General features: G+C 39.9%; 1 protein-coding gene across 1 annotated transcript; it reads left to right on the top strand.

Annotated features, from left to right (window-relative positions):
* Positions 1–24,344: 24,344 nt before the first annotated feature.
* On the top strand, positions 24,345–80,867 carry runx3 (RUNX family transcription factor 3). Its single transcript, XM_038292741.1, has 8 exons — positions 24,345–24,550; positions 24,838–24,937; positions 49,957–50,198; positions 50,772–50,928; positions 52,459–52,563; positions 67,687–67,833; positions 74,630–74,704; positions 79,206–80,867. Exons 2-8 carry the CDS (start codon positions 24,880–24,882, stop codon positions 79,688–79,690), a joined length of 1,269 nt encoding a protein of 422 aa, XP_038148669.1. The 5' UTR covers positions 24,345–24,550; positions 24,838–24,879; the 3' UTR covers positions 79,691–80,867.
* Positions 80,868–119,762: the final 38,895 nt, after the last annotated feature.

Genomic DNA, 119,762 nt, shown 5'->3' on the forward strand with positions numbered 1-119,762 from the left:
GATATTTGATCAGCTTCTAAGTTTCTAAAGTCTAAAAAAAAAAAAAAAAAAATACTACTTCTTCTTCTTCCTCAAAAACTTCTTTTTTACAGACTTAAAAACTTCTAAAGACGAGGGAAAAAATGTTGATACATTAAAATATCACAATATCTTCATATGCTGATATATTGCCATTTAAAAACACCATACAGTATCAATCTCTTTTACTAATGAAGTATTGCTATATGTCATCGTTATGCTACGAAATCCCCCGAAAATTCACGAAATTTTGCCATATTTTTATATGTTGATATATTGACACGGTATCGATCTATTTTACTAACAAAATCTCACAAGAATTTGCAAAATATCACAAGAGTTTGTAACAGAACGATGAAATTTCACGAGACTCATGATTCCAAGCTCTATGCTCATGATTCCAAGCTCTATGCCCTAACCAGTGGTTGCCATATATATATACAAGGTTAGTTAGGACTACCAAAAGTGATTCCACAAATTACCTGGCAGAATAAAGTTTTATGAAACAATAATTCAACTTGTGTTTTTATAATGAGTATGCTGACAGTTGGGGGATAAATGAGAGGTTGGTATTTATAGTGGTGGTAGCCTCAAGCAGTGTAGTTGCTTTGCTGCAGGATTAACAGGTGCACCTCACAAAATACATGGAATGAAAAGGAAAGCGGACAGAAAGTTAAACTGAGGCCTAAGCTTAAAGCCCAATTAGTTATAAAACATGCTTTAAAGCAACAATGCATAACGTTGGAGCAGAGTAGCATAAATTTTAGATAGATTCGATATTTTTTATCAGGCCTATCGATACTTCATGTGGGCTACAGTTATCAAAAACTCTTCTTAATAATTTAAGATGGAAGAATCTGTAAGTGAATGAGTCATGTGATTCAGAGCGCTGCCTTACAGCAGTCTGAGCTCTCCATTAAATATTATTATTATTGTTATTATTATTATTATTATTATTCACTCTCTGATGTACGATTTAATTGAAAGCGGTTCAAGAGGTCATTATTAAAAAAGCTGTTCTAATTCAATTGACAAGGTATTTCACCTAGATCAATGATGCAAGCGAGTGAGTCATTCCTACATTCATACACATAGATAGGAATACAAACAATGACTTTTGGCTGATATATCAGGTGATGCAAAAATAGTTGCCGTTACAATGGAAATTTGTGTGTGTGTGTGGGTTTGTAGAAACCACTCTATAATGTTTTGATGTTGCACCCTTACAGCAAATGTCAGTTGGGTAACCCACCATTATGCATTATTTCTGAATCCAATCTTTGTTACCTTTGGAAACACAAATCCACTGATCAATCCTGATAGCAAAATAATAAACGTGGATTCTGATCTAGTAAAATGATGGTTAAATCTGTGCATTTACTGAGTAAAGTATTTAGGAGCCCCAATGCTGTGACTCAGATAGTAAGCAGCGGTTTGTGTGGGGGTAAAGCCTTTAGCTGTGTTGAGATGACTCAACTTAGCAGAACCTAGCCAAGACTTCTGGGTAAAGAGGTTTGGCTAACCAACACCGTGAGAATGTGGCAACATATGTCCTGTTCTGTGGCAACATTAGCCTTGCTTCTGCTCTTGCTCTGAGAAGGCAGCAAATGTTTTTCACAGCTTCTGAAACTGATCAAAAACCAAAAGAAAAAAAAAGAATGCAGTTATTACCATATGAGAAATATTATTTGCGATAAAAGAAATAAAAAAATGGATGTTGCTTTAAGAAAACCTGTATGTGCAATCATCCAGCACTCATTTTTATTCAATAAATTACAACGTAATCGTTTATTTATTGAATAATTTTATTGACACATCAGTTTTAATGAAGAAAATGCAAAAAAGTGCTATGATCCAGGTAAACAACACTGATCCTACATCACATACTATAGCACCCAACATGGTTTACAAGGCTTGCTGCAATTCTGTACCCATTCGTGCCCACAGACCTGTTTTGTTGTTTTGTAGCTATTTAGCCTCAGTCATGTTCACCCAAGCATCATGTGCCACCACAGGTCCCAAGCCAAAGTTGCAAGAATGGCATGGTGCATCTTCTTCCACTCCAACCATTGTTTCTATTTGTAGTGAGCCCGCAAAAAAGTTCTGCATGTGGGTTGCAATGGGGCCTTTGATACAGCCAATGCTACCATATCCTCTCATATGTCACCTGCTGGTGTATTTATGCGGCACTGAAACTTTTAAGAGACTGCAGACGATAACAGAAGACGGATGTTGCTAATTTCTGTCTGTAGCTTGCTCCAGTGAGCAGCTAAGAAGCTGAAAAAAAAAAAAAACTGCGACATGAGTGTAAGCCCGTACACAAACAGGCTGTATGCAATGTGCACGATCACGGGCACTGATGTGACACTGCAGCGGAAACCATAACCCCTTAGTCTTGTCACGAAACAGTCTGTGAGGGATACAGAATAGAATCTATATTCATGTTTTGAACTCACACACATACACAGACACTAGCAGATAGATAAAGTAGACAGTTCCTTCTCGGTTGTCTGCACAGCAAGCAAGCCACCAACCACAACCACAAAGCCCCAGTATGTCAGCAAGCACCTGGCTATACACCCGCTCCCAGACAGCAGAAAAACACACACAAACATAAAATCATATGCACTTATACATATATATATATACATCTTTATATAAGTGTATATCGCTTTATATGTATATATATGTACCAATCCTTATATGAGCTTTTCTTCGGCTTTTCTAAATAGGATGAAAAGCACCTGCTTCTTTCAAAGCTATTCCATGCCATGTATATAAAAGCAAAGCTTTGCAGGCATCACGCATGGTGTCACAAGTTTTGTGAGTAGGTGTGTGCGTGAGCTTAAAGATGAACCCTGCAAGCCTCTAGACCTATTTCAAGTGTTGAGCGTGGGAAACAACACAACAGAGGATGCCTTCAGAAATGACAGATTGCACTACAAATACTTTGTGTTACATATGCAGTTTGCGCGACTTCAATATGTTACATTTATCTTAGTGCGTAATCTTTTTGTGACGTTTTTTTTTTTTTTTCTTTGTAATTCTGTATAATTCCAAGCAGCTTTGTTTTTTTTTGTTTTTTTTTGTTTTGTTTTTTTTGCAAATAGGTTTCTGATGTCTAAGGATGGAAGGCACCGGCAGACAAGCCCAATAGAGAGACAGAGAAGATCAATCAGGGAGATTAGATAGGAGAAAGACGCTGTTGAAATGTCGACAATTGTCGAAATGGGGAGAACAAAAGTATTTTTAAAGTTATCTTTGTGAGGAAATGCATTCACACTGTGCTTCCAAGCCTCTTACACTAATCTTAACCAAGAGTAAACTGCCTGACCTCAGCCCTTACCTAATCCAAACCTAAACCTCATTCTAAACCTAGAGAGTCAACCAAATATTTACCCACAAAAAAACTTGTACAGTGGTTTGGAAAAATTGGGAAAAACAAGATATTAAGTATGTTTAATTTTGGCTGAGCTGTTAAGATGGTTTAAATAATCCAAGCATCAACATTTACACCAGTATATATTTTCAGATTATTGTTGGGATTAGCAGTTCTTTTGAGTTAACTGATTCAGAATCAGTGTATTAAAATTATTCTTTTAAAATATGTTTATTGGCTGATTCAGTTTATGCAACTACTGTTTTGGATTTACAGTTAAAATTGCCAATAAGCTGCTTTACCGCTAAAATGAGCAGATTAACCTGGGTTTTTAATAGGCAGGTTGATCCGCTAACGATGAGCCTTTGGCTCCTTTCCCATTTGGCATCCACTTTGAGAAAAATACAAAATAAATCTCTCATTCACATGGAAATATTTTCTATTTGTTTGTTGTTGTTGTTTTTATTTTTATCAATCTGATCCAGCCAAAAGTGGAATATTGATTAAATTTTTGAGACACTGAGGCAGTGAAAAAGAAATCTGCAAATTTCGGGCTCTGCTCATCTTGAGTAGTAGGAGCTTCTCTTCTGGAGTCAGTGTGACATGGAAATAAATTGGATCAGAGATAAAAAAAAAAAGTCGGATGCAAAGTCGGACCTTGGCTTTAGTGTGGCTCCATCTCTGTCAGGGGTTTGATGTGCAGATGAAAAGAACTTTCCAATGTTTTCACGACATTCTACCTTTTCATTTAACCTTTGCTATTTTGATGTATTTATGTTTCATTTTCATTTGCAGCACTTTGAGATACTAATGTCAAGTGCACTATAGGCAATATTTATTGTCATTATTGTATTATTGTGTGACTAGAGTTGCATTCACAGAAACCCTGACATTTCATTGGCTGCTTCACACTTAGCAAAACTTGAAAACTTTGTCCTGTTTTTATTTTTTTTATCTGTTTTTGTTTTATTTACTCTAATGGGAATGTTACTGCTCAACTTGGTTTTTCAACGGCACAACGCTAGAGGGAATATAACGAACAAATTGTGGGTCTAGATACGGCCGAGGCGGTGAGGAAGTGGGGGCAAGTTTGTGCAACAACGGAGGGACATGAGGGCAAAAAAGAGCAGGGATCCAGGTGGAATAAGGGTCCCAGCGTTCTCGTGCACCTCGCTCTTCTAGCTGGTCCATCTTCACGAGTCGTTTTCCACAATGGCAGTCATACAAACAAAACAAGCCGGTAAGGTACCAAAGAGGAAATACGCAGAGAGTAAAGCGGATGTAGATTTGACCAATCACCTGTCTGCAGTCATCTACAATTTTGGAGAGGTGCAGCAAAATGTCTGCAGAAGGGGCAGGGGCACATTTGCATTCACTGGAACACACGCACAGACGACCTGGTTTCTGAGTATAAATCAGCCTCTGTGGTTGTGTCCCAGTTCAGTAGCTATCCTCTGTGTATGACTCTGCGTACTTGGGTTTGGTCCTTCAAAGGATGAATCTCATGAGACCTCAAAAACAACGAAGACCTAAAGTGATTAGCTGTGATTTGGGACATTCGAGCCTTCAGCAGCAGTCCAGCACTCACCTCATTGCAACTTAGGTTGCCTAGCAACCGTGAGCTTGAGTTACAGAACCATAACGTCTGAACATCATTTTTTGATTTTATTTCATTTATCCTGATATATCTATTATTAATTGAAGGAAGACACAGATTTTAGAAAATACAAATGAACATGGCATCATTGTTTTGAACAGAAAAATAAAAAGTGCAACAGACGCCATATGACAACGTACGCTATAAGGCAGCGCCCTATGGGAACCACCTCATGGCGGGGAGCCCTGGCAGCTGAAAGAATACGCTTAACGGGAGAACTTATTGGCACGCATTCCCTCAGTGAATCGTTCCCCTGTCCAGCCCCTGAATGCATGTGGTGATGAACGGTTTGTACTGAAACTGAAATCTCGATTACAATGCAAATTGTATTTGACAATGAAGATGAATTGATTGATTGATCGATAAAACAAAAGTTAAGGTTAGGTTGCAAGAAGAGGTCCAACCAAGCATTCAATGCCAGGGTATGGATATACTTTTTAGAAGCATGGTATTTGTACTTTAAACACTTCGATCAGTTTCATGTTGTATTCTGTTTTTCTTACACAGATATTGGGGTTTTCTTTACTTGTGAGCAATGCTCATCAAATTACAAGAAATTAAAGCTGGACATGTTTTTCTTTTTGTTTTGTGAATCTATAAAATAACCGTCTCACTTTCTAAAATGGATTAATAAAATTGCACTTTTTGTCATGAATGTTTTTTTTTAAACCTTTTTTGGGTAATTTTAACCCTTTATAGGGCAAGTAACAATTTTCTATCACTGCACACCCCTTACAAATACAGTCCCCCCCATCTCTCAGTGAGGTCTAGAAGCACAAGATCTATATCCATCCATTCAGCAAAAAATCTGCTGGCTGTGCATCTTAATTTTGCATTTGACCAATTAGATGAGTCATTGAATGATATATTACCTACTGTAAAATAAGTTGGGAAAAAAAACAAGTTAAGAAAAAAAGGTAAAAAGCTGAAGTGAAAAACTTCAAAAATTGAAAAAGTAGAATTGAAAGTTAAAAGTAAAGGTATAAAGTAAATAGGCCAATTTAAAAAAAGTAAAAATGTAAGTACTAGCATCAGTATTCTCATAGTAGCTTTGCCTTGTCTGTTCCTGTTTGGCTGTGACTCCATCCTGGAGAGAAACATCAACTGTGCTGATACCATCAACACCTTTGTTTATACATTTTGGAGATCGGCCTGTTTTTCCAGTGTAGTCCTGTTTCTCTGACTGTTACTGGCTGGATGTGCTCTCTTCATCCTCTGACATGGCAGCTGGCCTGGAGCTCGTTTGCCTGGCTGTGTTTCCTGGATGGAGCCGTCTTTTACAGCTGCTTTTTGTGTCTCTGCTTCTGTCTCCTTGAACCCCAGTTGGCCTCAGCAGATGGCCGCTCACACTGAGCCTGGTTCTGCTGGAGGTTTCTTCCTGTTAAAAGGGAGTTTTTCCTCTCCACTGTTGCTACAAGCATGCTTAGTATGAGGGATTGCATCCGTGTCAATGAGTCGATGCAATAAACTGGTTTTCCTTAGACAGAAAACTGTGAATCAATTTGACTGTATGATCTGGTGAACTGTAAAGTGCCTTGAGATGACATGTGCTGTGAATTGGCGCCTTATAAATAAACTGAATTGAATCAGCATTAATGCCTCGAAGGTTACGTTGTAACAAAAAAAATGTTTCTTTCACTCTGTGAGTGTTTTCCCTAGCTTTCATATAGAAGCACGTTTGTTATTTTTATTAATATATTAGGGCAAGTGGCCACTTCTTGTTATTACATTGACCTTAATTTTTGAAGTCAAAATATCCCTATTTTTAAAATTTTACAAATGCAATAAGGTCTTGTCCTGTCCTCCAATAGCACCCTTGGTTTGAAATTTTGATTTTCAAAGTATTTCAATGAGTTTCCTATAAAGGGTTAAATTCTATTTTGGATTTTACAAGAAGCAGATGCAAGCAGACGAGTGGACGATATAAGTGGAAAAATTAGATCTCTTTTGACTTTCATTTACAACTTTATCTCCATCATTTGAATAAGCTGAATGTATGGAGAAATATTAATATTCCAGCTTTCAAGCAAAAATGCACAGACTAGTTTTATTGCATCTTTTCTTGACAGGGTCATTCTAATTTTGGCAATACTACTAATATGAAAGAAAGATATTACAGAAAAAATATAATATTTAAATTCAAATAAGGTGTCCTTTTCAAAAGGAAGGCTTTCTCTTATTACTGGAGGCCAAATAAATGTAATTTAGATAAAGATGACAACTTCTGTCTCTTTTGAAGGAAAACCTGATGAATTTAAAGCTAATCAGGTTTTTATGTTTTTGAGAAAGAGAGACACATATATGGAAAAAGTAATGCATCATTATATTTATAAAGAATAAATAAAAATAGCTTTTTAATAATTAGCATATCATAATTATGACTTAATCATATCTAAACTCTGTGTACAAATTAAAGGAAAACATCCTTAAACAGATAATCTGGAAAACTAAACTGGGTGAAAACAATCTAAACACAGAATTTTACAGTTACTTCTTATGTGCCAGTATCCACTGAGGACGAATCAGTGAAAATTGAAAGCATGCAAATGGTTTTGTTTTTCAAATTAATTAAATAATTGAAATAAAATTAAAAAACAGAAAGAAATTGCTCCTGGGAGCTGACTCTTGGATAGGAGATAACCGTTTTTTATATCCGTTTTCATCTTTTACGGACGTAAAATATACTTTTGTAGTTTTGCAAAGGGTCAATTCAATAAAACAGACAATACGTCAGATAGAAGACTCCTCTCGATGTGTAGAGCACAGTTTTCTCTTCAAATGTCCATGTGCTTAAACTCCGCGTCACGACAATGAGCTATAGCTTTCTATGAATAACTGAGAGGCTACATGTTATTAGCAACTCACAATGAGGATGCATCACTTTCAACAAGAGCATCATTCTGTGAAAGGAAAGAAATTAAATTGTTGTCCTCTATTATTTTGTTTATGTCACTGAAGAATGGGGGAGTGGCGGCCTAGTGGTTAGGGCAAAGAGCTTGGAATCCTGAGGTTATGAGTTTAAAACTGACTCCCACAGACTGCCACTCTGGGTCTCTGAGCAAGACCCTTAACCCCCGATTGCTCCCCGGGCACCCTGGGATGGCAGCCCACTGCTCCCCAAGGTTAGATGCTAAAAAATTTTTGTAATGTGTAAAAAATTTATCCAATGTGAGATCAATAAAGGTCTATTATTATCATGAAGAAAAATGAAATATATCAGACTTTCTTAAAAAGTTATTACAGCATTGTCTGATAATGATCTATTATAGACATTTTATACAATTATACAATGATCTATTAACACATTTTTATTTCATTTTGCCAGGAAAGGATAAGTCTCTTTAACAAAAGTATTTGGCAAAGACAATAAGCTATGGCGTCAATGAAAACAATACTTTAATCATTTCACCCCAATAAAAACTAACCCCAGAATTTAAATTCTGGTGAATATTTACTTTATAAACCAATTTACTGTATTTTTTTAGTTGGCCAATCAGGAGAGAGATGGGGTGGGTCTATTAAAGAGACACAAAATGAAAAACAATCCAAATGCTTGTTTTAGACTCTGGGGGAAAACAAAGCAGAATCATGCACACAGGGTTTTGGTTCACGCTGGTGTTATATTGGTTATTTATCTTGCTTTCAGTCTTTATCATTTTGAGGAGCAAAGTTTCAGGCTAAATTCTGAGTCTAATAAAAGATGCGCTGAGATATCCGTTTGATTTCCAGATGTTTGCACTATTCCTTTTCTAGTTGTCCAGGCAGAGAGTAAATAGAGCAGTGATGCTTCCTGCTTCTTTTAGAAGGAAGTCTGTGACATTCAAAGACCATGGTGAGATTCATGTTCACATAAACCCCAACCACACCACAGCGCTGGTTTCAGACGCAGCAAACGCAGTCAGTTAGTCATTATTTCAAACAGCATTTTAGCCCATCATAGCTGCTCTAGGTGTTCTTATCATTTCAAAAAATAGTCATATAAGACCTATCATAACCAAAGCTTGTTCAAGGAACATAGTTTGAAATAAAAATAGCCAATTACTGTTAATGTTCAGATAATAACTATTATCACGAATGAAAACAGGATACTCTGCCTTGCAAATATATTAGTAACCACTAAGCTTTGTCTCATTTTTTTTTTTTTTGCCCAAATAGCGCAATCATAAAAGTAGCACTTCTCTCGTTTTTATTTCAGTAAAATCGAGGAAATTACTCATGTAAGAGTGTAAAAGTGTCTGCGTAAAAATTTGAATGAATACATTTGTAGAAATTGTACAAATCCAGAGAAAAATAGGTCAAGTTATATAAAGAAGTTTTATTTTAGAGACAAAAACAAAAAAAAGAATTACGGATAAATAATAAATTATTTATCATGATTAAATAAAACACAGATACATCATCAACTGAACCATAGAAATTATGTACAAACAAGAAATCCTACTTACATATGTAGGTGTAAGTTTTTAAGATATCTTTTGTGAAAACAAGATTTTTCTTCATTCACTGAAGTTTTTTACTGTACATAGTATAGAGTAACCAGAATTTAAATTAAAAAGTAGGGTGCAATACAGCTCCTAAAAGAACATTTTTGTCAAAATACAGCCAATGAAATGTAACTTACTGGATGGAACTCTCAGAGATGTAACATCCTCTAAATCTTGTTGACAATCTTAATCTCACCGGAATTTAAACCAAAGTTCATCAGGAAGTAGTACAACTTGCAGAAAGAGAGAGAAATGATACAGCATTTTTAGTGTTTTTTTTTTTTCTTACAAATAAAAAACTGTAAAGCTTATTGTGTGTTTATATTCAATCCTCTTTACTCAGAGCACTCAATAAAATCCAATTTAACCTACTACCTTTTGAAGTCAGATTTCTTTTAGAGAACACTGGTAAAAATTGGAATAATGAAGACTGAGGACGAATGCAGACAGGTCAGAGATAAAGTAACGGAGAGGTTTAAAACAATGCATCAAGCATTGAGCAACGTACTATAAAATGTTCCACTCATCACCCAAAAATGGAAATAGAATGGTACTGTAATAATAAAAAAAAAACTCCTTAATTAACAAGCAATCAAGAAGCCTTATAAGCTGCAGAAATCCACAGCTCAATCTTCAATACCAATTTAGCAACTTTGTAAATCTAACCTTGATTGAGAGGTAAAAAGAAAATATGGAGCTAAAGTGGAACCATAAAGTTTGTTCAAAAAAAAAAAAAGAAATATGAAAAAGCTACCTGGATGGGAAGCGAACCGTCTGGAGAAAAAAAAAGTCCAGTGGATTGTTTTCATTTTCGTTTTTGGGATTTTTTTTTTTTTAAATGTGCAAAAGTTTAGGGAATATTCTAACTTAAGTGCTGTAACTATCAGCCATAGTTTGACGCCACATGCCCTTTTAATGTAACTGCGATACAGATGGTTTTGGGGTGCTCTTTGATACCGTCATACACTGGAAATGAATTCAACCAAGTTTGTCAGTAAACTCTTTTTTCTACACGGTGTAGCTTACCTGTCATCCAGCCTGCCACTCAGTCTGGGGGGCCTGGAATAAATTAGAGGCCAGGAGAGAGGACAAACTCCTCACCCGCAAGGGAAACGGTGTGTTCCCCCCAGAATGAAAGCCAGCCCTGGATCATACATCAGACATGTGTAGGGGTGTAGGTAGCTGATCAGCCAAACACACACACATAAACAGACAGCGCAGGGATGGCTTGCAGCAGATGACAAAGAGCAATGAGCTCTAATATTAAAGAGCAGGAAGAATGGATGAGGCGGCAGGGGAAGGCAGGGAGACTTAAATGTGTGTGCATTGGGGAGTTGAGGCAGCGTTATGGGGCCATCAAGAGTGCCCTGTGTCACCACCACCTCATATAGCATCCTAATGGACGTTGGTCCTATTTGTCAAAGCATGAGACAAATAAAAGTAAGGCGGCACGAGGGAGGAGGAGTTAGAGAAAGTGAGAACAGCGTTCTTCAGGAAAATAGTGTGCAATATCATGTTACTGGACTTCGAATTCCTAGTAAAGGCTTATGCACATACGTGTATATTTACGTGTGCATATGCAAGATCGTGGCTCTAGGTTTCCTGAGCCCCCTTCCCTTGTTCTAGGTCAGTAAAACCCACCTCGCTTGCAAAGTGAGTGGGCTGCAACTGGAAATGAGGTCACTGCTGCACAGACACACATACACAAATGCAAACAAATTCAACGTGAGGTAAACAGTATGGTTTCACTACTGTCCACTACACTGAGTCACTCAGCTTTTCATGAGCCAAACGTGACATTTTAAAAACATTTTTCACCTCAGAGAATATGTTGGGACAAACAATTAAACAAGCAAATAGTTGGTTTCTCTTGGTTCACAAATGCTCTAAATATTAGTGAGTTATCATTACAGAATATTTTGAGATGTGGATCAACTGCAGGTTTTTGTGTTCTTATGAGGACTTTAAATGTGCAGTCTTTTTTTTTTAACAAAAATACGAACATTGTGGAAGAAATAAAGGTTTATGTTTGTCAGTTTTCTGACAAAGCCTTTTATTCCTCCTGAAAAGTATTTCTTCATAAGTTAAACAACTAACAGCTAGAGAACACAGTGTCATTTATTTGAATGGGCAATTAGATTAAATTTCAGGTTATAAGCTGAGAGTGAAATATCAAAACCACAAGATGGTGACTGAGTGATGTGCAAAAAACAAAAACAGAGAAAGGATAAAAACAAACAATTATTTATTAGAATATTTTTAAAGGTTTAATACAGTTGATTAAATAAACTTAAAAATGTCTAATTTAATTTTGTTATTTCATAGTGATTTCTTTTATTGCAAGTGATCCTAGCTAACAGCAAATAAAAAGACATGTACTTTGTCAGAAACCTTAATAACAGCTCTAATGTTCCCCAAACTTAAGAGTGCATATTATGTGCTATAGAATTACAGGAGAGACTATTGACAGTTGGCAAGCCTACCATGTAGATCAGGAGGCACAAAAAAAGGTGACAATAGAAGAGCTCTCTGTTCTGAGAGTGATGTATTCTTGATCATTAAGTTGAGAGCAATAAAAAGCTGGAGGAGAAAGCCTTAGGACGGGGAGCAAAGGTCTGCAAGCAGAAGGCATGGAGTATTGCCTTCGGCCCAAAGCTAATAACATTTAGAGAGCAGACATATCTTAAAGGCAGATTAGACTTCCGAACCGCACACGTCAAATGTCGCTTGGGTCTGGTCGTGGACCACTTTTGCCGGTATGCTTCTGCACCGTCGGTCTGGAATTTCTAGGGACGAACAGAAGTTTCCCGCCAAACTGCAAGGGGGAGCCTATTCAAGGACTCGCTAGAACTTTGGCTACTCGAGCTGGAGTGTTTATCTTCCAAAACAACAATAGCGCGTCTGCAAGATATCACGGTCACAGAGATGGATCTAGAGTTTAAGAGGAACAGGTTCTGTTAATGGAGTTGGCAAAAAGACTGATTAACCTTTCATCGTAGTTGTGCATTGTAGTTGTTCCTAGGTTTTTAAAAATGGCGTGCCCCGGCACCGAACAAAGAAGGACGACCACACAGACAGTCAGAAAGGCATACCAAGGATCAATCGCAGCCGCTTTTTGTCTGCCCACTTCCATTTGAGGTCTGCGCTGGTTTGCGACCGTCTGATTTTTTTTGAGGTGCAGGACGGTTGCAGAACCTCTGCATGGGGGGCATGGTCGCGCACAGAGACAGATTTGACAGTTGCAGAAGCATAAATTGCCCTTAAAGCTACAGTGTGTAATAATTACAGGGATATACAGTCAGAAATGTAATATATTATACATAACTATGTTATTTATCATCATCTACGAGCTCAGCCTCTTAACCTTAATATTTGCGTTGCCTTAGAATTCGTTATTTATAATTACATAGGAGCGGGTCTCGCAGCCATGGAGGCAGACATCTTTGTGCTACGGCAGCGCAGAGCCAACAAACTAGCGATTGTGAGATCGCCAAAACGTCACAACGATGTAGAAAAAATAACGGGTATATTTATTATCTTAAGTCTACATGAAATCTATACCCTACACAGACTAATGAAATACTATCTGTAAAATTATCTATGTAAACAAACCTCATCACTTGAGAAGGTAGGTGATGCGGATGTCGTGGAAGACATTTTGTCCCGTAACGCTCGACGTACTGTGGGGGGGGGGGAGAAGCGGTGGGGGGAGATGTTCATGTTGCTGCAGTCTGCAGTCTGACCGCTAGATGTCGCTAAAAGTTACACACTGTAGCTTTAAGACTTCGCCCATTGAGAGAAGCAGTGAGAAAGTAGAGCCCTGATTGGATAACACACCAACATACATCGCTTCCAGTGAGGCCAAACCTCTTAGGGGGTATATGGAGCAGGAGTGGGATGTAAAGCTGGCTGCTCGATGCTGATTGGCCAACATAGTTCAGGATTTTTGAATGGCGGCGGCCAGAAGGGATCCTTCAATCAGATCAGTCATCTTCTGCTGAACTCTTGCTGTGGTTTCTGGAGTTTATTATGTCACAGAGTGCTTCATAAAAGCTGTTTTCACCCGTTGTAGTGATGCGTCTTTCAACATTAGTTAACGCAATAGATGATGCTTGTATTCATTTAAAGCGAAGTCCGGTCAGCAATGAATAACCAGTTTATACCTAAAACGAATATGTTCGTGGTGATTTTATGAATTTAGCATTGCTCAGTAAAAAAATAAAAACAATATTTTTCATCACAATCACTGAGTCTGGGAGCGGCCATTTTTGCCCAAATATAGTGACACCTCTCTCCTGCCATCTTCCAGCAGTGATGTCACGGTGCGGTAAGCCTAGCGCCATTCTCCCCGCTTTACAAGCAAAATCAATGAGAGCTACTAGATACATCTGCAATCAACAACAATTATTGAAGATTTCCAGAGGACTTCACCATTGAAATTCACCAGAGCTATAGTTAAACTGACAATGCCCACATGCATGGCAGTTGGATGTTGTAATCAGGTAAAAGTAGAAAAAAGTTTGATCACCTTTCTGAATGGACGGGTTCGTCGTTGGATTGCCAACTTGAAGAGAGAGGATTTACCATCGAACTTCTGGCCAGAGAAAAAACACGTCATTAATCTGTTACTCTCTGCTTTGCCTAGTTCACTGGTCGTTGCCATCATGGATAATGGCGCGTTGTGACAAACACCAGATACAGCACTGGGACTTGATCAACAGCCAATACCGCAGCGGTATGTGGCAGTAGCTCTCTTTGGCAAACATGGATGCCTCCAGTAAAGCACATTCAAATGAAATTACTATTAATTAAAAACACTTATTATTTATTTAAATATCTAAAGTACTTTTAGAAGTTTGAATTCTGAATGTGACAGGACTTTTCCATTTAGCCTGTTACAGAGAACAGCAGCCACCACTGTTATGGAGTGTTGTCAAGAGAAAGAGACATTAGAGCTCACCATAGAATAGAATAGATATGTCCTTTAATTTCCCTCAGTTGTGCAAGTCGAAAAGTGACAGAAATGGACATTTCAAAAATGTCATAAATAATATAATATTAAAGATAATGTACAATAATAGACTAATTACACCACCATTAAAAATTATAAATATTTCACTCAGTTCCTGAGAATTGTGCAACTCAAGTAAGATAATTTAAAGAGGTACCAACTGAACGGTGGTTGAAAGATGCAAATGTGCCTTGACTACATAAATGTGCAGCAAACAAAGTACTGCAAACAAAAATAAGGTTTCCAAACACAAAAATTAGATTTACTACAATTTACTACAACACAGAATGAAGATCTTTCACATTCATTTAGTTGTGAAAATACTTTTGACGGGCATCAAGGCATCCTAGGGATTGTATAGTTTTTATAGTCTGCTTCTCTTGCTGGCTTCCATGTTTGCAGGCTGCTGCTATTTTGCCAGCCACCAGTATCAAAGGCTGTGCTCTGTATTGGCAACATTGGGAAGTCTGATATGATTGGTCCAGGAACCTGGAACTAAACAAGAGCTACAAACAGCACCAAGTAGTTATGGACTGTACCTCTAGGCTAAAAGATTGTTGATGAAGACGAAATATTATTTATGAGGAACGTTACTTCCATCCCCAAATAAAACACATTTTGTTAAATTGTACAATAAATTCCTTATTTATGGCTTGTTTAACCACTTGTTTTGTTTGGAAATTTTCCCACATTTATCACTCAACTTAAAGCTACTCCTAGATTTTTAGTTAGCAGTTCTATAAAATGAACCTTTCATCTGTGACATCTTGATGCCTCAGACTGCATCAAGTTTAGGCAATAAAATTCTTTAAAAACAAAACTAAATGCCAAAACTTTTTTTATATTTCATAAGTATTTAGCAATATATCAGCATTAAATGTTGGCAATCCAATTATCGATATTACAAGCACTGTTGAGAAATAAGGTCAGTGTTTTTGTTCACAGCTTAAATACATTTTCCATGTAGTTACCATTATATAGAATATACTTCAGAATGTGTTAACCGCATATTTACAGCTTTAACTCAAGTAAAATTAGGATAACATGCTTAACACAGCTGACATTTAACTGGTGCAGATCTGCTTTTTTAACTTAGGTGTAGAGGTAACCTATATATACAGACTTTTTTTTTAAAAGTTGCATGATTAAAATGAGCTTTTAGTGCAGCAGTGCAGACACATGCTCACACGCACAGTCTCTGTGTAAACCGCTATGCATATGCGCTAGAGGAACATCCTGCCTATCGCAGACTTGCATGTTTGCAAGCTCGTCTGTCACATTGAAACCCAATGTCTGAACCACAGGAAATATGCATGCGCTTAAACATAGACACAAACACATGCAAACAGAGCGTACACACACAGGTAATAAAATATGATGGAAAGCAATCAGAATGACAGAAACCAGCTATTCTCAGATGAAACCCCAAAATATGTGAAAAATAAACACACTTAGTGTTGAAACAAGAATAAAGGTTTTGCAACACTGCAGTATTCAAACCATGGCAGCTTTAAAAATCCAGATAATGCAGTGAGGTTAGTAGGATTTTTTCGGGTTTGTGGAGAGAAGGCCCCGTATATTCTGGTGTGGCTCTCGGGGCTGAGATACGTGAGCGCATTGGGGCATTTGGGGTAACTGAGGTCTAGGGTTTATGGGTGCTTTTATATGAGGTTGTAGCTCTTACCCCTCCAGCTGCTCTGTTGCAATGATGTGGTGCCTCTGTGTACCTCAAAGCAGAATGTAAATTTACCACTCTGGTGAAGGCAAGTGGTTCGCAAAACACAGCAAGACAACATGATAAGGGCTGGAAACCAAAACATAATAAAATAGGAATGTGATTTGCTTGATGTTCTGATGCGATTCCTCTTCCTTGCTTGATTTTCAAAGTAATGGCACCTGTTGCAACCTGGGGATTTGTAAACAGAAAGCAAAACTGTTTCTGGACGGTGAAAACTGTCTTTTAGGTAAATTCCAGATTATAAATTAAAGATGTAAACCTGCTAACTTTGATTAGAAAAAACGCCCTATAAAAAACAAACACTAACCTGCAAAATATCAATCATTCAATATTTTTTTTTATTTTTAATGCTGCAAATATGAACAACATTTGTGATAGGTTTCATTTCTAATAATAATGTAGAGTCTCAACTACCTACTTTATACTTTAGGTACAAGGTAATAAGAATTTGTAAAATTAGCCTGTGGCAAAGCCATAAGGAAAAAAAAACAAAAACAACAACAAAGTCACTTTTAAATTTTAAAAGAGAAAGTTTCATATTCTTACAAAAATATTTGGGAGAATTATGCATATTATTTTTATTCCAAGGAATAACTGAAACCCACAACTAAAGCCTATATAAGCCAATTGCTTTTATGCATTGCTGCAATACATTTCAGAAAGCTATGGGTTAGTTAAGCAAAAAGTTATTAAGTTTAAAAAAAAATAAACCCTCTAAACTCTTGAGTGTAACTTAAGTCATGAAAAAGTTTTACAAAATAAAAATTACAATAATATAATGATAATAAAAAAAGTGGGTTTCAGTAAAAACTCTTATAAAAAAGTTATTTCTTACTCTAGTGCACATGTTAGAAACAAACCTTTTTTGTACACATTCCAGAAAATAAGGTTGATAAAAGTAATAATTAAGCTCTAAAAAATTTAAAAAAAATAAGTCGACTGTATTCTATTGTATTCCATTCTATGTAAGTTCTAGAGTATTTTACAAAGTTACATCTATGTTTTCGGTTCCTTTCTAAAAATACCCTTCAATTTCAAACAGATAAGCTGGGGGAAAAAAAGACGTAAGTTTTGATTCATATAAAAGAAACATTTTAAGTTTACAAAATGAATCTATATTTTTGAAGCATCTAAATTTTGGGATTCATTCAGCTGTATGTTATCTATAAGCTCTTGAAAGCAGCTTGAAAGATCCTTAAAACATATAAGATTACTCAATTTGAGCATTTAAATCCTTACCACAAAAAATAAAATAAATATAATGTGACAAAATGTATTTGCTTTGAACAGTGTTTTATTAAATAAACAGGAGAAGCTGTTTGACAGGCAGTGACGGTCCAATTAGCCTGCTCAGCTGCTGCCAGCGGCTGTTTGAGGGGTTTAAAATTAACCTGCTGTAAAGAAAATCTGGATGCTGAGTCTTTGTGTTGGCATGGTTTTTAAATAACAGGAAGCGTTTGGGTGAAGGGGGTCGGATGGAGAGTTTACTACCTGTAAACATTTCTCTGTGAATGAGACGCAGCAGGTGCCAGAACTACAAAACCACCTGAAATGAGCCAGTCATTCTTCAATCATTGCTGTCATGGTGCTGTGCTCACAGTCACAAGCTTCTATTTTCTCTGTCTGTGTGAATATTGTTATTGACATTGATAACTGTCAGCAATTCCCACACATATCAACTTATTACAGTCACAAACTTCTCGCTTGTCCTGTTTGCTTGTTGCATTCGGGATCTCTTGGATTTGGCTTGTGTGTGTGTGTTTGTGTGTGGTAACGAGGGGCCCATGCTCCCCTCCTTTCAGTGTGGTTACCACAGTCTCCATGTCTGCTGGAGCCAATAAATAAATAATGGGCCCGGTGATCACTTCCAACGGTGATACTGCATGCAAAAAAAAAAAAAAAAACCCACTGCATCTGGGAGTGTCTCACTGACAATAAAAAGCAAACCAAAGCGCACATGCAGACACAGCTCCTTGCCGAGTTGGTAACACTGCAGAGAGTTGCTGTTTATTTGCGATCTCTTTAAACGTCTCTAAATGAAATGTATTTAAAACATAAACAAGAACTTTAGTTTTTAACTCCTCTTGTGAAAACTTCCTCTTTCTGTGAAATAACTAAGTTTCCAGAAGAAATCTCTTATGTAGAAAACTCGGAAAAAATCGAAATCTAGATAAGACATTTTTTCTTAAAATAAATGAATTTGTTCTGGAATCGAGGAGGTAAAAGAGACATTTGCCAATGGAACAAGACTATTTACACTTAAAATAAGAAAATAAAGTTGCATTGACTTATTTCAAGTGCCTTTTATCTAAATATCTAATTTTAAGAGTAAAAATACTAATTCCATTGCCAAATGATCTCATTTACCTACTCAAATTAAGGTTAAATACACTTAATTTAAGAACTTTTTACTTATTTCTAGGTCGTTTTTCCAGTGTTAAGGAAGTATGAATCTGCACATCATATCACATTAAATAATTATAAGTGATAAAATGGGTCAGTGAGAATCCAAAATAAGTAATAAACAGAATGAATAAGATGAATCTCTCTGTATGAAGTGCGAGTGAGGAGTCAGGACTGCACGCAGTCTAAAGAAGTAAGGTCCCATGGCCGTATGCTGGAGGCAGGCAGGACCCTGGTGTTTGATGCACTGACGGCCACTTCATTATAAAAACCTCCTCTAGTCCCACGCTGCATTCCACGTTTATGGGGAACATATGGGGAAGCCTGCAATTTTTTGACCACAAAATAAGCCCCTTTGCAGCTGGACGCACGACCGCACTGGGTCCTTTTTGCATCTCGAGCCACGCCCGAAAGGCGTAGGACCACTGACAGTGATTAAACCACCACAGTTTTCTCAGCAAAACAGGAGTTATATTAAGCTTAAATACAGGGGCTTGATAAACAAGGCCTGGGCAGGGAAAAAAAAAAAAAAGGATTTAGTGAAAAGACGGCCACAATGATCTTCAGACTATTTTCCCCTCACGGTCATGGGCAGTGCAAAGCAATGAGATACATTTCAAAACATGAAGCAGATGTTTACCTAGACAAAGGAGGGAAAACACACTGAGCAAAAGGGCCTTGACTCAAGCGCTTTCTTCAAATATCAAGTTTGGACTAAACAGCAACATGGCCAGTTCTTGCATAATGCTGTGGGATGGTGTTATATTTATTTAGCTTTTCCACTATTCTTTGTAGAGAATCCAGATATGTCTTTGTTTCCACAGGGGGACAAATATATGGAAACTGACAATAATCTAAGAGTCATGCCTCTAAAAGCAGCTAGAATGGGAGGATATCTATCACTTCTATTCACTCTTAAAACTTTTAAAATTACAGGCCAGATAAATTATTTCCATACCTTCTCCCCATTTAATCCGACATTTTTTAACAATTCAAAAAAATAATAAATAAATAAAATATTCTCTGAATAACATAAGAATCAAACAAGGCAAAGCAATCTGCTTCTATTTGTGCTCATATTTATCTTAATTACTCTGATGAAGTGGTCCAGGGGAGCTGCTTTAGGGATTGAAGCTCCAAAAATGTCAAACAAGAATAGGCTATGTTCCTGCAATAATGGCGCACTCTTTATGTGTCTGAATTAAGAAGTAGGGTTTCAGAATGTTATTCTTCAAAGGAAACTTGTCTGGATAAAACCTCCCAAATCTGTCAAGAAAACTGTCTGAATGACCCAAACTGGACCTATCAGATCCCATTTTCAAAACTTTGGCAAAAAACATCACTGTGCATTACAAAGAACACCATGCCTGCTGTGCAACACGGTGGTGGCAGCATCATGCTCTGTGGCCACATTTCTTAGGGCTCCTATTCCATTTAGTTTGGACCTAAATACTCAGGCTGTTTGTAAGGAAGCTGAACATTAAGAAAGAGTTTTAACTTTACTCTAAACCCAAACACAAATCCAAAACTGCAAATCCAAAAAATGCTTCAAACCACAGCTAAGAGCTAATTCAGGAAAAAAAAAACATGGACAGTCATTTGAAGCAGACTGTTGACAAGAGATTTCCTCACAAGCCGAAAGATCTGGATTATTTTTCTATGGTGGTGTGGTTAGGTATGGGATGAAGAACACTTTTCTATTAAAACTGAATTTTGATCAAGAGCCAAGTTTTTGTTTCGAGGTGCGTTTATGTATGGAACAAGGCAACTGTAGAAAACCGAAGTCATAAAGGCGGAGGATGTTTGAAAAGTATTTATTGGAGTCCATCCATCCATCCATCCATCCATCCATCCATCCATCCATCCATCCATCCATCCATCAATCCATCCATCCATCCATCCATCCATCCATCCATCCATCCATCCATCCATCCATCCACCCATATTCTCCTGCTTATTCTCCGTCTTAGTCTTAGGGACGCGGTGGGGCTGGGGCCTATCTCCGGCGGTTTATGGTCGAAAGGAGTGGTGCACCCTCGACAGGCCGCCAGTCGCAGGGCAACACAAAAACGCACACAACCATGCATACCCACTCATAACTAATTACATTTTAGAGAAGTGGATTAAAAATCATGTTTTTGGACTGTGGGAGGAAGCCGGAGTACCTGGAGAGAACCCATACATGCACAGGTAGAACATACAAACTCCATGCAGAAATACCACGCGCCAGGAATCAAACCCAGATCCTTCTTGCTGCGACTCAACAAAGCTACCCACTAAGTCTAAGTTGGGATTTTAACATAGAAAACCTTTAAATTAGATCTAAAAACAAGAGTGCCTGATTCTAAATTGTTAAAAAAAACAACATATTGGCCTCTCTTGAGGAACATGTCGAGTCCTTTTAGTCATAAATCTAAGTTGCAGATGGTTTTAAAGGCTGCCTGCGGGTAGAATCCCTGTGACTCCGGCCTTGCCGGGCGCTCCGTCTCCTCTCTGTTCCTTGGAGCTGTAATCTGTCCCCAGGCTGGCAGGCCATGGGATGAAGCCATGTCAAAAGGCAGCAGAGGTGTTAGGAAAGGAAGCCTCGCTATGTGTGAGGTTAAGTCAGAGGCCCCATAGTGGCCTCGTGGACGGACTGATAAAAGCCCTGGGGCCACGGCTGTGGCCTCAGCTTTCGGCCACACTAGCTGAGGCGCCGTGTCATTTAGCCCGCGTTGCCGCCTAACTGAACGGCAACTGCTCATTTACAGGGCAGTGCGGGCTACCAGGATGAACAGCGAGCTCTCGCCTCTTTTCTCTCTCATTCTCTAACACACATGCATTTACAAGATGGCATACATACACATGCAAACACAGCCCTGTTCAACAATTAGTAAAGGGCAACATGGACTGCCATTCATACACAATGGCATGGGAAACAGAACCGAAAAACCCATGTAGCTCCACGCATACAGGTTTCTAGGGAAAGCACTGGGTCACATGAGTGACCAGACGGTGGTTTGGGTCTGTTGTCCCACAGCCAGACGTGGTCACTGTGTCACTAAGAAACAGGAGAAAGGAGAAGGGAAGTGCGGACACCACAGGTCTGCAAATGCCAGTGATTTAAGCGCTCTCGCACAATGGGACATGACACACACACACACACATACATCTGTCTTTCAAGTGGACCGTACTCTTCATGCAGCAAAATGAAAGTAATTCCGGCAGCACGTTTGTCGCCCTGCAAATCCAACATCTTTCTGTGTAAAAGTTGTGCAACATGGATCGTTTCCTGTTTGGCAATAACTGCTGAAGAAATCTTAAAAATATATATGGCTCAATAATGAAGGACTGCAAGACAAATCTTTAAAATTATTTTAATTTTGCTTCAGACATTTTATTTTATGCAAAATTACCACTTACTTTACATTTCAAAAGTATTCATACCCTGTGAAACCGTTTCATATTTGATCCAGTTAAACCCAAACTTCAGTGATTTTTTTAGGGTTCAATTAAAGTGACATTAACGCTTCATACATTCAGTGAGTCTGTTCCAATTTGCATGTTTTCAGACAAAAACAATGGCTTTGTTGGGCTACTGTATAAAACCTAGGACTCAACCATATTTCAATTTTGAATTGAAAAAAGCTTCTTGGATGGGAAGCAAAATGTTGTCAAAATTGGAAACAAAGGATTGTTTTTTTTTTGTTTTTTTTTAATGACTTTGACCTGGATGACTGAGAATCTTCACCAGTATTCAGTGAGACATAAAATACTTTGTAATAAACTGGCTTTAAAAGCCAAGCAGCGAATATCTAGTTTAGGTGGGCGAATTTCTCAGCAGGCCAAGGTTTAGCCTTACAGTCCACAAATTGTGACTTAATGTTATCGTAAAAAATGAATGACGCCAACGTTTGACATCAGAAAAGGCCTTTTAGGAGTGTGCACTGCTGAGATGAGACTTTAAACTTTTAGACAGAACATTCATACAGGGAAACTTGGGAGCAGCAGATTCTTGCAAAGGGGATGCTTTTCCTATAGCAGGGGCAACTGAGGAATCTGTACCTTCGGGATGTAAAGACAGAATTACAAATTAGGAGAGACCAAACAAAAGTGATTTATTGACTGACGGAAATTTAACAATAATGCACACCATAACTGTGATTTGGATTTTTAAACATATTTTGATTTTCTTTTCTCTTCAAATTGATATTTTTTCATTTTTTTTTTTCATTTTTTTTATTTAATTCCCCTGCTTGCATAAATATGCTAAAGGTTTACTGCAGATTGTGACCATGAAAGAAAATATGAAATGTTTCAGTAGCTTTGAGTATTGTGTTAATATACTGGCTGCTTTGCTTGATAATTGCGTCTTTGTTAGTGTTTGATTTTGCACTTTAGTTACCTCCCTGCTCAATTTGTGAAGCTGTGACTCTGATATAATGAGCTGATGATAATCGCAATATAAACAGACGAATTGTGCTCAGGGAGAACTTCTGTGTGATGCAGCAAACTGAAACTTCCCCAATAGGGTCAGCCCCTTCCTTACCACAATATTTTAATTACACATTTAAACTGTTAGCAGAGACAGTGGAGCCAACCGCTCCAGACCCTTCCCTTTCCTTGCATTTCATTCAACTTGTTAGATATAAACTCACTTATTTCAGTGCATTTTCAGACATTTAGGTAATCATTCCCTCGAGAATCATAATTATTGAAAAAGAAGCAAAGATGTGTGTATATCCTCTGGTGCTACACAAGCAGTGAAAGGAGTCTGTGAGAGACTGTGAGAACTCTTCCATTCTTAAATTCTACCCAGAAAACTGAAAAGTGTGAAAACCACAATCAGGTATACTCACTTTGAGCTTTAAATTGGGGCAAGGCACTACAGTAGGCCGCGAATACTTCAATACGTGCAAAAGGAAGTTTATAAAAAAAGATATAAAGGAAATTCAAGCATCTTTAGACAAATCCAATTGAGCTTTGTATTAATTGGACCGATATTGACTCGTTATATTTAAATACGGGGGCAAAGTTAGAAAATAGGTGTAAAATAAATGAAAATGAGGGGTTCCAGAGAAAGGGGGGTGAAGAAGACCTAGGCACAGGCAGAGCTGCTTCTGATGAGACTAAGATTATGATACTATCAAGTGGTAAGTGAGGGTGGAGGTTTTGCGGGCCCAAAACCACCGGTTCTTACTAACACAGATGTGCAGTGAGTCAGACAAACATAAAACTAGCTCAAGACTCGCATACAGAGTCAACAGAAACAAGTTCAGGGTAGTTCAGTTTAGTCTTCTTTCAATCTCATGCCTGTGATCTCTGCTGTTTTGAGTTGATTACATTTTAGTCTTTCAGTGGTTCTTATAGTGTTGTTTTAAAGGGTCAAATGTGTGGCCCCCCTGCAGGGTTTGAACTGTGAGGAAAATTAAATGTTTACAAAACTTTGGACGAACAACTAAAAGTGAGAACGAGGACTTGAAGTCTGCGAAGAAGCTTAGAAAGTAAAGGGAGAAACAGAAAAAAAAGAGAAAAAATAAAGTCAAAAGACAGCAGGAGAAGAAGAAGGGAGGGAGAGGGTGGGAGGGAGAGGCCCGGTGACCTCATGTGACATGTGACGTGGGCTCAACCACTCACGGAGGGGAGTGTGTCTGTCTCTCTGTGTGGAGGATGGCGAGGAGGATGCAGAGAGACTGTGGCTTGTAGCCTTTTACTAGCACTGAAGCTCCAGTCAGGCCACCGCCACCGAGGAAGAGAAAGAATAGTGACAGACCACGCTGTCAGACAAGCCGGTTAACCTCGCAGTGTCGGCCTGCTGACTGACAGACCGCCAAACAGCCGGCCCCCTGAGCTGGTGGGCCCCCTCTCATCTCCAGCCCTGGTGAGTCCACCTTCCACACCTGGACGCCTGAGAACAGCCTCACCTTCTCATTCATCCATTGCTTCTTTCTTCTGCATTTCTCGTTAAAACGTGTTCTGCTGCTGCTGCTGCTGCTCTCTCTGCAAGCTTGTGGCTTGGGATTCCTGTGGTAGTCAGAAAACCCAAAGATTCTTGGTTGCAAACACAGCTCCAGGAGTTTCTGCCCTCTCAGGCTTGCCTTCATTCCCCCCGCTCGTCTATTTCTTTTTTGTGTTTTAATCCTGCTCTTTTTCGTTCACTTTCCAAAGGTTGGTGGAGACCTTGGAGACACTGGTCTGTCCTGTCCTGTCATGGCATCCAACAGCATCTTTGACTCTTTCTCCAACTACAGCAGCAGTCTACTTAGAGGTGAGCCCTGATCCCACCCTCAAATCTAACCCCCTCAGTTGTTTAGATAGTTGACAAACAGCTTTGTTCTTTTTCTCATTTGAGCATTAATATGCAGAGACAGATTATAGAAAAAAATAAAAAAGAGGATCTGGTTTGCACTTGACTGATATGGCCCCTTAAAGGCCTCTCAGCTCCTGTGCTTTCTGTAGGCTTGATCGAGTAGCTCCATAATGGGATTCTCACCACAGACATTCATTATCAAGTGAAACTCTCTTTGCGAATACGAGCTCAGCGGCTCCATGTGACCGGCTGCTTTACTGGAACATGGCAATGCAATGAAAGACTGAGCAGGGAAAGGAAAGAAAAAGAAAAACATATTAGTGCCTTACTTCCAGAAGGTACTTTTGGTCTTTGCGGTGAGGTGAGTGCACTTGGCTATCCTTAATGAAGAAACCATTTGTTACCATGGCAGTTGCAATCAGACAGCTTTTACTCGCAAACAGCATAAGAAGAAGAGAAAGAGACAAGCCTTATATCCAGAAAAATAAACATCTCACACTTTTACACTCTTAAGTTGTTAATCTAAGCTGGAGGATTTAGTCATTTCCAGCCGCAGAAAGACAGCAGAAGGGGGGGAGCTCCTTTCCCAATTAAGGCCTTGTAGCAGTGTTAATTAGAGACAGCCACAGGAGAAGCACTACCACTTCATAATTGTTTGCAGAGTTTATCTTTAAAAATCTCCAGAGCCTCACATATATACGCAGTCAGACTTCGCATCTGCGCCTCACGTGAGAACAATCCTCTGATATCCTGTCAGTGACAGCAGATGATGTTCCAGTGTTCTCGCAGCTTCTGCAGGCATTTATAGTTTCCTCAGAGACACGGCTCCAACTCCCCCCCCCTACAACATCCAACACCCAGCTTTTACTCCTTTATAAGTGCTGGATCTGTGCCCTCCTTCATCACATCAGCGCACCACCAACGTCAGGTTTCATGCACACTGTCTATCGAGCTTTTGTTCACCAGGATCTGAGTTTGATTTCAAGATGTAAAGCTGGAATAGAGACAGTGGGGGGTCAAGTAGGGAAACAAGAGGCAGCGCTTTCAAATCGACAGCGAATGTGCAATTTAATTTTAAAATCCTTCCAGTCAGGGGGACTGAATCTGAACTAAAAAAAAAACATTAAAGAAACCAATTTAGTCTGTTATGATTTAGATTGGGGCTACCGCATGCCAGCAAAACAACCCAGAAGGGTGCATCAAACATGCAAAGCAATTAGACCTTTTTTTTTTTTTTTAGTTTGAAGCTGAAACAAATGGGAGCAGCTCTACAGAAACAAGCTTGTGGAAACATTGTTTTCAGCTCCTTAGAAGTCAGGAAACACAACCGAGAAGAGCATCAAGTTCAAGTGCGCAAATACAGGCTCTGAAAATGATTTTGATCTTTTCTTTATCAGGTTACGCTCTCTTTTAAATTTCAAAAAAGGTAAAACGTTAAAAAAAAGGAAATCAATTTTATCAGCAAGAAAACACTGTTTCATATATATTTCATAGATATTTCAGTAATTGTTTTTATAAATTACAACCTGTCTCACAGCGCACACATCTAAGCGTGTGATGTGCAACATCAGATGCACTTCGCGTGAGAAGCTAGAGGACGCCTCACCTCAGAAACCTCAGTTCTCTGCTGAAAGCTCAGAGAAACACACACAACTACGCACGTACACGCACACACACATGCGCCAGGGAACAGACAGTGCTTTTCTCATGCTATTTAACTCTGTATAGCACAAGAAGAAGCTAAACGTCTGTCAGTTAGAGAGCTGTGAGAAACAAAAGGAGACATACATACTAGTGCTTTGCCAAGGTGTTAATCTGATGCAGACTCATGGAGCTGCTGCAAGCCACTGATAACAACCACAATGAGGCTACACCTGCTAACCCTCACACAGTTTTAATCAGAGAGCGGCGTTTCTGGAAAGCAAATAAATAAAAGAAGGAGTTGCCTCCATAGAGAAGAAATTGAGTCGTATAACTTTTCCTGTTGTGTTTAGTTTAGTTCAGAAGCGCTGGCCTCAGGTGGAAAGCCGGGTTTTGCAGCGACAGATTTCGGGCCTCTGTGGAGGGTCATATCCTTGTCTCGGTTACTGACGCCTCATTTCCATCTGCTCGGAAGGGCCGCTGTGTTCCCCCTGCAGGCTGTTTTTATCCATGGTTATTTTTTTAAGTGTTAAAAAAAAAAGAAATGGAGCCAGCTTCCTTCTGTGGCTGACTAAAAAAAGAGCCCCGGTTTATAAGGGTGGAAGGATTTTTATGTGTTTGGCTTATTGTGCTGAATGAATGGAAGTTAGAATGGAAGAGAAATCCTCACCAGCAGGGAGGTTGTGTTTGAAGATGTTTTTTTTTTTCCTGCATGTGCTAAGAAGGAAAAGATATGATGCTTTCAACTACTGGCAAATAAAAAATAAAAGGCCCTGTACGGTAGCTCCATCAAAAGTGTCCTTAAATTTGTGAGATCACATGGCTTATTGCTGCTGAATTTATTACCAAGTCATATGGAGAAGAGTATGTTCTCTTCTGTTAAATGAACGTCTTATTGGAGGCAACTCAAAGCCCCGCTGAGTGTGAGGCCCAAATATGAAAGGACTGGCTGAGCAGGCTGAAAGCTGTAACCAGATATAAAGAGTTTCAATATTTTAAAGCGAAAGCAAATAATAGAAAACTCATGACGACCACAGAGCAGCGAAACCCTGTCTCCAATTTAGCAGAATATAATAGGTATTTATAAATCTCTGAAGGCACATGAGACAGAGAGAGAAGGCTCTGGACTTGATTAGGTCTGTTAAACGTATTTCTGGGTACTTATTTACCTTTCATTTTGTCTCGCCGCTTCCACCGCCTGTCATCACAGCTTTATAGGGAACACTTTCAGGGGTTTGCAACTGTGATGGCTTCCAGGTAGAGTGGTGTATTATGAGGTTGACGGATCATGTAAGCCTACTCTGATTCACCAAGTTCTGGCTCAAAAAAAAAGAACGAGCTCAATGCATTGGTAAACGTTAGAGTGCGTTAATACGAGTTTCTGGTGGGCGCTAAGTGACCACAGCGCCCAGATTCTACAGTGGAAAATCAGGTTTTGCTATTGAAAAAGATTTTCTTTCAACTTGCTCCTTTCATTAGACACCCATATAAGCAGGTGAAGCAGCGTTTGTATAGAAATTGATGTGTGTTAAATCTAGTGAATCATGAAGAATTTTAATTAAACTCTGAACTACTTTAAAAAGAAACAGTAAAGAATACGAGAGAGATGCAAATTACAAGCAAGATCCACTTGTTTAGCCTTTAGGATGGATGAAAACACTGTGTTTAAAGCTTGCAAAAAGTGTTCACACCCATTGAATTTAGTCAAAGAATTAATAAAGTATTTTTTGCTTTCACATTTGCAGTCTTCTTCATTTAGTCTGGTAGACCCCAAAAATAACCCCGTGCAACCAGTTGCCTTTAAAAGTCGACTGATTATTAAATAGAGACCCTGTGGGTCTCATACCAGTATTTTGCAGAACGTTTAGAGCAGCATGACACTAAATAAACACAGACAGGTCTGTGACAAAACAGTGGAGACGTCATTAAGGTAGATCCAAAGCTGAGAACATTTCAGAGAGAATCTTCTAAAAATAAAGTAACACAACTGCAATAATACTCACAATAAAGCTGAGTTTTATGTAAGAAGGGACAAAAAATATTTTGCCATAGTTTGCCGTAAGATATGCAGGGGAAAGAACAACCTTAAACTAAAAAAACTAAAATCTTTGCATCATTCTTAAAACATTTTTTCCAAGGTGGAATACAGTAGTGGCAGCATCATGGTTCACTTCAGCAGAGCAGAGTCAAAGGTCAAGCAAAGATCCATGGAACAAACTGCAGAAAAATCCTTAAAGAAAAGCAGAGCCTGCTGCCTTCCTAAAGATAACACAGCTTAACAAAGTGGATATTTTAAAAGGGAATATTGCCTTAAAATAGCCCATTTAAAGCTTATTCATAAACCATTAATTTGGACCCAATTTAAAAACAGATCCAGAGATGTTCTCCCTAAAATCTGAACGAGTTTAAACTATTTTAAAAAGAATATACAAACATTTCCATCCTTGATATGCAAAGCTGGTAGAAACATGGTATAAAAAGATGAGTTGCTCTAATTACAATGATCCAATGATTCTTGTTAAATATGGGAATGGTTACAAACCCAGATTAACAAGTTTAAAACAAGTTCTGGTCAAGTTTAAAACTCTAAATCATTTTCCTTCCATTGTACTATCCTGTTTTAGTTTGTCATATAATATTCCCATAAAATACAATGCAGTTTTTGGATGATCACAAGAAAAAGTGTGGAAACATTTATAAAGTACAATTGATTTTGTAAAAAAACTGTACAATTGAATAATACGATTAAAATGATGGTCATTTTCAATGTTTGTGCTTGTTTTTCACGCTTGAGCAGACAGGGTTTCATACTAACACAAAAATCCATATGATTAAATTCATTTGGTTTCCATCAAGGATGATCTTGCTTTTCTGATTCTTCATTTTGTTTCAATCCCAAGCCCTAAACCACAGGATGGTCTCAGGCCTTATAAAGCGGTAAAGCCTGGGGCCGTAGAAAAAAACACAAGCATCATTGTGAGCTAATTTATGCATCAACCTAAAATTATTGTGCGCTCAAAGTCAATACTCTGGCGATTTCCAGCAGGGATGAAAATAAGTCAAGCAATTTAAAAGTTTATCACAGGTTTGCTTTGTTTTTTTAAGGGGCTGACTCAGACAGGGGAAAAAATTTATTTTTTTTTTTTTTGTTTAGACCCCTCCCTGCATTGTTAATGTGGTTTCTGCCGCTACAAGAAGGTGGAAAAGCAAGACGTGACCAAGAACAGACTCGACTGCTTTGCACTTCAGTTTTTAACGTTACAGCTGCATCCCAACCCACAAATTACTTTTAATGGGCAAGCATCGGCGTGGTCCTCAGCACATAAATTGACTCCAACTTATGGAGAGCCCACATGTTCAGAAACAGATCAGCAGACAGTCTTTATTTTGAAGGCTGAGGACAAAATAGAAGGAATTTATCACATGCAAAAATTAAGCTAAGATCTAAAGGCACCAGTCTGTTACCATTAAAAAATCAAAACAGCATGGTTCTCACATCCTCCTCTCTGAATCTTAACTTCATTATAACTAACTTTTATCATGTTGAAAACATCCTTATAACTGATTCTTCTTCCCATAAGCAATAAAGAAACTGCCTAATTACGGAGGAGGAAAAATGCAGATAATGATAGGATGCGAGACGCTGCAGGCTACAAGATCTTCTCTGAATCTTCATTTTTCTCCTTTTTCCCAGCTCAACTTGTTTACATACAGCTAATTGTGGATGCTGTTATAAACACGCTTTTTTTTTGTGTGTGTGTAGTTTTTCTCCTCTTGCTTCAAACAGAATTTTAACTGCAGAGAATTGTTTTTTTTTTTCTTTTTCTTGTGGAGGCAGCGTTTTAAAAAATGGGATTTCAGTTCTCTCTTCAACTACTCTTCAGGGGGAACAAATAACCGTCAGAGCTCCTAACTGCGTCAGTAATGGGCCACCTAATTGTACTTTCCTTTTTAACCGATTTGATCATTCTCATTCGTGTTATGACTGAAAGACGACTGGAGAGTATTTCTCCAATGATGGGAAGTTACAGCTGAAAGACGGGCTTGTATCACTTTTAGTTTGCTGAGTTTCACACGAATGATCCTGACTGGTGGAAATTGAGCTGTATTTCTGCATATGATCAATACTTTCCAGCACATGCAAAAGCTGAAGAGTGAAAATGGCAGTTTGCAATCATATATAGGGCTACGTGTCAAAGTATGTTTTGTGGGCAGATGCTGCATCTTATATGCACCAATACAGGAAGTTTCACACAACCCTCTGAATAATAACCAGTTTTAATTTAGCTGTTTTAGTTCAAATCTGCTTCCTGTTTAAATGCTAATTCTGCATTTTTCCCATCTGTTAAATGTTACTTCTATCAAATTTTAATTGATTACAGGTTTTTGCCCTGAAGTAAACTTCAGAGAGCTCGTACTTTCTGCGGCGGGCCTCACTTCTGTATCAGCTCTGTAGGAAACACCATGCTAGGGATTCTCCCTCAGCTGTGCAGCAGAAGTGGCCCGTCTGCTGCTTCTCTATCGTATGTCTGCAGGAAGGTCACTCCGTCTGCTTTTCTCACGGACGCAGCAGTCACGAGCCCAGACATACAGTTGCATTCAAAATAAGAGCAGACCGACATAACCGACAACATCAGATAAAGCTCTCAGCAGAAACACAATTTTTTAGTGCTAAGCTCAAAGTGAATCACCCCCCCGACAGTTTTAGAAAAAATATTTAGAATTGATTTAATATAAATATTCAGTTTCACTGATTTAAATAAAAAAAATAATTTTGCAAATAAGATATTAATAAAACAAGCGGATTAAGAATAAGTACCTTTATTTAAACATACTTTAATTTAATCTTAAATGTTATCTTTTTATGAGCATTTAGTGGGAAAACATCATAACTCCAGAAAAAAAAGGCTTAAAAATATCAAATTTCGTTTAGCTCATATTTTTCAGTTAGTGCTGGTGAAGATCCTCAGTGATCCAGGTCATACTCCATACTTCCAAAACTATTAAAAAACAATCCAATGGACTTTTTTTTTCCAAGTTTCGCTCTCCATCCAGGAAGCTTTTTCACTGAGTGAATTTAGTTACTTGAACATCCATCCATCTTTATTTTTAGGTCTCCTTGCCATCACCCTAATTTTTCTCACCCTAGAAATTCCCTGTAAGTTTCAAATCTCGTTGAACCACAATCTGTAAGGTGTGAATCAGTTTAATCATACATTTAAATGTCATTTTCTTCAAACAGTTTATGCAGCAGAGTAAGACAGTTGTCAGGCCTGCATTTAGTTGTGCTTATTATTATTATTTGAGACTAATGCTTTTGTTACCTGGGAAAAATGGGGCATTCCAGATGTTGCGAAAAGCAGCCCTTTAATTATACGGAGATAAAAACGAGAACGAAGGCAAAAAATTCTAAGCTAGAAATTAGAAATTTAAAACAATTGAAGAATTGCTGAAATAGAAAAGATCATATATCATTCAAGACCCAATGAATGAAACACTACCGCAGCATATAGATGACACCTGCATGAGATAAGTTATTTAATGTAGCCCATGTTCAAAAGAAAAAATGTAAAGGAAGAGATTAAGATTTATCAAAAGACACAACACAACATTAAATTAGTGATTAAAAAAAGTTTAATATTGTTGGATTTGGAGGCTGAGGATCGTTTATGAGATGAGCCCTAAATGCTGATTTTATACCATGCTACAGTGTAAAACACATGGCTGGGTATGAAGGTTAGGGCTGGTTTTCAGACTATGGTGTCGGGCTGAATTAGTTAATACTAGGGATCATCAATACATTAAAATACTTAAAGATTATGTTGCCTCAAATTTCAGAAAACACGGCTTTGACTCAACAACCCAAAATACACTTAGCCCTTTATAAGGCACTCAAAATTTCAAGTCAATAGTGTTATTGGAATCCAGGACAAGACCTTATTACCTTTGTAAAAATTAAAAAATATGGATATTTTGATGGCTAAAATGAATGTCAATGTAATAACAAGAAACGCAAACTTGCCCGAATATATAAAGAAAAATAACTAAATTTCTATAAGAAATTCATAGAAAACACTCTGATAGTGTAAGAAACATATTTTTTTGTTCCAACATAACCTTAGAGGCATTAATGCTGACACTGGCACTTACATTTTTTAGTTTATAAACCTAAATATAATTGTTAAAAAGGCTTATTAGCTTTTAAACTTTTCAATTAGACTTTTAGCTTTTTTTCTTGACTTGTTAACTTTTTTTCCCAACTTAATTTACAGTTGGTAATATATCATTAAGTGGCTCATCTTATTGGTCAAATGCCAAAATAAGATGTACAGCAATGTAGAAATATCTTTGCTGAATGGCTGGATATAGATTTTGTGCTTCTAGATCTCACTACGGGACGGGGGGGGGGGGGGGGGGGGGGGGGGACTCCATTTGTAAGAGGTATGCAAGTGATCAAAAACATATAATTTGTCCTATAAAGGGTTAATAGAGAAGCACCTCGATTCCTTTTATTGACTGACAGGCTCAAAAAAAGAACCCTTATGAAATAAAAAAACAAATGGAGTGACATCAAACAGTGTTTAATAATCCAGTATTTAAAAAAATAATTCAAATCTTCAAGGATTTTTTAATTTTTTCTAAAAATATTTGGATTTATGCACTGCTCAGCTTCTATAAAGCGAAATGCAGTGCTCCCAGTTCACCTGCACACACAGAAATAAAAGCTGACATGAGAATCTCAATCTTTTACTAATTTGAACACAGTAGCTTCATGGCATATGAACATGCTTTCACTGCCCAGCATGGGGCTCATGCACAAAGACAGGCATGTTAACTGATGCTGAGTCAGAGAGGAGAAGTGCATGTCATCATGACGAAATATGACGCATCTTCCAGCTCTAAATACTATCTGAGCTCATCCTAATAGCTAATCCGGGCTAACGCATGTCCTCTCCATGGCTTACTATTGTCGAATTACTCACTTGGTGACTAAACAGCAGAGTTTCTAATAATCAGCTGCAAACTGCACAATACAATGCCGGGCTTATGCAATTGGACAGGTTGTTACGTAAAATAAAATCTCGCTGGATGCTTCTCCTTAAAGTCCATTTGTTGGCCAAGGAATGTCCAATTCTCCTAATTTCTGCAATTAGTTTAAAGAACTGATTAGTAGGACAGCTAGTTCTGTTAAAGCCAAACTAGCAGAGAGTTTGTGTCACACAGAGACGCACGCAGCTTTTACCATTCAATCAGCATGATGACATAAGGGCAGACGGCTGGCTGCGTGTTCAGGCCGTACATGAGGTTTGATTAACCTAATCACCAGGCAGCTATACCCGGGGTTACTGATTGGGTTTACAAACGCTGCCTGTCATCGTTGTGTCATTAGCTCGTCGTTAGCTGCGGCTGCCTTGACGTGGAGCGGCGACGTGCAGGGCCTAAACACAGCAATCAAGGGATTAGAGTCTGAGCCTCAATGGACGCCTCAGGCTCTGAGTCAAAAAGAGGAAAATCCTGCATTAATAGGAATTCTCCACGTGGCTGCTTGGCTCTTTGTACAGAGGCCCCGCCACTGATCATTTGCTATAAAGGTGATGAGAGGAAGCTTTCAGTGATTCTGGACCTGCAGGTGGTTTTCAGGATTAAAACTAATCCAAGGGAACGCAAAGGCTTCTAGCTGGGTTAGCTTAATCTTAAAGTGGGAATCAAGCCCAGCTGTGCGTTTCTTCTGCCACTGTTATAGCAGTTTCTTTAAATTCTTTTAATGAGTTTTGTAATCATCTAATGATCAAACATTACTTTAACAAGGTTCGACAATATTATGCATGTGAGGGATTTTCAGAGCTCCTTGACTTGCAGTCTAAGCCACCACACCCCTGGTTCCTCACGATGAGAAGCCCAGAGAGCCAGCAGAATACTTTCCAAGAGTTGTCTCATGTCTGCAAAGGAAAGTGGCATGGACAGTTGTCAGGAAAGCAGCTATTGCTCCAATCTGGTTGAAGTCTGCAGTGAGTCAGATGAGCTTTGGTAGACTGACCCTTTGAAAGTGGTTTTTTGAAGTCAGGTTGCTCACAAATGAGTGTCAAAGAAACACTACAAAGACGCCTGAGCACCAATGGAACAAGGATCTGCAACCAAATTAAATTAGATGTGCAAAAACACTGGAGACGTTTAAACATCAGGAAAAAAAAAACTTAAAAGAAACAATCAACATTCACTAAATAAAGCCAAAAAATTTTGAAAAATTTAAATTTCTTTCAAGTTATTGTCTAAAGATGATATTCACATTAATGATAAATGCAAATTTTTATGTATTTCACTGCAAATTAATGTATACTTCAAATAAATAGCAAAAAATATATAAATAAATAAAATATAAATAAAACTGAATATAAATAAATGTCATATTTTAGATCTAAGATGCAAGATATATTTCAAGCATTTTATGATTCTAGCTCACAGCTAATTCCAACCTAAAATCCTGTTTTGTGTAAAATAATGACACTGAATTTGACCAATAAAAAGGATTTTTATAAAGAAGGTTATATGCTACTACCTCCACAATCACAAGGAAGACTGCTAACTTGACAGCCTTCAGTAGACAGTCACTGAAACCCTCGGCTATTGATGGCCACAATATTGTGGTCATTGTAAAAGAGGCTGACCGTCCAGATTTCTGTGTGCAAAATGTCAGTAGAAGGTTAGGTGGAAGGAAAAAGTGTGGTTGAAAACGTGCTCTGAGGGGGGCTGTTAAACAAATGTGCATTTGAGATTTAGGGGGAGAGGTCTGCAACAGCCACCATATGCAGGGACATAGAATATAGCCTGTAATTGTTGCATTTCTTGTGTTAAGCTAATCTAAAAACAGACAGCTTCAGAAGTGCTTCACTTTGACTATGAAGCAAATGTCAGGTGAAGTTAATAGTAATGTACTTTAAGAAGGACCAAGCAACACTGCACCCAAACAGCAGATCAGATACGTTATTATCAGTTTCATTCTTAATAAAATGGATATTAAAATAATTGTTAAGACTCAAAGCTTGGACTGATTTATCTAAAATCTTATGGGAAAATTAAAGTAAAAGTAAAATATTGCACAAGCTACAGTGAAAATTATTTTTTTGTTTTGTATTAAAAATCTCTTTGCGCCATTTCCAACTTAATTGAATCAGAAAACATCTTGCTTTTGACTTCACATTTATTACCAGAATGCAACATAAATCCTCCAGTGTCGCTATACTTCCATAGTTTTTTAGTACTGACAGTATTTTGCTGTTGTTGTTAAATGCAAAGCGCACTATCATCACTTTCTGTCTTTTTCATCACATTAGAGTAAAACAGGGATCCTTGGTCTGGAGCAAAGCTTATGCTTAAGCCGAGCATAGACTGTACGAGTTGCTGCCCTTTTTGCGCCGATATTCCAGTCGTGCGAGAATTTTCCAATCCGGCCGACTTTCAGTCTGGTCGTGCATCATGTAGTGTACAGGGGGTAACGAGGTGTGATGAGCCTCTCACGACCACATGGTTGAAATTTAGTTGGCCATCGTAAGGTGGTCGAGGGCAAATAGCTCAGTGTGCAAACAAGGATTCTTCTTGTTCTCCTTCCTCTCAGATGCAAACACAGAAGCATGGCGGGGGTGCAAGTGAAATTCTGTAAAATGGACAGACCATAGTAGCTACGTTTTCTCAGCCATGTCTTTATCCAAATACGTCGTCGTTTTTTCTTTTTAGGGCTTTCAGCACAAAATTGCACAGATTGCCAAGGCAGAGCATTTCTCTCTAGTGAGCTTTATATTCCTCTTCTACTCATTTGGCTTCCGGATAAACGAGTCCGAGTAGCTCCATCTCACTGCGGAGCTGAGTCCCACGTGGTTTTTAGACGTACAGTGTGAGCAGATAGATCGCATCAGAGCGTCGGGCCGCACAGTCTGAGAACATACATCGTGAACAGCTGTGAACTCTTAAACCCTGCAGTTTCTTCGTACAGTTTGAGCTGTAGCTGCGTTCAACGACTGAAAAAAATGGCACAGTGTATGCCATTAAATATAAATAATATCCAAATATCCTCAATGCATCATGGATCCTCCAACATCGGCACCCTGCTCGCACAACGGGGCCAGACAGAGTAAAAATAAAATAAAATAAAATGCCCTGTATTTACAGTTAATCAAAAATAGATCTAGACAATCTTTAACATAACTCTAACAAAAATTACTCACCCTCTGACTTCACCCCCACCCCCACTGTATAGTGACACACAAAAACTCATTGAGACTTTAACACTTTTGGATATTGTTGCTGCTGTTGCTGTTATTTTGTATTTGTGAAAAACACTCATGAAGCCTCTGGTGCGATCAACACAGTTGTATTTTGCATGTTTGGTGCTTAGGCCCTTAGCATCATGCGTTACATACCCCACCATGTTTCTTCACAGTTCAAAGTAACAGGGACTAGTCGGAAAAAAGTAAAAACATGTGGCTTTTGTTGCAGAGAGGAATGAACAACAGCATTCCCCAGGCAGCCACATCAAAGTTCTCCCCTGCAGTGGTGCTAAATAAGGGCAGACCATCCTGCTCACCCCTCCTGACATTGTCCCCTCTTATTAGCCAACGTTTTTTAAAATTCACACTTTTTTTTTCTCATTGGTTTCAAACAAATACAACTTTTCAAACTTGTAGGTCTTCAATCAAGTGGGGACAGCCACCCAACATGCACAAAGAGCCATTGTCTGCTGGTGAAAATGTGGTTTACAGGCTTGGCTATAGGGGCCTGGTGGTTGCTGGAAGCCATGCACGCTTCCTAATATTCAGCTCACATGCGATTTCATTCGGAGAGATGTCTGAGCTATGGGGCTTTGCTTTTGTGCGAGAGGGACGCCTCACAACTTATTTTCCGAGTTGACAGACTGCCGTACCCCCCCTCCTCCTCCTCCCCAGCTCTCTTCAGCCCCTCTTCGCTCTCTACGGTGGCGCTACTATATTTGTGTGTGAGCGAGGGAAGAGTAGACGCAGGCTGTGTTGCCATTCAAACGTATTCGTGGCTGTCAGACTGTATGGCTTCCAGCTCCGAGATCTGTCTCCTCTCCGCGTCAGAGTGAGGCTGTTTGATCTGACACAGAGACTCCATTAGAGACACAGAGAAGTTCAACTGCAGGGAGGTTGGATGGCTTCAGCAGTCAGAGTAGCAGCCCAGAGAGGAAAAGGTTTGCACACACAGTCTGGTTGCAATCTTAGTGTCTGTGCTGCGCATCTATAAATGTCTCGGAGCATTACTTGTCCTTTTAGTAGGTGTGTGTGGTTACAAACTGGGCTGACATATTTTGGGGCACTGCTGGGCAAAGGGCCGCTGAAGCACTGGGTAATGGTTTCCCCGCTACCATGGTATGACAGAGAGGTTACTTGCTGAGGTGGTGAGATGTGAACCACGCCGTCATCTTTATCAGACACCATGGTTCAGGCTCAGCATTTCTGCAGCTGTGACTTCATTATGCAGCAACACAGACCAACAGAGCAGAGCAGTTGCTGGTGTGAGAGTGATGAAATGGCAGGCGATGGTTTGATAAATATGCATCAATGGTTCAGCCACAGACCGTCACTACATCCCCCACATTTAATGTGGCCAAGACTTCAAATACGCAGGAGGAACTCTGAAGTTAAACCCCATTCTCCAGGATAACTTCATTATGACAGGATTTGGGAACATAACCTGCTTGCAGTTTTTGCTAGCAGTTAAAAGAAAAGAGGTTAAGAGAGGAGTGAATTGATGTGGCTTCTGTGAAAGATTTAAAATCCTGATCTGTGTGTGGCAGCTGGGCTCTGGCACCAGGGCATGGCAGTTAAACTGTCACTAACAGGAACTGTAAATGTCTGGCAGAAGGTGAATGCATTCAGACAGCCTCACAGGTGCATATATACAGCACATGCAAAAGTATTCATACCCATTTAGCTTTTTCACATTTTCTCCCGTTATAACCACAAACCTCCATGTTTAGTCCAGATTTTATGTTACAGATCAGCATAAAAAGAACACTGTTTACCAGAATATGAATGATAAATGGCTTCTAAAATTATATATAAATTATAATCTGAAAATTGGGATCCTCTTCAAGAGTTACCACTCTAGATCGTTTTGCTGTAGATATAGATGCTTTAGGCTTAAGGAATATTTGTGTCTTTTAATTGATTTTCGTCTGGTATTAGTTCTTGTTTAGCTTCCGTCTGACTTCCCTAGAACTCTGTCTCATTTCCCGCTTTTATGAAAACAAAAGCATCCCAGACCATGATGCCACCGTCACCCTGTTGCCCAAGAGTATGATATATTAATGATATGCAGCGTTAGTGTTTTTTCAGTCAAATTGTTTTTAATGCGCACCAGAAAGTGTACTTTCAGTCCTGTTTGATCAGAACATCTTATTCCAAATGTTTGTTGAGTTCTAGTTGCAAACACTGAATACTACTTTTCATTTGTTTTATGTATTCCTCCTTTATTGTCTTTATATTAAGCAGAGTTTATAACTATCTCCTAACCTGCAAAATTTAAACAACTCCTCCTCCATTGCCATGGTGCTTTGATTAATGCTTTCCGTGCCTGGTCTCTCATTGTGGGGTGACAGCCATGTCTTAGAAGGTCTGCAGCTCTGCTTTTTATTTGATGATGGAGCAACCAGAGCTCTCATAGAGCTTTAAAGTTACTAATATCCTCTCATATCCACACCTTAAGCCCTGTCCTGTCTGTTGTGTTTCTCCTCATTATGATGTTTGAACAGAAATGTTATCTAACAAATATCTGAGGATTACAAATATTTTTTTCTTCCACTTTGTAACCATGCAATAATTAATATTTAGTAGAATCAGTAGAATACATTTAAAATGTGTACAATCAGAAGCTATCAACCTGTCTGCAGACCACTTACAATGCTACAGCTTGTGTCATCTTTAGGAGCACTCAGCAAACTTTTAGCTGCACTCTTTTGGCAAAGTCACGACGGCTTATGTGTTTGTCTGTAGGGGGTGGTGGTGCTGTCACTTTGGCAAGGCAACTGCACATATTGCAGCGATTACCACAGCGGAAAAATGTTTTTCTGCAACATACAATTACTACAGATTACAGATTGCCGTCCTTGCATCAGAAGCCCTCACCAGAAAAAGAGAAACAGTGCGCATTTGTGTGTGGAAGTGTGTCGATACACACAGACAGACAGAGACCCAGAGACAAAGAAAGATGAGAAATGATTATAGCTCACACCAAAAACCACAACTGAAAAAGAAAAAAAAATGGGGGAGTTGACGTATTTATGGGTCTCATTTAGAATTAAAACTTACATTAACTTTCAGGAGTAAATAAGGGAATAAGAAATGCAATCTGTCCTTCAGTACCTTAAAGAAAAGCAGCATAGGGCACATTGACGAATCCTTTGTCCATCATCGTCACCATTAGGAACGCTATATACTGATGTCCTGATGGCATACACAAATGCCGAAATGCCAAACGTTATATTGATTTGGCTCCAGGTTTCAAATCATGATGAGCATCAGAAACTTTCCTTCAGGTCACGCTAAACAATATAGCCAAAAAGTGGTGCCCCGCAGCAAGGCAGAGCCCTATTTACAAACCCACCAGATCAAAACTCAACCCAAAGTGCTCCTATAATAGGCACTGGGGCCGCTTGGTGAGCTTACCATCCAGCTCCACTTTTAGTGGGTTTTCCAAAAGAATAAACAGGCCTGCAAACCACATCACAGGGAGCTCACTGTCATCGTTGGGTGAGTGTACCCGACGGATGATGTGAGGGCGGGGCGAGCGTGACACAGAGGTCTACGGGGAGTTACCCCCTCCTCCCAACCCCTGCATGCACTGGGTGTGGAGTGCCTTATTTTACCGCAGCTGAAAGGACAGGGAGAGGGTCCTGACTCTGTTCTAGTTCTGATCGACGACCTGATCAGAAGCCTCACTTCTGTTCAACAAACAAGTCCTGAATAGTTGGTGTTGAAAAGAGACGTCTTTTGTTCAATCAACTTTGGTCACAAAATTGGATTTGATTTTGATGAACAATGGAAGAAGAATTGTTATCTAAGCAGTGCAAGAAATAAAAATAAATAAAACAGCTTCTAAAGCAATGTTAAAAATCTGTATCAGTGATACAATAAAGTTCATTTTTATTTAGCATCAATCAAAGTCAGTTCACAATTCAGTTTATGTATCCATCCATCCATCCATTTTCTCCCACTTAAGAAGATGGTGCCTATCTCCGGCAGTGTATGGGTGAAAGGCGGGGTACACCCTGGACAGGCCGCCGGTCCGCTGCAGGGCGACACAGAGACACACAACCATGCTCGCTCCTATAGACAATTTAGAGAAGTCGATTAACCTAACAGTCATGTTTTTGGAGTGTGGGAGGAGGCTGGGGTACCCGGAGAGAACCCACACATGCAAAAAGAGAACATGCAAACTCCCTACAGAAAGACCCCAGGCCAGGAATCAAACCCAGAACCTTCTTCCTGCAAGTCAACAGTACTACCCAGTGATCCAGTGTGCAGCACCAATTATTTATCTGTCATGCTTATCCCAAGTGGGGTCATGAGGGGTGCTGGTGCCCATCTCCAGCTGTCTACGGGCGACAGGCGGGGTCCACCCTGGACAGGTCACCAGTCCATTGCAGTGTAACACATAGACACACAACCATTCGCACACACGCTCGCACCTAAGGACAATTTAGAGAAATAAATTAGCCTATCAGTCATGTTTTTGGATTGTGGGAGGAAGGCGGAGTACTCAGTGAGAACCCACGCATGCACGGGGAGAACATGCAAACTCCATGCAGAAAGAACGGGAATCAAACCCAAACCTTTTTGTGCAACCCACTGCTCCACTGAGAAGCCCCAGTTATTTATAGTGCAACATTTTAACACATTGAACATTTAACACATCTTAAGGTGTTTTATAAAAAACAATTGAATCGAATTAAAGAGTTTGATTATTTAAAGAGCTTCCATCTAAGGAGGCCTAGCAGACTGCATAAAGTCACTGAATTCACTCCCAGATCAGGATGCATTAACAGCAGCCTGTCTGACCTTACAGCATCTGCAGATCACAGTCTGGATAGCATGAAAAATTTAACTGGACAGTGTGAAGCATATACAGACATTTTTAAAGGGAAATAATTGCATTTCTGGTTTAATAATATATTGGATTTCTATGGAATTTAGAGAAAGATGCAAATTTCATTTTAATAAATCCAAATATTTCAAAAAGGTTAATTTATTTAACCCGTTTAAAAAAAGAGAAAAATAGGAAATTGTGTGTTATAGATTAATTCCAAAGAATATACCTAAACCCTTAATTTTCATTAGCTTAGACCACTATAGCTTACAGCTGATAAAATCTAAAAATTTATTTTCCTTCTGCACCTTTTTTTATATTGCATTTTCCCTTCTACTTCTACTCCTACAGACAGCTATTTTAACAAAGCCCCTCCGGGCTTGTAGAGCCAGTCAATGATTGTCCACTGAGGATTATTAATGTGTGGGCCAAACTGTACTTCTTCGTAGAGTGGTTAGAAGTATGCTCTCAGACGTTATGCTTATTTATACTTTAATCGCCGTGTCACGAGCTGCAACACAAAACCAAACCATGATTATTTCATCCTCGTGTTCTAGACTCTGAAAGGTGCTGTGTCAAGAATTTCATCACTTTTATCTTCCAGACATATTGCATATTTGCTTACTGCAGTTAAAGGTCTGTTCTAATGCAGTAAGGCTGCGTCACAAAGTAGATCAAGCTTGTTTAAATGTTGACCACTGAACCAGTGGAGATCACTGTAGCTGTGAGACTGCATTAAGATGCCTGGTACGGAATAAAACATTAAGAAAATGAAGGAATAACTTCATCCTTCAACATCTGAGTGAGTGGATACTTTTAAGGGGAGAAAAAGCTTACCAAAATGATTTTTTTTAACCTTTAGAGATGCAAAACCTGACCTTTAAAAACAATATTGAAGCATACAGTCATAATGACACCTTCGTAAAAATTCCCAAGGGCTTCGAATCACAGTGGGTGTTCAGAATGTATGAATCTAAAGCAAAACAATGTGGTCTGCAATATTCATGTTTTTACTCTGTGATTTTTAATTGATGAGTTTATAGACATTGACTACAGCTTTGACTAAACGATAACAATGCGACCGTGGAAGACGCTTTAGGTTAGTGGTTCCTAAAGTTGTGGTTGTGACCCCAATGTGGATCATGAAACACCAAGCAAATGTGGGGTCATGAAATTACTTCCAATAATGAAAGTAGCCTCAAGAAATGGCTTAAAACTGATTTTTTTTTTAATCTCTGACATCAAATGAGAAGAGAGTAAACATTGATGTTCAGATAGTTAATGTATTATTCTTTGTTTTTTAATGTTATCAATGTAGAATCAAACCAGTGATGATTGGAGTTCAGAAACTTAATATTTCTATAAGATGAAGACAAAATGAGGGCTGCACAGTGGAGCAGTGGAGCTAGAAGGTCCTGGGTTTGATTCCTGGCCTGGTAAGCATGGAGTTTGCATGTTCTCCTTGTACATGCGTGGATTCTCTCTGGGTACTCTGGCTTCCTCCCACAGTCCAAAAAATGACTGTTAGGTCATTTGGTTTCTCTAAATTGTCCTTAGGTTTGAGTGTGTGCGTGAATGGTTGTTTTTCCTGTTTGTCTCTGTGTTGCCCTGCGACAGACTGGTGACCTGTCAAGGGTGTGCCCCGCCTCTCGCCCGCTGATAGCTGGAGATAGGCACCAGCACCCCTCGCGACCTCAGCAGGGATAAAGGGTGATGCAAAATGGAAAAAAATAAATAGATAAATAATAAAAATATGAAGACACAATTCAGTTTGATATGATGGCCAGACTAAGATCATCCATCCATCTTTTCCTGCTTATTCCTTCAGGGAGCGGTGGGGCCGGTGCCTACCCCCGGCAGTCTACGGGTGAGAGGCAGGGTACACCCTGGATAGGTCGCCAGTCAGCCATAGGGCAACACAGAAACACACAACCATTCACAACTAAGGACAATTTAAAAAAGCATAAATGGTTTTGGACACTTGGAGGAAGCCAGAGTACCCGGAGAGAACCCACATATGCATAGTGAGAACATGCAAACTCCATGCAGATGAACCCCGAGCCAGGAATATGACCCAGAACCTTCTTGCTGTGCTTCCCAGTGCCACAGCGTGCAGCCCCAGTTGTTTATAGTGCAACATTTTAACACATTTAATCTTAAGGTGTTTTATAGAAACAATTGAATCAAATCAAAGAGTCAGATTAGTAAAAAAGCTTTCCATATAAGGAAGCCTAGCAGACTGCATAAAGTCACTGAATTCACTCTCATGTAGATAATCGAACCAAGAACTACAGTGCTACCCACTGCTCCACCATGCAACCTTAAGATCATCTTAAATTAATAAGAAAAAAAACTGGTTTCTTGTAGGGTATCAAATTTTATTTGAATCCACTGGACTTTAAACCCTCAAACTCTACATTTGCCCTGAAATAAATTAAATTGGTAATTAAATGTGGTACTTTAGTAAATAGTTTTAGATTTATCTTGAAGATTAAGAGTTTTGTCAAAGTTTGAAAAAAAACTTTTACATTTAGCACATTTTGGAGTTTTCCCCCAGCAGCCATTATGTCGCACAGTTCTTTCAGATGAATTTAATACGCCCTCAGCTCTGCACCTATTTTTTTTTACAATCTAAGCCGAATATTAAAGATGCATGAGATGAATGTGCTCATTGTCTCCTACGGCGACCGCTGCATCTCAGCTCATCATGCTTACATAGTAATTAGGAGCTGGGTTTGGAAATGTCACTGCTCTATTCATTTTCGCTGGGATAAAATACGCTCTCGGTGCCTTCAAGGATCTGAAATTAGGGGGACTGACACTCTTCTTTTTGAGTTATTGGACGCACAGAGCAAAGCTGCATGAGAAAAACTGCAGACCTTTGAGTACACAGATGCATTCCTGCCATCATTAAAACTAACACAGACGACCTCGGTGGAGAAAAAAGAAACATACAAATTTATATGATCAAAATTGCTCAATGTGTTTCCTATTTTCTTGTCTGAACATCAAAATGGACAAAAATGACCGCCAATTGTGATGTGCTGACACTTTGTGTAATCAAAATTTGAGGAAGAATCAGCCATCAGAGCAACGAAAGACCAAAACCCAAACAGTCTGTACCCACTCAGTGTTGTTTAAAAGTTTCTCCAAATACTTGTGTATATAAACACTCTGACGCTAGAATATGATTTGGCTTTGAGGGGACTGGCACAAATGGCTTTTGGTGACTTACATCATGCTTGGGGAGTCTAATCACAGACACTCTTGTCATATCAAGCAGAAAAAAAGTCCACTTCACAGCGAGCTGCGTTTCAACAAAAAAGAGAAAAAGATGGAGGGAAGGGTAAACAAGCCCGACGTTCCTCAGCCACCGCAGAATTCATCATTCATAGAAAAAAAATAAAAAATACCTCAAGCCCCAAAAAGAAGAGCTAATTTAATCCGAGAGGAATAAAACTCCATTTCATAGGAGTCGTTCATTCAGAACACTCATATTTCCACTGAGGAGAAACCCCCGGCTGAAACTCGAGCAGACACTTTTCGGAAGGAATGTATTCGGTGGGTTGAGGGCCAAAGCTTGCCCTGTAATTTGTGAATGTACAGAAATGTGTGAGTGCCACAGCTCCTCTAAAGATAGAAATCTTTGTCTTATGTCATCGCCGAACCTCAAACTATTTCTAATTGCCCCCCTCTCCCTACCTCTGGTCCCCTTTTTTTCTTTCCAAATGAATAACTACCCATCCAAAAGGCTCATGTGTGCCACGTCTGAACTGAAAATAGCCTGGGAGTTTACACAAGCTAATAGATCAAATTCAGAAAAAAAAAAAAAAAACAAGAAACTTTAAAAGTAGCTTCATGTATCTGAGGCTGTCCCCATCTTCAAAGTGACTTTTAAGTGGCGCTGAAAGCTGTGTGGGTGGCATTTAGAGGCAGGTATACATTGCAGACCCCAAAGGCTTTCACTGGTTTTTCTGCTAACGGTGATCACAGTCATATTAGTCCTCACAATCTGACTCATTAAACATGAAAGCTTAAAGTATATTTGGTTTCCTTAAGCTTTAAAACAGATAGAGCTTCTGTGCAAGAACTCTCAGATTGTTTTTTACTTATAATTGCTACAAAAGACTTTTTTTGTCCTACCTTGTAAGCAGTTTTGTATTTTTCTGTTGCTGCAGGCATTTTTTTGTGTTTTTTTTGTTTAGCTAGACAATTCAGATGCAGAAAACATCTTAGTCACAAGTTTTCACACAGAAACCACCACTCATGAATGATGTGATGCTCTCATGGTTTGCAACTGTAGGATCTGTTTTCCTTTTTATTCTTTTAATGGTAAGAAACCTATATGCCGAGGCCTATTTTCTGAGGTGGGTCCGGGGGTTTCACATGTCCTCCAGGAGATCTTGTCTTGATTTCAGGTTCAGCCCACTCGGATCATTAAAAATCGTTCAGGGGCACGGCGGGCTCCGTCTTCAATGCCTGTGCGGCTGAAACCGTAGAAACTGCGTGCTGAAATGTGGAGGTCTAAATGTGACAGGCGCCCCGAGCGCACATTGCAGCTGAGTGGGGTGAAGCTGGAGCATGCGGTCACATATTAATAATGAACTAGGGCAGGAGGACGACTAAAATATCACGAGCATTGTCCCTGTCCCAGTTGAGCTGTACTTGAAATAGATGCATGATAGGTGATATGATTGGACATGATGCTGTCCTTCTTTTTTTAAGATTGCAGAAGGGTTGCAGATTTGGTCACTTGATGCAGGGACCCCTCCAGAGAGTTCTACAAGGGGTCGCTAGAGGTTAAACTCACCAAAACTATTTATTTAGGCATGTTTGCAAGGGTTGGAACTGCAATTTAGGTATGAAATAATAAATATGCATACCTAATGATGTGGGAGTTTGTGTTTGATATGTTGCAATTTACCAAAGGATGTCCTTTTTTTCTGGTGAAATTGTCTATAAAATGTGAAATTCTTACCATAATGTTTGGGCTGAGGGCACAGAAGTAAATATAATGGAGAAGACATTGCCCCTGGAACATTTTAATTTTACTGTGGTATTACCATGTTTCTATTCAATCTGGAAAGTATTGCTTGTAGTATTTTGCATTGTTTTTAAAATCCCTGTTTTCTTACCCATTGAGCCTCCATGACACCAGAGAAGGACCAGGGGGACAATGGCCATCCTCCAGTGACCGCAGAGTTTTCCACAAAATAATCTCTATTAATCAGCATATATGATAGTAAGGCAACGTGGTCCTGCTGTTCATTTTGAAGCTTTTTCATTCGATACTCAGCTTTATCAGGTGAAATACCAATTTGTAAATTTCAGCTGCTCAGATGCAATTATAAAAAAAACATAAAGCAAATTATAATTGATCATAATGCAGTAAAAATAAATTAATTTTTTCAAAAGAAGTTACATTTCAAAAATGTAATTTGTTTTGCAAAATTGACTTTCAAGCAATAAAACAGCCACATATGACATGTTAACCATTAAAAAAAGGAAAGTGTTTCTAAGCATCTGGGTCAAAATTAAAGCACAAACTGTTGATGCTATGGTTTTAAATTTTCGTCAAAACGCTTAACACTATATAAAAAAAACAAAAAAACAAAAAAACAACTCAACTCAACCCTTAATTATTTAAATATATGAAATTATTTTTGTCATGAAAAGCTAAAAATGTTTTTGTTTTTGATTTGAATTTAGGGCCACATCTAAGTTTAAAAATGGGTCAACATCTTTCTAGAGGGCACAGCATCAGCTAGGAAGTTTCAGGTATTTTACTTTTCATGAGTAATTAAGTAGTAGTTATTAGATGTTAAAAGTTGTATATATATATATATATATATATATATATATATATATATATATATATATATATAATTTCAGATTTTTCCCCTCCTCCAGTAAATTGCATCCCTGATGGGACTAACGGGGGGAAATAAAGGTTTTTTTTTAAAGCCACTTTTGGCTTCTCTTCTTCCTGCTTACATGCACTTGATTTATTCCATCCTTCCTTTCCTGCAAGATGTCAACTTAAAAGAAACCGCGCGCGCACATACCGCGACTTATATTAATTGATTCTCAGCATTTCTGATGCTTCAAAACTTGTTCAGAAAATTCCTCGCTTTCCCTGATTTATGTAAAAAAAAAAAAAAAAAAGCCTGAAATTTGAAATCCTTCATTAAAAACAAACTTTCGGAGGATTAAAAATAAATACATACATAATTGTATTCCTATTAATTTCACAGGGAATACTCATTAAAATCTAAAAATAACTGTTGATTAAAAGACTCCAAAACGTAAAGAGATGTGGAAATTATTTAGAAATGTTGTTCCGTTTAAAGCAGAAATGGTTTTATTCATTTCACGCTATTTTAAAAACTGTAATGACACTTTCAAATTTAACCAAACGCAATAAATCAAGTCTGATCTAATGAATTGATGGAAATGGGTTTTTTTTATGGCATAAAAAATTATTAAAGGATTATTTAACAGTCTGGTTTTATTCTAAATTATTACAGATTCCCGACTGTCTAACACAGATAAAGGTTCCTCTCTCTCTGTAGCTGTAAGTGTGAAATATGTGACTCGGACTCGTCGAGCAGACGGTGATAGAAAAGACAAAAGCGCCAACTAGTGTCAGAAGTGCGCATTGCTCACAGGCTGCTGCAGGGTGCGCCTTCATTTCTTGTCACTTTTAATGAATTGCGCCCCAGGCGCGCAGACGCACGCAATTATAAATGAGTTGTGTGTTTGATGTGGAGGTAATTAGGAGACTATTACCCGATTTGTTTTAATTTTCAACCTTTAATTAGGATAAGGTTATTAAGGAGATAAGAATCTGTCCTGAGCTCCTAAACTTTCCTTTATAAAAGATGGTATTTAATTGGAAAAGGCGTGGATCCGCCAGACATGGCCGATGGCTTTTCAAAAATGACTCAGTGAAATTAAAAACCGCAAGACTGTGAGAATATTTGAACAGCAAAACTGATAATAAATAAATAAAAACAAATAAATCAATGTAATAAGACCAGATACATGAACGCGCAAAGAATGAAGCTTAGGATAAATTATAAAATATAAGATTATCAGCTGTTGCACTGTATATGCTTTATTTATAACTCTGAGGTTTTAATCTAAATCTGGGATCAATTCAACACTATACATATTTCATCAAATATCATGTAAAGCAGATGTATCTTACTGATTTACATTCACAGCTGTGTGAGCAGTAACCATAATAAATTATATTTTAAAAAGATGTATAAATATATAAAGGAGAGCAGAGATATGTATCAATAAATGAAGGATAATGTGTGACAGCGGGGCAGATCCGCAGAAGCAGCGGCGCAGTTGGATTGGTGCGCAAAAGCCCAACCCAGCGCCCTGATTGGCTGAACCCAGCCACCAAACGCTAAAATGAGTTGTGTAAAAGTAATATCGCGGCACTCTGCAGTCTGCTCAGCCTCACGGCTCCTTCTTTACGTCCCACAAAGGATAACTTTGGAAGGAAATCCACTTGGAGCGACGAGGAACCGTTCCTTTTTCCCTTCCTCAGAATTACCTTGAACCAAGCGGGGAAAAAAACTTTTACGCACGAAAAAAAAAAAGGACTTCAACTGCAGCTTGATTCTTTGTAAACGTCCGGGACATTCGAGTAGATTTTTCTTTTTATTCTTTTTTCTCGGCAGTGTTAGTTTTATTTGAAATAATTTAAAAGTCGCGACAAGCTGGACTGGAACTTTTTATCCGATCGTGGCTGGATTATCTTTTTTGTGGTTCTAAAATATTTAGAGTGATTTTTTCCCCTCAGTTTGGTGTTTCAGCTAGGAGTTTAAACAGTCTGTGGTGCTGATGAATTGTTTACAAGCGGCTGAAAGTATTCAAGTGTGCGGTAGATCAGAGCGCAGATAGAAAATCCAACCCGCAGAGTTTGGAGAGCCTCGGTTTGTTGTTAGATAAATATACAACACGGATGCTCTGCAGAATGAGACTTTAGGAATTAACTATTTAACGTCAAACTAAACAGAGTTTGAAGGTGTTTTTTTTTTTTTTTTATTCGATCAGCGGATCTTTTTTTGCGCTGTTCTTTCACATCCATCCTTTGAGACCAGCAGCGTCTGGAAGAGAGAGACAAGAAGAAAAAAAAACTGTTTCTCCTCCCAAAAGTTTCTGATACAACCCCAGTCAGGTGGCTCTGACCCAAGCTGTTGTGATGCATATTCCCGTAGAGCCGCCCACCACTAGACGGTTCACACCGCCCTCCACGTCCTTCCCCTGCAGTAAGATCGGTGACGGCAACGGGCCCATGGCCACCCCGGGGCCCCTGCGGACGCGGCCAGACAACAGGAACGTGGTGGACGTCTTGGCAGACCACGCCGGGGAGCTGGTGCGCACTGACAGCCCCAACTTCCTCTGCTCCGTGCTGCCGTCTCACTGGCGGTGCAACAAGACGCTCCCCGTGGCTTTTAAGGCAAGACTGATGCTTCTTATTATTTCTCATTTAATCAGACACAAAGTGATTTCCCAACAGCTTTCAAATAACCAAGGATTTTATTTCTTTTATAAAATGGTCTAGAGATTCACTTTCTGAATTAAAGCAAAAAAAGTTAGATTATTAAAACGCAGCTCTAAATATAATTTTAAGCTGGGATTGACTATTGCGCATTGTAAGACAACATTTGATTATGCATATTTTTTTTATACATTTTGCATATTTTATCCATATTTTTTTAATATCCAAATGCGAATATAGAGAGATAGAATGTGCACCATGCAAATCTACATGTTTACATTAACATTTAACTAAATGTCAGCAGTAAACGAATAGCCTGCTGTAGGAAATCTCTTGCATGCAAATTTAGATACTCATTACATTGCTGGAAATTGTGGTTAAAATAGTCCATTCCGTTTTGGAGCTAATATGAGGAGAGTTTGAGTCTGTTTTTAGGCACTCTCCTTAAAGTTTGGGTTTTATTTTTTATTTATTTATTTTTTTTTTTTTGTGACCCGGGGTGGCCGCCTGCTCTCCTCTCCCGCGCTTCAGGTCGTTGCGCTCGGAGACGTTCCCGACGGGACGCTGGTAACCGTCATGGCCGGGAACGATGAGAATTATTCGGCTGAGCTTCGAAACGCCTCCGCGGTGATGAAGAACCAGGTAGCCCGCTTCAACGACCTCCGCTTCGTGGGCAGGAGCGGACGAGGTGAGAAAAAAAACCTCTGAAACCCTATTTCTCTCCTTTTCACACACATACATGACGCACGCGCGCACACAGAAATAAAGGGGCCTGCTGACAAACATGATGAGAAAGCTTCTGCTCATTTATTTATAAATAGAATAATGATCATATATGTCTGTTGAAGTGAACTCCCTCCTGCAGAATATGAAAAATATCTTTTTTATTTCTAAAAAAACGAATCAGTTCATTTTTAAGAAAGCTTCTGCTCTAAATCTGACTCTGGTGTCTATTCTTATCACCAGAACCATCGTGGCCTGATGCGCAAATGCAACTTCTTAGAATAATGTTCAAAAATTCAACGGGTTACAAATAATTATCCACACTTAAGGTGGAAAGGGATGCATAATCAAGCAACCCAACAACCCATTTTTGTCTTCAGCTGACGCACCTTAAAAATTGTATGTCTTTATCGTCATTGTTGGGTTTAATTTCTATGCAGAAATTCACACATCAGAGGGCCTTATTGCAGGATGTTGCGGTTAAAGCGCAGGCCTGCTGACTGCACTTTTTTATACCCTATCAAGCAAATCAAAACCTCTCAATGTTAAGGCATAAACAAGCAATTGTCTTTAAAAAAAAAATAGAAATAAAAAGCTTGAATGTCACCAAGTGAAAGAGGAATTTCTTTAATTATCAACGCGCTTTTTACTTGCCCCTCATCAAATGTCAAATATCACGTGATCGGATGCATATGTGAATAACTTGCGACTAAAATCCAACAATGGAGATAAAAACAGTAGATCACATGTTTTATTTTTACAATAAAGGGATTTTGCTGTCCTCCCACACACCCTTTTTTTAAGATAACAGCCACACACACACTCATCATAGTGGTGCATTGCCTTTTCCCTTTGTTTGGCACAAATTCTCTCATTCTATGAATAACTGAATAAAGCAACTTATATTTATACATGTATATATATATATATATATATATATATATATATATATATATATATATATATATATATATATATATATATATATATATATATATATATATATATATATAGTGTGTGAGGATTGTCTGGTGTGGGAGGGGGGTTGCAGAGGTGTTCCCCATGGACCCCCTCAGTTAGCTGGGTTTTGCAGTGTTTTACAATAAACTGTTGCTGTAAGTTCTTTGTGAAAAATCTAGCAGACATTCTGTCTGTTTCTTTTATGTATTTAGTCAAAGCAACAAAAGGAACATATTTGAAAGCATAAGAGAAGAATATAGTCAGTAATTTGTGGATTTAATCTGGCTATGTTTATTTATAAAGCAATTCCTTAAAACTGTAATGTAATCTTACTTTGGTTTGGTTTTTGGTTGATTATAAACTTCTGGATATAAACTTTGTCTCAATTACACAGATTTAAGTTAAATTGCATATTTTCCAATTAGATTTGTCTTTTTAATATGATGCAATCTGTTTTAGGGACCAATCCTAACTAGAGTAAGGCATCTCCTATAAGCGAGGTATCAATATAAACGCTTTGTTATTTTTGCTGCAGGGAAGAGCTTCACCCTGACAATCACCGTGTTCACCGGACCGCCGCAGGTGGCCACCTATCACCGCGCCATTAAAGTCACTGTGGACGGACCCCGGGAACCCCGCAGTGAGTTTGCTCACACAGACGTCATTTCACACATCTCAAATCTGGTATACACTGTGGTGAGATGCACTGCCACTCTATCAGAGCGAGTGTGTTGGTGTCAGTATCTGCTCACCATAAGAGAAGTGCATGAGTCATGTGAAGCTGATATAAAAAAAAAACCTCCAACAAAGAACAAGGCAGGTACGTGTCCATGCGTAGGTGTACCGGTAAGTGCTGTGTAACTAGCTCTACTGCAGAAATCCAGTTTTTTTTTTTACCAGGTTTGGTTTTTGGGGTTAAGATAAAAAATGCAGTTTGGGTTAAAATTTAGGTTAGATATGAAGCCTCTAGAGGATGAAGGTAGAGCACCTTATTGTTCTAAGCAGAACAGCAGTGCAGGTGTTGGTGAGGGGTGCAGGAAAGGCCCGGTAAGAGGAAACTGCAGCACATTAAGGCGAAAACCAAAGACCACTAAGAGGAGTTGAGTGAGACTCCAAGCCACATGTGGCTCCGCTCCTCCTCGCCTTCCTCTCAACGCTGGTCAGAAGGGTCCTACCTGCCTGACCACATAAGTGGCTCGTTGATTTAACGCAGGGCCACAGCGGGCTGAAGCTGTTTGCACCCGTTCCTCATCCCCACGCAGCTGCGTTTCACATGTGAGGTAGAAGCAGGCGATATGAAGGGACAGAGGGGCTTAATGTTACTCAGATGCATCAATCACTTGAGGGCAGAACTGTGCGTGCATAAATTTGTTGCGAGGCTCAAAGATAGACAAGACAGGGCGTCTTTTTATGAAGGTATCTATGAAGGGAGTGTGTTTATTATGGCGCTAAAGGTCTTTCCGAACAAATGGATAGCTGTGGTTTGTGTGGAGGTGGATACTGGGACAGGGTGGATTTAACCCAGTCAAAACAGAGCGCAGGAGTGTCACATGAGTGGGGATATGAGCTGCATCACCCCCCCTCATCATGCTGGATGCTATTTGCAGAGGTATAAAACAGAACACTGGCTGCATAATGGACACTATGCATGCATGGTTTCAATTTCTGCTGTTTAATAGAAAGAGAGAAGTTCTCTGAAGACGTGTGTGTCGGTGCATAAATGCATTCTGATGAGCAGACCCCAGTTTGAAATAACTGTGTGCATTAAAGTTGTCTCCCGTCTGTCTGTCGACACTTTCCGGCTCCGGCTCCATGCTACTTTTACTCTGGCACTTGGTGCTATAAAGTGACAGTTTAATATAGGCAAGGAGGAATTTAAGGCTCTAATAAAAAACACTTTTACACTGAGCTAAATTCACAGAAGGAGCAAAAATAGACTTCTGTTAAAGCTGATTTAGATAAATATAATTTTCATATTTACAAAGTAGGACTTTATGAGTTCAACCATCTGATATCAGAGGAAAAGGGAAAACAGCAATGGAAACATCTAATCACCCCGCAGCATCACCAAAGCAATTTAAACTGCCGACAAAACAAGCAAAAGCTGCATATTTATTTTGTTCATTATGCTGGACAGAACCAGCTTTCAGATCCGGGCCTAAGATGGTATTTCACCGCATTGGAAAATTTGTAGCCCAGGAATAAAAGTTGCACGAGATGATATAAAGGAGCTCACATATTGAAACAAGGAAAACATTCTCAGCGTCATGTCGAAGCAGAGTTGAAGAAAACACTCCTTTCAGAAGTTATTGGCATCATAAGAATAATCAGATTCCTCTCTTGCCACACGAAAGAGTCTTTTATCACCGCTATTGAACAAAATAGACAGACGCTATAAAACTATCAGCATTTTCTCATTATCTTATTATGAATCACATCCTTTTGGGGACAGTTATATTCTACCCAACTGCTTTTATCTGCTTATGGTTTATAATGCCACACAAAGAGCTCTGTAGAAAGACTAAAGCTTCTCCACAGGCAGCATGGCTGTCCTGCTCATGGCTTCACGAGGCAGTTTGTGCAGGGGCCCTCAGCATTTGCATGACTTCCAGGCGAGCCGTGGCAGCAGGGCTGGCAGCGAGGGGGGAGGATGTTTTAATTCATGTTTACCGATCCAGTCAGGAGAACCTGATGGACAAGAATGAAACGGTGGCTCGCCTTGGGCAATGACTTAAAGAATGCCATGCCTTCTGAGAACACCTGAGCAGCAAGGTAGAAACACACACCGGGTGCAGTTGAGTTCACTAATGTAGCTCCGTAAGACCACAAACACACTGATGCAAAAACACAAAGATAAGTTCTGCTCCTGAACAGAAAGTATGCTTTTCTAAGTATTTTTGTCCCTTTTTTTTCTGCTGCTGATTTCCTCATCACACATCCGGCATTCGTCATTTTAACAGCACCTCCCACCAAACGCACACGCATATACACCCCCCCCCCCCATACACACACACAACCTCCTCCAGCTCTATCTGTCACACTTTATTATCTACCGTTGGCTATGCTTTAACTGGAAACAGAGCTTATAATTGCCGATGACAACAGCAAGGGAGGCCGTGCAGAAAGCAAACATGAGAGAAGAAAAAAAACCCAAAAAATAAAGTTATAAATAAATAAAAGAGTTCCTGTTGTAATGCTGATTCCAGGAGTTATTTTAACTCCTAAAGCTTTTTTTTCTCACACCTCCGCCTAAACATAACATCATTATTCATCTATTTACCAACCGATTAGGCTTAAGAGACACTCACCTTATGTGAGGCTCAGGGTACAAAGAAATATATATAAGGAGGTATTCTAAACATGCAAGAGGATATTTAGAAATCCTCTTCATAGCTTGTAGGAATGGGTCGAGGTTCTAAAGTCTAGAAAATACCAGTCAAGGGAAAATACTTAAACATGTGTCTAAAAGTGGTTTTAAAATCCCAGTAAAAAAAAATGTATTTGCAAAACTTCCCTCTTATGGGATTCTGCTTGATCCTAAGTTTATAGTTAATGTATTACGCTGCAAAAACAATGTAGAAATAAGTCAACATTTCTTAAATTAAGTGTATTTACCCTCAATTTGAGTAGGTAAATAAGATGATTTGCCGATGGAATGAGATTTTTTTTACTCTGGAAATAAGATAATTAGATAATATGCACTTAAAACAAGACAACGTTTTGTTTTAAGTGCATATTTTTTTTTTTTTTTTTTTTTTTTTCAACTGTAAGTTATCATGCTCCATTGGTAAAGTGTCTCACTTACCTCCCCAATTCAAGAGAAAATGCGCTTATTCTAAGTAAAAAAAACTTTTTTAGATTTCAAATTTTTGCAGTGTGAGAATGCAAAATGCTTATTTCTTAAAAAATCTGTATTTTATTTATACACATACACACACACACACACACACACACATACACATATATATATATATATATATATATATATATATATATATATATATATATATATATATATATATGTGTGTGTGTGTGTATGTTTCATGTTCCTTAGGTAAATAAACAGGCAGGAGGCTCTCCTCCGTCTATGGTTGCTATGGTGATGTTTACTCACATCTACAGCCTCCTAAAAATGTTTTTATACACTAGTAAACTAAAACACTAGTATATTTATTAGTAAAGATCTGCACATTGTTTGTGTCTGTTATTTGCATGCCTCAAAGTGATTTCCCCAAATGAGCACGTTTTTATCTTTTTATTTTTAAATTTGTGGATTGTTTAAATAACGCTCATTCAATGAGTGACTTTATAAGTATCGTGGAAAGCGATTGCCACAGCTTGAAGAGCGGTCTCGCTTTTTTATTGTTAATTGTGTTATTCTACTGAGCATTGTTTTGATTTGCGTGGTTGCTACCATGGCAACATCTCTTTATAAAACTGATTTCAAATGGACTTAGAGTAGAAAATACTTATCCATGAATTATAGAAATAAAAAATATATACCTTAAATCAATTTATTTATGAATAATACCAAAAAAATTACATATTATCGTAAGTTGCCTTGAAAAATTGTAATGACTTGCATATCATGTACAGAAACATGTATACAGAAACAAAGAAATAAAAATAGTTTTTACAGTCAGAGCTGAAAACTGAAATTGTCTTATCAGCACCTTCTGTTTCAATTAACTGAGGGGAAGGTGGCAGTTAGTGTCTCAGAATAAAAATGATCTCTGTACTGAGTGTGCAACACCTGTTTGCACCCGGATGAAGGTGATACACCCCAAAGGGCCCCAGTCTGCAAAAAAGAAAAAAGAAATCACAAGAGCACCCTCATGTTTTTGTGCTTTTATTTGCTCGGCAGGGTGTGTTCTCTCAGCTCCAGCAGGAGAATGGCGGGCGTGGGGTAAAGATTCATAGTGGTGGTGGTGGTGTGTTGGCGGGGGGGGGAGTGAGCATGTTCAGGTTGGCGGGTTGAGTCTATTTGCATTTGGCACACAGACTGTACAAAGTATGCAAATGACCAAACAATGACATTTGCTGTGTTATTTTTCCTATGATATTGCAGTCTCTCTGCAAAGCAAACAAAAAGACAGCAAGCATGTTGATGCATTTGCGTGTGTTCCAGCTTATGCACCTGCCAGGTGCATCTCTTAGAAAGAGAAAAAAAAAAAGAAAAAAGAATCACCACCCCCTCTTAATATATGGTGCCACGCCCATGCTCCACAAATCACATGAAAGGGCTCACCCTCGGTGCGAAACGTTCTCTCAAAGGCAACTTTGATGTTTGAAAATGGAGATGGGAGTCTTTGAAAGAAAGGCCTACAGGTGTATCGGTGCCAGGGAAGGGGGGGTGGGAGGCTGAACAGCCGTGTGAGACTCTGGGTGCTTTCCTGAACATCTATAATCTACAGACCCCAAAGTCAGAAGTCTAAATAATCGAACTCATGACCATCTAATTTGGGATTCAGTCATGAGGGGAGCTGCCTTGGTGCCATTTAGCAACAGATGACAATAGAAGAACTTTAATCTGTCCTTTCAGTAGGCCGTTGCCGGGTTCTCAAACACAGGATCCCTGCAGAGAAATGTAGCACAGCCTCAATGATTAGATGCAGAGCAAATATTGGCTATATGATAAATCCACTGGAATGCAGTAGTGCATTTTTTTTAATTCTCTACGTTAAAACATTCACCACATTCTGTGGTTTTGAAGCTTGTGACGGGGCACAAACGAGCTTCTCCTCTAGCAGTCATGCAAAATGTCAAGGCTGTTAATTTTTCTCTTATACTACCACCATTAGGTTCCCAAGGCAGATGACGCAGTATAAGAGATTTGAATTAGATAACTTTTATTTAATTAGATTTGCTAAAGAATTTCAGCACTAATACAAAAAAAGCATACATTCATAAACTGATAAATATTGGGGTAATATTCTAAATTTGTTTATTTTATGCTATATTTGAAATTAAACCTTTTAAATGAACCTGTGGCATATGGTTAACTATGTGTTAGATAATTTATTTAAAATTGGAAAAGGAAAGAAAAAAAAACACTAAAATCAGTATTAACCTGCGATAGACTGGTGAGCAGGAGTACTTCTGATGGATTTATTTGAACGATGATAAATTAGACAGAAAAAGGGAAGCTTTCTGACCACTGTCGCCACCTTAACCACATCTAGAGGCCTTCAGGCCAACTCCTTCTGTGACACACATGGTTCTCACTATAAAACACTGATCATTTTTTTTACCTTTTCGGGCATCTTGTCTATGTTGCTGTAGAAACAGAACAAAAAGAACATTATTTCCACTTTTCAGACAGCTAAATTCCACGTAAAACAGCTTCAAGCTGCTAAAAATTTCCCTATTTATTTGCTGACGCATCACACAGAGAAGTCGGATCTGTTTAGAAATTACCATATTATTTAGAGAAGAATCAGACAGCTTTTTTTTTTTTTTTTTTTTTACTCTTATGATGCAAGCAGATACTTTCTGAGAATCAGAGGAGAAGCTCTTACCTTCGCCTCCTCTAAGCTCACCAGCCAAACGTCTTTCCTGTTTACTCACCTACCGCAGGAAGCAAAATGCCCACTCTGTGTGTGCTCATTCTTCCTTATTTACCCTGACCCATACAGGAGGGGGCCATTACGACCTTTCAGCTGTAATTTCATAAAAGTTCTGATCTGCATTTAGAAAAATAAATGGCCCATGAGTGGAGGAACATTTTTCTAGGCTGCTGCATTATGACAATAAATGGTTTTCTGTGCTGGGCAGCTACGGGGGCGGTTCAAGCGAATGAGGCACCTGTTGGTTACTGGAAAAGACAGCGTGTACCACCACTCTGAGGTCTGGATATTTATTTTTTGGTCCTTAATGGTTAGGAACAGCAAGCAAATAATAGGTGCAGCAAGGTTCCAAAAGTGGAGCGGGACGTAATCCTTGTGGTAAACGCGGCGTAAAGCCTTGACTGGATTCGTGAGGTCAGTTTTGTAACCTCAGCCCTGCAGCTGCAGCCCTCACACAACATGATGGAAGAAAGGATCGACAGTCAGTGGAAAATAAATAGATTTACATCTCTCGCATGTCCTCTGACTCACCTGAGATATCAGTTATCGTTCTATGGAACTCTGTGAAAACGATGTGATGTGTGCATTTAAGGGCACATGCACTCCTTGTTGCACTTTATTGTGTGCGATGGTGTGTTCATGGAGGTGTGAACATGAAGCCGTTTCACACATCTGCTGGCGTCGCATTGATGTATGTGACAGCGAGCAGCTTGCTTCCCTTTCTCACAGTTCTGCAAGGGCCCCCACCTTTGCCCCGGCACCTCGCTGCTTAGAGCAAACCTGAAAACATGCAAACGCCAAGACGCATGCACTAACAACAACCCCATTCAGCATTAGGACTAAAATAACGCACTAACAGCAGTTCATTGCTTTAATTTCAGCTGTCAGTGGAGCCAAATAGGCCTTCTGTGCTCAACAAGGCCAAAACAGCAGCAGCAGTACTGGGAAATCAGCAACGTCTGCAGGCAAGGAGCCAAAAGGCCTGAAAAACAGCTACACTTCTATCACTCCCCTGCGTTCCAGTAAAAGACAGTTACACACACATACACACACGAAGAACAAAGCGGTAACACAAAGGAGGGATGATTGCTCTCAATTTGCTACAGGCTATTCTGTATTGTTAAAGAATCCGGGTACATTGACTCTTATTTTGGCACCCCTGCACCCCTTCCAGCTTGCCTGGACGTGCCTCCTGTTATAGGCCCATCTTCGTGTGGAGCTGATTCTGTCCCAAAAACACACACACACACACACGCACAGTTCTTTATCCCCCTCCTTATCAGAAAGGAAGGCTGTGCTCTTTTGCTCAAACAGTCTCATGTAGCAACTTCCGCTGTGAGCGGCTTGTTTTCAGGCCTATGAGGGGGATTTTCACACTGCTTATGTCCCCAGAGATTGTGATGCATCTGCCTGAGGGAGCAGACAATCCCCGAGCTGTTGCCATACAGGATGAGATGTAGATAACTAAAGAAAGCCCAAACAGTGTTTCCATAAACCCCTTTTTGTAAATGCATTCAGAGATTGGCCTCTTAAATATGTGCAGAATAAATGGTGAGCATTTCCTCTGCGATAATAATACAGCGACTGCATTCTGAAAGAGTTAGAAGTTATGTAAATTAATGTGAAGCCGGGTGATTTCTGCATGCGGCTAGCATCGACTCACTTTGGCCCAGACGAGACAGCCACAATCACCAACCAAGGGTAAAACCCACATCCCTCAGGGTCAGCCTCAAAACAAGAACTTTGATTTGCCCCTCTTGTAAATACCGGGCGTTTTGATTGGTGGCTTTGCCAAACGTGGGGCTACCACAAAGGTGCTTTGTTAGCAGGGTGTCTGGAATAGAGGTAAAAAAGGGAAGTACAAGAAAAAAAAAAAAGGTGGCAAAAAGCAGGGGGGTGGGATGAAGAGCTAAGAGGGGGGGTTCAGGTCCGCTAGATAGGAGGAAGAGGAAAACAGGTGTGCACTGCTTTGCTCAACAGATGTTGAAACGTCCTCCGTGTCTGTTGAGGGCAAACGGAAGTTTGCAGACAGACAAGTAGGCCCCATCGCTGCATGTGTTCAACTGTCGTTCCACATCGAGCTGTCGGCTTTGAGAGGCAAGATAAGAATGCAGCTCTTGTTTTTTTTCAAGTTTTCAACACAAACAACACATCGAGCAAAGGGCTTCTATGACCTGCTAGTAAGGATCAACTGCCTTTCAAATGCAGTGTGTGAGTGAAATGGATGTATAATGTGCATTTTTCTTACATTTTCACATGTCATACCATGCCATGCATGGAAGACTACAGTCCAGGCATAGTTTCCTACTGTTTGATGCACTATCAAGTCCATTTGTACAGTCAATGCAAATATTTACGCTTTAAATATGTTCTGCGAAGGTTTAGGAGCCAAAGCACGTCTCGCCCTTTGCTTTGTGTAGCTCTTATGTTTAATGTGCCCCCGCATGGAGAGGAGTGCGTGCTTTTTGTTTGTTTTTTTATAGAGACTCAGAAGGAGAAGTTACAAATGAGTGATGTAGAGAAAAAAAACATCATATTGAGTGATCATTTAGATGTGGCATCATGATTAAAGCTGGCAGTCATCTCGCTGAGCAAACGGCCTCTGTGTGAAGCTGATACGGGCTTTGTGGAGGGAAAGCTGGGAGGATTTTACCGTTCATGTGGTCTGGGCTGCTTCTCCACTTGAGAGCAATGTGTATATGCGTATGAAAAATAACTTTTCACCACTTTCACTTTACATGCCTCCGTGTGCTTCAAAACGCTAGAGTAAAAGGGAAAAGCGACTTGTCAGGTTAGTCTGCAGGTGGCATGAGAACCATTAAGGAAATAAAAGAATCAAAAAACATGAAACAAAGCGGGGCTTGGAAAGGCACACCCATTTCTTCAAAAACACAGCCACCGCCTCTCAGTGCATCGTTAATACCAGACATTTTATATCAAGCATTTTATTTATTCTTCATAGACTTCCATAATGCTTTTAGTTGATGCGACCACTACCCTGAGAGGAGGCTAGTAAATCTACAACCTCCAAGATCCATTTTCGACACTGGATGCATATTGAGCGCTAGTGTTTAGGCCTCATATGTGCATTGGCTCCCATCTCCCAGCTCTACCTTGTGGTTATGATATCATAGACAGAAAAAAAGAACTAGTACATTCTCTCCTAAGTGCACCCTGACACATTAAATATTCATCCGACCACAAACCCCCCCCCCCCCTCCTCCTCTAAAATGGGGCTGGTGTGGAGCACCCCTCTGGTCCTCAACTCGGTAGAGTCAAAGTCCAACTCAGGTGGTTGTTGCTGAAGAGCTGCGGTCGCAGGCTAAAGGGTGAACGCGTTAACCTCATTCATGTAGAGGATCCAATGGAATTTAAAATGCTAAAATTGCTTTTTTTGCCTCAGATTTTGCATGAATTACTGCATCAATACTACATGTTATGGAGGTTATTAGCCCCTGACAATGCTAAGGTGTTAAGGAAGCCAAGGTTGCCCTGTTGAGTTGGAGGTTTACCATCTTCCTGTGTATTTTGGCTCTTGAGGTGCTGATTTCAACCCCTAGTCCATCCATGCATATTGAAACTCTGAAATAGCCTCGGTTTCACAAAACTTTCTGTGCTTCACTTATCCTGTGCTTTTGTGGATTCATTTCTAACAGTTTTTCCTTACACCCAATTTTCCCAATACGTTGCTTAGATAAAATACCCTGAACAGCTTCTTTGCTTGACTTTCTACAGCTATGTTTCTTAAATAGTTCTCTACCTGTCTGATCTAAGCTCACTGCCAAAAGTTAAAATCTAAATAAGTCTCTTTTTCTTAAAATAATTGATTTTTTTTCTTGAACTGAGGAGGAAAGTGAAAAATTTAACAAGACAATTTACACTTTGAATAAAAAAAAAACTATTGCGTTGTCTTATTTCAAGTGCATATTATTAAATTGTCCTATTTTAAGTACAAATACTATTTCCATTGGTAGATCATCTTATTCATCAACGTAAATTAAAGGTAAATACACTTATTTTAGGAATTTTTGACTTGTTTAATTTTTTTTTATTTCTTCTGAAAGGAAATAACAACCATAATCCTTTCCTATTTTAGTTACAAACAGTGTTTTAACAAATAACATCAGAAGTTAAAAAAGAAAAGAAAAGAGTGGAATAAACAGAAGGTGGATGGATAGAGGGTCCAGGCCTTGTTCTAATTTTGCATCTAAATCTCACCCACTCCTCCCAAAAATAAAAATGAAATAAAACATCTCACTAAACCCCCTGCTGGATGCTGTGAACATCGCGCCACATGCATCGTGTGTCAGCGTGCATCACTGCCAGCTGGAACTGGGCCATAGGATCTGTAGCTCGAGTTTGTGTGTGTGTGTGTGTGTGTCTGTGGGCGGCTGAATGATCACTTTCATCTCTAAAGAGCCAATTCATCTCAGACCACCACTGGAAACAGAAAAACTGACCAATTATTTTTTTCCCTCTCTGTGGCGTCTGCTTTTTCTTGCCAGCCAGAGAGCAGTGGGATGTATCATTTCCCTGACCTCAGCCGTTTGAGGTGGAGTAAATCTCTTAATAACTACACAAGGACACAAATAGGGGCTATATTTGGAGGGCTGCTACCCCTGCCTGGCACTGCGCTGGTCTGGAACCCACAGTAGTCTCTGTATGTCACACACAGAAAACGCCGGCCCTCATTCCTTCCATCACAGTTTAAAGAGAAGACTGCAAAGGATTTGAATAAAGAGATATCAGAGAGAGAACTAGGAAGGGGGTGTTCCCAAGTAACGGCACAGACCAAACCGTCAAAAAGGCAGACTATCTTTTCCTTTGGTGTCATTATGTTCAGGAAATCAAGCTGCTTCAGAGCAACAGAAGAGCTGCAGCCCCTGCTCTGGTAGATTAGTCATAACTGAGTCTTTCTAAAACTTTTAAAGTTCAAGGTTACTGCTGATCAGAACATGAAAAACACCCTGGAGTTCTCTACTACTAGATTCTCACTCATTATCCCTCATTGTTATATTTTCTCCAATGAGTCAGATATAGTACTCAGGTGTTGCTCACCATTTTAACAGTTTTGAATGTTTTTTAAAGCTTTTTTCCATTGTAAATTAAGGTTAGTTAAGGTTAGGTACCTACTTCTTACCTATGAATCATTCCGACGTTGAAAATTTAGGAGTGAAACACAAAATTGAAATAACCTAAAAGTTCTTGTTGTTAGTGAACTCATCCTAAAAGTCGGTACCCAGTAGCCGTCAGCTTCAGCTGGACATTCTGAGAGAGTGATCTCAAAACTGAAACTGTAATTCCAAACTTTATTTTACTAGTGAAAGTTGGAGATATTAACCAATTACCTGTAAGTCTGGTAATATGGATCTCATTAACCCTTTAAAGCCAAGTGTATCATATTTGATACATGAGTTTTTGAGACTTCGGCATCATCAGTGGGATGTTTTGTTGTTGAAATAATATCTTAAATATTCAGATACATGTAGTGAACAGAAAAAGTATAAAAGATTACACGGAATTGCCTAATGTAACAAATTTGATGCATATAAATGATCTAATTTAACTTATACAACAGCATTCAGAAAGTTCAATGACATTCTAATTTCTTTCAATTTTTTCATGGTTCAGGCTTTAATAAAGGGTTAAAACCACTAACCTATTTATGAGCATATTTTAATGAGGTGTTTTACTATTAACCTCCTGCTAATAGTAGTTAGCACTGCATAAATCAGCAAAACCCATAGTTTTCCTAACATGCAGCTGAAAAATTCAATAAAACATCCAATCTATGACTTCTGAGACGAATATAACATCCCATAAAAAAGTTTAATTTATAACATATATGTAAAGCTCGCCTATGTTTTAAGGCTCTTATTTTGGAAAAGATGCATATTTTACTAAGTTAGAGTAGTGCTACTGGATAACGGTGAGCTGCATTCAATTGTATCCAGTTGCAAATCCTAAATATTCAATCTGAAGGATTGTTCGATAAACAGAGAATCTTATAAACAAAGTTTAAGTTATGTTAATCTTTATTTTAGTTAAGCACATAACAGAAGAAAGGATTGATTTTTATCCTTTGGCCAATGTAGAATTAAGTGACATACTTAAACCTAGACAGGGAAATGCTTCATTAAAGATGCTGAAAAAATTCCTAGTTGTTAATTTAAAACTGTTGCATAAAACAGAAAATAGGCTTGTTCAGTGAACTCAGTCATCTTTATAACAATCGAAACTCCTCTGAACCAGAGTAACAAACTGGTCTGCTGTTGACACTCTAACACAAATTAACAAAAGCCTCATTTTTTATTTTATCCTTAGGCACTTTGTTTTCAAAGTTCTTATCAAAAAAACAGCTTGTTCCCATTTCTTTAGTAGCATCTGTGAAAGACATCAAAACACAAAAACAGTGTGGCAGACATAATGGAGTTGTATTAGAGACAAGGATGGTAAATAAGTGAAAGTATAAAGAAACAAGATCAAAGTGCAGTAAACATAGAATGTGCAGCACATTTGTCTTTTATTACACAGTCACAAAAGAAAATCAGCAGGATAACAATCTTGCACTGCTAAAAAAATGAAATCAAGTAATTTCTGCTTAAAATAAGTGCATTTTGTCTTCAATTGCGGAGATAAGCGAGATACTTTGCCAATGGAACAAGACAATTTATATTTAAAATAAGAAAAAGCAACTGCATTGTCTTATTACAAGTGCATATTATCTAATTATCTTATTTTAAGAGTAAAAATACTCATTCAATTGGCAAATCATCTTATTTACCTACTAAAATTAAGGGTAAATACACTTGATTTAAGAAATATTTACTTATTTATAGATTGTTTCTTCAGTGTGACTGGTGAACGCCCTTTAAAACTTGCAGACTATAATATAAAAATACGTCCTAGGGGGCGTCAAAGCTTGACATTTCTCTATAGTTTTTAAGAAGGAGATTAAAGGGAGGCGGTTGGCCCAAACAAATGGACAGAGCGGTAAACAGGAGGAAACTTTACCCATGGGTCAGCCTCCGAGCGAAGATATATTGCCCATGGGTCAGTTGAGAGAAAGGACGGGCAAAATCCATATTGGTCCGTCTGCCCTGCCCTCTTTATATAGTGATAAAATATTCAAATACAGCCATTACTCCACATTAGGCTACTCTGTAGAGATGCCAGGGAGAAAACCACAGAATGTATACATGCTGGTTGACACACACAGTTTTGGTGCGTTGATAGTTACATTAAAATCTCTTCTCCCCATTAGAGGCATCCGCACTCACGACTGACATTTAAGGTGTGTTCACATGTGAAGCCTGTGCATGTGCAAATACACATGCGTCCGTCCGCGTAATCAGAACGGCTCCCCAAAGGGGACCGCAGAGTGGTAAGGGCACTCAGTGCGTTGGTTAGTTTTGTAGGTGCAGCAGAAATGAGTCACTTGTTCTTCTTGGAGTTGGTCTTTACCTCCTGGACACGTCCACACTGGACATGTTCAGGTTTATTTGTGCATATAAGCATCTCCCTCTTCCATGTTTTTTTTTTCTGTTTTGTTGAAGACTGATGACTGTAGGTCTCATAACCTTGTCTGGGTGCTCCCTTATGACTAAGTGCTGTGTCAGTTAGACCTCAATTTGTGTTTGTGAAGGGCTGTGAGTGTCTCTGTGAGAGAGTGAGAGAAGGGCATGTTATTAGGGGTAGATGTAGTCACCTTTTTTGCTTTCCTTTCAAATGAGGTAGTAAAGATAAAGATCATTTAACCTCATCTCTTTGCAGATATGCCTAATGCAGTTATTCACACTTTATTAAACTTCAGGTTCGGGGGAAAAAAAACATTCCTCCAGCTATTATTTTCAACAACTTACACTATCGTTATCTGCCGATGACGTGGCAGCAGGTGCAGCTTGAGCAACATTTAGTTAGTGTCTAGCCGATGTATTTCAAGGTCTGCTGACATTCTAATAATATTTTTGTGTTTGGCAGCTGAAAACATGGCAACAGTGGCTTCCTCTTTACAAATGCTTATCTTGGATTAATGAAAGGGGGCAAACTTTGGGCCGCTGACACCATTTCTTAGCCAACAGATGCATTTACTCTCTAAGCTTTAATATTAATGAGATTGAATTTTCATTGATATAAAAGCCAATATAAGGAAATGGAAACAGATTTGCATCAAACATCTAAAGAATCTAAACAGCAAATCTGTGTTTCCAGCAACGTTACACTGCAAAAACAATCTAGAAATAAGCTAAAATTTCTTAAATTAAGTGTATTTGCCTTTAATTTGAGTAGGTGAATAAGGCGATCTGCCAATGCAATGAATATTTTCACTTTTCAAATACAATAATTAGAATATGCACTTAAAATAAAGACAATGCAATTCTTTTTATCTTATTTTAAATGTAAATGGTCTTGTTTCATTGGCAAAGTGTCTCACTTTCTTCCTCAATTCAAAAAAAAAAAATGCATTTATTTCAATAAAAAATGACTTATCTAGATTTTGATTTTTTTCCAGTTTAGACACCATATGGTGCAGGAGATACACTTTTTTCTTCCACTAAACTTTTCATTCAAATGCTTGGATGCAGCACTCTTAACTCCCAGCATGAGCAATGGCCTTTTATGTGTGTCGGACAACTTGAGTCTGGGGTTTTAATGAATAAAGGAAATCTGTAACATATAAAACCTCTTATTTTCTAATATATTAGCTTTATAACAGCTAATTAATACATACACTGGAAAAAAACTTAATTTAAGTAATTTTTTTCTTAAAATAAGTACATTAGTTCTTGGATTGAGGAGGTAAAAGAGACATTTTGCCAATAGAACAAGACCATTTGCACTTAAAATAAGAAAAAAACAATTGCATTGTCTTATTTCAAGTGCATATTATCTAATTATCTTATTTTAAGAGCAAAAGTACGCATTACATTGGCAAGCTATCTAACTTGCCTACTCAAATTAAGGGTAAATACACTTAATTTAATACTTTTTTACTTATTTCCAGTGAAATAAATACTGGAAATATTTTTTGCGTGGAAAGAATCTATGTGATGCATAGGTGTCATTTTTTTAATCTAATAATTAATAAGTAAACTTCCTAATATTTGTTGATATTAAAATAACTAAGTTTTTCCTTTAGAAAAGTTAAATCTGTCTTTGCAAAAAATTTTAAAGTTGCATGTTTCTCACTCTTTCAGGGCACAGAGTGAAGATGGAAGACACCACAAAGATGCAGTTCTCTGACCGGCTATCAGAAATCGAGCGCTACCAGCGGACTATGCGGATAGGCCCAGTGAACAACAACCCTCGCCCCATCCATCAGACGCATCTCAGCACCACGCAAGGTGGGTACTTAAGACATTCAGAGCCAACCTCCTCCAAATGAAAACACAGCACCGAAAAATAATCTCCTCACCCAGAGAAAGTCTATGTAGAGCTGGAATGCTGTGGAGGGGTTTAGGAAGAGGCATTCAGACTGAGTTTGAGTTGGCTGTGAATGTGTCGAGGGGGCGGGGGTGGGTTTGTCCTAGATAACCCCCAAACCCACAGAACCAACTGCCAGGTGACACAGCCAGTCCTGCCAGTCGACTCAACCTCACATTACAGCATCGGGAATGTAACAGCCGTCCGCTACCTTGGCACTAGCGTCACTCTCAGATTGGTCAAATGTGTGGGGGTGGCAGGAAGACTGTGACTTAGACTGAGGTGGTAGGAATTTCTTTTTTCTGTTATCATTGCTGTGTGTGTGTGTGTGAACAGCTGCCTGGATGACGGCCGGGCTGAGGATGAGTCTTCATTCCTCATCATGTGTCAGCGCCTCTTCAGTGGGATATCTGGAAGCATGCTGGATAAATGTGTTCACTCCCCTCCCGCCCACTCCCAAGTTCTCATGCTGCCTAATGATTCTCATTACCTCTGTGCAAGCGTGTTGCTGCGGACAGGAGGGTTTGTTTGGGAGCTGTGCGTGGGCACGCCCCTATCTCAGTGCATCACAGCCGTACAGTGTTTGGCCTTGTGCTTAAGCTTAGGCAGCGCTGAGTCACCAGTTTGGGCCTAATCTAACAGCTGACTGCTGGGAACACAGGGTGCTTCACCTATTCTGCCCCATGTCCTTACTTTCTGTTACTGCCAATGTTGTTTCCCTGCACATTCTGTGCTGGGATGAAAACACATCAGTCATTTTAGAAACAGCAGCAACCGCTAAACTCTGAAATAGTTTGCTCCTTTTTTTATGTACAGTGCACAATGCTGCCACTATGATGGTAATTTTCTGTTTTGGCAGAAGCTCTGTGGGTTGTCTGCCAGCAGAAAGTCCCCTGCAGCTAGGCTTATACTGGGAGCTTTAAGCTTCTGAGGACTGTCTTGAATCTGCGGGGCGCAGAGGTGTGCAGACACAGTCCAGACGGCAGACTCCTCGCGCAGGATTAGGACGGGAATTAGAGCATCACAGGCTTTCGAGTCTTCAAAGGGCTGCTGTGTCGCAACACACACTCGCGCGGCGAATATATACGGAGGGCCGACAAAACATGTTAACATCAGCTGGAAGTGTCAGACAAGCTGAAGTCCTTGAGCTTCGTGTTACAGCTGCAAAGGAGGGGAAGGGCCGTAAAAACCACACACCTTAATCTGTGGTATTAGCGTTTTATATCCCACACCCCAGGGCAAGAGTGGTAAAATAATTAAATAAAAGAGCAAGATGGCCGGGCCCTCCCTACTACTTCTTTGCTGAGCAGCATCCAGTACGTGCGGACAACAAGGGCTGCAAAATTAGAAGCAAAGCTCTAACAAAAATAGACTAGTTGTAATAAATCCCACCAAGAGACGTGGGGAGGTGTTTACATATCAACAACACGCACGTCTCTGCTTTTTACAGCTACGCCAGAGGCTCTTATGCTCCGCTGATACTTTAAATCGCGAGGCCTGTTTGTTTGAGTATTGCTGAATGATAGATCACCCATCAGCAAGTTATAATTAAATGGATTCCCGCCTCGCTGTTACAAAAGATGTTTTCCATTATCCTACATTTTCCCCCCTGAGAACGACCAGAAAAAGAAGAGGAGGGAAAATATGGTGTCACCTCTCCTCAAATCCTTCTTGCTTCATTCCGTCGTCTGGGCTGTGAAATACCGTCTGTTCTGTTGTCAGCAGGACGCGTCTTCAGACATCTGTGCAAAATCTTAAATCACAGAGTTGCACCATGAAAAATAAAAGTGAAAAATAACAATAAAAACGTTTCTCTCTCACACACACACCCATACTCGTTCTCCCATCGTAGTGAGGACCATGTGTTGATTTTCAGTCATTTTCAACCCTTTCTATGCCCTAACCCTAAAACAAACCCTAACCATTACCAATGCGTACCTCACCCTAACCAATTGACACCTTAGGCCGAAAACTAACCATTAGCAAAATAGCATGTGAGGACTTCCAAAATGTGCTCACTTTGCAACAAATTTGATGGTGAAATTGGAAAAATGGTCCTCAGTCTAATGGCTAAACAGGTACACCCCCACACACAGATGGTGTAAGTTTTCTGTTGGCGCACGAGACAGACGGAGTAATTAAGAGCTCATTACAGTGCATGCAGTGACAGGATTCCTGCTTGCTGGCAGACGCCGCATTCGCTGCTTGTTTTTGTTATTCGGTGGCCACAGGTAAGCGTACTAGACATGTGGAATGATACTCTGCCGGGGGAGAGGGGTGTGTGTGTGTGTGTATTTGAAAATGTGTGGTTCGCCCGGTGCAGCCAAGCAAATCTGACACTCAGACAATCAAGCACTAAATTGTTATTCTGGTTTTCAAAACCTCAAGTGAGATACATGTGTAGCCGCATGCATCTGTGGGTGGCATCGTTTTCTTTTTTTCCCTTGCTCCAGGTTCATGTGAGTTTGACAGCACTGGAGTGTGTGTACACAGGTATTTCCAGTCTAAAAGAAAGGCAGAAGGCATGATTAAAGAAGTGTTTTAGCTCAAAGAGTGAAAAAAAAACAACAGATTTTAGTTTTTACCTTATTCCAGACAAAACTCAACATGCTCCTGGCATGAGCTCTAACAGACGTTTTTTTTTTACTTTTTCTTGCTTTAACAGTTAAGAAGGGGGGGAGAGGAAACGCAGCAGCAATTTAATCATCCAAACAGAAAGTGTTGGCACTTTTGAGGTGGTGTCATTTGACATGTTATTTGTTCCAACACCTGTGTGTTCCCCCTGTGAAGATGAATATCAGACCCAAAGCGTAACGTTCCACCATCCAGAGCTTTGATGAGGGCTCCAAAGCCTTTCTGGGCGTCTCGCTATGTGTGGTGACGGTATCAATATCTGCTGCTAAAACCTTACAGAACTGATACAATCCTGCTTCAATTCATTTTTCAAACCACGCTCGTATTTGAACAACCGCTTGCAAAAAGCTTTGCATTTAGTCCAGATAGAACCACAAACCTCTGTCATTTATGGGGATTTCATGCTGTAAGGCAAACAGGGGTTACTGCATAAATGATGAAGTGGTGGAAAGAACAGTTTCAATTTAATTTAATTTTCTGAACAAAAACCTAAAAATGTGGCCCGATACTCTGACACCAATAAATAAAATCTAATGGAACTACTGTCCCACCTAATTACTAAATAGACTAAAGGTGATAATCAAATTTTAGCAATAAAGAAAAAAAAAGCAACATGAGGAATAGCAGATGGCTAACTCTGGGGGAGCTGCAGCTATCCACAGCTCAGGTAGCAGAACCTGTTAAATCTGTTTAGCGCATGAATTGAGCCATTTAACCCATAAAAAAAAAAAAAAAAACTCACCACACATAACCACAAACACATCATCACCACAGTGAAACATAGCGGTAGCAGCATCGTACCGGGAGAATGCTTTCCACCCGATCTGACTTTTTATTTAGTTATATTTACAGTACATGAAGAACTACTGAAATTATTGTCAGATTACACATGAATAGATTCATTTATTCCACAGGGGGGGAAAAATTTACTTTAGGGTTAGGATTAGGATTCACTCGATGATAACAACCTACTGGACCTACTGCCACAATCTGAAGCCATTCTATAGGACTGATAGCCGCTAATAACAGCCATTTATTGGGATGATGACATCTGAAGTGCTGCTGCAAACAGGCACTCAGTATTAACTGTGTGATGGAAGACTGAATGAACATGAGGAGGAACCCATGAGATGATGAACAGGTTCTATATATTATAACTATTTTTCTAGACCTCATCCTCACCTGCTGCCAGGTGATTTCACCTAAATAGATCAAATGTTTCACTACCATTCAAGAAATAATTACTGTGGTCACAACAGGCTTTGGCAAGCCAGTTTGATATGTATTAGTATTGCTGAAGATGCGTTCCTGGTATCTGAAAAAAACAAAAAAACATTTTCCCTGTCAGAATCACCATTTCAAACATAATGTAGCTGACCAAAGCTAGTCTACAGGAGGTATGCCATTTTTTACAGATTTTAATCCGAATATAGTTTAAAACCTATCCATCAAATATTTTTTTTATATATTATGTTCTATTCCATGTAGTTCGATCATGTGAAATCCCAAATACACAGAAGTATGAATATTTTGCATGGCTTCGTACATAGGAAAGAGCAAATCCTTTCCATGTATGATACTCAATCCAAATGTTGTTACTTCTGGCTCCATTTCTCTGAACTGGCACTCATCTGCTGCAGCTGTGCTTTGGCAGTTGGACTCTGTATCCTAACGCCGTGGCCTCTGGCCTGGACTTAACTTGAGAAGGTTTTTAGTACAGTTGTACCTCCTCCTGACTCGTCCACAGCGACCACACTGTTTACTCCGCATAAACAAGCCGGCCAGACCCCCGGGTTTGAGGAGGCACCGCTTGCCGGCGCCTCGGCCGGGAGGCACACAACTAATTCACACGTTGAGAGTGACATGATAAGCCAATTAGAAGCGGTAGCAGGGCAGGAAATTAGCACAGTCAGGTAGCGGCAGGCCGGTTTGAGAGAAGGCGTCATGCTCGTTAGGTTTCTGGCAAACCAAGGCAGAATGGTCTGACGATAGCATCACCAAAAAGAAGAAGGAATCTGGAGTCTTTTAGACGCCGTGTTTTACTTCTGCACTTAAATATTTACATAATATGCCAGCGGCTGCCACGGAGTTTATTTGTCATGGTGTCTGAAAGCTTTACTTGTGGTTAGTTTTTTTTTTTGTTTTTTCTCGTGACCCAGAAATCAATTTTCAAACTAAAAATGTTTGTGTATAAAAGAGAAATCTTTTGAAGCCACCGACTTGGTGAAAATCTACGAAAAAGGAGAAGTGAGAGTGAGCGAGATCTTTTTTTAAACCAGGCTCTACTGTTTGTGTAAGTTATAATTTCACATCAGAGTGAGGCTGAGTCTAACATTTCAGCAATTACAGAAACTACATGTATGCCATGAACAGTCTCTATTGAGTCAGGGGAGAGACGGGAAGGGCGGGCGAGGGAGCGAAAATGTAGGATTTTTTAGCCTGTGTGTTTGTTTTTGCTCACGTTATAAGTGAGGGCTCAAAAGACATATCAAATATCCCGCATAGCTGAGCCAAGGCCGTGTTCCTCCCCTCTGTAACACGCTCTCCTTCTCTCTCTGCTTTCCTTGCTTGGCGTCTTTCTTTCTGTCTTCCTCTCTCATACACACATTTTCTCCCCTGTGCGACGCCTAAGGCCTGAGCGAAACAGGAAGTCAACACAAGGACCAGTATTCACTGTGTCTCAATGACACGCTTCATTATGCCAAATGCATTACATGTCTCAGAGGCGTTGCTAGATCCGGAGTCATGAGGACGGGACGCCATTTTGGCTCAAGCAACATCTCAGCCATCCCTTTCATCTGCACATAAACTTCAAAAGCAGGGGGATTAATTCTTGTCATCCCCAAAATTGCGGCGAAACCATCCCAGGGCGGCCTATTTAGTGACGCAGTCAACACTTCACCGTTCCCCACTCCTCAGCTCCTCCTAGGGGGCTAGTCCTCCTATTAACAGGGGTAATCTGTGCCTCTGGTATTGATGTTGTCTGCTGGCCAATCAAAATATTTGAAGGAAATGTTTATTTTCTTGAGCGAATCGCACCAGCTGCTTGCAAGCTTTTCTGAATAAGGCCATTTATGTGTAAGAATTTGCCATTGTGAGGCGTAGCGAGGGACCTCTCGGTGGCTGAGTGCTGATTTGGACATTTGCAAAGGAAGTAGAGGGGCTCCAGAGGAAGCAAAGATCTTACACAACCTGTGGCTGAAAAGCTCAGTGCCCACCCCCCCACACTCTGCCCTTTGGCATCATTAGAAGAACTAGTTGTCACAATCAGAGATTGGGAATTTTCTTGTGGGATTACAATCACGGTTACCTGCTCTGGTCACAAAAAAGCAGAAAACTTTGGGATTAATTTGGCTGCCTAATAATTGAGTTAAACAGCCCGCTTGTCCGTAGAGCTTTGTGCAGGTTATCTTGTAGAAAATATACCATCTGAGACGTTGAATAAATACCAGCTGTTTGAGCCTGCTGCGGTGTAGCTGCCGGGTGTGAAGCTGGGTCCCACGCGTTGGGCCAGCAGGTCCTTGACCTCTTCTTCGCCTCCTGACAGCTCTGCTGGACAGGCAACTGAGTGTCCTACCCTTCAGAGATCTCACCTCCTCCAGTGTCTGGCCTGAAGGTCCCAAAAATACCTCATAGGCACCCATGGAGCGTGTTTTTCCAAGCCTGGTCTCACTGTGGTGAGAAACCCACCCCTTCTCTTCCCAGTCTTCACAGCTCAGTCAGCAGATGCCAACCGGTGACAGGAACAAACATCTCCAAACCGCCATGTGTCAGGACAGTTTGGGCCAGTCTGTCATAAAAAGGGTACTTGGATTGTGTTGTATGTTCTCAAGCCAAATACAATGATTTGCCCGCTATAAGCATAAATCACAACCGACACATATTTGAGAAAAATCTGGGCTTTTCATTTACTTCAAGTCTTATTTTTTTATTGTTGAGAAGATTAAACATAACAAGTTTATTTTAATTCATAATTTTACAAAGAAAATCTTGCATGAACAGGAATTGAGTAAATGACTGCATGTAACTTATAACAGGATGATTCCAATATTGATCTGTTGGTTCATTTGTTTTTTATTGCAGGTTTGTGGCCTGAGCAGATGGACACCCCCACTCTGAAGACATGTAAGGTGGAGGAGGATCTGAGGTCATGGCCAGGTGAGAAACTAACATCAGCTCCTCATATTTCTACACTAAAACAACCGTGTGACTCTGCTTAAAGTGGCTGGAGTTTAATAAACCATCATGGATGCAACATAAGGGCAAAGATCTGTTTTTATTTAGTGAGAAAAGCCTTACTACATCCCATTACATTCCACCAACACGACTGCCAAGGCTCCCCTTTTCCTCCCCTCCTACTCGGTCTTTCTTTCCTTTGTCTGTAGCCGATGCGGGTCTGTGCTTTCTTAGCAGCCCCCACTGCCTTTAATCCGTGCCTTGCCCAGAAACCACCAACACCAGACATGCTGAATCATCCACTCCCACTGTAAAGAGGAGCCACTTTCAGACACAAAGCAGACCTTTAGACGGGGCTTAAGAGCCTCATTCTCAATTGATGAACATAGAAATATGATTTTCAAAACTGGTGCTTTGAAGATTTGAAATAAGCTATAGACACAAAAGACCAGTAGCGATTAGAAAGTCACAGGGAAAAATAATGTATCTCTGAGTAAAAAGATTTACTTAACAAATAAACAAAGTCATCATGTCACCTTGGTTGTTGATACATTAGTAAAATCTCAGGTTTTTCTACAATCACAAATTCCACTTCCCATATCTCGTGTTGCATGTCACAAGTAGAGAACATGCAAAACCCCTCTGCTGTGACATGATGAAGCGCTGGCGTAGATGAAGCTTTGGAGGCTGTGGACCGCGCTTCCACAGCACAGAGGTGATTGTCATTTGCATTCAGCTTGAAGCTGGGACTGAGAAGGCTTGGTGCTTAAATAAACACCTGGAAATCATTTGTGTTCATTTGAGTCTCCGATTCTTTGGTATGCACAGCAGCAGCAGCAGCCGCCTACTCATAGTTATCAAAAGTGACTCCTCATATTAACGGCATCCACCGTTAAAACCGCCAAAACCAGTCCGATTATTTAATACTGAGGAGAGGAGAGGTCTCTTTGGGGATATCAGCACGTAGCTGCACCATCTGGAGTTCTCTTTGCCCTTTTTTCCTTCCCTCCACCTTATTTGCCTGAGACACCATTCGTCGGGCCCTGGCTGTCACAGTTTGCATCAAGCCAGAGTAAACATTTCACAGGTGAGCGCTTGGATTTGCATCTTCCCATCGCCACCTACCACATTCGGACAGAAACACACACACACGTACGCCCAAATGCACAAACACACAGGGAGGCGATCGTCTCGAACCCGCCAACCAAAATCAGTTTCTCCTGTAAGCAAATGAGACAAACCTCCATCCATATCTGGGTTACACGCTTGAGTGTTGACTAGTGGACTTCTTGAGCTATGTGGAAAGGAGGAAAGCTCCGCCCTTTAAGAGTTTGCAGAACTTAGAAGCAGCGGAGGAAAAGAAGGAGCGCTGGAACACAATGTTCTCAATAAAATAACTGATTCCCACCTACCCACTTCACAGACTGGGAACATCACAGACAGCAGACTGTGCCAGGGAGCCCTCTGGGTTCCATCCCTTCTCCTGTCCCTGCAATTTAGTCAACACGTTTCAGATGAGTCTAATGGAGATCATGTGTGGGGTTTGTGGAGCTGAGGTTACAGGCAACTACTGCGGGGCTCGGTTGGGAGGACCATCTCAGCCAGAGATGCACCGCCGATACCACGGCCACAACAGCAAGGCCTGTACTTACACTGGGTGGGGGAGGGTGGGGATGCAAAAAGGTATGCAGGAGCAAGAAGAAGCACAGCTCTGCTTAGTTACAGTTTGTTTAGCTCTCTCTCTCCTCTAGAGGGAGCTAATTTACCATGGAGCCTAAAAGGTGTCTGCAGACACCTTGTGGCTTGCAGCCAAGAGCCTGAGCCTGAACAAACCCATTAAGGTGTTGTGATAAGTGTCCAATCCAGTTTCCCCTGACAGGATGCAGGAGTCGATCCCAGCCAGAGTTTAGGCAACGTGTTTCCACCAACTCCAATCAAAGCTAGAGATCCTGAGCAGAGTGGGTGCGCAGCAGCCACGGCCATCATGGTGCCCCCACCCCTACTTTAGGGCTAAATTTAGACCAGGCAGGGAGAGATTAAGGAACACACACACAGAGACAGACAGACACACAGGCAGAGAGGGAGCAAAGGCTTTTTGGGAGTCCGGTAGGAAATAATCTGACTCCACTTCACCAGAATCAACAGCAGCTGATGTCTTGGATTTTCCTCGCATGAAATCAGATATATACCCGACTGCTGAATCTGGTAGATTGTTGAAAAAGAAACAGCACCCCCACTAGCGACACTTTCTGCTTTGATGAAAGAAAAGAAAAACAAAATGCCAAAAATGTGTTAAGAATAAAAAAAAAGGCTAGTATATCAGTAGATATAGAAATTGCAAAGGAACATTTTCTATTTTCAGTGGCTGAAAATGGACCCAGTTCCCAAGACAAAGATAGAAAGATTGAAACGACCATACAGCACGTACTTCTGCACCCCCCCCCCCCCCCCCCCCCCCCCCCCGAGTGAAGGATTACAAGCATTTGCTGTTTCATAAATACAAGCTCTCTTTTCTCCGCTATCATAATCTCTATTTTACACTTACAGTCATGTGAGCACATTGAGCCACAGAATGCCGCATTCGGACATTAACAAGTAAAGATTGAGCTCTGTGTGGATGAATAAATAAATAAATGGCAGCAGGTGGTGCTCCCGAAGCTAACAGCCGTTCTGAGGAACTTTCCCTTAAATTCAACTTCTTCCAGATGACCTTCACAGCATTGGCGGTTCTAAACCAAATGTACCAGGGGGCCAAGAGGGGGCCAACATGTAACAAAAAAACATCCCAAGGGATTAAAATATATTAAGAGAGCTGCATGAATTAGGTTTAATTAAAATGATATTTATTCCCACTGAAAATATTTATTTTTGGCTGTAAAATGTTCATTTGGATTATCGTTAAAATAAAAATAAAAATCCCGTAGCTATGTAAAAATCTAAAAGATCAAATAAAGCTGTTATTTGAAATATTAGGTCAATATACATTTATAATTTAGGAATTTTACATATTTCTAACTTAAAGTTAAAATTACAGTTTTCTATATAATCAGAATTAGAACAAAAAAAGTGATAAATTCAGCTGTAAAAATTATGTTTCTTTTATTTGTTTTGAAAAAAAAAACATTTAGCAGTAAAAAACTGGGATCCTATCTCAATACCACTGAAGCTGTCACCTTTTTGTTTTTAAATAATTAGTAAAACTGAATTTTTTGAAGAAAAAAAGTGAAATGGATCCAAAGGACCTATCAGTAACCATGTCTGTTCCAGTGCCTAGAACTTCATTAGAACTGATTTTTGTATTATATCTTCGGTACAGGAGGCAGGACATCTACATGGGCACCGACCCCCTTTGGCCCCTGTCTAGAACCGCCCATGCTTCACAGCCAGAAAACATTTTGGTCTATATTAGTTTTAAATAGCTGAATTTCATGGGAAGTCATACTTTTATTTTATTTTTTATATTCTATGTACATGCCAAAACAAAATAAAAATAAAAAACTCAAATAGGATTAGAAAGTTTATTTATTTAAGTAAAACAAATTAAATCTTATAAAATAATGAATCACAGTATGACAAATTAAAAATGCTTTCTGTTCATTTTGATGTTTTTTTTATTATAGCTTATGAAAAAAACTATTTACTTTCTAAGAAAAAAGGTGAACAATATTTAATACAAAAAAAGTTTTTCCAATACAGACATTTTAAGCTGAAAAAAAAATTATTTGGTGTTACAATCTTACAGAGAAGTTTTCAAAGTAAGTGATAATTAAGCAAACCAAGTCAACTTCTGGTGTTCCGACATGCATGACAGCCTTTCATTTAATTCACATTTCCTTTGCGGCTGTTAAATCATTTGTAAAGATCTTGAAGGATTCAGATCTTTAACTGTAAGCTCACACTTCCAGTTTAACTCTGACAGGATCTCTTCTGTTATACACATTTAGGCAAATGCAGAAAACTCCTCCTTCCTCCTCCCAACTCTCTTTTTCAAGCCATCTAATTGTGAACGTCTGCCTGTTTCACCTAAGCATGATTTATGACATGTTGCACAACACAGAAACAAGCCGTCGGTGTTTATACAAAGCACCCGTCAGCGCTGACAATGCTCCTTTTCATTGCTCAGGGTACGTTGATTTCCTTTTGAACAGCCAGTGAGAGGCAGTTTCAAGATGGGCCTTTTCATGACTTGGGTCTTGTGCAGGAGGTTGTGGGATGAAGTGCTGTCAATGTTTGATGACTGTTAGCAGGCCAAATATGTCTCAGTTCATTACTTTAGAGCAAATATTTCCATACAGTGGTTTATCAGAGGAAATTTCAGCACAGAATTGAGGTTTAGAATGGTTTGCTGCTTTGGAAATGTGTATTAATATGGAGATTTCTGGTGCTTGCAGAAGGGAAATGGTTGATTTGCAGCTTCATCACAGTGGCAGCAGTTTTCTGTTGTGGATGAATGATGATAGTTTTGTCTTTGTGTCTCACGCAGGGACTACAGATCTCTTCCCACAGAGGACCACCTTTCCGTCTCTGTCCCCACTGACGGACCCTCGCTTCTCAGACCACCGTATGCACTACTACCCGGGGGCCTTCCCTTCCCCTGCCAACACCTCCAGCACCGGCATCAGCGGCCTGAGCATGTCTGCCTCCTCCAGATACCACACCTACCTGCCGCCCCCGTACTCAAATAACCAGTCTCAAAACTTCCAGTCCAACTCTTACCTGTATTATGGTACGGGCTCCGGATCCTACCAGTTCTCTATGGTGGCGCCAGGGAACACCGGAGGGGAGCGCTCCCCCACCCGGCTCCTGTCGTGCTCGGGGGCCACGGGCACTGGAGGGAACAATAGCCTGATGAACCCGGGCCTGAACACCCAAAGTGAGGGCGTGGAGGCGGACGGCAGCCACAGCAACTCCCCGACGGCCATGAGCGCTTCGGGTCGCTTGGATGAGTCCGTCTGGAGGCCATATTGACTGAAAAAGAGCTGAAGATCGGGAGAAGAGAAGGCGGAGAAGGAAAGATATAACAAAGCCGAACACTGAAAGAAGAAAAAAAAAAAAAAAATGTTGCATGTTTGCCTCTTTTCTCGCTTTAAAGACTATTGCTTTTACTTTTTAAAGACAATTTGTAATTTCTGAGTGAACTCTTGCACTGCGCTGAAACTTGTACTCTAAGACCTAAAGCCATACGAGTGGAGACGACATTCAGCGGAGACTGTAAATAATACTTAGAAAGCCATCGCCGTGATGTAGACAGGTACTCAAAGTCAAACGAACAACAGCGTGGAGGTACAAACAATCAGTACAGCTGATGAGCTGAAAACCACAGCAGACATTCATCAAACAAACTGATGCAACTCATTTGGCTGCTGCAGAAGAGAAGTCAAACTGGTTTTCTGCTCCATGACCGACTCCTCGCAAAGCATGGCTGCACTGCTGTAGCAATCGGTCCTTTTAAGCTTTTCATTTTTGTAAAAAATTTGCATCAGATGTAAAAATGTTTTTCTAAGCATACAGGGCTGTTTCATGTGCTCAGAGTACTTCTGCAGAACCTATTGGTCTATTTATTATCCACAACGAGACATTCGCCTTTTGGTTAGAGATGAAATGTCTCAGAACAATTGCTGCATTATTTAGAGAGAAGCCTTTTTTCAAGTTTCCGAAAGGAATTCTCTGCTGTTTCATCAGTGTATCGCGTTCGAGCAGGACAAAATATGATAATTGAAGGAATGTCAAAGGCAAATATGGTTCGATTTATTTTATGCAGATAAGTCTAGTCCTGTTGTCTGTACTCAGAAATTTTCCAACTTCTCTCTCTACTTCTTTTTTTCCCCCGAAAGGTTTTAAAGACCTTGTCTGAATTTATTTCCTCTATTATTTTAACTGGATGACGTGGTTAACTCTTGATATTTATTTGAGCCAAAATTTGGGGAAATGTATGCAAATACCCCAAATCCTTAATCGTTTATCTTTCATTCTTCCTTTTTTTTATAAGCATTTAAGCAGTATATATACCATGTTTGTTAAGTATGAATTTGGAGTTTTTGTAATATATTGCAACTAAATTATGAAAAAAAAAATACTTTTAACGTAACTTTGTTGCCTTCCAATGTAGCTTTGGTGCACTAAAACCTTTATTCCAAATGAACTATGCCCAAAAAGATCCTAGAGCCACGCTGGAAAAAACTATCTAGAAATAAGTTGAAATTTCTTAAATTAAGTGTTTTTACCCTTAATTTGAGTAGGTAAATTGGATAATTTGCCAAACTAATGAGTATTTTTACTCTTAAAATAAGATAATTAGATATTAAGACCCTTGATATAATACAATGCAATTATGTTTTCTTGTTTTAATTGTAAATTGTATTGTTTCCTTGGCAAAATATCTCTTTTACCTCCTCAATCCAAAAACAAATGCACTTATTTAAGAAAAAAATGTACTTATCTAGATTTCAATTTTTCCAGTGCATGATCTTTGAAACTATTTACAATTTGCCTTCCTGCGCTTACAAAATAAATAAAAAAGCTATTTTTTTGCACTATTTCTTTTTTCTACTTTTTTATATTTTATTTGGTTATTTGAAATTGTGCAGAGTGAAATATGAAATATTTCTGCACATGTTTAAACACAATTCAAGTGTCCTTTTGAAAAAAAATTAATAAAAGTTAATGACAATCCTGCAGCACAGGCGTGTCTGCACATTCCCACTGTCCCCAGGGCCTTTTTAAGGGGACAGAAAGAAGAGAAGGGGTCGAGGGTGGGATCTTTTTTATCCAACACTCTGGGCAGTCTCTTGTTCTGCACAGGTCCCTTTGTTCTAAATAATCAGCAATGCTTTGAAGCATTTGTGGTCACGACTGTCCCTCTTGCTCTAATTTACTGATCATGCTCTGGCATTTGTTCACACGCCTGTGCAGATCATTTTCTCCTGTGCTGGGCTAACGTATTTACAACACATATCAGGTGTCTGAAAGTTACAAGACAATAGTTATGTCTCAGAGATGAATATCTAGTTGCCACACAGCTGAGGTTTAATCTCGGGGTGAAGACTGATCCAAAGATGTTGTATTTGGAGCTTAGGTGAAGAGATACATGTATGCAAGAAGTTTTCCGCTTTATTCCGCAAATGTTTTCTCTTTTCTACCAAAGAAAAAGCATGTTGTATTCTCAGCCTTCTTAAACCTCTGCTTGGTTAAAAACCTGAAAAAACTATCATGCAGCTAGAGAAATCACATACTGATGTGTTTTTTTTAAATGAAAACCAAAGATCTACACAAACTGCCTGTAAAACTGTTTTAATGTTGAGATTTGTGGCAACTCATCTGTGTGTTGAATGAACTTTATTGTCCTTGTTTATGCAAAACCCATGAAGCCACAGTGTACAAGTCAGTGCTACGTATTTTGTATGTTTAATTAAAGAGCACAATGTTCCATCAACTTTCTTTTTAAAAGAACCTGTTTCACTTTCGTTTCATTAAGTCATTCTTTGCTCCTCGGTTCTCTCTATGCTCAAAGCATGTACATCTTAAACGGATATGTTAATTTAAAGAAAAAATGTGTATGTGCTGAAACCAGTAATGCTTCCATATGAGTGCTTGTAAAGTTTGCAGATAATGTAGTTTTTAATCATTTTAATTAAAAAAATATGCCTCACTTCTGTCTTCAGAGCTGCATTTCACTGATAATAAAGAGTAATTAAACCGCCCCTTACAAAGGTATCCACACCAAATGGGTTTTTCCACATTTTCTCAGATAATTTCAAGCAGCTATGGAATTTGGAACAATTATTTTAATAAAAATACTGTTTAACCATTATGCAACTGGAAAATAATTAAATGATAACATTTATAGTAATGTTGTTTAGTTCTGTATAGGACCATAAGTTGCTTTGATATTTGATGAGGTCAAAATATTTCAATTCAAAGTAGAACTGCACCACAAACATTTCACTATAATCAATCAGAAACTCATTTTATAGCTTGTAGGACCACAAAAATCCAGAAAATTTAATGAGTGAATAAGAAAAACATATTTTTCCCCTTTAGCTTTTTTTTTTTAAATTTATAATTTTCTCATGCTGGTAAATTCAAAGATGTCCACCCACATAAATGCTTTGCACAGACTAGCCAAATTTGCTCCACTCTGAAACAGCGGTTTAGAAACAGAATTGATCCAGAAATGGTCCGTGGGCCACAATATGGACTGCCTGATAGGTTCCATCAGAGATGACACCCCCACGCAGGAGGAGAGGAAGTTTTCACTATGCATGTGATTCCCCATCATCGGATTGCACAGAAAATGCGGAGGAGGTGGTAAAGAACACCGACAGTCTAATGATATTTTAAGTTGGACAAGATGACTTTATGCCTATTGATAGAAGGTACAATTTTAGGCGTTTCACATGCACAATAAGGACAATAAAAATAAACAGGAAACTTAAACTGAAATGTGTTGAGGTGATAACTAATATCTTATAAACAAAACTGAATTTGCAAGATTTGTTTATGTTAATGCCACTATATGTGGAGGACATAGAAAGAAAGAGTGTTTTAGAGGTTGAACGATGTTAGCAGAGAGATAAGCTTTACTTACCATGACACAATCACACTGTATAAAGGTGAAACCCTGAAATATGTTTGGGTTCCTAGAAAAAAAAAAACATAGCATGTTAAATAAAGACGGTGTGAAACAAAACATTTATTAATGTTGCTGTTGAAAATAACCTGAACCTCAGATTTTAACACCAACAACTGCTTAAAGTTTTTGGTTTGTTCTCTAAACAAGAAAATACTTAATTTTATCAAGTAATAACAGAGAGGATATTTTTGTGATCTTGAGTGAGTCACCTTTTAAAAAACAAGAAAAAAACACTAATGACATGCAGTCAACGAAAGAAGAAAAAGTTTTTTGCTTCATGTGAAGTCATGCTGATGTGTACCAATGCATCCGACCTGTGAAAAACCTCACACACAATTATCGCAAGAAACCACAAAAATGAAAGAAACAACAAACTTAAAGAGTAATTTCAAAGTTATGAAAGCGATCAAAAGTGTAAATGTCAAATTAATTGATAAAAAAAAAAAAACATTTGACAAAAGTGCATCACAATTTACTTAAGTCCATCAAGGGCCTGTTTTTGTTTTTTATTTCTTCTGTGAGATGCAGAGATAACAGAGCAAAGTATGAGTAAAAGAAACAATAAATAAATAAATTATCTCCAAAAAAACACAAATTTGTCCCCTGTAGGAAAAAAATAAGGATCCCCAAAATAACCTCAAACTGATGGTGAGATCGGAAAACGGTCCTCGCTCTGATGCATAAACCGGATTACCCAGAACACACACAGATTAAAACAGCTTATTAAAAACACAGCCATGTCTTATTTTCCTTTTAAGTGATTCCACCCTTCATTTCAGCCCTTGTCATAAATCAAATATTGATAATTATGCTGAATTTAAAAATATAGTTTTATTAACGTAAGGTTCCAAAGAAAACAAAAAGGTTGAAATTTACTAGGTATAAAAAAATCTGGAGGGGGTTCAAAAGCAGGCAATAAAACACTATAATTAAATAATTATTTACTTTCCATGTATTTCACAATTTACTGTAATGCTGAATCTGCGTTCTATCTGGTCCTGTTTAAAAGCAAGTAAATACTAAAAATAGACTAAATACATTTAATCAGACATGAACTTTTTAAAATTTGGACATTAAATTAAAGTTAAAAATAAACCTGAGCCTCAACTTTAAATTAACATTATTTTACTCTCAGTCACCTGCCTTTAAAGTCATAGGGAAGTCATATTTAAATTTCAAATCATTCTGGCTTAAACATGTATATAAATGTACTCTTTATAAGATGATATTGTCCCAAAAGTTAGAACATTTCTATTTAAAGAATCCTGTCTTAAAATCTGTGGTTTTTTTTACGTTATTTTATGCAGGCCAGTTAGTTATACGTCAGCCTGTATACCTAAATTTGGCCAATCATATATCAATGGTCATCTGTCAATCAATTATTTTTGGTTATAACATCTTGATTCATATGTCGCAGCTGATATATGCAACAGTTGAAATAAGAATCATTTTCAGCCCCAGTGTTCACGGGGATGGACATCTGTGTCTTCAGCAGGTGTAGAGCTAACAGAACTGGCAGCGTTGTGAGGCAAGGGCTCAATCATGTACGGCTGTAAGCCTTCTAGACCAAACCAAGCTTCTGCTGCCCTGGCGTCCTCTTCAACAACATCTTTGTCCCCGCTTTCCTCCTCTAAATAAAAGATGTATGACGGTGGAGACTCATCCACGACCTCCGACACAAAACTCTCCTCCTCTTGCATGTTTCCGCTGTCCATAGCGTTCCTTGACAGTGTTGTTTCTAAGTCACCAATTTATTGCTACTTGGTCCCAATGGAAATTCCCATTGGAAACCTACTAGCACTAAGTTGCTAACTGGTTAGCAAGAACCGGCCACAACCAAACGTGCTTGCAAACCTTCCGCCACAACAATCACATTCACTTTATTCACTCGTGTAAAGTCGTGCACCACTCGGGAGAATTCGGAAATGCAACGGTTGGAACAGCTGCTTCCCTACGACTTTAAGTGTTCTTATCTAAAGCAATTTGCTTTAAAATAAAATATTTTTTTATACTGCAGTATATAAATTGTTTTAAAAGTCAACACCCAATTCTGCCTTGGAGGTTATTTTAGTTTAATAGGTGAGGGTGTTGTCAGGACTGAAAAATGTTAAACACGGTGGCAGGCTATGATTCATCTCCATAAACACAACTAACATTGGATGAGAAACGTTGGGAGGCAAATCAAAAAAGAAGAAATCCAATAATAATCCTGGGACTAATTCCATTCCAGAACGTTCTGACCCAACAGTTTGGTGTATTTGTATCTGAATACCAAAAAACACACAAAACACAAATTTGATGTCCCCCTATGAGGACATTCCAGCGTCCCCTGGCATCTTGTTCCCCAGTAGCCTTCGAATGAAGACCCCATCAGTGAGCCTCTCACTGGGACCCCTCAGAGAATTGAAAATGCCTGTGCTGTCAACACTGTAGTACCCAGAACATGCATAAAAAGCAGCCCAGGAATCCAGCATTGCCCTGGCAGAGGCCATGTTAGCACACGTCGGCAAGTTGTCACTTGTTAAAAACAATACAAGCAAAGTTTGGAATGTCGGCTGGCTTTTTTACCAGCTATGTGGTTGTCAGTTCAAGCCAAGATTATGGCATCTGTTTGGATCATCTGAAGCTGAGCCGCAAGATTAAACACTTGAGATGCTACCTTGTGGGGTGGTCTGATTTTAGATGTGGTTAACCTGTAACAAAACACTCACAGTTCCTCGCTCTTTAAACTAATGCCACCTGTTGGTATGGCATGAAAAGCTCCATCTAAGCGCTTTGTTCTTCATCAATTTTTCACTCTTATTCTGCGTTTATCCTCTCTTGTATCTTTTCTTTTAATCCTTTCTTCTCGCTCTGCTTTTCTTCTTCCCCTTTATGCTTTCTGCCGTGTGCGTGTCTGCATCAGGACTTCTATGGGGGCAGCGTTGGCAGAGCAACAAAGACTCAGGAGGCAGCCTTGATACACACACTGTATTCAATTAACTCTGCACACTCAGAGCACTTCCACACACACAGACACACACTTCCAAAAATCCTGTGCTGACAGATCTCGCCCCCCGCCCCTCACTCCATCCACCCAGACAGTCTGAGCTCCACTTCACACCCTGAGAGGATGACGGTATTCCCTCCAGGTCTCATCTTGGAGTCGCTATGCATCGCCCCGCCACTCAGGAAGCACAAAGAGAGGATGATAAGCTTTCAATTAGGCCCAGCTCAAGGGAATTTTCCAGCTGTCTTCACACACTCTTTGAGATCTGTTGTTCCACATGTGGGGAGCACATCAGTTTTTATTTTGGATGTAAAGAAGTGCTACTCCCCCCACCCTTCCATCTCCTTTGTTCCCACTATGTTTCTCCTCTTTCGGAAACTGTAACTCTCCAGGAAAGGAGGGAAATATTGCCAGCGTAGTGAGATGGCTGTCTGGTTGCAGTTGTCATCAAATGTATAAACAAGTTGGCAGCTCGATTTGTTTAAAGTTGATTAAATATTCAAAAAGTACTGGACGTTACAGCAAGGGGAAAAAAAGTAAACTGGGGAAAGAACAAAGCATCTTGTTTTTATTACACGAATCATATCCTGTTCCTAATAAATCTCAAAGCTAAAAATTAAACCAGCTTAGGGGACAAAAACAAGAACAGAAAAGACAGACAGAAGGAGAGAACAGAGAAAACTTGAATGTTTTGGAACGAGCACACAACCGCTAAAACCCTCTTGTTTCTCATGAAAACATGATCCCGTGTCGCTTCTGCGGTACCTGCATGCGAAACCCATTAGGGCCTCTTCTGCAGCCGCTGACCTCCTCTCCAGCGGACCCCGTGAGAAGGAGCAGGCAAGAACCGGCTTGGTTTCAGCAACGGGTACGTGAACACGATTCTATTTTCTAACTAGACTGGTGGTGGGAACAGAGGCTGCCTCCAAAATTCAGGGTTCCCACAGAGTGACCGAGAAATCCAGGGGCCAGGGGCTAAGAAACCACGAGAGCTGTGATGCAACTGTTTCACACAAATGGCTTGTGCTGCTTTGCTGACATGGTGTGGGATCTGGAGAGAGGGCTCTCCCAGTTCAGAGGGATCCCAGTGAAGGTAGTTTCTCATCTATGCTGGGTCTACAGAGACCGCTCTGTTTGTTACGATACTCTAGCCACCTCCCAGTTCCCACAGTGCATCTCCAACCTATGAATCTGCAGATTTAATCTCTGCTTCCACAAAAAGTAAATCAGTGAAAGTAAAACTAAAATGGCTACTACCCTTCATCTGAGAGATGCTCTTCAGACGTGGATGAGCAGATCATGCATAGTAAAATGCTCGCACCTGTCTAGGCTGTGTGACTGGATGTAAAAGATGGGGCCACACATGTAGGAGTGTTAAAGGAAAGGTTTAGGGTGTGAATCGGACAAATTAGCCCAAAAACTTTATTACACAGTTTTTTTTGGCCCAAATCTGTTTCACACTCCTCAACTTGACCTTAACCCGTCTGCTGCAATTATTGGTCTTTATAGTGCTGTGAGTTTGGCATGTTCTCCTATCAGGGGAATTCAGATTTTATTAAAAGATGAATACTTTTACTATGCTAGAATTATTTTTAAAGGAGAAGTCTGGTCAGCAAGGAAGGATCAATGGTTCATTTTCCATACCTAAAACTAATGCGATGATTTAATTAATTTATCGTTAATTAGTAAAACAATGAAAATATTTTTTTTTTTTGTCTCGATCACTGAGTCTGGGACTGGCTGTTTTTGCCCAAATATAGTAACACCTCTCTCCTGACATCTTCCAGCAGTGACGTCACAGTCCGGTAAGCCTAGCGCCATTCTCAGAGGTCAGAGTACTTGACCATTTAAATTCACCAGAACTATAGTTAAACTGACAATGCCCATGTGCATGGCAGCTGGATGCTGTAATGAGGAGGTCTTCAACAGGGGATCCCCGACCCCCAGGGTTCCACGGAGGTACTGCTTGGGGGTCGCAAAAGTTTTGGTTGATTAGACTTTTTTATATTCCTGTTCTGCAATTCTTTCAACTAATTGAGATGTCTTTAAATACACATAAACCTGAATTCAACCCGCTGTAATGAACAGATCAATGGAGGCAGAAGATGTCTTTCAGTCATCAATGCACACATTCAGCGACACACGGGAGCTCTTTCAAGCTGGGCACCGTTTCATTCACAACACCTGTCCCATCAACCAGGAATCAGAATCAAAAATACTTTAATAATCCCAGTGTGTAATTACTTTCGTTAAATTACTGCATATGTAATAGAGTGACTATAGGACCAATTTCATATAACACAATTTCATACAATATATGTAATTCGGGGGTCCCCGCTCCATCTCGCCATCAGTTTGGCTTCTCTAAATTCTCCTTAGGTTTGAGTGTGGCAACCTGTCCAGGTTGTACCCCGCATCTCGCACATAGACAGCTGGAGATGGGCACCAGCACCCCTAGCGACCCCAGCTGGGATAAGCGTGACAGATGGATGGATGTTTTCAAGATGACTTGGATAAAAGCACCAGAAACACCACATACAGCACTGGGACTTGCTCAACAGCCGATACCGCACCGTGACATCACAAACCGGTAGGTGGCAGTTTTGTACTTTGACAAACAAGGATGCCTCCAGTAAAGCACATTCAAATGAAATTACTCTTAATTAAACTTATCATCTATTGAACAGCATGTAATAATTTCATATTTGAAGTGCTTTCAGAAGTTTGAATTCTGAATATGACTTTTTCTTTAAAGAGAAATACTTCTAGATGGCATTTCAATTCAATTCAATTCAGTTTATTAATATAGCGCCAAATTCACAACACATGACATCTCAAGGCACTTTACAGTTCACCAGATCATCCAGTCAAATTGATACAAAGTTTTCTATCTAAGGAAAACCAGTTGATTGCATCGACTCATTGACTCAAATACAATCCCTCACACTAAGCATGCTTGTAGCGACAGTGGAGAGGAAAAACTCCCTTTTAACAGGAAGAAACCTCCAGCAGAACCAGGCTCAGTGTGAGCGACCATCTGCCGAGGCCGACTGGGGTTCAAGGAGATTTAATAACAAATCTTACAATTTTTAACAATCTAATCTGAAAACTTACATATTCTTTATTTCTCAAATAAATGAAGAGTAGATTAGTAGCTGAGCAGAAGATTGGCTTTAAGCAGCTCCATGTTCAAACAACTCATGAAACTAGTTATAGGCTCTACATCAGCAATGTTGGGATCTGGAGATCTGCCACCTGTCTCCAGCAGAGAGCGCTGTGGGTCTCCTGGGCTGGAGCCTCCAGCACAGCTGAGGATCATCAGCCCATCAGCAGACCTCCTACATAAGCAGCAGCCAGACCTGTCTTCGGCGCCGGAGTGTTGACCAGTTTTGGAAAGCCCGACTGAAGTCTGTAGCTCTGGAGGAGCTTTGCTTGGAACCTGCCTGCCTGCCCAAGGAAGCCAAACCTGAAGACAATCAGTCTGAATTCCCCAGCCAGCTCTCAAGGGAGAGCTAGGACATCAACTCAAGGTCTGAACCTCATTAGCTTGAAGCTAGACGCTGCTGCTGCTGAGCTCTCTGCTGAATCCACGTTCTCTGGACCCAACCGGTTCCCTCTCTCCATCGATCAGTCTGAACCTTATCAAGACACTCAGTGATTCCAGTCCCGGACCAGTACCAGAACCTGCTCATTATTTATCTTGTGTGCATCTTTATAGTAAACTGTTAAACTTTTACTCCGTTTCCTGTGGTGTTTTACATCTTCCGATAGTTGTTAGATCACCTCTGTTTGGTTAAACACATTTTGAGAATGTGACACTTTCCACCTTTCCATGGGAACAGCTACTGAACTATGGTCACTGATTTCTAATATTTGAGACACAATTAAAGGTACTTTTTTGTCTTTACAGAACATGAGTATTAAGTACATTTTTATTGAAAGAGGGATATAGGTCTCTCAGCTTTGGACATCTCTTTGATAAAGTTTTTATTTTATGAGATGTTAGACAACATCGGAATTTGGATCTACCCTCAAAATTTTGTACTTTTAATTGCAGCAATTCAGAGAAATTCCGCTTATGCAACTGCATTTACTAGGTAAAGCACAGGCACTAAAAAAGACAGCTCGATGATGCAGATAAGACTGCCAAACTTATGTTGAGCGTGCCTTTTGAACTCTTCTTTTCGGAGAACAACACAGTCAATTACTCAAAGACAGGCGACCGCTTTTCTAGAAAGCCAGCAGACCACTGCATGGCGGACCACTGGCCCCAAACTTGGTTAGCGGGTATTCATGCAAAGACCACGGTGGCCAACTTTCATTTGGATGCGCTAATGGGCTCAATTTAGATTCCTTTCATTACATAATGACCACAGTTATCTGTGTGTAACCAATCCGACCCTAATTTGATTAGTCTCAGGGAAGAGAGCAAGAAAGCTTAAAATGGATAATAGCTGGTAGTGTTGAAAGATATTTCTTTTTGATAATAAAATGACATGCTTCTCAGATTCTGATTTGGAAACTGCTTTTGCACTTTACAGATGAACTTAAATATGTTTTTACTGAGAGCCAGGCCAGCTTCCCATAAAAAAATAGACTTGACTTTTCCCATACAGATTCATGAGAAATGAGAGAAATCTTTTTTTAATCCCTTTTCTCACAGAGAAAATCCGAATAACGATCTGCGCACGCAAACCCGGTTTCCTCTATAAAACAGGAAATTAGCACACACACACACACACACACACACACACACACACACTACGGCTCTTGCCAGGCACTCCCCTTCATGGTGGGGTACTAGGTGGGTGGAGGGGGAAACAAGAAAGCTAGAAGGGGAAACGGGGGATCCCTGTGGACCAGGTCTCCTTTAACTTGAGCAGGGAACTCACTAAATATGACATTCACACACACACACGTTCTATCTTTCTATCTCCCTCACTGTTTTTCCATTCATGTGCACAAGCAGCGAGTTAAATGAGGATGATTGCTCAAGTCTGGTTTGGATCACGTGGGAATGCGAACAGTCATTAAAATCCACACTGTCCCTTTCTTTTTCCCACTGACTACATGGAGTCCAATAGTCTTGCAGTTATCAAAATGTATTTGCTCTGGAAAAAGTAAACATCAATTAGTGAGTGATTACCGGACAAGATGACCAGTGTCCCCCAATGAGTCTGGGCTGGTTTGGATGTTAGAACCTTAGAACCTTCTGAACTCCCCGCTAGCTATGCTCCACGCTGGATGATGAAAGACCAAGTAAAGCTGAAACATGTATAAGTATTTTTCCAATACTAGTTTTGACACAATATCTATATTTAATTGGCTAATTGGAAAATATTTTTATAAATCCAGGATAATGTTAGGATAATTATCATTGATGGTGTGTGAGTTTATTACACCTTAATATCAGCTGCCTGTTGCGTCAGAACTGATATTTCCCCCAGTAGTTTAACTTTTTAGGCCCGTCCCTCCGTCCGGCTATATACAGTTATAATCTTCATTCTATGTGGCAAAGATTTGGGAATGAAATGAGAGCAGTTTCCTTTATTGCATGATGTAAAATGCTATGATGTGGCAGACCAGAGTTGTATAAAATACTTCTTTAACCGTTTAGCGGGGTCACTTCCCGAGAAGTAAGCCCGGTTGGTAAGCAGCTGCCTTCTGTAACTCTAAGCAACTTCTATGATCTGAGTAAGATTACAATTTCTATCAAATCAGTTGTCATGTCTCATGGTTATTTTCTAGATATAAGTTATTAAGTGTTATTTAAAAAGTTTGTCCCGATTTATCTCTCTTCAGCAAAACAAACCGGGGAGAGAAGGCTTCAAGGTGCATAGTGCATAGTGTATACAGAGTGGAAAGTTTGAGATCCGAGGCGGGGACTCAGAACCTCATAAGACCATCATCATCAGCCGCAAAGACTTCTGTGCTGACCCACTCTGCTGAAATGAGAAGCTGGTGGAGGACAGCATCATGTCCAGCATCCCTCTTCCAGGTTGCTAATGGCTCCAGTTGTTCTGCAGAGGTTTCCATGTCACCTGATGGACACCAAAGCCTCGTTCAGTCGGAAATTAAGGTTTTGTTCATGGACTACAGCTCTGCGTTCAAAGCTTTATCCTCAAACATCTATCCAACAAACTATTTCTCTTGATGTCGGGATCACTGTGCTGGAATTTCTGACCTACAGCCTGTAGGTTCAGGTGGGAAACAATGCCTCTGGTAACATTTACTTCAGAACCAAAGTCCTGAGCCCACTGTCTTTTACTCCAGACTGTCAGACCAGATGCAGCAGTGTTTACATCATAAAATACATAGAAAACTACACTGTAGTGCCCCCTGTTAAGGATGAGGTGTCCCACGGAGCATCTAGTGGAGTAGTGGGGCTTAAACAATGTGTTGAGGCAGCAGCCCTGCAGGTTCCTGAACCAGCCCCCCCTTCATCCATACTCAGCTGCACCTCTGTGTGGTCTGCTTGGTTGCAATGTTACAGACTTGAAGGCTCTCCAAAGAGCGGTGACAATTTCTTTCACATCTGTTCTGGATATTGCATTAAATGCTCTTTGGGACCAGAGGATTAATATGGATCCAACCCACCCTCACCATGGACTGAGCTTGATGGCCTCTGGAAAAATGGAAGATTGCTCTTGCATCTGGAGAAGAAATGATCAAGCCTCTAGGATCTGCAACAGCTTGTTTCCCTAAACTATAAGACCTCTGTACAAAAAAAAAAACTCTTCCTCTGTTTCTGTACAGATAAAGACGTTACTAGTTATTTTGCCATAACATGTCTGGGAATAAATGTTGAGAAAGGATATGTCTGTCTCCTTGAACCCCAGTCGGCCTCGGCAGATGGCTGCTCACACTGAGCCTGGTACTGCTGGAGGTTTCTTCCTGTTAAAAGGGAGTTTTCCCTCTCCACTGTCACTATAAGCATGCTTAGTGTGAGGGATTGCATTCGAGTCAATGAGTCGATACAATCAACTGGTTTTCCTTAGATAGAAAACTTTGAATCAATTTGACTCCGTGATCTGGTTCAATTGTAAGGTGCCTTGAGATAACATGTGTTGTGAGTTGGCGCTATATAAACTGAAAACTGAATTGAACTGAATTGATATATTCAAAAAGAAGGTAAACACCGTCCTAAACATCTGGTGCACGTGTAAAAGTAGTGTATGTGTGTTGCACAACAACTCTGGTTTCGATCCAAAGGCCCACTTCCTCCACTATCTGCCCCTGGATGTAACTCTTCCATTTTCAGCTTTCAGTTTTCTCACCATATTTAATTTTATGAGCCAGGCACTTTCAACGTCTAATTTAGAAACCTAACCTGCATCAGGTACTCTGGTAACAGAGCCAAATAGAAAAGACTTGAAACTGAAAACCTGAACCGTCTCAATTTCCCTCATTAAGACTATTATCCTTCTTCATAGTTTTTTTTTTTTTTTTTTTTACAAAAAGTACATACAAATAAAATAATTTAGTGTTTACTTTAGCCAAAATTCTAACAAGAAAATCACTGTTTAAGCAAGTGATTATTATAAGCAGAATTCAGAATCCTATTGGTAAAAAATATATGTATTTAGATTAAAACTTCAAATGTAAAGACTCTTGTTTTATGTATTTGCTTCAACATCTGAATAAATTGGCTTTATTATTTCCTTAGCATGCAGTCAGTTCTCCATAGTTCTGTCAATGACATGATAATCAATCTCTGGGGTTGGAGGCAGAGACAATTCGATTCAGTTTATTTATATAACGCCAATTCACAACACATGTCATCTCAAGGCACTTTACAGTTCACCAGATCATAGCTCTGTGCAGACACATAAGATAAAAAGCAGGACACTCTACCTCAAAGGGCAAGAATGGAGGAACAGTGCTTTAAAGGTATAATGGAGGATTTTTTTAAAGACTTTTTTTAAAAAAGCACAACCACAACCATGTATTCGCTCCAGAGAGGGAACTCCTATTAAATGCACGCAAGAGCGCGCATGAGCCCATTTCTCCTCGTGCACGCTCTGTTTAAAAGTTGCTGTTTGCATCACTCATAGAATCTTACTTTCCAAAAGAAGATCTGCAGTTTTTCCAATATGTCAGACTCACCAGCAGTAGGTGAAAATGGGGACGAGCACAGAATTATTGAAAATTAGGAGGACCATTTATTTTGATGATCCACCCGGAAAAAGAACATCCTCCACTATCAGAGATGGCAAAAGTACTCACTTTCCGTACTTGAGTAAAAGTACAGATACTTGTGTTAAAAAATACTCTGGTAAAAGTGGAAGTACTGATTAAACTTCTTTACTCAAGTAAAAGTAACAAAGTACAGGCTTGTAAATTTACTTAAAGTATAAAAGTAAAAGTAGAAACCACTTTTTTCATGCCGTTGCCTACATTTTAAATGGATGTCTGCCAATAGGACTAGATCTCCGTTGTGTTCATTTTCAATCATCTCGTTGTCCATGCTACTATGCTAACGCCACCGCCACCAAGCTGCAATGATTTGCCGCCGATGAATACCGCCGAATCTGTCGATTCATCTTGTAGTGGTGCGTCAAATGCAACGTAGATTCCCATCCAATTAGATTGAATTTGGTATTGATGACGTGAAAAATAATAACGGTAACTCCATTGAAATGATTCAAAACTAAAGTAACGAGACAATTTTTTAAAATGTAAGGAGTAGAAAGTACAGATATTTGTGTAAAAATGTAAGGAGTAGAAGTAAAAAGTCGCCATAAAAATAAGTAGTAGAGTAAAGTAAAAATATCAGAAAAATCTACTTGAGTACAGTAACGAAGTATTTGTACTTCGTTACTTCCCATCTCTGTCCACTATACCTTTAAGTTAAGAACTCACAAACCGAAGGCTTTTTGGTTTTTAAATGTGATAAAGGCGAAAAAACAAAGAATAAAATTAATCTAATAGAATCTAAGACACCAATCACAGTAAAAGCAGGATTATTTTATTGGTTTAGTTTTTTCAAAATAATGATTCATATTTTATAAAATAAAATTCATATTTTAAAAATTAACTCAGAGTCCTCCTCTGCAATGTTAGGTTACATAAAAAATTAAAACTTTTGTCATCCACCATTATACTTTAATAAACTAATCTTAAAATGCCTTTGTATTTTCACTGCTGTATGTCCTCATCAAACAGACGCCTGAATGAATCAGGCTGCTGCTAACAACCAATAAAGTTGTTACTCTCAGACAGCCAAAAATGACTCGCAGCCATTGTTACTTTAGTGTTTCTGTCTGCAGTGGCAGTGTGTGTTTGTCTGTGTGTACCTGTCTAGCCCTCAGCATTTTTCCAATTTTACCATCAAATTGAGGACCAGTTGTTGCAAAGTGAGGACATATTACTGGTCCTCACATGCTATTTCGCTAATGGTTAGGTTTAGGGCTAAGGTGTCAGTTAGGTTAGGGTTAGGGTGAGGTAACGGTTAGTTTTAGGGTTGGGGCATAGAAAGGGTAGCCTGGGTGCCATTCCGAACTTAGTCCCGCCCACAAAGTTTGAGGTCGGGAAGTTCGGTCTGGCTCTGCTCCATAGTACCGCGAGTATGATCGCCCACCCTCTGGCGATCCAATCAAATTGTCAGGGCGGGCTTTATACGATGATGGACAGATGATCAACAGTAACGTAATCAACCACGTGACCAAAGCGTGCTTGGGTGACAACAATAATGGCTACCGCTGGAGAGTTTGGGTGAGTAGATTCTGCTATTAGGTCTGTTCTAGAAGATATCGACAGCAAATTAATTTTAAAAGAGGAACAGAGAAACGCGATCAAGTCTCATCTTCTTATTATAGGCGTGCAACTGCACGCTTTGATTTTTGTGGACAACAACTATGCCTCGCTTAACATACGTCACGCACTCCGTTGCTCTTATTGGTTGTAGGTCCATCCAATTGAGTGCAGAGGCATTTTTTTTCCTGGTTCGTTCGAAACACGCCCCATAATCACAGCTCTATGGAGTAGTATCAGACTCATATTCTGACTAGAATTGAGTAGGACTACGTCAGGCTATAGAAAGGGTTGAAAATGCCCGAAAATCAATGGAAGTCAACACATGGTCCTCACTACATATAGCAGAATGAGTATGGTTGTGTCTGTGTGTGTGTTTGTGTGCTGGATACCCACATGTCTGTCTATGGAAGCCCCATGGGTCTCAGTCACAGTTCTCATGGTTCCACTACAGCAACACTGGATTTCCTCAGGGAACACCTCCCACATGCTGGTTGGTTTTATTCTTTAATGGAGGGGGATCATCTTACTTATGAGAAGGTAAACATATTGCATGATTTTTTTTTCCTGTGTGCACCTGTGCAACAAAGACCGTCACTTGGTTAGAGGGTGTGTTTTAGTTTGCACAATATTATGCAACTCATGATTCATTTGCATCAGGATGTGGAAATGAGATACCTTCATATTGATGTCTGCCCTTCTGTTTTACCCAGGAGGTGGACAGGAAGATAAAGCAGGGAAAATATCATGCATCTGAATGAACTTGATAGAGTGCTCAGACTAAATAATTGCAGAGCTTTAACAGCCAAATGGGCCATGGAACAAAGAGAAGCTCTAAGGTGATGGGAAATTAAGAACTTCTATTTGAGAGCTGGTAATGAGGGGGTTTTCCTGACAGTGAGGGGGAGGATCACAGAGACAGTGAAAGAGAGAGACTTAAAAGGGGGACTATCTCAGATCAGAAGTAAGCAATTACAAAAATGATTGCAGATTTTTTTTTCCTTGGCTTACATGGCAGCTTTAAAGTGTCTGAAGGTGCACACATAGGAGACATGTTTGCTTCTTGAACCTTGCAGGTGTTTGTGCTTTAAGACAGATTTTACGAAACCTCAGCAGGAGCTGTTGCAGCAGAGTGAGCCAACCAGGATTTGGAGCGTCTGGGACGTCTTGGCACATTCTTCCACGTTATGGCACAAGGCTTTCTGACAGGCTACTCACAGCAGGGCACATCAGATCTAATCATGAACATAAGCTGTCCTTTAAATCCATCCGTCAAACAGCTTCACCAGGCACCAAACACCATCAATCTCTCTAGAAAAGATTGACACAGAAACAAATTGTTACAGACAAGGTAATGAACTATAGATGGCTTCTGACATAAAGTTGGCTGGTAAAAATACAGTGCTTAATGAAAGTAGTCGTGCCCCTTGAAAGTTTTTCCGTTTTGTCACATTATACACCAGAACTCGATGCTTTTTTCAAAGAAAAACAAGTGAAAATAAAGAAATACCAAGAATAAAAGAGGAGATCTAGATTGATAGAAGACAGGTCAAAGAAAAAGTTGTAGAAAACTTGAAAACATTGTTGGGTTATAAAGCAACATCCAAAGCTTATCAACTGATCAGTCTATCTTTTAAGAAGAGGATGAGCATGGCAAACTGCAAGGAGCTTCAGAGATTCATGATCAGGTTGAGGAAATATTTTCCTTCATCTGACAAATCTGACCATTCCTGAAGAGTGGCAAAGACCGTCACTGTTTAATGAATAAAACAACAGGCCCGTAACTACCATTATCTGGGTGGCCCCATATGAAGAACATGTGATAAAGGTTCAGTATAGGGCGACAGTTCCATAAATCAGAAAAGAATATACAATTATGCAATTCTCAGTAGTATATGATCACACATCATACACAGAAAAATAGTGACTGTGCACCTTGAATGGAACCATTGCTGACAGCAAACCACCACGTTACAGACATCCCTAGTTCCAAAAACTCATTTCAGGGAGATGCTTCTTTACTCTTTTGATGCTTCTTTTACTTACTTTACTCACTGTTGCAGCAACGTCCTCCTCTCCCTCTTCGGTTCTTTGAAAGATCGTGTTTTGGTGGGAATTCTTTTCCGTTCTTCCAGCAGCTCTTCTTTCCTTTTTCTTTTCTGGAATCCCCTTAAGTACCTCTTTTTGGATCCATCGGCGCTAACACATTGTACATTACGGTTATGGTTTTAATCTACGCCCTGGGTTACCCATAATTCCAAGTAGTGCAAAAAATAAAATACTCAAATACATTCATTCTTTTAAGATCTTTATTGCGGTTTGAAACATATTATATGAGTGTATTTTTTTTTACCAACCGTCTAATGAACTATACACAGTTATTAACATAGTAATTAAAAGTACCACTGTCAACTTTGCTATTGATGTCGTGTTTAAACGGCTCACCTTTAGTATCAGAGGAATTTTTCGCACCATTACTTCTGCAAAGACATGTCCTTGTCCACATTTGCATAGGGGGCCTATCAGGTGTCAGTGATGGGGCCCCTAAGAGGTTGTGGGCCTGTAAGCAATTGCTGTCTCTGCTTCCCAATATTTACGCCATTGATGAAGACCATATCAAAGTCCAGTTTCTAATCCAACTATGGCTGAAACAGTTAATCGGATTAATTGTGATTAATCAATTATTTCGTAAACGTTAACTGGAGTGTAGAGACTCTAAAACATGCCTTAGCTGACAGAGCAAACCCACCTTGCTTGAATACCAAAATTATATAAAAAAAAAACATGTAAAATTTTTCCATTTAAGATAAAAATGTTTTTTTGCATCTTTGGACCAAATACATTCAGAATTAAATGCCTGCATGCCCTCCTTAGTGTATAATAACTTCTAAAGACCCCTTGCTAATCATTCAGCCGTTTGTTTCAGGAGGCAGCAACACATTTAAAAGTAAAAGGATTTTAACCCCAGAAGCAATAGATCCCCCCCACCCTATTTTGTAGATCAAGACCTATTTGTTCATGTGTTTGAATGTTCCAGTCAGTCCAGACTTGAATGCAATTGAATATCTGCAGCAACCTGGTTCCAGAAAACATCAACTTGGCTGAATTCAGACAAACATCACATTTTCAGTTTCATTTGAGACTAACAGAGTAAAACATACAAGACAAACCTAATAGGTAGAAAAGGCCCTTTTACGGTACCAGGTTTATATGTACAGTTCAGATAAAACTTCAAAATAACCCTTAAAACAATACCCTTCCCCTCAAGATTCTTTTTTATTTTTTTATTTTCCTCTGCTTCAGTCAAAAGTGTTTTGCTAAGAAGTGGCCCTGCAGTTTTTTTTGTGGTTTTTGGAAATGCCCCTACTTTTCCGGCCCTGCTCCAATTTTCTTTAAATACGACTGTAATTGGGTTGATTTCCTACCTCCGGCCTAGTGGTGAAAGGGAGGGGGGGGGGGGGGGGGGGGGGGGGTTCGTTCGAGGAACAGTGTGGAGAGATGCAGAGAGCCAAAGTAAAGCAAACCCAGCTCACAGCCAGTGAGCTTCTAGCTTGGGTGGCAATGGTGTTTGACCTGCACTGCTATTGCCCCAGTTAAAGCTGTTTAAGAGTAAATCTTGGAAAGCCATTAGGGGAAACTGTCTTACATCAGCATGGTAATACGTTTCTACATATAAAGCCACACAGCACCCAGATGGATCCAGTACCTGAATGCAATTCCTCTCGATTCACTTCTGCAACATTTTACAAAGGCGTTCCAGCTTCCAAATCAAAACCAGCCTCAAACAAAAGATTATTTTGTGATTTCAGTCATAGACAAGCAGACAGAGGAGTGGGAGTGTGGCACTCATCATCCAAGCATGAGTAATCAAAAAGGGAATCAGACATTGTGTCTGGAAGAAGCCAAGTGGGCTTCTACTGATCTGCAGCCAGCTCATTGCTGTTTTCTTCTATTGTTTCTAAGCTTGGTTGGCAGAGCAGGGAACAGAAAACCAGCAACATACATCCTTGTCTTGAAACAGCTTCTTGGATTGCACGGATATTAAAAGGGAAATCCTGGGAAATCACGGCCAGCACAACAGAAGTGATCATGAAGTATTACGATCATGTCTTCAGTCATTTCTCTAAAGCTGTCTAACATTTCTAGATGTCTTAAGTATTGGGAATCAACACATTTAACAAGTTTGGTTTGTTGACTGAACTCAAAAACACTCTCTTGAAGCCATTTTCATTAAAGATTTCACAAAAACAAATGCTTTTTATTTGATGTAAATGTTTTCGGGGGGGTTCTGACATGATCTGTAAGCCTAAATTTGCCTCCTTGTGTTTGACCCAATTTCTGTGGTGACAGCCTATTCAAGCCTGAACTTTGACCCTACTGTTGCCCATTTCTGCTTCCTTTCTGTTAGTAAAATAATGACTTTTTTTTCCCCCTGCTGGTTTAGATTGTGCCTTAGATGGATGAAACCCTCACAGCAAACCAAGGATTCACCGCCTGTCCGTTCCACATTGACGACACCCTGCTATCACCAGTCTGCTATACAGAGGAGCTGAAATTTAGCATCCCCGCTCCCCACCGATTTTGAGAAGGTTAATGGATTTATTTCTGAACTTACCTCACCCATAAGTTTCTGCCCAGCCTCTCACCTATCTCTGTCTCTTTAGAGGTCCCTGACCTCGCTGCAGGTGGCCTTCTGCCATTCTACTGTACAAAGACACATTTCAGTCCATCTTTAAAAATCAATCTGTTGGTTCTGGCTAAACATTTGGGTTCTTACCACAATTTTTTTGCAGAAAAGGATGAGATGATTTAGAAAACCATTGGTTTTACCATCCATGCAGATGTTACTATGAGATGTATCCCCAACCACAGCATCGCTGCAGACTATGTACAGCTTTTTAGAGAAACTAGGAAATAATCCTAATTATTCAATAAGTGATGTGATGATTTTGATATGTGAACATATATTGCAGTGTACAATTAAATTATTTGTCTCTGAGGTTTCATATTGTGTTTTTAAAGCAAACATTGCTATTCCTATAGAAGAGTTGTATAATAATGGCAAAATAGCTGTCAGGTTGTAAAGGCATCTATTGTGGGTATTCTTGGCAGTTTGACTATTTTTTTTTGGTTTGAATTAACAAACAAAATTCGAAAAAATGCAAATTATATTGACCAAAATCCATCCATCCATTTTCTTCCGCTTCATCCGGGGCCGGTGTTGATACCCGGTCAGAACAGCATACCCATAGCCAAAACTCGTTTATCCCTTTAGTTTAGTATGAAAAATATACTTTAAACTACCTCGACTGGCGTGTATTCCTTTAGTCATGTACAAAAAAATGAATCACTTACTTTTTGGTGTTTTTTTTTTTTTTTTTTTTTTTACAGTGTCCTGTCTGGCAAGGTGGCAATAAGAATAATTGTCTTGATGCCAAAAGGAGCCCAACAGATTTTACTTTCACAAGTGTAGCGGTATGGCAATTGCCATACTGCTCCACTTGTTTGATGTATATAAATTGCTTTATTATAATTATGCAGGGAGTTTTACAGTTCATATGGACACTGCAATGTAAGTAGAGCAGAAAAACAGAAGAAGAAGAAGGAAAAAGAAAAAGAAAAAAACAGGACAAAAGATGAAAGAAAGAGGAGATAGGAAGGAGACAATGACAAAACATTTTCAGTCTGCTTCAACACCTGTAATGAGATGGAAAAAAAAAAAAAAAAAAAAGAACAGCACAACCAAAAAACATGGTACGAGATATACAATAAAGCAAACACCTTGAAACTATCGCTAACGTAATATTATTAAGTCTGACATGTACTCTGTGTTACCTGAAGATATGAATGTGGGGTTTCTGTTTGGAAGTGAATCTCTAAGTACCTGAAGCCTAGCACCTGTAGTTGTTTGTGAGGGTGAACTTGTGCATGTAAAGTTTTAACCATAGAAAAAATGCTCAATAGTGGTTGTGGAGAGCCGGAGAGTTACACCCCCCAGAGCACTGAGTCCAGCGCCGGGAGACCCAAAGCCCCAGGCGCCCAAGGGGACCCCAGAAGCGAAGGCACCAAGGCGGGGCCAGCCCCGGAAACCAGACCCCACCAAGGCAGGAGGAGAGACAGCCACGAAGAAGCCCCCCAGCCACCGCCATGCCGGCGCCCCGGGGAGCCGCGGGGACGAGTCCGCGGGCCCCGCCGGCAGCCGGCCACCCCGAAGTAGGGCCGGGCACCGAACACCAGCCCCCCCACGGCGCCGACCGAAACGCCCCAGCCCCACAGAGTACCGAAACACGCCCCGCCCCCCAGCACCAAGCCCCGGCGACCGGCCGCAACACCCACCGCGACCGCACCACCCAGGAAAACACTCAGGCGGCCCCGCCCCCGGCCGGGGCCCATGCGCATCCGCCGCGAACCGGCCGCGAGCGCCGCGGGACCCCCCCCAAATGGCCCCCCCGCCCAAAAGCGCAGCCCCACCCCACCAAGACCGATGCCAACAGCGCGCAACGAAACACATCGCGCACAGAATCAGCCCGAGAGCAGAAAAGCCGCCCGGCGCAAAACCGCAAGAAGAGCAGACCGCAGCCGGCGCAACCACCCCCCCCAGCAGCCCGAGGGGCAGCACAAAGCCAGAGCGGAGCGAACCGAGCCGCCCCCCCCACCGGACGAAGCCAAAGCAGCCCAGCCACGTCCGCCACCCCCCCCCGCCGCCCGCACCAGGCCCTGACACGCGGCCAGAGCAGCTCCGCCGCCCCGGCCCCCCCACCACGCGCCGGCCATAGCCACTCCAGGCCCCCACCCGCCCCGCAGCCCCACCCGCCGCGATCAGCGGGAACAGAGCAGCCCCGCCATGCCTCCAGGAGGGAAAACCCACCCGAATACCTAGCCAGCGCAGCCAGCCCGCCCAGACCGGCCCCCCAACACTACCCCCGCCGGAGCCGCCCGGACCCCCACACACCAGCGGCGCGCCGCCAGCAGGACCCCCACCCAGCAGGCCCGCCCGCCCCCCGAGAAAACAGACATGCCAAACCCCCCAAAGGAAGAAGAAAAAAAAAAAAAACAATGCCCCCACAATGCGACAGCGGACACCAGACACCGACCCGCCCGCAACCGCTCCCCCCCACCGAGGAAGAGAAAAAAAAACATAAATAGGTAAATTAATTAATTAATTAATAATTACAATTAAAATAAATAGGCAAGAGGAGAAGTGCGAGCGGAAAAACCGGAGCCCGAAACAGGACCCAGGACCCGCACCCCACCATGCCGTGCAGCGCCCCCCCCCCCCCGAACCGGTACCACAGAACCGGCATAGGAAAGAAACACCGCCCAGGAACCGGCATCGTAGCGAAGGCACCGGCACCGACCCCGAAAATCCCCGAACAACACCCAGCCCCACCCCGAAGCGGATCCAGTCCCAGGCCCCAGGGATCCGAGGCCCCAAGGGCACCCGATCCCCAGACAGGAGCCCCAGCAAAGCCCCGGCCGGCCGGGGCCAGCGGAGAGGCCGCCAGGAATGAGCCAGCAGTCCCCTGGGCATCCACCCCCAGCTCCACCAGTGCACCGGTGAGCCCCGACACTTTTTGGTGTTTTTTGAAGCATGTGATCTAACCTTAAATTGTTTTTTTGGGACATGACTAAAGGGTTACACACCCGTTCAGGTAGTTTAAAGTGTATTTTTCGTACTAAACTAAAGGGATAAACGCAAAGCTGACATCTTGTGCATGCATATTGACTATGGGCAGAGGTGTCAAGTAAAGAAGTACAAATATTTTGTTACTGCACTTAAGTAAACTTTTTAGGTATCTATACTTTACTCCATTACTTATTTTCCTCCTATTTCTGACTACGACTAGTCAGAACATTTTCACACAAGTATCTGTACTTTCTATTCCTTACATTTTTAAAACAAAGGTTACTCGATACTCTTGGCTTCGGTTTAACGTTTATAAATATGTATTTCACGTCATGTGCTCCATCCAATGCAGATCATTGGCACCATCCACATCTAGTGAAAACTAGTGTAATTGGATGAGTCATATAACGCTAAAACTCATTGGTTAGCGAAAGGAAATCATCAGAAGCAAGCAGGTGTTCTTCAAACTGTAAATGTGAATTGTCTATGTCATGCTACAATGTAGGATTCAGAAAAAAATGTTGAAATCTCTGAAAGGTCGGACACAGGCGATAGCGTATCGGGAGATGGAGACCAACAAAACCTCCCTCATCCATGGCCCTATCTCAAAGAATTTTTCGAAATAGTCAAAAAATTGAGCTTTCAATTCATATAGTGGCATCTGTCTGGTTTTTTTTAAAGGTTACTTTATACTTTTATACTTTAAGTAGTTTTGGGAGCACATATTTTTTCACTTTTACTTGAGTAAAGAGGTAAAGATGATACATCAACTTTTACCAGAGTGTTTTTCAACTGCAGGATCTATACTTCTACCTAAGTAAATGTGTCTACTTTTGATACCACTGACTATGGGTATGCTGGTCTGATGGGGTTTTCTGATCTGACAGAACACCGGGTCGTGGAGGCAGCAGTCTAAGCAGAGATTCCCAATCTTCCAGGTCCAGGGGAGGAGGTGTGTGTGCAGAGATTCCCAGTCTTCCAGTCCTGGGCCTTCCATGAGGCCTCCTCCCAATAGGACATGCCTGGAACACCTCCCCAGAGAGGCAACCAGGAGGCATCCCCAACAGATGGAGGAGCAACAACTCTACTTTTTTTTGGACCAATATTAAAATTAAAATAAAAAAATTATAATACTAGCTTCTGCTTTATCTTTAACCACCATTCCTGGTTACAAAGTGGAACATCCGTTTAAAATGTAATCAGATCCTCAGCATACACCTTAAAATGTGAGGTCAAATGCTTTTAGAGAGAAACCATGTTATTTTTAATAACATACACTTAGTGACAGCTTCTGATGTCTGTGTTTGCCATGTGCACATAGATGAAACTGGATCTGCATGCTGAAAAGTCTCCGTCTGGAGCAGCGGAGGTGTTGATTTTTACTGTAACCATCAGTAGTGTAGAATGGATCGGTTCTGGTGAAGCCCAGGGTCAAACACAGCCTGTTAACATCGGACAGGGAGACAGTGGGTGAACTGGTCTTCGTTTTGCTAGCTGGAAAAAACAACAGATGCCTTTCCAACAAAAGCAGGATTCTGGGGTATGTGGTGTAGCCCACAGCAGAAATGGACCCAGGAGGCTTCCGTAACCAAAGCACTGGTGCGGAGAGAACACGGGGGCTCGTCCAAAAATGGCACAAGTATATGTATGCACGTACACACGATGAGGAGCTTTCCCAGCAAGTGACAACTACTTCTGGTGGAAAAGCAGCGTAACCAAAGCATTAAAGCCTGGGACTTTGAGGAATTGCAGGCCTGCAGCAACATTAAAGACACACAGACCAAGGTGAACATGCCATGAACTATCCAGAGAAGAAAGGAGTTTTTAGAGATTGGTGCAGCACTGAGACTGCATACAGAATATGGAAAAATGAACAATCATTTATGCTCTATTTGCATGTGCATGTAAGCCTAGAGTATTCACCATCAAAGGCAGGAATAAACCCTTTCAGGCCACAAAAAATGAAAAAAAAAAGCTGAATCTGCTGCCATCACGCACCAAATCTTGTTTCAGTTGAGCTTCTTTCTCTCCCCAGTATCAGGCCATAATTTTCTTCTCATTAAATGAATCGTACAAGCTTTAAAGCTTCTGGCAGCCATTCAGTTGTCAGCGAAACAATTTTTACTGTGCGTGAGTTTTACAGGGTGAGCGGCCCATCGCTTTCACAGCTCGACTGAAAAAATTCCCAGAAGTCTAAGGCTAACACATCTCCTGCCCTGTAAAGACAGCACTAAACCAGATCTCTTTAGGCAATGTGATCTCAACTTGTGGATTCCTGATGAGCTGGCAGTGTAGAGAAGTAACAGGCCACCCTATAAAGGCTTTAAGCATTCTGACAGAGCCTTTTGTTACTTACTTTAACCACACTGCTCACAACGACCTAATGGAAGACTAAGAGCCATTAGGGCAGAGGCCTTAGCCAACACAAACTAGGCACAAAAGCTATGAAAGCAGCAGATTAGGGTAATCAATATATCTTCTTTTACTTTCTTCCCCCTACTCCCACTTTTTTCCTTTAGTGTTAAAGCTGGATGTCAAAGCCTCTTCTCCGTCTGCTGAGTAAATGAGACTCTCTGTTAACAACAGGAGCAGGGACAAAGGGAGCATCCCCTTCAGACAAAAGGTAAGGTGTCTCCATTACTTCCTGACCAGTTATGCACTCCCTGTTCACTTTAGTAGATAACACATTACCCTCAAAAAGCTGAACCCAGTTTTTTCCTGCAGAACGCTCCTATTTCAGTGAAGCATTGAGGTACTAAATGTTGGGAGCTGGAGAAATCCCACCTTTCTCCAGCAGAGTCCGCCGTGGATCCTCTGAGGGAGCCTCCTGCACAGCTGCAGCTCATCAGATCATCAGAGGATCCACTACTTAAGCTGTCTTCAGACCTTGCCTCAATGCCGCAGTGTTGTTCCAGTTGGTCAGCGCTTAAGCCTAGATCCTCAGAGTAATTCGATGACTTTTGAATCCAGCTTGGATTCTAACCCCTGTGTCTGTTTTCCAGGAAACCTGTGTCTCCTCTGTGAAAGCTCTGGAAGAGCTTACCTGCCGAGCCGACCCTCTGAGCCAAACCTGAAGATTCACAGAGAACCTCCAAGCAGCTCAGGACTAGAGCTGGGAAACCCAAAGCCAAGGTCTGTTCTAAGTAGACGTGAGACGCTGAAGCAGCTATGGACTCTGCTGATGAACTCTTCTCCAGAACCAACTGTGACTCTCCCAAAGCTAACCTCAAGAACCCTCAAGGTACATCAGTAAACTTCTGGAAATCAAACCTCTGTTGGCAACGCTAACTGAACTGTCTCTCACGCAGACTCCGGTGAACCAGAATCCAGGCCCCGAACCTGAACCAGAACTTTCAGTGTGCTTGTGCATAAATAAACTGTTAAACTTTCATCCTTGTGTCCGTCAGTGGTGTTCTGCATTCTTGGGTCGCTTTCAGTGAACCCATCATGACACTAAAGACAGGCTAGACAGAGCAGTGATGATGTCAATTTCTTCTTCCGTCCACATAGAGAGGCTCTTCACTGGTGACTGGAGGCAAGATCAGTGTGAACCTGCTCTTGACCAGATGCAAGCAGCCATTAGAAGATGGTACAAAAGAAGAAACAATACTTGGGCTTATGCAATTATGCTCAATTGTGTTCAAATAGAATAATAGTGTTGCACCGATACCAGTATTGGACGGGGCCCCGATCTAGCACTAAAATGGTGGTATCGGTATCTGCGAGTACTTATTATTTAACATCCAAGTAGTATGCAGTTCTTCATATATACACACACATCAATTTCAAACAGATGGTATCAGCCAATACTGCACAGCCAGGTATCGGTATCGAGGCCAAAAAATGGCATCAGCACAACTATGAGATAACCCTCCTTATCATTACATTTCACTCTAGGAATGGATTGGTTGGAAAAACAACCAATCTAGTTGGTTAAAGCCATTCTAGTTAGATTAACCACTATATTGGCAGAAACTAACCAAGTTATTGGCTTCGGATGGACCCACTTAATTGGTTAACCAAATAACCAATAGAAATGGTAACTGATGTTTTACTAATCTGAGTGTGTTTGGCTGTAGTGTGGTGTGTAAAAGAAATTCAATTCCATTTATTTACATAGCACCATTCATAACACATGCAATTTGAAGGCACCTTACATTTCAACCAGATCATACAGTCAAATCGATCCAAAGTTTTCCATCTAAGGAAAACCAGCTGATTGCATTGACTCATTGACTTGAATGGAATCCCTCACACTAAGCATGCTTGTAGTGACAGTGGAGAGGAAAAAGTCTCTTTTAACATGAGACCTCCTCCAGCAGAACCAGGCTCAGTGTGAGCGGCCTACTGGGGTTCAAGGAGATATTGAGTTAGAGAACATTTACAGTGATGTGTAGATGTAAAGGATGAGAATCTTTGCCTTAACCTCAGTTGTAACATTAGTATTAATCTTTAGTACATTCCAAGAAGTTTCAGCAGTGATGTCAGATGCAAGAGTTTGCCCTGCAACCAAAGGGTTGGTGGTTAAAGCCCTGGTCCTGACTTTTAATGTAGTTACACTAATTAACCATTATTTTGGTTTCCCCTTTTACCATTGTAGATTGGTTATTAACACCAACAAAGTTGATTGTTTTAACCAAATGATTGGTTGGACACATAACTACTAACCTAAAAGAACAATTTCCACAATTTTTTGGGCTGCACTCACCATTGTGCTTTTCGGGTGTTTCACCACCATCCTAAAGCACTTCTACTATTCAGTATGGATCCACTTTTAAATGTCATTTAATTCTGAAGCCGATATGGCCAAAATGTACATCTTGATATATTTCAGCCGTTACAATAAAATTCTGATACTGATTTAAAAAAATAATGACCTCAGAAATTCTGTCAAGAAAGCCCACAACAGAAGCCTGTACAAACTTATGACAATTATCCTGTCAGGTTTATAAAACTTCTCTAATAAAACATTTTGGATCTGGTCGAAACTGATTTAAAAAAATAAAACTAGATAAAACCCTTTAATCGTGGACTATGATATATTTGGAAATAATCGAATAGTTATGTCATTGTTAGTGAAATATATGTATATATATACTTATTGTTCAGCACTCGTCTACCCAATTTATCAGCCTACAATTCCTCAAAATGCTCTAAATCATATATCCCTAAAGTATATAGGAAGTTTGATCAATTAATTGATTAAAAATACAAAAATAAAAAGTTAAATCTAAAGTTTCTGAAACATTTAGGATACAAAAAACCATGTCTTGTTAAAAGTCACTGAAATTCCTTTTCCTTCACCCTCCTGGTGTTGGGTTTGAAGTTAAAAGAACCATCTTTACAATACGTATCTAGATGCTAAAATGCATTGAATTAATGTCATGTAATTGAATAACTATTCCCTGTATTAGACAGAAATTCAGCAGGTGGCTGCTGCATGTGAGTATAAGCTGAGGACGTCTAAAATGTTAGGAAAAACCGAAACAAAGAGGGGGGCTGTGCTGTGAGACAGCAGCACATGAGTGCTGCATGCAGACATGTTTGCATGGCGACAGGGCAGGGAGGAGCGTGCTGGGGGAGGCGACGGTGTGTCTTTTAACAGGCCTGCAGAGGCTGGCATGAAAAGAAAGCCAGGTAGCCAAAGACGAATGGGAAAACCAAAACTTCAAAGACCTCTTTCTCTCTTCCCCTCATGTGCTGTACAGTAGAGCGCTGAAAAGGAACCTGCTAGTTCACTTTGACACAAAAGACACATAGATCTAGGCTGTCTGAGGCTCACCCCCCCAAACACACACCTGGAATCATTAGGCATTACCTGGTTCTACAAGTAGCATGGGGTATTTAGAAAACCACCTATTCATAACAGACCGATGTATCACACATTTCTACCTGTACAGTCAGCAATAATCCAACACATACCAAACAGTTGCTGCAGGCTCTGGCACTGCAAGGTAACTTTTTTACACATGAAGTTAAAGCAGGGTGTGTCTGCTGACAGGACAAAAGACTTTTATGTCTACTAGTTTTTTTTTTTTTTTTTGTCATCAACAGACAAAATAAAAAAAAGAAAAATGGCGCTTTTGTCATCTTACAAAGAGTCTTAACAGCCTGGAGAAGCACAGCTACAGTCTTCCACCCTGCCATCACACGCTGTCCTTCAGTAACATCCTTTTCCTCCCTAAAAGATAGTTATGTCTGTTCAGGATGACTTCAGTTTAATTACAAAACAAAAGTTTTCTTGAAGTACTTCACAAAGAACATGTTTGTGCCTAATTAAATACAAGGAACTGCATTAAAAGAAGACATTCTGATCCAAGTCACTGCACACCACAAACTAATGCTTATCTGAAAGAAAATGAGCTGACTGTGTGCAGCAGGCTCCACAGAAACAGTCCCAGCTCCTCCTCATGTCTTCCTGTAACTTACTGCCCTCTTGTGGCTCAACAGAGAAGCAGTATTTGCATTTGAATCCCAGAACCCTCACAGTGCCTCATCACCAGCCAGCAGCTGCAGCAAACCGCAGCTCTGCCACAGGGTGTGACTGCAGGACCCAGATGGAGTGAGTGGCAAGGCACAGAGTGAAAAGGAGTGAGGCTTATTTTGCCCCCCTTTTTTGTGTGGGCCGCCCAAGGGGGTCTGCCACAGCCCCCTATCTCCCCACCACAGTAGCCGCCAAGCCCCGGAGAGAGAAAGCCAAGGCACCACATTTTAACAGGGGCTAAAATAAACAATGTAAGCACATAAACCAAATAAATCCACCCTGACTGGTTGACTGCAGGCACTGGAGCATAGCAGATAAGCTGGTTCTGTTGCATGGTGGTCTGTGGGGTCGATGCGGCTGCTAATGATGATACTATGATCTCCCCCTTGTATATACAAATGTTGGGCCCTCATCACATCCAGACGATGTTGCATGTTCAGTCTGAATTCACACAGAGCAAACAGCTGAAGCTAAAGGATATATTTGCAGAAATGCTTCACATACCTGTGGTGGGATATTGCCACGCAGATAGTTAGTGGCAAGTTTCGAGACATCTGAAATATCTGCCTAAAACACACAAAAAAAACAAGGTGAGCGGAAGGTCAAATGCCGCTGTATGCACAAAAAACAGATTATTTATGCCGCTTCAACTTTTCCACTTTCTGTCCAGTTACATCTAGAAACTTTAATGTTTCAAAACTTTGTGATACACAAAGATAAAGACGCAACAACAAAGTAAAAGTGGAAGTGAAAAATTTTTCACACAGAAATGTGGAAGTTGAAAAAAAAGCATTTATATTCCATCTCACTGACTCTAAAACCTGTTCCCTTCAGAAGTCACCTAGTTATTAAAGTTAGTGACTTCTCTTTTAAATTCAGACATTCTGCAGGGCAGTGGTGACTCTAGACCAAATTTACAGAGGGGCCCAAGATGGGGCCAGTGTTTTTATTACAGGGGCACCAAATGAATGAATCAAACAAACAAAAGTGCAATAATTCATAACACAAATAATAACAGATGAAAAAATAACTCCTGTCTTAATATAATAGAAGCTAGAAATAGAAAAACTTTTTTATTATTTTTAAAATGAACCTGTAGAAACATCACATATGGTTTCATTGCCAGCACATATAATAACATGTTTATTTATTATTATTTCTTCAGTGCAGGGGCCATAACAGAGCCAAGGATGGGTTCTACAGGGACACTGGCCCCTGTTAGCCCCCTTCTAGAACCGCCCATGCTATGAAGGCCTCATTAGTAAACAAACAAGGACATGGAGTACACCAGACAGGTGAGGGATGAGGTGTGATCACATTATAAAATGTGGGGGGAATCGTGAAAACCACATCCACTATAACTAATAGCACTTAAGCCAAACACAGCAGTAGCTCCATCACACTGTGGGATGATGTTTGACTGGGTACGATTTTAATTGACTTAAAAAAATGGAAAAAAAACTGTTAACTAAAAACGTAAAACTAATACACCAAAAGATGTCTGTCTCATTCTCTGTCTTGATTTAATCAAAGTTAATTTGACTCCAAGTCTGCCAGAGGTAGGCCTATGGGTAATCTTGGCTTTAACTGTAGGCCTGCTGATTTCTTCCAGCTGGGACATTCCCATCATCTTCGAGTAATAAGATACATTTGATGAGAGACATTAAACTTAAAAAGTGTTAAACGTTAGAGAGTGAAACCTTCAAGATCCCCTCTTTAATGTGTTTGTTTTGCTTTCCGCTGGACAGATTTGAACCCTGCCAATGTGAATGCCAAAATATCAAAAACATTTTGAATATATAGGTTTCCATTCACTCACTGCAATTATTAATGGGTATTTACCCCACCTCAACCAGGGGAAAAAAGGCCCTTTGATGGGGCACCGACAGCTTGGACGAGCAATGGTTTGGCAGGAGTGTATTTTAGTAGTACTGCCAACATTTTCTTTTCTGTGTCTGACTGCAGATAAAGTATGAAAAGCGGCGCTAAAGGCCTGAACCTCACATTTGTCCAGCGGCGCTTCAGGCTGCAGCAAAAGGCAACGGCTCCTGCTGCCTCAGACCTCCAACCGGCTTATTTGTCGATGACAAATACATACATTTATTTTTTACTGATTTCTGACCCACTAACTCTAAATATCCAGGGCAAAGTTCTCTGTCTCCTCACAGGTGGACAAGGTAGAGCTGGAGCAGGTGGGAGCAATTAAGTGAATTATGGTCGCGTCCCATTTACTTCTGGCCTACTCATGCTTTTCTCCTTTTAAACAATTTGTCTAGACAGTAAAGTGGATTTATTTTGGTGTGGCTAAATGTTAAACCACTCAAATATAACAAAAAAGGGATTAAAGATGGCTGTCACTCTGCTTACTGACTGTCTCAGCCATCCAGGTCACAACCATTCCAAAAAAGAAAACTGAAAACAATGCACTGGACCAAATGACCCCCATTCAAAATGGGTGGACCCCTTCATCTGTTCCAATGTGCATGTTTTCAAAACAGAAACAAGCCTTTGTTGGGCCACTGTATAAAACCTCGAACTCAATGCTATTCCTGACATTTTGTATTGAAAAAGCTTTCTGGATGGGAAGAGAAACGTCTTCAAACTTGGAAACAAAGTGTGTGTGTGAATGATTGTTTGTCTCTGTGTTTCCCTGCGAGGGACTGGCGACCTGTCCTGGATGTACCCCGCCTCTCGCCCATTGACTGCTGGAGATAGGCACCAGCACCCCTCGCGACTCCACTTGGGACAAGGGTGTCAGATAATGGATTTTTTCATGTTAGCAGTTTTCATTTTCTGATGCATATTTATATAGTGCCAATTCACAATCTCAAGGCACTTTACAATTCATCCAGATCATACAGTCGGATTGGTTCAAAGTGTTCTACCTAAGGAAAACCAGGTGATTGCATAGAATCATTGACAAGGAGGCAATCCCTCACACTAAGCATGCTTGTAGCGACAGTGGAGAGGAAAGCTCCTTTTTAACAGGAACAACCCTCCAGAAGAGTCAGGCTTAGTGTGAGCGGCTATCATTTCTTATGAAAAAGAAAAGAAAGTCAAAACTGTTTTAATTTATCGTAGGTAATCATTTTCAGACTCTTTGCTTTCTGGATACTAAATAAGTAGCCTAATACTAAAAATCAATTCTCAGTTCTGTTCTATGAAGAAGGATAATAGTCTTAATGAGGGAAATTGAGACGGTTCAGGTTTTCAGTTTCAAGTCTTTTCTATTTGGCTCTGTTACCAGAGTACCTGATGCAGGTTAGGTTTCTAAATTAGACGTTGAAAGTAAGGAAAGTTTTCCTAAGGAAAACCAGCTGATTGGATCAACTCATTGACTCGGAGGCAATCCCTCACACTAAGCATGCTTGTAACTCCCTTTAACTCCCTTTGAAAAGGAAGAAACCTCCAACAGAACCAGGCTCATTGAGAGCGGCCATCTGCCGAGACCGACTGGGGTTCAAGGAGACACAAGCAGAGATACAGATATATAAATAATACTTATAATTATACATTACATTCCATGTACACTTTTACTTTGTTTACTTTGTTTTTTTTTGTTTTTTTTTAGCCTTCTCCAAAGATGCTTTGTTTTGTTGGAACAGTGTTTTTACACCTGATTTCCAAATAGTCATTAAAAAGGATAATAAGCAAATAATTCAATTTTAGTTTGTCTTCATAAACATTTAAATATGCCTTGACTCAGTTGATTATTGACTCATTCTGCCTGTTTTTCCTGCTAAAAGGCTTTAAATACATCCTTTTGTTTTACTCTAAAATGTCTCAACAGAAACCAGACAATGAGATTAAATGGTAGATTATGTGTATGAAAATGCGCTCTGGAGTGTCACAATGATTTTTTTTGTTCTGCTCTTGTTAAGTTCTGCACGCTGTCAATCAGCATGCTAAATCAAATACAAGCAGTCCCATAACCACATCAAATGTCAGGTGCACAGAGTTCATATGAAAAGAAAGTTTTTCACACATTGTAGACCCAAAACCCAGTCGGGATATCACTGTGTACCCTTGAGCCAGCTACTTTACCAGAGTAAATATTTGGTCAGCTGTATAAATGGGTGTTGTGTAAAAAAGCTGCAAAGTGAGCTGGCAGTCCAGGGAAAGGAGTCAACGCCAAAGAGAAACGCCTCCGCTCAACAACTGAGTGATGAAAAATGCTTTGCTGATCAAATGACATCATAAAAAAGATAGAATAATGGAAACTCTAAGCTTTGTGTTACAGCAGATATTGTTGTTTTCTGTTCAGACCATGAACAGATGTGTAGTAAAATAGTAAGTGCATATTTTGACTTACACAGCTGAGACCTGACCTCACAGAAACGGCTGTCTTCCTCCAGGTGCCTTTAAAATGTCCTCACTGGACCCTCCAGATTTTATACCAGCAACATTTTATCCCATGTAGATTCTGTTCCTGAATTCTGAAGAGTTAGGCTATAAAAAAAGTCTGGATTGAAAATACTAAATTATAAAAGTTTCTGTTTTATGACAAATTTGATTTGACTAGTTTAGAATTTCATAAATTGTTGCTGTTTTTTTTTTCTACACCAGAATGATTACATGTCTAAAACCCTTAATGGTCAAAACAACCCTGGTTCATACTGTCGTATTTTATTATGGTTTCTCTATGGCCTAAGGCATGGCAGTTCAGAAAAAAAAAATCACATCATTCAGTAAACACTTTCATAAATTCCATCACTGATTAGTTTATCACAATTAAAAATCAGCGGGATCCAAATAAAGAAAATCATCAACCAGTAAAGGTCCGAGGACATTTTTAATTATAATCTGTTATTTTAAACAGAATTTAACACTGAAATAAAATGAGTTTTTTACGCATCCATGTTATAAATTGAGTTTTTAAAAACAAAAAAAAATATATATATATATATAAAAAGATAGAACATTTTTCCATAGTAAAGGTGTTTTTTGAAGTAGAGAACAACAATTGTTCAATTTGATATATAGGCAATTCTTTGATTCACATATTTTATAAAACACCTGAACTGACCACTATTATTATTTTTAATTTTTATGGCTTAATGAGAGCAGAGGGCTTTATTCTGCCCTACAAGGCTTTAAACCTGGATTTGAATGGAGACAAAGCCATTCTAAAGCACATATCAAGGTGCTCATTTTGAGTCTGGATCGATATTTATTTTTGATTCTGTTCATGATGGAGAATCCTGCTTCACAGCAGCAGGTTGAGCCAAAAATACTCAAAATGTGCAGAGTCACTTTTCTTTCACCAGTTCACCGGAGTTCTTCCAGTATTCCTCACTTTCTCTGCTCTTTTTCTCATCGTCTTCTCCTTCTTTCCCATCGCCCTGCTTACCAAAGGTTTGCCTGCTGTGTCTAAAAGTAGCAGCATCAGCAACCCAGACTGACACAGTTCATTGGCTAATTTGTATCCCATCTAGTCTGGTCCCAGAAGCTCTGGAGAGCTTTACCATTTTAACAAGGAGAAGTGAAAATTCAAGTGAAATTAGACACAATCTTCAGACAACATCCATCCATCCATCCATTTTCTTACAATCCAAGCGGGGTCGCGAGGGGTGCTGGGTAGGGCGTCAGGGCGACATGGCATTTAGAACGTCGGACAGCACTTCTGAAAAACGAGATTGGGAGATCCCAGCTCTCGCTGCAACCGGACGCTGGAATGACCCAGATGCAAAAAAGTGCAATGTTGCAAGGAGTTTTGTGATATCTGGTATTGCGTGGGTCCTCCTTGTGGCTGGCTCCAAATCCATTTGGAGTTCCCCCAACAGCTCCAAAATGGCAATGCTGGCAGTGAAATAGCTCACGTTTTTATACACACAAACCTTTGATAGATCCGGCCCAATCAGGACAAACAACCATTCACACACACACTCATTCCTAAGGAGAATCTAGAGAAGCCAATTAACAGTCATGTTTTTTGACTCTGGGAGGAAGCCGGAGTACCCGGAGAGAACCCATGCATGCTCAGCGAGAACATGCAAACTCCATGCAGAAAGACCCCGGGCCGGAACCTTCTTGCTGCAAGGCACTGAGCAGCCCCCTGTCGGACAACATATGGTAATTAATAAATGTTTTAAATCAGGTTGGGTCCGGATTGGCCAGCAGGTGGGTCCAGATCCGGTTAGACTGCATTCCGCTAATCCGTGACCTGTGGTTTATCAGGACGCTGTGACATCTCAGCTCCTGGAAACCTGTGTCTTTTTTTCCCTCTAAGTATTTAGACTCTTTAAGTGGAAAAACCTAAATCATCCTGTTAGGATTTGGTTCCATTCTGTTTGCATCAGATTTGTCTCTTTTGTCCATTTTCAGGCACACATTCACCTTTTTGCTCAACATCTTTAGAACTGAACCAGAACTGGGATCTGTTGGTGTCTGATGTGACCTGCGCTTTCATTTAAACAGAAATTTTTTTTTCCTTCACAGCTCTGAAGCAGACGTGCTTCTCTGTTCTCTAGCTGCAGCGCTGGTGTTAGAAACTGACAGGTCAAAGGTCATCACAAAGAAGAGTGTTTTCTAGATTAATTTGGTCAAAGAAATTGAGAAAAAACATTTGGCTTATTTTAAAATGAAAGTACCTGATAAAACTTCCTTTTTTTCGTGTAGATTTCCATTTAACTTGAGGTCTTGTTAGTCAGATGCAAAATAAATCTTAAGAAATACACAGAAACCTTAGAGCTTCATTTATAAGGTGAGTTTGCTCAGTGGATTGGTGCGATGAGTCAGATTATATGTATTAACTTGAATTAAGTTTCATGAAACTCAAATATTTTGTAATTATTTTAATTATTTTCTGAACTTTAAGTGTTCGCTCTCAAAACCGGCATTTAGTCCAAACATAAACTTTAGTCCTTAGCAGTCTAAAATTCATGATGGTGCTAAAAAAAACAAAAAACAGATGTGCGCACACGCAACCGCAGACGCACGTATGCAGTCAACATGTTTATGAAACAGCACTCAGCCCTCCTGGCCCCACCCCTATTACCCAATTACACTCACCCTGCTTGTAATGATTGTGTGGTCTGAATGATAGCCAGCCTGTTTTGTTGAGTCTTACCACAATACACACACACATAAAAACACTCTATGTTGCATCTGGATGGATTTTCTGTATGAGAATTACAAGTAAGGGCAGCGTCTCAGTAAGTAGGGAGTGCAGAATGTCTAGAGTTGAAACATGAGACTTTAATGATCTGGAGGGAGTCCAAAAAACTCTTCACCCCCACACCTCTGTTTTTTTCTTTCCTTTCTCTCTTCGCCCTTTCTTGTGAAACTTTGGCTGCCATAAGCCCTGCAGAATAGACTTGTTTGTGTGCTGGAGGAGCTGAAACAGAGTCAAGGCTTACTGTAAAGAGGGTGTCTGGGGGCGGAGGTGGAAGCCACAGTGGGTGGACACCGACACGAGACATTCCTGACTGACTGAGAGCTGTAAACAAACATGTCTTGGCTCAGGGGTTCCTTAGGTTTTCTTTAGAGACAGAATGAAAAACAAGGAAACTATGGATGAGCCTGTGGTGCATTGACAGCTTGCATTACTTATCATGGAGTCGAATCTATGCACTGCTGGGATTTAAAAAGTTTTTTAACAGACAAATCAATCTAAAATTACTGCAAAATTATTGCACCATATATATTTAATGCTCTCAACTTTCATATCAATGCATTTTTTTTTTTTTGCAACATGTATTTTTTCTCCCACACTGTTTACATTTGATCACTGTTACATTTTAAGAAATGGAAATGACATGATCGTTTTGTATACATTCTGTGTTTACAAAATGACAATAAAAGTTATCAAAGCCTAAATACGGAGAGAAATGTTTGTTTTATATTTGTTTTTACCATGATTTTAAGCATCAGGCCCGACATCAAAGCTGTTAAAAATAACTAATTATAGAGCCATATAGAAAAAATACCTATTTTCATTGTGAGGCTTTCAAGATTAGGATGAAAAAAGGAAACATTTATGACATTTAGAAAAAAATATATAGAGATCTAACCTCTAAGATATAGATGTAAAAGCATTTCTATATTGTTATTTACTGTAGAAAAGTCAAAGCTGAAACAGGAATGCTTTATTACTCCAAGAATTAGCAGAAACATTTTTACCAGCAAACCTTTTCTCATCTCTGTAGTCAAATCTTGACCTCCTCTGCTTTACTAAGTTATTACAGTTAGGAGGCATTTGGAGAAGCAATAAAATCATCATGTGTCACTAATAACTGGTATTATGATGATGCTTATGTGTGCAATCAGCTCTTATTAACAAGACTGGCAGCTGTCTTCAATACTTAACGAGCAAAAAAATAATTTCAAGTGAATTTTAATTATGAAGTTTAAGTTGCTGTAGAACAGCAACAAAATATATTTAGCTTAATTTATGGCATCGTTTGGTTGCCACTGTGCATCTTAAATCTGATGCAAGGTCTCTGCATGAGTTTGGTTCTTTAAAAGGTTTTTCCCACTTTGGATTCATCTTCGTTTTTATGGTTTCTAAACATTTTACACCCTAAAAATCTTAATATTTCTGTTTCTTTTTACAGTGTTTTAGACATTTGTGAAATATTTACCAAATCAGGTTCAAACGCAATGCTGAGTCTGGATCAGATTATAGCAGTGATAGACGATGTACTCAACAGTAGTACTTCAGTAAAAGTATTGATAGTCAAATCTTACTCAGCTACAAGTAAAAGTTACTCGGTCAAACATCTACTAAAGTTAAAGCTTCGAAATACGTTTAAAAATATTAAAGTATTCAAAAGTAAAAATTAATATTAGTTACATTTCTCTATGATTTTCTTAGTAATTTTAAAGAACCTTTGAACCTTCAGAAAGCATCTGATGTATTGATGCGTAGAATTACCTGATACAGATTCTACATCACTTTTCAAATACTTCAGCATAAAAATGCTACACAAAAAAATAAGGACAGCCTATTTGATTATTATTTGAAAACAAACTAAAAAGAAAACAGGAGTCTTGATTCTCCTCACACTTTCACTGTGGAATAGAGGTTTAAGTTTGAATCTTTTAAAACAAAGAAACTACAACTTTGATTTGAGACTCATCCTACTGAACAACTTGGCCATAAAGCTTTCACTAAAAGTATAAATTACTGTAATCTCGAATACAATTCAAATTGTAGTTGACAATAAAGATTGATTGAAACTAGAAAAAGCTGTTTCGCAGAAACAGCAAAGTGGGAATGCTTTTTTTGCTGAACAAAATAATAAAAATTTGCAAAAGAAACTGCAAGAAGGAAAAGAAGCACAAATTAACTGAGGAACATATGAACATGTGATAGGAAGTCTTCAGAAACTTCAAACTGCAGAAAACATTTGAATCATCTGAAGATTTTGTAGGGTAGAATCATTTGGCAGCAAAATGGCAGAAACAGACTCATCTTAAAAGCTGCAGAGCCAAACCATACATGATATCAAAAAATGTCTTAAATGTGGTCACTAGAAGGGTCTAAATTTAATGTCTCCCAAGTTTCTAGAAAAAGTTCTAAAGAAATTTTTAAGGGGGGGCACCTACTTTCCA

The sequence above is a fragment of the Cyprinodon tularosa genome, unplaced genomic scaffold (assembly GCF_016077235.1).
Source record: "Cyprinodon tularosa strain WSP-4 unplaced genomic scaffold, ASM1607723v1 ctg316, whole genome shotgun sequence".
NCBI classification, from domain to species: domain Eukaryota; kingdom Metazoa; phylum Chordata; class Actinopteri; order Cyprinodontiformes; family Cyprinodontidae; genus Cyprinodon; species Cyprinodon tularosa.

Excerpts from the sequence above, each read along its gene's own strand:
- runx3 (XM_038292741.1), top strand. The coding sequence starts at position 24,880 with ATGGCATCCAACAGCATCTTTGACTCTTTCTCCAACTACAGCAGCAGT. Across the intron at positions 50,199-50,771 it reads CGCTCCCCGTGGCTTTTAAG|GTCGTTGCGCTCGGAGACGT; the intron begins GCAAGACTGATG and ends CCCGCGCTTCAG. Across the intron at positions 52,564-67,686 it reads CGGACCCCGGGAACCCCGCA|GGCACAGAGTGAAGATGGAA; the intron begins GTGAGTTTGCTC and ends TCACTCTTTCAG.